The 144,179-nt window shown below is 37.7% G+C and overlaps 6 protein-coding genes, 4 long non-coding RNA genes and 1 pseudogene across 16 annotated transcripts in view; 4 read left to right on the forward strand and 7 right to left on the reverse strand.

The window, feature by feature from the left end:
- Positions 1-2,535, forward strand: part of LOC112203836 — a 2,861-nt gene extending 326 nt beyond the window's left edge. The window contains exon 2 of the mRNA XM_024344746.2: positions 1,258-2,535. Coding sequence (XP_024200514.2) covers positions 1,258-2,535 — 1,278 coding nt within the window. The remainder of the gene's footprint in view (positions 1-1,257) is intronic.
- A 13,121-nt stretch (positions 2,536-15,656) lies between these two features.
- LOC112203838 lies at positions 15,657-17,311 on the forward strand. The gene is made up of 5 exons (XM_040519579.1): positions 15,657-15,851; positions 16,193-16,246; positions 16,591-16,635; positions 16,756-16,833; positions 17,021-17,311. The coding sequence occupies exons 1-5, from the start codon at positions 15,717-15,719 to the stop codon at positions 17,234-17,236; spliced, it is 528 nt and encodes a 175-aa protein (XP_040375513.1). The 5' UTR covers positions 15,657-15,716; the 3' UTR covers positions 17,237-17,311.
- A 22,819-nt stretch (positions 17,312-40,130) lies between these two features.
- On the reverse strand, positions 40,131-41,177 carry LOC112203839 (protein FAR1-RELATED SEQUENCE 5-like). The gene has a single exon (XM_024344749.1). It carries the CDS (start codon positions 41,175-41,177, stop codon positions 40,131-40,133), a length of 1,047 nt encoding a protein of 348 aa, XP_024200517.1.
- Positions 41,178-44,541: 3,364 nt separating this feature from the next.
- Positions 44,542-45,267, reverse strand: LOC112203840 (annotated as a pseudogene).
- A 12,297-nt stretch (positions 45,268-57,564) lies between these two features.
- On the reverse strand, positions 57,565-62,820 carry LOC112202696. 4 transcript variants are annotated; one of them, XR_002937525.2, is made up of 6 exons: positions 62,151-62,820; positions 61,560-61,705; positions 60,702-60,777; positions 60,509-60,601; positions 57,969-58,250; positions 57,565-57,734 (listed from the first exon to the last, which is right to left on the reverse strand). It is a non-coding gene; the product is annotated as an uncharacterized LOC112202696 (long non-coding RNA). The 4 variants fall into 4 exon arrangements; XR_005800278.1 differs by lacking the exon at positions 57,969-58,250 and having other exon boundaries at positions 62,151-62,818; XR_002937526.2 differs by lacking the exon at positions 57,565-57,734 and having other exon boundaries at positions 57,741-58,192; positions 62,151-62,818.
- A 6,987-nt stretch (positions 62,821-69,807) lies between these two features.
- Positions 69,808-71,675, forward strand: LOC121049321. Its single transcript, XR_005799544.1, has 4 exons — positions 69,808-69,930; positions 70,046-70,099; positions 71,077-71,133; positions 71,490-71,675. It is a non-coding gene; the product is annotated as an uncharacterized LOC121049321 (long non-coding RNA).
- Positions 71,676-86,800: 15,125 nt separating this feature from the next.
- Positions 86,801-94,194, reverse strand: LOC112167997 (ankyrin repeat-containing protein At5g02620). 2 transcript variants are annotated; one of them, XM_040519606.1, is made up of 6 exons: positions 93,845-94,194; positions 89,516-89,683; positions 88,668-89,224; positions 88,321-88,473; positions 87,788-88,235; positions 86,801-87,569 (listed from the first exon to the last, which is right to left on the reverse strand). In XM_040519606.1, exons 5-6 carry the CDS (start codon positions 88,121-88,123, stop codon positions 86,958-86,960), a joined length of 948 nt encoding a protein of 315 aa, XP_040375540.1. In that variant the 5' UTR covers positions 88,124-88,235; positions 88,321-88,473; positions 88,668-89,224; positions 89,516-89,683; positions 93,845-94,194; the 3' UTR covers positions 86,801-86,957. The 2 variants fall into 2 exon arrangements, with proteins under 2 accessions (XP_040375540.1, XP_024160880.1); XM_024305112.2 differs by having other exon boundaries at positions 88,668-89,683.
- Positions 94,195-103,564: 9,370 nt separating this feature from the next.
- LOC112166943 (ankyrin repeat-containing protein At5g02620) lies at positions 103,565-107,563 on the reverse strand. Of its 3 annotated transcripts, none has more exons than XM_040507094.1 (6): positions 107,381-107,563; positions 106,808-106,970; positions 105,091-105,585; positions 104,853-104,999; positions 104,317-104,759; positions 103,565-104,203 (listed from the first exon to the last, which is right to left on the reverse strand). In XM_040507094.1, exons 2-6 carry the CDS (start codon positions 106,905-106,907, stop codon positions 103,589-103,591), a joined length of 1,800 nt encoding a protein of 599 aa, XP_040363028.1. In that variant the 5' UTR covers positions 106,908-106,970; positions 107,381-107,563; the 3' UTR covers positions 103,565-103,588. The 3 variants fall into 3 exon arrangements, with proteins under 3 accessions (XP_040363028.1, XP_024159650.1, XP_024159651.1); XM_024303882.2 differs by having other exon boundaries at positions 104,317-104,768; positions 107,381-107,559; XM_024303883.2 differs by lacking the exons at positions 106,808-106,970; positions 107,381-107,563 and adding an exon at positions 105,851-106,236 and having other exon boundaries at positions 104,317-104,768.
- Positions 107,564-107,746: 183 nt separating this feature from the next.
- Positions 107,747-110,927, forward strand: LOC112166944. Its single transcript, XR_002923502.1, has 5 exons — positions 107,747-108,046; positions 108,138-108,180; positions 109,172-109,217; positions 110,275-110,354; positions 110,573-110,927. It is a non-coding gene; the product is annotated as an uncharacterized LOC112166944 (long non-coding RNA).
- Positions 110,928-112,696: 1,769 nt separating this feature from the next.
- On the reverse strand, positions 112,697-113,942 carry LOC121049473. The gene is made up of 2 exons (XR_005800372.1): positions 113,461-113,942; positions 112,697-113,299 (listed from the first exon to the last, which is right to left on the reverse strand). It is a non-coding gene; the product is annotated as an uncharacterized LOC121049473 (long non-coding RNA).
- A 17,279-nt stretch (positions 113,943-131,221) lies between these two features.
- Positions 131,222-132,231, reverse strand: LOC112203841. Its single transcript, XM_024344750.2, has 2 exons — positions 132,019-132,231; positions 131,222-131,767 (listed from the first exon to the last, which is right to left on the reverse strand). Exons 1-2 carry the CDS (start codon positions 132,229-132,231, stop codon positions 131,435-131,437), a joined length of 546 nt encoding a protein of 181 aa, XP_024200518.1. The 3' UTR covers positions 131,222-131,434.
- Between the last annotated feature and the right edge of the window lie 11,948 nt (positions 132,232-144,179).

The raw sequence follows: 144,179 nt of genomic DNA on the forward strand, positions 1-144,179 counted from the left end.
AGTGAATAATTCTTGAGGAGTTTTTCCTTGGTTGTTTTCCATCTCTATGTATTGAGGTTGGACAATTGTTTTGACTTCCTGCCATTTCGAACATATAAAAGTAAAGAAGGCAACAAGCAGTCAACTAATGAGATCTATTAACTTGAATGTGAAACCATGAAATGAATTCGTATTAGAAAAAAAAAAGACAAAACGGAGTAATGTTAGCTAAACCAACCAGAATCCACCATAATGTGACAACTGATGTGGCAAAAAATCATAAAATAAATTCACCAGATGTTTTTACTGAGCATGCATTTGCGGTCACATCATTCGTCATCTCAGTAAGGGAGGAAAACTAGATGGCTATTTTAATAGAATGTCTGTCAGAGTAAAAGGTAAGCATAATGGTTAAGGGTACAATGAGGGAAGTACCTCAAACCATACTAACTCTCGCTGCATTTGAAGAGCTACGCCTGACACGAGATTTAGTTGATTTTGAGGTGCTAATTTTGCAGCCATATGCACAATATTGTTACCCTGATGATCCTTATATGTCACTATGACATCCCTGATTGAACCTATCTCATGCACTAGATTGAAGATACCTGCGTCATAATTCCCTAATTCTGCTGCGTCAAATAGCAAGTTTGTTGGAAATTTGATCAGCCTCATCACGTTATCATGCTCGTCTCTCAAGATTTCTTCCCAGAGGCGGCAGACTAGCTGAAGGGCTCCATTAGCTTCTTTCAACTTTGTTTTGCATGCAAACTTCAAACCTGGGAGTACTTGAGATGAAAAGTTGAAGAACATAAGCAACATGGTCTACAGTAATGAAGCTAAATACTAATTTTTGAAGAATTACTTCACTCACATGACTTAATGAGTCTAGTCCACATTCGTGGACTTTGGCTGCCACCAAATGCTGAAGGTCTTCGAACCAAGATATGCAAGGCCGTTTTATTTTTCTGCGAACTAGTACGTGCCTTGGCTAATGCTTTATCAGCAACTAGCAACTGAAAGGCCAAATCTGCAATTTTTACACAAAGACATTAAGAATATGCAAACATAGACCACTGGTAGACCAATTATCTATTCATTCATAATTTTAAGATTTTGAAGTTTTCCTAGTCCTTTCTGTACCCATAAATGTTCAAAATGCATGTATAAAAAAGGATGAACTTTAGTATACCTACCGTACAGACCGTTGTTAATGGAAGAAAAAAACAAGTTTTCTCGGTCGGTTATCTCCAACATCTTTTCACTTTTGTTGTACAGGTAAGTTACCTGATTTTGAAGGATTGTCCGTATGCTTACTATGTTCATTGTTTAGCACATAGATTGCAATTGGCTTTAGTAGCAGCATCGAGAGAAGTTATTCCTATTCAAAAGTTTTTTACTAAATTGACTTTTATTGTCAATATTCTTGGTGCTTCATGCAAGCGTAATGATGAATTTCAAAGTGCTCAAGCAGAAGAGATTGCATATTTGACTTCAATTGATGAACTTGAGACTGGAAGAGGACTTAACCAAATTGGAACCTTGCAGCGTGCTGGAGATACTCGTTGGAGTTCGCACTTCAGATCTATTTCTAGTTTGAGACAAAGGTTTAGCCCAACTTGTCAAGTTCTTATGAACATAATTGAGGAAGGGAAGAGTCCTCAAGCAGGAGATGCGGATTCTGCTTATGAATCAATGACATCGTATCAATTTGTCTTCATCTTACATCTCATGGAAGAAATTATGGAGAATACTAATGAACTTTGTCTAGCTCTGCAAAGTCAATCTCAAGACATTTTGAATGCCATGAATCTTGTTTCCTCTACTAAAGCATTCATTCAAAAGTTGAGAGATGATGGATGGGATACTTTATTTGCCAAGGTAAATTCATTTTGTGAGGCACGTAACATAGATATCCCAGATATGAATGCTCGTTATGTTGGAAGAGGAGGTCGAGCTCGTCACCAACAAAATGACTGGACAGTTCAGCATTATTACAAGGTAGATATATTTTATGCTGCCATAGATTCTCAATTGCAAGAATTGAATAATCGGTTTAATGAGCATGCTGTAGAGCTACTTATTCTTAGTTCAGCTTTGGATCCTAGAGAAATAAGTAAGTGTTTCAAGATTGATGATGTATGTCAGTTGGTAGAAAAATTCTATCCACATGACTTTGCAGATCATGAGAAACTACAACTCAAGAAACAACTTGAATTTTTTGAGTATGATGTAGTTCAAGATCAAGAGTTCAAAAGTATTTCAATTATGTCTGATTTATCTCAGTGGTTAGTAAGAACTAGAAGATCAACAAGGTATCCACTTGTTTATAGAGTGATTGTGCTTGTGCTTACTCTTCCAGTGTCTACAGCAACTACAGAGCGATCATTTTCTGCTATGCGTATTGTCAAAACAAGGCTTCGTAACCGAATGGAGAATGACTTTCTTACAGACTCGTTATTGATGTACATTGAGAAAGAAATTGCAGAAAAATTTACCATCGACTCAATAATAGATGACTTTCGAGACATGCAAGAACGTCGAGTTATGTTTTGAGTCAATGGAATTATTGTTTTATTTTTTCTTGATTGTTGGCTTATTGCTTACGAATTCTATTGAATAAGATTTTTAAATTATTGTCATACTGTTTTTTTTTTTATTCGAACTTAATAATTCGATTATATGATCGTTACTTTATGTATGGACCCCCCCAAAGATCAAATCCTGGTTCCGCCCCTGCAGGTAACATGCCATTTCCGACTGTCCTAATACAGCAGCCATGTAGGGTGGTGCCATATCTTTACCACCTCGAATTGTCAGCAAAGAATTATTATGGTCTATCAAAATCTGGACAATGTCTAGAGATCCAGCCGCAGCGGCAATGCACAAGGCAGTGTTTCCATTTATGTCTTGCAGTACCAAGTGTTCTTTGTCCATCATGTTGACCAGTTTCTGCACAAAGTGGATATGTCTTGATCCTGCTGCAACGTGAAGAACTGTTTCACATCCTGATCTTGTTATGCTAGCACTCAGAAGTGAGTAGAAGCACCGATACGGGTACGAGTATCTGGATACGATACGATCGGATACGTGGATACGGCAAATCTTAAATATAGTTGAATACGGGTACGAGAAGGATACGTCAATTAAATAATATAATATATATATATATATATTTTATACTTATCTTCTTCCTAACATACTAGTGGCAACAACTAATATTTTTTATCAAGGTATTAAAATATCCTTATCCTTTTAGCATCAAACCCATAAAACCATCAGAACCATCAGATTGTCATAAAAAAAAAAAAAAACAGAACCATCAGACCTTTCTAGTCGAATCGAAGCAATCAAACCCATATAACCAAACCATCAGACCTTTCTGATCGAATCGAAGAAATCAAACCCATAAATCCTTTCATCCTTATCCTTTTATCATCAAACCCATGAAAGCATCACACCCTTAAAACCAATCGAAGAACTTGTACCATCACAGAAGCAATCAAATTCATATGGGTAAGAAGACGAGAGGGGAGAACGTAACGAAGCGAGCCTAATTGAAGCTCCAACCTCCAAGCTCCAGTTGAATCGAAGAAGAGGAGAAGAGAAGAACAAGTCTGATTGATCTGTAGTCTGTGACTTGCGAAGAAGAGGAGAAGAGAGAAGTGAACGACCAAGCGGCATATCCGGTTTATTTACATACTACGTCTCCGCAAAGGATACGGACGTATCCAAACCGTATCCAATCTGGGTCCGCGTATCCGAGCGTATCCAAGCCGTATCGTACCCGTATCCCGGATCGATACGGGATACGAGGCCAAATTGCCGTATCCGTGCATCATACAAGTGACCTATCCTCTTTCAAGATTTGTTCAGCGGCTTCCCAGTCGCCCTTTAGTGCATGCTTATAGAGGGCAACACAAGTCTTGAGGTATTTTTCTCCTGTATAGGATTCATCAGAAGGGGATTAATTAAGTTACTTATCTGAAGAATATACATATAACTGAACATACATTAAATTTAGATGGGTAGAATTATGGAAAAGTTTGCATATGTCAATAAAAAAGACCAGCTAGCTAGGTCTTTGCTGAGACTAGTGAATAAAGCTTGTAAACCACTTATAATTAATTTGTATTTTTTGTGTGGCAATTATCGTATTAATACATTTACGTAGCAATTAAGAAATTAATTTTACAGTGCTTAGATGAAGCTCACTGAATAATGTGAATGTAAAAGAGATTAGAGATGGCATGTACTATTTTTATGTTCTAGTAGATGAGGTGAAGGTCTGTTTGGTTGAGCCGCATCAGCCAAAATGTCGATGGCAGTGAATTTTGTAGATTGGTTGTCTATCCCAGTTACTGAATTGCCACGAGCCGTGGTTAATTGAATTCCAGTCGGTGCTACATGTTCTGCTTGTGGGATATAGACATGGTTCCAGATTGAACAAATGGTATAGACACGCAAGCATGCACCCCTGCAAAAGAAAAATAAAATAACAGATATAATAAGTAAATTGATAAGGGGTAAAATATTGCAGGTGCACCTAGCTTATGAACAAATATTGAGAGAGAGAGAGAGAGAGAGTGGTGCTAACTCTTCTCTAGCAAGTTCACTCGTGCTTGGTGTGGAAACGGGAAAAGCATAATATATAGGGGCCTGGTCTGACTACCGCAAGTGTTAATTTAGATGCAGTAAAAAGTATACGGAGCATATGCATGTGTGCGTATATTATATATGTATGGTTAAAGCCAGAAAATCTGCACTTCTGCAGATGGCATGCGGATAGGCTATAGTGGCTAGTTTTGGAAGCTATTCGATCATAGTCGGAAACCCTAGGACAGGAAAACAAGAAAGAGGTAATTATATTCTCATGAGATTCACTAGATCCCCACAGCCATGGATAAAGAAGTCCTTGGGGGCTGGACTAAGTGTGTGTAAGAGAAAGTCCATCAGTTGAGGGTGGCTGATCAATACTATTCACTACATTTTGCCTTTCATTTCCACCATCTAGGTTAGCTGGTCAGATACTATTCACAAAAGTCACCCTGGATCAATTTCTTGACCTGCCAACTGACATTCGGTGACCTTTTGTGAATAATATTTGACCAACCAACCTAGATGGTGGAAATGAAAGGCAAAAAGCAGTGAACAGTGTTGACCTGCCAACCTCATTGAGTGGACTTGCTCTAATAATATCTCTCGGTCTCAGGTGGAGGAACCCACCACTATAACAATAAAAGTAAGATCCATGTTCTTTTGGTCACCTGCCGAAACTCGACCACCAAACTCAAAGTCACGACTAATAGAATTCTGAGGGAAATTGGTGGGAAATTGCCTTCGATTCCTCAATCCTCTCTCAATATCTATAAGGGCCCTCATAATTTAGTATTACTAATAAGTGCTCAATAATTAGCAGTAAAAAATAGATCCATGACTTCCCAAACCTTGAGGATGCAACTGAAACCCGACATCTATCAAAAGCAAATTAATTTAATAGTCATTTAGTGATAATATGCAAAGGTCGATCGAGTTGGGGGTAACACTTATCGCAGCTTTAATCGCGTGTTCTTTCTTTATACTAGTGGTCGATCATAAAGTAGTACCAAAACAAATTAGAGGAGGAGCTTAATGTGCGTAAAGGTTAATTGCTTCGCAGACTTGATTATTCTGCAGTCTTGGTCTTCCATTAGGAAAATGCATGTATAATACTATAATAGCTTTATTTAGGTTTAGCTAGGGTTATACATGCATGGATCTCAATCATACTTCATACATGTTCTAATGTTCTACATACTTTCGATGTAGTTCGTTTTTTATAATCGAAAGAGAAACAAACTATTTTCTGTTGGAAAGTATATCTTGCAGCATTGAATTGGGATTGTCAATATTTGTATTAAGTATTTTTGATTCGTTAGGATAGTCTGTATAGTCTTTGATTCCTAATGTAATTGTAATAGCTGTGTTTCCTAACTGGTCTCCTAACTTGTTGGAGAACCACAAGGTATGCAGTAGGTGCCTTGTATATATGTTGTACAATTCAATACAATTAATTATTCAATCAAAACATCTTTTCCTATATGGTATCAGAGCAGGAATAATTCCTGGCTCTTCTTCTCTTCTGCCGTCACTAGCAGCCTCTCCATTCCAATTTTTTCTGTCACTTGTAAGTAGCCTTTTCTGCTATTAAGTAGCAGCCTCGCAACCTTTTTTTCAATGGCAATTGGTGATGAATTTTCTCTGAAACTCCTAATAGTGGAATTGGCACCAGCAACACTTCCTCTGATGACACTGCCAATCCGCTTTTTCTTCATCATTCAGACCATCCCGGTCTTCTGCTTGTCTCCAAGAAATTATCAGGTGACAATTATAACTCATGGTGTCGAGCTATGAGGATATCCCTAAGTGCCAAGAACAAAACCGGCTTCATCAACGGAACCATTAAAGAACCCTCTGCAGAAAGGAAACCTGATGAACATGCACTATGGCAAAGGTGCAATGACATGGTGCTTTCATGGATTCTCAACTCTCTTGAACCTGAGCTTGCCGATTCAGTGCTCTGCTGCACCACACCACATGCTGTTTGGGAAGATCTGCGAGAGAGATTCGCGTTGGGCAACGCCCCTCGCATATTTCAAGTTCAAAGAGACATTTATCGTATTGAACAAGGTCAATCATCCATTGCAGCATACTACACAAAGCTAAAAGGCTTATGGGACGAGCTTGCTTCGTACAACACTATCACGTGCACGTGTGGAGCGCAAAATGATCGCAGTAAGTTGATGCAATTTCTTATGGGCTTAAATGAATCTTATGCTGCTACTCGTGGACAAATTTTGTTGATGAACCCTTTGCCTTCGGTGAGACAAGCTTATGCTTCCCTCGTCCAAGAAGAAAAACAACGTGAACTTGGTTCTTCTCATACTGCCCCATCTAACACCGCAGCGATGGCAGTACACAGCAACTTTAGATCACAACCTCAGATGCAAGGGAATCAAGGCAATACCCAAGGCATCAATTTTCGTCCTCGTGCCCCAATCAAGCATTGCACTTATTGTGACAAGGATTATCACACTGAAGCAACTTGCCATAGAAAGCATGGTTATCCTCCTGGTCATCGTCTCTACAAAGGACCTAAGGAAGCTAATTCTCCAAGACAACTTTGAGGAAGTACCTCTGCTAATCATGTTGATGCCACCCCAACATTCCAGGAACTTCAAGGAATGCTTCCTAATCTCACTGAGGATCAGTACACTCAAGTAATTGCTGCCTTGACTCCTACACCGCAAATTCCTCAAGCCAATGCTACAGGTTTGTTACATGTTGCTCCAAATCGTTGGATACTCGACAGCGGAGCAACCCATCATATTACTTCTTCTCCTACATCATTGATAAATATTAAGCATCCTTCTTTGGCACCAGTTTCTTTACCTAGTGGAGACACGGCTGGAATTACTATGACTGGATCAATTCGCTTTAACGATTCTTTTCAATTAAATGATGTCCTTTGTGTGCCAAGTTTTAGAGTTGATCTTATGTCTGTTGGCAAAACAACCGATGATTTATCTTGTTCAGTGACTTTTTTTCCATCTTGGTGTATTTTACAGGACTTGGCTACGAGGACGATGATTGGTGTGGGTAAGCGACGTGGTAACCTCTACTATCTTGTGGCGTTGGCTTCAACTTCTCCTTCATCTCACTTCGCTTGCAATCTCATCATATCCTCTGATCCTTGGCATCGTCGTTTGGGTCACCTTTCCTCTGCTCGTCTTCAATTTTTGGCCAATAATTCTCTCCATTTTCATTTTGATTCTAATCATAAATGTGATGTTTGTCCATTAGCGAAACAAACTCGCCAACCTTTTCCTTCCAGTTCAATTTCAACTTCGAAGTGTTTTTCCCTTATTCATTGTGATATTTGGGGACGTTATAAAATCCCTTCTCTTTCTGGTGCCCATTATTTCTTGACTATTGTGGATGATTTTTCCCGATTTACATGGATTTTTTTAATGCGACATAAAAGTGAGACACAACCTTTACTCCGTCGTTTTTTTAATTATGTGCACACTCAATTCAACACAAAAGTTCAACAACTTTGTTCGGATAATGGGGCTGAATTTCTTTCATTACAAAATTTCTTTCTTGATGAAGGTGTTCTTTTTCAACGTTCTTGTGTTTATACACCGCAGCAAAATGGTGTCGTTGAGCGGAAACATCGACACATCCTTGAAACCGCTCGTGCCCTTCGTTTTCAGTCGCATCTGCCCATTAATTTTTGGGGAGAATGTGTCCTCACTTTCGTATATATAATCAATCGTCTTCCCACCTTGCTGCTTCACCGAAAAACACCTTTTGAAATTCTTCATAATAAGCTTCCTGATTATTCTCGGATGCGAGTATTTGGGTGTCTTGCTTTTGCAACCATTCCCAATCCGTCTTCCAAATTTTCTCCTCGTGCTACCAAATGTATTTTTCTGGGTTATCCCATGAGACAGAAGGCTTACAAACTCTACGATATTGCAACCCGAAAAATTTTCACTAATAGAGATGTCATTTTTCTTGAGGACAAATTCCACCACAAGCCCACCTGACACCAATACCACGGCCCAGCCCATTCCATTCCCCTCAGTCTATGATCCTTTCTTCAATTCTTCTTCTTCCCCAAACACGCCCGCATATTTGCCTGATTCAGAGACCACGCCATTGCCATCTTCCCCACACCTTCCTCCGCCGCCCTCTCCACCACCCAATCCTTCGCCCTCTCCACCACCCAATCCACCACACTCTCCATCACCCAATCCGCTGCCGCCCTCCACTATCCAAACATATGTTCGCCGCCCTCCAGTCCCAGCGCCGGTGGTCGCATCGTCCTCTCCTCCTCCGCCTGTGTCGCCTGACTCTTCTTCAGACTCCACCCCTTCGTCTTCTTCTCCCACTTCCGATTCTTCCGCTGATTTAGCCGATTCGCCCCAACTTGCTGTCGATCCGGTCGGTGTTGTTCACCCTGATCTCCTTTCCGTTGTCCCTCCTGAGCCGCTTCGTCGTTCTCAGCGCCCTCTAGAAGCCAACGTTCGCCTCAAGGACTACGTTTGCTCGCAGGTGATTCTGCCTCCACATCCATCGTCCTCTGCCTTGTCCGGTTCCACACCCAGTATGAGGTATCCCCTCTGTCACTACATTTCATATGATCGGTATTCTCCTGCTCACCTCAGTTTTATTGCTAATATTAGTCGGGATGAGGAGCCGACTTCTTATGAGGTTGCATCAGTTGATCCCAAATGGCAGGAAGCTATGAATTCTGAGCTTCAGGCTCTTATTGATAATCGGACATGGAGTCTCGTTCCTCTGCCTCCTGGAAAACGCCCGATCAGTTGTAAATGGGTGTATCGAGTCAAACGCAAGGCTGACGGGTCTGTCGAGCGCTATAAGGCTCGTCTTGTTGCTCGGGGTTTTACTCAGACCGCAGGTATCGACTATCACGAAACTTTTTCTCCTACTGCCAAAATGATCACTGTCCGTTGCATTCTTGCTGTCGCTGCTAGTTTCAATTGGCCCTTGCATCAATTGGATGTCAATAATGCCTTTTTGAATGGTGATTTATTGGAGGAAATTTATATGTCCCCTCCTCCTGGTCTTCGGCGACCGGGGGAGAATCTAGTGTGTCGCCTCCACAAGTCGTTGTATGGACTAAAACAGGCCTCTCGTCAATGGTTTTCTAAGTTCACAGAGGCCATTCTTGCTACTGGTTTCTCTCAGTCCAAAGCTGACTATTCCTTGTTCGTTCGAAAGCATGGTACCTCTCTCACTGTATTGTTAATCTATGTGGATGACATTCTGATAACAGGAAACAATATGGAGTCTATTAATGCTCTGAAACAGTTCCTCCATACTCGTTTTCGCATCAAGGACCTTGGTGATTTGAAATTCTTCCTTGGCATTGAGGTAGCTCGTTCCAAGAAAGGCATTTACATATCTCAACGCAAATATGCCTTGGAAATCATCAAAGATAGCGGCTACTTGGGTGCTAAGCCGGTTGAGTTTCCCATGGAAGAATCCAAACTTTCAGACAAAGGAGAATTACTTAAAGATCCTGCCTCATATCGGCGCCTAGTTGGTCGGCTGATTTACTTGACCATTACTAGGCCCGACATCACATACTCAGTACATATTCTTAGCCGGTTTATGCATGAACCTCGCTTGCAACATATGACTGCTGCCCTTAGAGTTGTTCGTTACTTGAAGTCATCTCCTGGTCAAGGTTTACTTCTTCATGCCAATAATTCTTTAAACCTGAAGGCGTTCTGTGACTCTGATTGGGCGGGGTGTCCTATTACCCGTCGCTCTACTACTGGTTATTGTGTGTTCCTAGGAGATTCTTTAATTTCATGGAGGGCCAAGAGGCAGAAGACTGTGTCTTTATCAAGTGCAGAAGCTGAATACAGAGCAATGGCAGGTACTTGCTGTGAGCTTACTTGGCTACGCTATTTATTGACTGATTTGCATATGCCTGTTCCAAGTCCTGCTATTTTACATTGTGATAATCAGGCTGCATTGCACATTGCTAAGAATCCTGTGTTTCATGAGAGAACTAGGCATATTGAAATGGATTGTCATTTTGTTCGGGACAAAATTGTTATGGGTGAAGTCGTTACACGATTTGTGATTTCTTCACAACAATTAGCAGATGTGTTTACGAAAGCTTTGGGAAAAGAAAAGTTCAAACAGCTCATGTGCAAGTTGGGAGTTATTGATATACACTTCCAACTTGAGGGGGAGTGTTGGAAAGTATATCTTGCAGCATTGAATTGGGATTGTCTTGATATGCAAGAATATATTTGTATTAAGTATTTTTGATTTGTTAGGATAGTCTGTATAGTCTTTGATTCCTAATGTAATTGTAATAGCTGTGTTTCCTAACTGGTCTCCTAACTTGTTGGAGAACCACAAGGTATGCAGTAGGTGCCTTGTATATATGTTATACAATTCAATACAATTAATTATTCAGTCAAAACATCTTTTCCTATATTTTCTTCAAATCTCAAACTCAGCGGTAAAAGGTCTAGCAAGCTTGTAAGCTACAGAGCTTTCAGTGGAACAAGGAATGTGGAAAAGGCTTAGCTGAGTAACCTTCTAAGCTACTCCATCATCAACAAGAAATATATATCATCGACCGAAGACCCTGTTCATATATAGCAGATAGCTAGGTATCCTCCCTTTTACTACTGGTGGCTTGTCTAGAACTAGCAGCATGCACAACGAGTAAAGAATTTCCATTTTTCCTCTCTATTACATTAATGTGGTTCAGCGTTTAAATGAAAATTCCTCGATCTACTTATAAACTAAACAATCTCCAACATATTTTCATAAAATTAAAATGGTAGATCAAATCTTTTATCTGAACATGATATGATGATTTAATAATGGATACCTTTACGGCCTAGATTCATATAAAAAGATACTAGCCCTAGTTTGGTAATATGTTTGCGTAATTGCCTAGTTGTTTACTTCGCACTTTATTATTTAGGTTAGTTGGGGGCGTGAGAATCTTCTCTTAATTATATTTGTGCAATTGGAATGTTGTTTTCTTTTGTTTTTGCTTTGCTTTCTGCAAGACTAAAATGCACAGTGCGCTCAGTGATTCAATATACAATACTCAGTCCATCATTCCATTTACTTTGATCGTTAGGCCATCTCCAGTAATGGGGTCTAAAGGGCCATTTCCTAAATTATAGCCTAAAGAGCCATAAAAGAGCCAAAAGACTTAGAAGAGGGCCAAATGTAGCCATTTGGCTAGCCCAGGCCAAATTTAAAGGGACCAACTGAATGGTTAGGATTCATGCAGCGACTAGTTAGTTATTTTTTCTTGTAATTTTTTTTTTATCAAAATGGTAAAATTTTTCAAAATCTCATTTTTCCTATAAATACATACATCATTTCTCTATTATTTCACACCTTCTATTTTCCTTTTATAATCCACCTCGACATAGATATTTTATCTTGTCGAAATTTTGCACGTTAGAAAAAATATTTACATCTCAAAATATAATCTAGTTTAGAATAATTACAACTAATAAGATCATAAATTTTAAAAAAATTACTCAAACAATAATAAAATATTAGAAAGAGTTAAAATTTGGCAATGCGTTGCTGGAGACTATTTATTGAATAATTATATTTTGAGGGCTAAAATTTAGACCCGGACCCAATATAGCCCTCATTACTGGAGGTGGCCAATACTTAAGAATCTTGCTTATAGCCCATACTGATATATGGTTGTTTTATTTCGTGATCTCTGTGCATTTAACACAACCTCTATCTATCATCAATTGTGAGCCACACCCTTCTGACTCTTATTAATTTATACACTAAAGGAACTGCAGTTAATTAATTACTGATCAAGATTCTGCATGAAAGGCGGCTACTTCCCCTCCTCTTGATTATTATTGTTTTTCAGGTTTGTTTATATAGAAAAGTTATCTATAGTAATTTGCCCATAAGAGCTTTTGGATAAAACTCGGACATAGCTAGTTGGAATGAAAGATTACCTACAAAGTGTCCTTAATGCTTTTAAATTTGATTTTCAATAGGGGCTTTGTTTTATAATTTCTTTTCTGATATAGAAAAACTTAAATATTTTTAATTCTTAAACATGTAATAGCCGTAAGACCAACAAAAAAGACGAACTCCATAACTGATATTAATAACAGAAAAATGTACTCGATCCAGAACAGCAACTTCATCATATAGGCATTACAACTTCAGAATGTAGGCAGACAATCGAAGTGTAAACTGAGCGAATGAACACAACTCTACTAATAAACAACCTACAATAACCTATATCATCTTGCGACCATAACTAAAAATAAAAAATAAAAGGGGCAAAAACAAAAAGAATTGAGTTACCCTGATTCAAATGGACACTTATTCAATTGGACACTTCTTCGAAAGGGTGCCCGTGCCTGAAATCAGGACAAAAAAATGCCTAGGTTACTCTCTCGTACTCTCTCTGAGAGGTAAAGGTGGAGGCCGTGGTCTTCTGGCGGCGGTTCTATGAAGGTGGACATCATCAACGGCCATGAAAGATAGAAATATTCGATTTGTTGATGAATGTACAGTCAAAGCCAGAGTGAGAACAATTACTAATCAATAATAATACCTCATGTAATCGAACAAATAAAACGAAGGACAACGTTGTCCCAATTTGGTCACTGGCTTCCCCACTAATGAGAACGTGAAGACGAAGACCAAAGTGCCTCAATTATTAATCCAAACGAAATTGCTTTGAACCTTCCTTCTCAATATTACTGTTTTTTTTTCTATTGACAATATGATCCATACCGGCCTTGATCCAATAAAAGAGATAACAGAATAATTATAGATGCATGACTTCCCCAAGTATGAGGAGACCACTCAAATATAGGGAATCCAGGCACACAGATTGTGTTATTAATCCGTGCAGATGCTAGCCGCGCGCCTCTAGAAGGCAATCTACCTAAACAAAAAGGAAAGAGAACATTGACGATTTAATTCTGGGCAATTATGTTGTATGGCCAAAAGCAAATTTAATTAGCTTATAACCAATCCAACCAAAAGATCATGCCGTATACTTTTATGTTATTCCTCGAGCGAAATCCTTACACTAGTGACCATAAAGGCATAAAGTAGTTGGACCATTTTTTAGGTTAGAGTGGTGGTGCTTTTCCCTAAATTGTCATTATTCATAGAAGGATACACTATTAGTGAAAACCTATTTAGGAACCAAATTAGTTTGTCTCTAAAAGCTAAGAATTCATCCCCAAAAAAAAATTTGGAACAAAATCATTTTGTGACTAAAGTCATCTCCTAATGCTCATCCCTAATTATTAAAGGCAATGGTTGATAAATTCAGTCTCCTTATATATTTGGAGAAGAAATTAAACTGTGCCCTATTCAACAAAATTTCATCCCCCATTTTCATTCTGGTTGGCAGGAAAATTAACTATAAATGTACTAAAAGCACTAGCAAATATAACTTCATTCTGTGTGCATATTATCTGCAGGGTTATGCATATATACTCACACACCCCGGAATACCTTCCGTTTTCTATGACCACTTCTATGATTCGGGTAATTCCATTCATGATCAGATTGTGAAATTGGTATAGTATAGCTAGCTAGTTCCTTTATTAACATGTGTCTAGTAGAAATCCTTCATTCATTAAGCATTTGGACTTGTCTGTAGATCCAGATTAGTAGATATGGGTCATTTTGAACTGATGTTCATGTACATGAGCCAATGGTGGATTAATGGAAATTGCAATGAATGATTTTGGATGTGGATTTTATGGTTTCATACTTTCATGAATAAGCAATTTTAATTTCCAGAATGCATGCATACCAATTGTAACAGGAGACTACTAATATGTTTTATCTCAAATTGCAAGCTATAACAAAAGCACACCAAAATGTGTGGTTGCAGCTGCACAAAAATAACACAAAAACCAATTAGAAGTCTATTATCCTTTTGGCATTGGTACAACAGAAAATTGTAGTCTAAATGGCAAAACAACAATAGAAGTTAGATGAAAATGTTGGCTAAAGCGTATAACAACGACAAATAAGTGTGGTTGGACTTAACCAAAGATAATATAAAAGACCTACAATTTGTGGTCCCTTTCATGTTCAGACCACAAATATTTGTCGTGTTAATAATCTCAAATGACAGTAAACTGTCGTTGTAATGAAATTGGTATAATATAAAGAATATGATATCTATTGTCTTAATCATTTTCCAATATCACATACGTACAGTTTCAAAACCTTTCACACACACTAGTACAAAAAGTTAATCACACAACACTAATCACACAACGGAACACAAATCATCTGTTGTGTGTTGAAGTCAGTTTAATCATACAACGGTGTTGGTTGAATTCTGTTGTGTGAATGCCAACAAAGTGATAACTTTTTTATCAGAACTACATCACACAACGGAATTAATTATTATCCGTCGTCTGAGTCATGAAAAATTTAGCGGCAGATTTCCCTCCACTCTTGATTCTTGGTTGCCGCTTGAAATCTGAAATTTGGGGTACTTGGTACAACTGTGCCTGAGATTTCCGTTGTGTGATTGAAAACTAGAAGCCAAATTTTGAGGAAGCTTGCTTGAATGTGTTTCACTAGGTAAACAAAGTGCAAGTTGTAGAAATTGGACAACTGCAGTTATACATTTCTGTTGTGTGAAGTGGGAACATAGGCGGCAATATTTTGAGTGAAAATGCTGTAGGCGGTATGTTTCCCTCCATGTTTTGGTATTTTGATTTTATGTAGTACACTCAGACGACTGTTTGTTTCAGTTTCTGTTGTGGGAGTAACTTAGAGAACATTTTGCTAGGTTTAATTGCCACATCGTGTTCGGAAGAAAAAAGCAAAACAAAACAAAACCCAGCAGTCCTCTCGAACCTGTCGACGCTCTCTCCACATTCAGTCCTCTCTCTCAAACCCTCTCTCAGTCTGAGCCAAAAGCTCAGAGCTTTCCCTTAATCCTCTCATCCAAAACCCTCAAATTTCAAATCCCCTAATCTTCATCTCATCCAATTGCTTCTCCACCTTCAATTCAACTCTACCATCTCCATTTCGCCGTCTTTTGCTACAAAATGGCATTCCCTGGCTGTTGTTACCCTTTTCTAGGTCGTTTTTCTTCGTCTTCGAGACTGCACTATACCAAAATCTTCACCTTCGTATTTCAATTTGCTCTTATGGCGATCCGCATCTCCCTAGGATTTTCCGGCTTCGTGGCCCATAACCTAGCCTCCTCTGCCAATATTCACGTCAATAATTGCTGTGGCATCCACAGGTGCTGGGTCAGGTCTCTGCTATTCGGCACTAACCAGGTAAAGATAAAAAGTATATTTTGTTTCCGTATCTCTGGATTTGAAACTTGGGGTTGAATTTGTATTTTATTTCGTTAATTTTTTCCGTATCTTTTGTTCGTGTTGAATCGAACTGCTTTTGTTTAATATCCTGGACGTAGTGAACGGAGTTGAGAGATGGATTTAGCTCACTGGCAATTTCACAGAATGATATTTGCTTAGTGGTTTGTTTATATAGGCTCGTTGCTATATGCTTAGCATAATGACCGTGTTTTTGTGTTGTTTTTGTTCTAATAAATTAGGGATTGTGATGTTCAGACTTATGAATAGATGTTGATTCTATTTATGTTTGAATTTTGCAGATTAGTGTCTTGGATGTGGGGTTCAATGTGGTTTTTAGCGACTTAAAGGCCCAGGTAATGCTCTTTACCTCTAATTATAATGTTATTGTCTTATCGTTTCCGTGTAGTTTAGTTGGAATTGTCTTGTTTTCCCGTTCTAGATTTGTGAAAGTTGAACTTCTAATTTGAGATTGGAGCATTGGATTTAATGCTGATGGCTATGTATAAGAATTTGATATTGTCTTATAACAACTTTCTGTTAATTATAAGAATCTATTTGGTTTTCTTTGGTGGACTATCGTGGGGAAGAGAGAGGAGGAGGAAGAATTAAGCCCTTAGTCGCTGTTTCCATTTTGCCTTTTTATTTTAGTATGTAATGATGCGATCTTAGCCTGACCCATGTTCTGTAATGGTTTCAGTTGGAAGCTCTGGTGACTAACAATGCTAGAGAATCAGAAATCCAGGTACTGTATTTCTTTGTTCGCATATATAGGCTCCCATTTACTTGGAGAGTTCTCCATTTTGTACTCACTTGCATTTATACATTCGTATCTACATGTCCACTAACATAAATGTCAATCTAGGGAGTCATTGGTGAAGTGCCTGATATTATACTCAGATGTGTTAGTCGAGATGAGGCCGCCTTGGCTGTGGCTCAAAAGGTCAGTGCTACTCTTTCGAAGAAGTTTTTTTTTTTTTCATGTGTTCGCCTATAAAGATAATTGTGAGTTAGCTTGATTGTTTATGGAGTTTCTCTGTTGTGTTTTGAGCAACAGCCTGTTGTGTTTTGAGCAACTGCTTTAAATAACGTCCATTGATTATAAATTTGCTTTACTAATCTTCATACAGGTTTTCAAGGGTTTGTACGAGAATGCAACAAACCAGATTCATGTTGGCGCACATCTAGCAATGCTGACTGCGATTCGTGATGTTTGCAAGCTTGTCTTTACGCAGCTCAATAGTTGGGTATGCACTATTACACTGGCAGATATTGTTTACGCAGTCCGGCCCTCCCCTTTGAATCATGTTCTTTTTTTCTTGTTTCTTTTTCTCCAGAAGGTTTGAATGTTGATTTTGGTCACTCAACTTTTCAATGACCTAAGCGTTTAGTCTTAGTTGGTAAATGCTATTTCATAGTTCTATGATCATGTCACCTTGGTCACAATTAGAAACTGATATTGGCATATTGCTATATAAGCACCATGATACTGTGACACTTAAGTCACTCCTCAGATTAGAACTGCAGTGACAAGAAATTACTCACTTGGCTGCATCTGAATTCCTCACTTCTGATCTGATCCCCTGCATATAAGCACTAGCTTTCATTTCTTTCTTAGTTCGCACAAGAGAAAACTGAGTTTCGTTATGTTTGAGAAAGTGAACACCGGTGTTTTTATTCTGCAGATTTGAGGAACAGTTTGTTGTTGCGTTGTTTAGCTCCTTCAAATTTAGGTATACATTTTGAAACAGTATTAACTGCTTATACTCTTGCTGTGAAATTTATCATGATGTAGTGGAGTTTGATTTCTAATTGCTAAAGTTGTCTCTCTGTTTTGTTTATGTCATCTGATGTCTGAGGTACAAGTTTGTCAGTATGTTATCGAAGAGTAATAGAATTAAATTGGTTCAGGATTTGATGTTCTTGTTGAACAGACCTTTTGTTATAGCAGACATGTTAATTTTTTGTTGAGATAGATATGGTGTATTGGTTTATTTGGTGGCAATGAGTGCCCTTTTGTATTTGGACTGACGGTTATGATGTGTGGATGCAGAGTTGATCAATGTTGGGCAGAAGCAAGATGCATTGCAATCGCTTCATGATCTTATTACATCAAAGAGATATAGAGCATGGCAGAAGCCACTTGAAAAAATTATGTTTAAATATGTGGAGCTTTGTGTTGACTTGCGCAAGGGTAGATTTTCCAAGGATGGTCTGATTCAGTACCGTATTATATGTCAACAAGTAAATGTCAGTTCCTTGGAAGAGGTGATCAAGCACTTCATGCATCTATCAACTGAGAAAGCTGAGCAGGCACGTACCCAGGCTCAAGCATTAGAAGAAGCACTTGATGTTGATGACCTCGAAGCAGATAAGAGGCCTAAAGATCTAATGCTGAGTTATGTCAGTGGAGAGAAAGGAAAAGATAGGTCTGATCGTGAAGTTGTTACTCCTTGGTTCAAGTTTTTGTGGGAAACCTACAGAACAGTGCTTGAGATCTTGCGCAACAACTCAAAGTTGGAGGCCCTTTATGCGGTACTGTATTTCTTGTTCAGATAAAGATTCCAATTGGTTGTTTTGATCATATTGTTCATTACCATTTTTATGGCCTTCCACTTCATGGCTTATTTGTTTTTGTTTTTGTGTTATAGTTCGAGTCAGAATTCTCATTTAGTATCCAAGGCTACTCGTTTGTGGGAGTCGATATTAGCCCGTAAAAGTAAGTCCAATCATCATCCTTGTAGTAGTATTATCAAATTGTGTCACACAATTATGTATTCATTTATTTAGTTCTTTAATTTCTGGTTAGATTCATACTCAGTTAATCAGTTTGATAATTCAACTCAATCTCCATCACTTGTAGGTCAACATGAAGTTCTTGCTTCGGGCCCTATCGAGGATTTAATCGCTCATCGGGAGCATAGGTAATATACTGTCAAATATCATTTGAATTCACTAGAGGTTAATCAGCAATTTACCTTTGCATGCATAATTTTCCTTTATAGGTACCGCATTTCTGGATCTTCTTTGCTTGCAGCTATGGATCAGAGCTCTCAGGTTCCTTATGCAGATGTCTTATCTGTCCAGTCTGGTGATTTTACTCCTACACATGTAGATGATAAAGAGCAGAGTGATGGTTCATATGTCAATATTAACAGAGAAAAGATGAAGAATACTTTAGATTCATCCCATTCACAAGTAAATGATGAAACTCTTCATCGAGCAGATGAGAGAAGTGGAAGAGTCCACCCAACTGTTGACGTGGCAGAAATTATCAGGCGTTGGACACATGCTTTACAGCGTATTCATAAACAGTCACTTCATATGGTAAGCACTTGGAATTATGTTTTTGATTTTGTTGGGAAAATGATTTGAAAGATTGCATTCTTTTAGTCGTGCTTATATGCTGACTTGGGTCTATAACCTCTCAGTAATTGAATCTGTATTGTGCAAATGGTAATTTGTAGGCAAAAGCTAATGAGGGAGAGGGTCCAGAAATTCTAAGAAGTGCGCATGAAGGCAGTTCAAGTGGTCATGCCGAGTCATTAGCTGCAACACTAGCTGAACATCAGCAGCACTTGGTTAGCTTTCAGGTAAGCTTATGCTTTAACTGAACTGGTTATGGCTAAAGTGCTTCCAGCTTCTCAGTTTGGACTTATGTAGAAGTTAGAACCAATTCTTGTCTAACATGGTAGACATCTAACATAAACTTGTAATGAAGTTGTTATTCATTTGAATATTCATATATGACATTAAATTAAGTATTTCAATTTGAGTTATTTTTGTTGGTATGAGGGGATGCGGGATAGTGAATCCTAGTATGCTTGGACTCCTAGAACTGAATAGACATCGTAAGGCAGGCAATTATGAAATTGAGACACAAGTGGTGGATACGCCTTCTGGAATTCCCGCGATGCAAAATTCATTTTTCTTGAATGTCCTTGTATAATCATCTGATGCCGTGCTGAGATTTTCCAATTGTAACTTGTATAGGTTCTCATTAATCAACTGAAGGAAGTTGCTCCAGCAATACAAAAGTCAATATCAGAACAGGTTGACTTCTTTACTTCTGCTTGTATTGTTATATAATTTCTTAGGGATGTTGTCTCTAACATAATGGATTCAATACCTAGTTGGGTTTACAGCTGTGTCGTGTTAGTATTAACTTATCGGCCACGATGAAACATGTGACTGCAGTTTGCTGCTATGATCTTCTCACTGTTTTTGTAAGATACATGATAAGAAGGGCACTGTGTTAATTTTGTTCACCAGTACATGTTTATGGAATTCAAATCCATGCTATAGTCAACAGGAAAGCTTTTGTGTTGGGTGCCCACTTACCTGATTACAGTTCTTTAGTGACCCTTTTTCTTAGTTATTTCTGTTAAGTGGCCAGGGTCTGCTATAGATTTGCCTTCGTAGCATGTTGGTTTATTTCCTGCTGGAGTCGATTTCCCTAAAGTAGGCAATATGTATGTGCAATGTGCCAAGCAAACTTTTTTTGTCCTCCTCAGTGTTTTATGTTGAGTATTCCGTATCCGCTTGTTCTCTTTGAGTATCACTGTTCTGATTATATTCTTTGACTGTCATGCAGGGAAATTGCGAAACATCTCTCTCTTCCTCCAGTCAAGCTACACTGCAGTATGCTTGCTGAGGATGCCATCAAGGCAGCTGTTAAAGACTATCAAACAAAGCTGGCTAATGAAGGATTGCTTATCATCTTTGCCTACAAGAGAGCTTCTGCAAGAGCAAATGAAGGTGCATTAAAGGAAAGCAGTAGTAATCTATGTAGTTTAGGTCTTCCTAGCTAGAACATTTTACAAGTACAGACTCAATCTCTGTTGTCCTTGCTTGAATTATAAGGATTGTAGTACTGTTTCTATGGTCATATATTGAGCATTATTTTTAAAAAAACGTTTATATGGATATTCTTCTTGTTGTCCAAGTTTCATTCATACAACACAATACAAAACAATGTGTTGTATGACTGTAAAAGAAAACAAAATTGTTGTGTGAACTAACAACCAACAACAAAAGAAAACAAAATTCTGTTGTGTGAGATTCATAACACACAACAGAAATAAATCATCTCTGTTGTCTGAGTGATCAACAGACAAAGGAGATAATTTCACTTTGGTTGTGTGTTACATGTCTCAGACAACAAACAATGAGTTATATCTGTTGTGTGTTATTAATCTCAGACGACAAAGAATGAGTAAAATCTGTTGTGTGAGATTCATAACACACAACAGAAATAAATCATCTCTGTTGTCTAAGTGATCAACAGACAAATGAGATAATTTCACTTTGGTTGTGTGTTACATATCTCAGACGACAAACAATGAGTTATATCTGTTGTGTGTTATTAATCTCAGACGACAAAGAATGAGTAAAATCTGTTGTGTGTTATATATCTCAGACAACAAAGAATGAGTAAAATCTGTTGTGTGTTATGAACCTCAGACGACAGCAAAATTTCTTTCTGTTGTCTGACTGTGCCGCGGCATCCCCGCGCATGCCATGGCAGGCACATGCCTGCGCAGAATTCACACAACGGAAACTAGTATTCTGTTGAGCAAAGTGATATCACACAACGGTGAAATCACCGTTGTCTGATTTTTTAATCACACAACACTCACTTAGACCACGGTGAGTTTGGTCATCAGACAACAGAAATTCACCGTCGTCTGATGACCTTTTTGTAGTAGTGACAACACTGAAGTGTCAAATAACCTACACTAGGCCGACACTTAATTGTAATCTGAAACACTTTACCACCACAGATAATTGTTGTTTAAAGTCCATTTTCACAACATTCAATTGTTGTTAATTATATGCCAGAAGACACTACATATGAGTCTTCATATTTCGTACTTAATTAAGGACAATCACACCACACAATTAATTAGAAATCTGTCTTGCAGATATGCTTCACACAATAGAATTTATATTAGAATGTAGTTGTTTTGTTTCTCATACAATACAAAACTGTTGTGTTATTACGTTTAAAGATACATATCACATTGATTCTAAAATGCAAAACTCATCAAACAGCACACGACTTTTATTTATTTTGGTTGTCTGAAAAATCAAACGACAGAAGTGTTATGTCATCTGATACCCTAAAACACAACATTATACTAGACGACAGACTTGGGTTCCCTTAGACGACAGAACAGTTATGTCGTCTGATGGACTTTTTGGCATAGTGAGGATATAACCCAGAACCTGAATTCTATACGAAAGTTTCTCAAACTTGCTTTCGTACACCCAGCTCTGCCCACCACTATCCCATCACCAGTGCACAGTACCTACATCCACACTATTTTAGGGGTCAGCTTTCGTCCTTACTGCTCATAGGGACTTTACCCCGACTAAATTTGAAAACCAACAAGTAAATAAACTTTAGGCTGGCCAGTATGAGAACATGCTTAAACCAAATATTCCAAAGAACGACAAATTTTTAAAATACTTTTTAACTCAAAAATCGATGCAATTTACTCAAATAAATACACACGTTGAATCTTACATGATGGCTGGTCCCGTGGACCCACTACACAATCTTACCTCAATTAATTTGTAAACCCGGTAAGCTTAGCGAGAGCATCCCCTACCTAACTACACATACGGAATCGGGTAGCCATTGCGATCGCTTACTATCTGATCGGTGTAGCTAACCCTCTGAATGTTAAGGGGATCGAACCCAAGGAAGTCAGTGCCACCCTTCGCTCTAAAGCCATCAACATTTCTCATATGGTTTGGTTAGTATGCTTCACATTTTAACTTAACCAAGCCATACAACTTAACAGGCATCATTTAAAAACAACTTATCATACTCAAATCACACATTCAGGAGAGTCCTAAATACCTTCCCTGGATTCTGATGTTTTGCCTCACGTACTCCGAATCCCCTACCTGGATTTCGTTCCTCGAGTATCTGGAGTCCTAAGTTCTGACGTTTCAATTGTTAATATTCTATTGAACAGATATCTGAAATCTCAACGATTAAAGAATCGTCTAACCAACTTTTCCTGGTTTGACTAGGAGTTGACCAACTCTGACCGTTTTGGCCAAGTTTGACCAAATCACAACAAGTTCCACTTTCAGGACTTGTCATTTGTATTTGCAACACTATCCGATTCCCATTGTCTTAATAAATACGTTGCATAGTAATTCCGTCGAATTACTATGGATACCCATTGTACTACTTAGGCCATCCCTCATGTATTCACAATAGGGTTATTATCACAAATGATACCTGAACTATACCTCAATCTTATCGATGGTACCTGAACTTCAATTTTGATCACAACCAGTACCCGAACTTTTCGATTTCATTGTTAATGGTACCTAGAGCCACCTCCGGTCATTATTCCGACTAAAAACTGCATGGGAGGCAATCATAGTGATGATTTTTGATGATTTCAAGGGTTGCAATCATATATAGTGATGATTTTTTGGTAATAGACTTGCCTTGAACTTATGGCGGAAGAAGACACAGATAGGTAGATGTACAGTAATTCCCCTGGTCTTGGGATTGCTAGTAGGAGAACGGAGGCTAAGTACGCCTTGATTCCCCAAGACGGTAACTAACTTAATTGCTGAGATTTAGGGATTTACAGAAAGACTAAGAGAAATAACAGGTAGAGGAAGAGGGAGATGAGGACGAAGATGAATTTGTATTGATTTTTCTAGAGAATGATTATACAATGCTAATTACATGGTTTGATATAGTAATGGACTGGGACAGATTTGCTTACACACTAAGCAATGCTTAACAGTTTCTGTTTTAGCCTAACTAATTTCTCTAACTTTATTTTCTTGCTGAGCAATCATGATGTGACATGCGTTTAGGTCTGCAACAGATTTTGTTGGCTTGGCTTCTTTATTGACTCGTTGACTTATCTCATTCATCCTATATCCCCCATCAATCTTATGTTGGGAACCAAGCATAAGGTTGGTGCAGAGATATTTGAACTGAGGAGAATCCAGACTTTTCGTAAGAATGTCAGCAAGTTGTTGAAATGATTACACTTGAAAGATGACCTAGTCTTTTATGCGACAGAGATTGAGATATCTTGGAACCAATGAAAGCTCTAGGTGAAGTTGTAGAAGGATTGAAAAGATGTCTGGAAGTGGAAATTGTCACTGAGACCTTGGAACAGCACCCTGCCAGTCACTTTGTCATGCACCATTGCCAATCTTGACTTGGTCACCATCAGAATAAGTAGTCACGTTGTTGAGCTGAAGAATATCTGAAGTCATGTGGGATAAGGCCCCTGAGTCAGTGATCCAAACTTCATGAGATAGAGTGTCAGTAGATTAATGAAGGGAAGCTGTCATGGCAGTATGTTGACCTTGTAAGTTAGTGGCCAGACTTCTTACAGATTTGGCAAATGATCAGAGGTCTGTAGCCATTATATTCACCATTGTAGCTATTGTGCTGAAAACCACCATTATTGGCACCAAAGTTGTGATTGTAAGTTTGTAACCACCATTGTTACCATTCCTTGAACCATTAAAAGTAGCAAAACCACTGTAACCATTTCCAGTGAAAGCATTAGTAGGAGTAAGCAAAATGCCCTTTGAATCTTAAGAATCAATGGATAAAGATTGAGGCTTAGCAACCATAGCAGACATAGAAGTCAAGGAGAAAGTTTTTGACTCAAATTCCAATTCAGATTTAGCAGCAAGTAAAAGAGAACGAAGTTCTAACATAGTGATAGGAGCATGCTTGGCCTTAATCATCATTCTCACTGTGCTAAACTCAGAAGGTAAGCCTTTCAAAATAAGAATCATAATATCCTCATCTGCCATTTTCATACCAATAGCTAACAATTGATCTCTAGCAGTCTTAACCCTAAGCAGGTACTTATCAATATTGTCAGATCCCTTTTCAATGGACTGCAAATTGGACTCTAACTGAACAATATTAGATCTAGAAACAGTTGCATATTGATCCTTGAGAGTAGTCCATACGTCATGAGCAGTGGCACACACAACTACATGAGAGAGGGCCTCAGATGACAGAGTAGTAGTAATCAAAGAGATGAGATTGCAGTCTTGCTCAAGCCAATAATCGAATTCTTCCGAGTTTTGAGTGAGAGAACCATCACCAGAGATACAAAATTGAGATGGACAAGAGTGAGTACCATCCACAAACTTGAGAAGACCATGGCCATGAAGCAGAGAGTACATCTGAAAGTGCCATGTAAGGTAGTTATTGTCATCAAGCTACATGGAGATTAAACTAGACAGAGTAGTAACAAGAGAAATCGTTGTAGCCACCATTGTTGTAGAAAGAAAGCTTGAATCTTGATGATGAAATTGGAGGATTGAAGAAGAAAAGACTGAGAGATTGAAGAAGAAGATTTAGAGAATCATAAAAGAACTTCCATATCTCTTGAATCTTGAGGAAGAACACTTGAATCTTGAGGAAGGAAAAGACTTGAATCTTAAAGAAACCGGAGAGATCGAAGAAGAAAAAAATGAGAGATTGAGGAAGAAGATCGAGGGAGAAAGGATTAGAGTAATTGCAAAGATGCTAGAAGATAAACTCCATGGTTCTTGATACCATGCTGAGATTTACGGATTTGCAGAAAGACTAAGAGAAATAACAGATTGAGGAAGAGAGAGATGAGGATGAAGATGAACCTGTATTGCTTTTTCTAGAGAATAATTATACAATGCTAATTACATAAGCGATGCTTAACAGTTTCTGTTAGGCCTGGACCTGGGTCGGGTCGGGCCTGAAATTTGGTGAGACCGAGACTGAGCCTGAAACAATCGGTCCAGGGCGATTCGGGCTTTTCCAAAAATGGAAACCGACAGAAACTGACCCTAAACTGGCCGGTTCGGTCAGCGGGCTTTTCAGGCCCAAAATCTAGTTTCCCAGCTTTATGCAAAATACACACAAAATTGGGTGAGAGGCGAGGTTTGAACCCCCGACCTCTTACACGAAAGCCTTGCTCCCAACCACTGAAGCACCAAACAATCTCAATATAAGTTGTGCAAAGTTTATATTTATTTTATCCTAGGCGGGAGAAATGAAACAAAACAAAACCCAGAATTCCAGAACCCTCTTTCACTTTCTAGTTTCTACTCTTTCTTCTTCTTCTTCTTCTTCTTCTTCTTCTTCTTCTTCTTCTTTTTTCTTTTTTCTTTTTCTTTTTTCTTTTTTCTTTTTTCTTTTTTCTTTTTTCTTTTTTCTTTTTTCTTTTTTCTTTTTTCTTTTTTCTTTTTTCTTTTTTCTTTTTTCTTCCTCCCCAATCCCCAAAATGACAGACATATTATGACAGAATCAATTAGTCATATTATGACAGACATCTCCATCTGCTATCTGAATCAGCCATGGCCTTAGAAGTTAAGAAAACATATTCCCTCTTCAGTGAACCCTTAAACACAAACCCACCACTCTGCCATGTCCCAAGTCCAATGGCTGGAATTTTATCTTCTGTGTTCAACAAAAAGTAATTTTATCTCATACATTTCAATTTCATTCACAGATCAAGAGGATCGAAAAAGTCAAATTGAAAAACCTTAAATCTAGATTACTCACCGTACTGAGTTGCGAGGAGCCGCGACTGCGACGGGAGAATCGAAAAGGTGGAGGCGAACTTCTGGAGCTTCGCATCCGATCAAGGACTCACTGGCAGAGGAGGATTTCAGAGACGGAGAGTGGTGCAGGAGCTGGTAATGGAGAGAGAGAAAGAGAGAGAGAGAGAGAGAGAGAGAGAGAGAGAGAGAGAGAGAGAAGGGTGAGAGCGTGAGGGAGAGACTGAGGGAGATTTCAGCTAGTAATCTGGGTTTTCAGAAATTGGTAATCTAGGGCTGAGATGGTATCGAGAGAGAGAGAGAGAGAGGTATGTAGCAACTGATACAAGATTCGGGTATGTTCGGGCTTTCGGTCCCTCAAAATTTGAAGCCCAAGATCGAACTGATTATATGCATTCTGGTTGGGCTTTAGACCGAACCGAAAATTCCTATATTAATACCGAACTAAATCGGGTTTTTTTCCTCGGTTCGGGTCGGGTCCTTGGTCTTTCAGGTCCGGACACCCATCCCTAGTTTCTGTATTAGCCTAACTAATTTCTCTAACTTTATTTTCTGGCTGAGCAATCATGATGTGACATGTGTTTGGGTCTGCAACATATTTTGTTGACTTGGCTTCTTCATTGAATTATCTTATTCATCCTACACTTATCCATCAACAGTGAAATGAACCCGGACAAGGCGGTGAGGCGTTCGGTTAAGATAGGTATGTCTTCTTTCTTCATTGGTGACTTCATTTTGAGTATTGCTTGGACCTTCAGCGGGTTGGCCTCAATTCCGCGATTACTGACAATATGTCCAAGGAATTTGCTAATCGTAATTCCGAACAAACACTTGTCTGGATTGAGGTGCATACCATACGCCAATAAAATTAAACAAATGATTCATAGGTTTTTGACGTGACCACTTGCCTTGACGCTCTTGACCAACATGTCATCCACGTATACCTCGATGATTTTACCAATTTGTTCAGCGAACATTATATTCATGAATCGTTGATACGTGGCCCCGATGTTCTCGAGTCTAAACAGCATGACCTTGTAACAATATAACCCCTAGTTTGTGACGAAAGTGATGGCCCCTTCGTAATCTACGTGCACTTTTATCTGGTTGTATCTAGAGTATGCGTCCATCATACTAAGGCGCTTGTGTTTGGCGGTGGCATCAACCAACTGATCAATCTATGGTAAGGGAAAGCCGTCCTTAGGGCAGGCACTATTTAATTTTGTGAAGTCAACGCACATGCACCATTTTCCCATTTCTTTCTTGACCATGACTACATCGGATATCCATTGATGGTAGTTGGTTTTGCGGATGAAGCCAATATCCTAGATTTTGGTGACCTCCGCCTGGATTGCCTGATACTTCTCTTCATCGAATGCTCTCCGCTTTTTCTTGACTAAGAGTGCTGATGGCTTGACGCTCAACTTATGACATATGATATCCAGGAAAATCCCCAGCATGTCCACGTAAGATGGCGCAAAAAATTTGGAGTACTCCTTCAGCAATTTGATTAAGTCACCCCAAACTTCAGGATCTAAATGTGCTCTGATGCTAATTACTATCTGTTTGAGGTGCTTGTCTAATATTAGGATGCTAACCAAAGTCGCCTCATGGTCTAATATTAACTGGCTTTGAGCCTTGTCATGTGGATCCTCTGGCTTGTCTGTTGGTTTGGGAAGGTCAACTACCAACAGTATCTCCGTCCAGGCTCGTGACCGAGCTAAAGTTGTAGAATAACATTCACGCGCTATCTGCTGACTACCATGGATAGTACATGTTTCGGCCGGAGTGGAGAATTTTAGAAGTAACATTAATTCGGCAGTGATGACTCTCATCATGTTTAGTGCTGGGCGGCTGAGGATGGCATTATAAGAACTTGGGCAGATGCCAGACGAGGCCTCTAGTAGCTTACTTCCGCTAGACGCTAGTGGGTATGGGTGGATTACTTGATCCTCTAGAGTGATGAAAAGCCCGCGCTGGAGGTTTGGTGTTTCATTATCTGGGGGGGGGAAGGCGTGAGAGCCCGGATGTTTTTCAGCCATGGAGCACACTGGCCGTTCATCTGAAATCACATAGACGGTGCCAAATGTTTGTACATGGATCCAGACAGGGGATATCTGAGCGGAAGGAAATTGTGACCTTGCTCGCACTCGATTCCTTCTGCTGGACCTGTTACCAAAAAGGATCGTTAGGAGGAAGTCCAGATGGTTCCGAACTTCTCTCCTCCGATGCTTAAGTCAGACATGAGTAAAGCGGAAACTAGCTCTTGTTTATGAGAAGAGCGTTTTTCAGAATGAATGGTTACCCTGAGCTTGAGGCAAGGTCCTCCTTATATAGGCGGAGTTGCATGCTGGGACCCGCACTAACTGTCGCCTAGTGAGATGCTAATTATGTGAATGCGCTTGGGTTATGATCGCACGAGCACAACCATTCGATGATCCCTTGGACCCACCAACAACAAGCATTCAACCAATGAAAGCTATAAACTTGAATATTGTGTGTGAAACCACGGAATGAATTCTCATTAGAAAATAAAAAAGAAAAAAGACAAAAGAAAAAGAAATAGTGATGTTATCTAAACCACAAAAGATTCACGTTATGTGACAGCTGATGTGACAAAAAAAATCATGAAATAAATTCATCTATTGTTTTTATTGAGCATGCAGTCAGGTCACATACAATTCCTCATTTGAGTAAACTAGATGACTGTTTTAGACATTTAGTAAAACATCCATCAGACTCAGAGTAAAAGTTAAGCGTCTTTAAGGGTACAAAGAGGGAAGTACCTCAAACCATACAGCTCTCGTACGTTGCATTTGAAGAGATATACGCTTGACACGAGATTCAGTTGATTTTGAGGTGTTAATTTTGCAGCCATATGCAAAATATTGTTACCATGATTATCCTTAGGTGTCACTATGACATCCCTGATTGAGTCTATCTCATGCAGCAGATTGAAGATACTTGCATGACAAGACAAAACTGCGACATGGATTATAGTTTGATTATTTTCATCAGTTTCCCATAATAACTCAGGATAAGAGCTAATAAATGCTGCCAAAAACTCATAGTTCCCTAATTCCACTGCGTCAAATAGCAAATTTGATGTAAATTTGATTAGCCAAGTGTAAAAATTGGACTACCCGTAAGTGTTAATTTATAACGGTAGTGTTTCCATTTACTTACGGCAATGCACAAGTGTAAAAGAAGGACTATTGTAAGTGTTAATTTATATGCAATAAAATAGTATATGGAGCATATATGTATATATAGATAAAGCCAGAAAATCTGCACTATGCTGATCGCATGCATATGGTCTTTCGTACCTAGTTTTGTAAACTAGTTCATAGTGGGAAACCCAAAGACATGAATGGACTAGTTCATAGTGGTGAGAATCAATGAAGGCAAAAGGCAGTCCTCGGCGGCTGGACTAAGTGTGACCCTCTCAGTTTCAGGTTGAGGAACCCATGCCATTAATGTAACAATAAAATAATGATCCATGTTTTCTATGATCACCGACCAGGATTGAGGTAGGGTAAGGAACTCGACTAAAAAATTCCGAGGGGAAATTGGTAGGAAATTTCCTTCCGCAACCCGCACTCAATATAATAAATCTCATAAATTAGTAAACTAATACATGCTCTAATAATTAGTAGTAAAAGTTAAAACCCTAGAAGAGCTTTTCTCTCAACCCTAGTTTCCTACAGCATCCTAGCCTTCTTCGCTAGTATCCACCGCTTTCTTCTCTTCTCGATTACTCTCTCTGTCTCTCTATGGCATCCATCAATGCAGTTACAGCAAGCTTCGTTGCCTCTGCATTGAGCTTCGTTGCCTCTGTCACTCTCGTTGAAGGGGGCAGAGCCCTTGACTTGGGGAAGATTGGAGGTAGCCCTGTGCGCAGGTCCTCCCAATCTTTCCTCATTGGCAAACCATTGACCCGTAAGCTGATCGATCTAATGGCTTTCATGACTCACTTCAACCAGACTTGGATGGTGGATAAGGAATTCAGGATTCAGGAATGGGCCTGGGATCTTTTTTTGTTCTCTTTTCCTTCTGTATGTGATCGTAACAAAGTACTTGTTAGTTGCATCACGAGTATGAAAATGTATGCAAATTTGTGTGATGTTACCTACTCCCAAATATATACAGGAGGTCAAGTGTTAGTAAAGGGGAAAAGTAAGAGTATCGTACCCAAGGGATTGAGTAACTCTACCCTAAACTAGATCATCGTGAAGAGAAACCTAAAAAACACATGTAAAGTCTATCTTTTTACAAATTAATAGTCTCGGCCCTTTGGGGACGCCAAAACTATCAATAATGATATTTACAATGTTAAAGTGGTTAATCGGCTTTGTTCATTTTAATTTCTATAAATAAATTGCACGAAAATAAACTAAGCTAATAAAAAGAAAATAAAATAGAGACTTTGATCAATGAGATAAATAGGAGTGTAGGTTTTGCATCTAGCCTCCCTCATGCATATAATGTGACCCATTTTCAAATAACAACTAATCGTGCAACGTAACCATGTCACCAGAGCAAAGCTAGATCACAAAACCATAGTCCCATTTACATTTGCTAAAGCATAAAAGGGCTTTGATGCCGTAAAGCCTAAGACCTCTCAACTCTTGAACTCATGACACCAAGCATTAATTTTAAGGTAAGGAACCCAAGCAATCTAGTTCTTCCCATAAGAATAAGCTAGACCACCACTCTATTAGCTACACATGCTTCTCGGTTTCAAAAGATTATCAAGCTTAAGTTTTCAATTTCATTAATTCCTACAACATGCTTCTAGGTGACAAATCCAAAAACACATGTAAGAAAGCATTATAGTAAAGTAGCTAAAGGATTCAAAACATGCATAATCATCAAAAAACATGGCATCACATTGTTTTATACATGAGTTTGGCTAGATCTAAGGCCTAGCCCCAAATTTATTCTACTCACAACCCATAGTTACATACATCAAACCCATAAATATAATAACATCAAGCAAAAGAGAGGAAGAGTGGACAAAGTGGTTGGTTACCAAACTAGCTCTCCTTGATGCAAAACTAGTGAGAGATGTTTCAAAGTATGGAAATTTCGGTTTTCTCAAACCCAAATTGCTATTCAAATCCACAAAGCTCTTAGAAACTTGAAGAACAGAGGCTTGACATGATGAAACTAATGTGTGATTGATCAAAGATGTAAAGGATCTTCGGTTTTTGGTAAAAACCCAAGGCACTTTACACTTTTCTCTACATAAAAGCTAAACTAAACTACCTAAAAGATGAAGAACTAAGGAAAATGGAGAGGAAATGTAGAAAGAAAGGCGATGAAATGGATGAAGGAAGATATAAAAACGTCCAAATGAGGGAAGGGTGTTTTTATAGGCCAAAAGTGATGAATGGAGGGTGTAGATCAAAGGAAATGAAGGGCTAGATGTGATTGACAAATGTGTGTAAGCAAAAAATGTGGATTCAGTCTTTAACTCCACATAGAGATGACCTAAAAAGCCCATAGATATTTTGGTAGAGGAGAAAAAGTAAGGGTAGAAGGGTCATTAGGAGACAAAGGTGTAAGAAAAAGAGGGATCACTTGTCATCTTTCAAATTTTGAATTTCAAAATAACCTACACCTAAAGTCTTACCACCTAAACTCTCTAACCCTAATCAACAGCTGTTCCATGCCCTCCACACATGTCCTTGGCTGGAAATGGTTGGAATTCAGCATTGATCTCCGTTCACCCATTTTTTGTCCTTTTGCGCACTTTCTTCTCCTTTCTTCCTTCAATTGAATCTCCACTGAGACTTTAGAATTGGCCTTCAACTTCTGCATACTAAATGTTCCTTGATAAGTGAAGATCATCTTGGTAAAATTTCATAGCTTAGTTCACCGTGGTTTGCCCGAAACTACAGCCGGAATCAGTACAGGTCCGGTTTTGGCTTTTTCATCTTTTAGTCAGAAACTTGGACCAATGTTTTGAAGGCCTTCCATTCCAAAATAGCTCTTTCATTCTTCATAAAAAATGATTCTTAGGATATCAAGAATAAATTTAGAAAGTTTCAACTTATTTAGAGTTCATTTGGTCAGTCTTCCGCTCCTCCTTCCTTCCTTAGCTCGGATTCTCCTAAACGGAGTGGGAAAATGTGCTAAGATTGACTTTTTAGTGCATTTCCAAGCTTCTCCATCATTTACTAGCATGATAAGGAAAACAAAATAAATATATATAAATAAACATAAAGGTTAAGCAAAAGTGCAAGATTAGGGGAATAATTACTAGGTAATTATGGACCTAACAGTACTCCGGGGGAAAGGGTGGGTCTTGTGCTTTGATCGAGCCCCGGTTTGTTTCGAGGAATATGATGCTGTCAAGCCGCTGCATGAAATTCAGTTCAAGCATATCCGGATCTAGATTAGGGTTTCTGGAATCCACCCTTGTATGAAGAATCTGAGAATCTCACCCTAATCGGTAATTTATTGGATGCTTTCTTGGACTATGATAAGAAGGAATTCAAGAAAGGATTGATTAGGGTTTTATTTACTCATGATATCTCTAAACCGATCTTTCTTGAACGACAAGTTTTTCTGGATAATGGTGTTGAGCCTATTCTGCATTTTCAGTTCAAGCATTTGAAAGGGAGATGTTTTCAGTGTGGATTCCTCACTCATGCAGGACTCTCTTTTCAAGAGCTCCCTACATCTAGGGTTCTGCATTTTCCTGGACCTTCGACCTCTAGGGGTTCCTTTTCTTTCTCTGCAAAAAACAAGCGGGATCCCTTCACCACTACCACTACCACTTCCTTTTCCATCCCCATGAAGAAGAATCCAGTTATCTGTCGAGTGGAGCGTTCAATCCCTAATCTTTCTTCTCCTACTACTTCGGTACCCGCAACAGAGAGTACTGAGGTTGATGGTATTGTTTTGGAGCACGGGTTGTGTTAGGTCCATAATTACCTAGTAATTATTCCCCTAATCTTGCACTTTTGCTTAACCTTTGTGTTTATTTTTATATATTTATTATGTTTTCTTCATCATGCTAGGAAATAATGGAAAAGCTTGGAAATGCCCTAAAAACTCAACTTTAGCACATTTTCCTACTCTGGCCAGGAGAAACTGAGTTAGGCAAGGAAGGAAGAGCGGAAGACTAACCAAATGAGATGAAAATTTCCAGATATATTATAGACATCTTAAGAATCATTTCATATGAAGAGTACAAGAGCTAGTTTGGAGTGGAAGGTCTTCAAAAGACCGGCCCAAGTTTTTGACTAAAAGACGAAAACTGTAAAACCGGACCAGTATGGATTCCGGCAGCATTTTCGGGCAAATCACAACCAATTAAGCTCTCAAATTTTACCAAGATAATCTACACTTATGGACAAACATTTAGTATGAAGAAGTCAAAGGCCAATTCTGACCTCTCAGTGGAGATTCAATTGAAGGAAGAAAGGAGAAGAAAGTGCGCAAACGGACAATAAATGGGTCAACGGTGGTCAATGCCAGATTCCGGACATTTCCGGCCGAGTTGGCCGGCCAAGAACATGTGTGGAGGACAGGAAAGAGCTGATTAGGGTTAGAGACTTTAGGTGGGAAGACTTTAGGTCTAGGTTATTTTGAAATTCAAAAGTTGAAAGATAACAAGTGGTCTAATTCTTACACCTTACACCTTTGTCTCCCATTTATTACCTTGTTCCCCTACACAATGACCTTTCTACCCTTACTTTTTCTCCTCCACCAAAATATTTATGGGCTTTCAAGCTCATTTCTATGTGGAGTCAAAAACTAGATCCACATTTTGTGCTTACACATTTATCAATCTCATCTAGCCCTTCATTCTTTTTTATCTACACCCTTGATTTGGATTGCCTTGGCCTTTAAATAACCCTTCCTCTCTCCCATAACCGTGCATCCCTTGGCTCCCTCATTTTGGAGCATCAAAATCTCTCTTTTCTCTAGTTTTAGGTTAGTTTTTCATATCTTGTACATAGTTATTTGAGTTTGTGTGAGAACTAGGTGTGTAGGCACTTGAGTTTCACCAAAACCGAAGTTACTACACACTCTAAATCAATCACAACACTTGCTTTCACACATCCAAGCCTTTGTTTTTATTTGTTCTTGAATTTTGTTGATGTGTATGGTGTTTTGGGTTGTAAAACCGAAAATCCCATACCTTGAAGCAATTCTCTCATCATTTGAGATCTTTGAGAGCTAGGTGGGAGGTTGGGTAGTTCTTCTCTTTTCTCTTCCTTCTCTCTATAATATGATGGTCATGGCTTGTATTTGTAATGACATGTGTTGTGAGTAGTTGGATTTGAGGCTAGGGCTAGCTCTAGCCAAACTTGTGCACAAAACAATGTGATCTTTATGTTCTTTGATGTTCATGCATGTTTTGAATCTTTTGGCTACTATACTTTCATGTATCCTAAGTGTGCTTATAGATTTATCACCTAGAAGCATGCTTTAGGAAATTAATGAATCGGAGACATGAACTTGATATACTCTTTATTCCGTGAGCATGTGTAGCTAAATAGGTGGTGGCTTAGCTTATTCCTACGGGAAGAACTAAGTTGGTTGAATTTTTTACTCTAAACTTAAGCATGATGTTGTGAGTTTAGGTTCCGGAAGAATTTAGGCTCACGGCATCATATGCCATTTAGGATCCGGAAGATTTGAATGGTATAAAGGTTGTGTAATTTAGCTTTGCTTCTGAAGAGATTGTTAAATTGCATGACTAGTTGGTTTCTTGGTAGCTTCATCAAAGAACTAAGGGGAAATTTATCAAAGCATACTATTACATTAAATATGGGTTACATTTTGTGCATGAATAAGGTTAGGTGCGATACTTAAGTCTTTATTCTTCTCATTGATTTAGTCTCTACATTTTTATTTGTTTATTTTATTTTATGCATTTAATTTTCTTTATCCAAATTAAATCAATTAACTCGCTCACTACCACAATTGTTAATACCATCATCATGATCTTTAGGTTCCAAAGAGCTAAGGTTGTGAACTTCTAAAAAAGTAGACTTTACATGTGTTTTCTAGGTTTATTTTCACGGTGATCTAGCTAGGGTAGAGTTACTCAATCCCTTGGGTACGATACTCTTACTTTTTTTTTCCTTTACTAAAACTTGACCTCCTAATCTTGGGAGTAGGAGACATCATACACCAAATTTGCACTTATTTTTCATACCCGTGATGCCCCTAACAGGCTGGATGGTGATCGGGCTCTTGGTTTGGAGCCTGTCATTGAGGCTGCTTGTGATATTAATGGCCCTTCTATTATGCAGGTAAAACAACAGGGAGGGTTGTCTTCCAAGAAACGGGATCGCAGTGGTGACTGTAATCCTTCCCCCAAGAAATTCAAAACCATCTTGGGTGGTAAGATTCCAACTCTGCAGGTTGAGACTTTGGGGTTAATTAAAGAGGATGATGTTACTTTGGTAACTTTGAAAAGGAAGAGTGGCAGGCCTTTGGGAAGCAAAAACAAAATCCAACGTGCCAACAAGAAGTCTAGTGGTGTCCCTCTAAGGTTGACCTATCCTACAATCACTAGTTCTGTTCCCAGCCCTAGAGACAAGGGCAAAGGAAAAATTTAGGCTTTTCCAATTTCCTTGCCTAATACTAGAAGTTGAGTCTTCTTCTACTTTCATCTTAGTTTCTTTAGTTGTACACAAATTGAGGTCTCTAGACGACTAGGTTACTGCTTCGTGAGAGGTTGGTAGGGAGGATTTTGTTTCTCGATCGTTGTTAGGCTCAATAAGTGAGTGAATGTGTTAGCAGTGAGGGTCATCTCTCCTTTGCTTGGTAGCTTGTGTCATTTATGATTTTGGTATGAGACGGCATCTGATGTATGTGTCTTCTGCCCAAGGATAAATTAATGAAATTATCTATTTCCTCAAAAAAAAAAAAAAATTAGTAGTAAAAGTTAGATCCATGACTTCCCAAACTATGAGGACGCAACTGAAACAGCTATCTATCAAAGCAAAATAATTGAATAATCATTTTGTGATTATATTCGAATGATAGGGCTGCGCAAGATCAATCGAGTTGGGGATTAACACTTATCCTAGCTTTAATTGCAGGTTCTTTCTTTACACTAAAGTAGCTAGCAGTTTGGAACGACATAAACCAAAATTAAGGAGTGAGGAGCTCATAGTGCATAAAAGGTCAAGTGCATTGCAGAGTTAATTAATCTGCAGTCTTATATATTATTCTATTAGGAACATATATAATATGTAGCTTTATTTAGGTTTAGCTAGCTAGGGTTATACATGCGGACTCGGCTTCTCTGCTAGAGTTCATTTTGCTATAATCTGCTTGGATAACACTGTGAGCTCGCCATGTCAGCTCACTTCAATCCAAGGGCCATTAAACTGACAACACAGAAAGCCCATAGCCTTCACTAACGATCTGAAATAGTACTTTAACATCAACACTGAATCGAACAAGATCTCAATCCCTTGAGTCCTCTCATCTCCCTCTCTCTCTTCGCCCAATTTCCTCCTTCCCCTCACCATCTTGTGTTATGTTATTCGTTGAATCAAATTGATTTGGGTGTATTTCAATTTATTGGATTTGGGCGTGTTTTGTTGGGAGGTTGTAGGAATGAATTCTAAATTGTTGGGAGCTTGCAATAGATCGAATTTGAAGATGACTACTTTGTTGATGCGTTTTCTAAGGTTTGTTATGATTGCCCTTTTGTTTGTTATGCATATTGTTAGTATTTTCCATCTGTATTAAGCATTTTATCATCTGGGTTCGTCTGTTTTGAGGGAGTTTCATTTTTGATTGATGGGTTGAGTGTGGAAAAAAATAATGCATTTGTATGCCCTAAGCTTTGATTTGGAGTAGGAGGGTACCACTGGTGTGAAGTAGAGGAAAGAGTGGAAATTTCTAAGGATTTGGTATAGCATTGATGTTGTAATTTTACCAATTTCGAAACTTTTAGTCACACTAAGAGAGAAAATGCTGAAGTTGGTTTGTAAGTTATGGAGCTAATGTTATTCATCTTCACCTTCAAGCTATGAAGCTAATGTTATCTTGCATTTATTTATTCGTATTTGATTCATTTTGGTTTTGGTTTGGATTTTCCATGGAAGTTTGGATTTTTGTGGAAATGGAATGAGGAATTGAAAAGTGGGAAGGTTTTGGTTGTGGGTTTTTATTGTAGTGGTGTGGTGTGGGGATTAGTAGGGTGATTATTAAAACTTGTTTTTTGGGCATGAATTTTTGTTCTTGATTGATGTATGGTGAGCTGAAAGGTTTATATATTTAGTTTTTGTTTGGAAAAATTAGATCTTTGAGGCCTGGAAGTGAGTAGTTTATGTTTTTTTTCATTGGTACATTTCAAATGTTGTTTGTTAAGTTCAACTTTTCATGGACTGTTATGGGTAATTGGAGTTAGATATATGCCAATGTGATATGTGCTTGTAATTGTATTTTTCTAGGTGCCCAAACCTTGAGGTTCTTTCGATCAAGTGCTGCCCGAATGTGACTGATGCATCCATCGCTGACATAGAGTTTCGGTGCACCATGATTAAGGAACTTGACATCAGCTATTGCCATGAAATATCTCTCTGGAGTCTCTGGTGTTGATTGGGAAGAATTGCCCTAATCTCACAATTGTTAAATGGAATGCATTGAATTTGCTAGATCCTTCTGAACATGCTGGGATTGTTCCTGAGGAGTATTTAAAAACTTGCCCTCAAGATGGAAATTCAGAACTTGATGCAATTGGCAAATCAAAGCACAACATGTTGGTTAGGATATGAAAGTGGAGCTGATGATGTTAACTAATAGTAGCTTTTTTATTGTTGAAGGCTGTTGGTTTTGGTGAAGGTGTAAACTTTTACTTTTGGCCATGACTCCAATTTGGAGTGAATTGTTAATTTTCTATGTATGAAAAGATGATGCAGGACTCCAATTTGGAGTGAATTAATATGAAAATTTTCTATGTATGAAGAAATTCTGCAGGGTATTATTTACATGAATGAGAATTTCATTTTTTATCTTAACTTTGGCAAATGACCAGCCATGTTATTCAAAGTTCTAAAGCTTCTTTAAGTAAAGTAACTAGCTTTATCAATTGGTGTACCAAAGAAGCAGGTTTGAAGAACAAAAATGCTTGTTTTAAGTGATTGCCTCCTTGTTAAGCTACTGAATATGAATCAAATTGAAACTCAAAAGTTTGTTACCAAAACTCCCATACATACACAACAAATTGAGCAGAAAGTGGCAAACTGATGGACAAAATTGCAGAAAACTAAAACTGGAGAAAACTAAAGCTGCAGAAAACTAAAGCAAAAAACTAAAACCTGTACTGTACTCCCATACATACACAACTGATGGTCAAATTACTCAAGTTCGGCTAGGAACTGCAAAAAACTAAAACTGCAGAAAACTAAAGCTTGTACTGTGCTCCCATACATACACAACTGATGGTCAAATTACTCAAGTTCGGCTAGGAACTGCAGAAAACTAATTGAGGTAGTGTACTAAGATTGTGATTAAAAAAAAAAAGTATTTGAAAGATGAAAACACAAGAGATTGAACAAGAATTATCAAATAGGTAATGCTTAAACTATAAAAGCAAAGAGCATTGAATAGTTCCACAAACAAGCATCCTATTATAATATGAAACTCCCAAACTGTACCAAAAGACACCAAGTTGTATAGAGCCTAACATCTACATGATTCTGTGATATCGTTCACCACAGATAGCAAAAAGAAGAAGAAATTGAACTCTAAGTTCAAATCATTCATCACCACAAAATGAGTCTTTCCCATCATCTGGAAAATCTTGAGAGTTAAGTAATGCTTGGTAACTAAAACTTTGAGATTCTTGAAGTGGCATCCATAACATTGGAATTGGCGCACCACAATTACCAGACTGAGGACATGAAAAAAGAAAAAACAAACATGAGTAACTTTTAAGAAAACTCAATAGCTTGGTTGAATCAGAATTAGAAGAACAACTTTTACGAAAACTCAATAGCTTGGTGGAATCAGAACTAGATGACTTTTCTTTCTCAAGAGGACTCCCTTTTCGATTCTTGGCCAAACTTTTTTCAAAATCACCTATAATTCTTTTTTTTTTCTTCCTCGAGCACTCTCCCTTTTCTTGAATCCCTTGGCTTGAACAACTTTTGCCTTCTCCGAGTTACTGTTGGCCATATTAATACCCTCAATCACAGTGGAGAAAGGTGTAATCTGGTCATTCTTACCAAGTTGTAATGTATCCATTTTTGAATATAACATGTCTTCAATAGTTTTGCTTAGTTCCCCCAAATGATGTACAGCTAACTGATATGTCTCTTCTCTCTCAGTAGCCCGAGATGAAATCTTGGTGGATATGGAACTTAGAGACTTGTACCAAGATGTTTGTTGTAGGTTGGTATCTACTTGGATGTCTTGGCCATACATGTCTTTCACTCTTTCAGATCTTGCTTTTCTTGTCCACCTTTTTAAAATATACTGATCAGGAATTTCTTTCACATTCATGTAGTTAGTAAGGATTTTTATTGCATGGCGGCACAAAATACCTTCAATCTCAAACAACTTGCAACTACAAGAGACTGAATGGTCTTTCTTCACCCTAATACATCTTTCCTTTGGATGACCATTAAAGGCAACTTTATACACAATGTCATCACCATCTTGAATACATCCGACTAAGTTGTAATCAAGAGCCTTCTCATACTAAATTTGGAATTCTTCAAATGCAGCTTTAGTGTTAATATTTCCAGCCTTGATCACCATTGAAGAAAATATCCCAATAGCAGGTAACTTGTAGCACAAAGCATACTCTGCCTCTAACTCTTTATACCGCTTATCATCGAGCAATATGTCAAAGTGCTTGAAAATTTGAACCACATCATAATCTGACTTAACATATGGTTTTAGGCTAGCATTGAAACTCTCACTTAATTGGGTGCTATGCATTCCAGCAGTCCATGCCCACTTGACATACGGTTTTGCCCATTTTTCCTTTAATCGGAATATACTAGTTAACCAAGGATTATCATGTTCACCATATTCAGTAAGCATTGCTTCCCATATAAGTTGGAACTCATCCGCCTCTTCATAGTTATTCATACATTTTGATAAGAAGGTGGTGACCCTATCATCACCCTTGAATATACTACTTGCTTTCTTAATGGCATTTTGCATTATATGCCATGTGCAAAGCAAGTGATATGTGTTAGGCATCACATTTGCACAATCTTTAGCCATTGCAGCATCCTGATCAGTAAAAATAGACTTTGGAGCCTTGTTAGACATTGCCTCCAAAAACGTCCCAAATAACCATGTAAATGAATCAAAAGTTTCATCAAACATCACTGTTGCCCCAAAAATTACAGTCTCACGATGATGATTAAATCCCACAAATACTCCAAATGGACTATTGGCTTCATTAGTTCTATATGTGGTGTCAAAACTCACAACATCACCAAATAAACCATAATCAAGTATCATCCTAGCATCAGCCCAAAAAATATTTGTTATTTGCTCATCACTATCCAATTGCACAGCATAGAAAAATGAGGGATTTTCTAATGCTTGCTTTTGGAAGTATTTTAATAAGCATCCTGCTTCTCCATATGCCAATTTCTTTTGCCTCTGAGATTGAAGATAATTTTTCTGATCTTGTTTAGTGAATCCAAGAACCTCTCTTCCACCAACTTCTCTGCCCATTAACTCGAATGAAAGCTTCAGTGGGATTCCAAAATCTTGTGCCAATTCCATCTCAGCTCCTTGTGAAGAAGTAACATTTCATTGAGATGGTAGCATGTGAGCACACTCTTGTATTACAAGATCATGGCTGTGAGTTTATTGAACAACTCTATACCTACGACTTGATTTATCCAATTTAATGATCATTTTAGCATCACAACTTGTTCGTATCTCCGCTCGAGGATTCTTAGTCAAATGGTCTTGCTTATCTATTGTACGTAAACATTCTTTAGAACAAACAAATATTCTTGAGATGAGCGTACCAGAATGCTTGTTCTTGTAATGTGTATGTCTTCTAATACTAAACCCAACTCTTCGCCCATACATGTTATAAAACTCATATGCTAATTCTTCTGAGTCAAACTCCATAACATTCCTTGGCTTATAATCTTAACTAGTCGAGTCATCTCTATCCATAGGCTTCATTCAATCATTTATTTTCAATCTATAACATATAAAATCTGTATTAACTTTCCAATCAAATTCAGAAGCAAAATGGATCATGCTATGAAGTTTGGCTTATATATATGCTACTCTGTTTTCGCTAGCTACTCTGTTTAGTTTTTAGCTTTGAAAAAAAAAAAAAAAAAAAGAATCTGATATGACAAACCATAGAATCAGATCAAGAGAATAAGAATGATTGAATCTTGTCTTAGCTAAACATATATACATAGAATACTTTAATAGGATAAACACCCATCGATACAAGGCTGAGATTTCAAAGAACCAAAACCCAAAACCCAAAACCAAAAACGCTAAATGGGATAAGATCAGGATCCATAAGATCAATGCTAAAGAGCTAGATACAGATACCTGAATGATGAAAGCAAAGTACCAGCACCTAAAGATGAATGAAATTTGGACAAAGAGTGATCGTGAAGAATAAGAGATGTATCAGTAGTGAGGAAGAGGAAGTCTGATTGGAGGGAACTAGTAGAAGGTAAAAATTGTTGGAGGGAACTAGTAGAAGGTCAAAATTGTTAGAGGGAAACTTGAAAAAGCCTCAACATTTGGAGATTGTTAGTGAAGGCTATGGGCTTTCTGTGTTGTCAGTTTAATGACCCTTGGATTGAAGTGAGCAGACGTGGCGAGCTCACAGTGTTATCCAAGCAGATTATAGCAAAATGAACTCTAGTAGAGAAGCCGAGTCCTATACATGCATGAATCTAATATATTATTGTTTGTACCTAATTTTGGTAAATCGGCCCATAAAATCTTTGGCCGATAAATGAAGAAAATATGGTGCTTTTATTGCTGATACTCAATAAAATTTCATATTTTATGAGATTTTATTAGATATTAACTTTTGGAGAAGAAATGAGAAGGAAAGGAAATAACGGCGATAATTATTCTTCAAAATAATTAATGCTGAGATTTTATTGAGTTCGAAGGCATTGGAGACATCATTGCACAATTAAGAGCAAATTAATTCTAATGGCGCCACAAGAAGAAGATTATTATGCTTCGATTAAGGAGCGAAGCAATATGGAACATATCTTGATTTCGGTCATTAAGACTGAAATATTCATTTAATCTAATTTTTCTTTCCTTCCTAAATATCATGTATGTAATTGTATAAATAGGAGACATCTAGCTCATTGTAAAAGGTCCACGACCAAAAACACGACAACGCAATACAAATTCAATATTCTCAAATTCTCTATCGCATCTCTACACTCTATCAATTTACAATATCTCTCGTGAATTATTTTACTTACTAGTATTTTTCTTGTCTTTCCTGCACTTTATATTCTTGTATATTTATTTTGTCATTCTTTAATTCCTTGCTCATTATTTTATTTTTCCTGTGATTGATTTCTTTGCAACTACTCTCCTGTATTTACTTTTTCACAAATCATATTAAGAAAATCATATAAACAAGTTATCCTTCGTCCGTACTCGTATTGAATCAAGGCATCAGGGTAACACCTTATATTTTGATTTTGTTTTTACTATGACTTGTGAGTATCTACATCCTATAGATTTATCAATTATCAATTATCACTTGCACTTTCACATTCACTCACCGAGTTGCACAGCACGAATAATCTAGCTAGCAAAGCCGAATCGTGTAAAGTCCTTGCATCAAGGCAGAGAGAACCCCACGGCCGAGATCGATCCTTCCTTGGGCCACAGTCGACTGATTAGAAGTCAGATCAGCGCAAACTCTGTAACCTCGCTTGGCCTCTCAGCCGCGAGTTGGCACGCCACATCACCAAGCCAGAAGGACGCGTGTAAGCTAAGAAAACCTATATACGATTTTTGAGCAAACAATTATACTTCATATATGTGTTAATAATATTAACTTTCCATGTAGTTCATTTTTTATAATAGAAAGAGAAACAATAACTATTTTCTTCTAGTCTCAAACTCATGAGAGGTGGATAAAGATCTAGCAAGCTTGTAAGCTTACAGAATTTTCAGATGTCAGAACAAAGAATGTGCGAAATAGCTGAGTAACCTTCCAAGCTACTTCATCATCAACAAGAAACGAAAATATATCATCGATGACCCTGGTCATTATAGCAAAGAGCATGTCTATACTAGCAGCATGCACAAGAAGGAAAGAATTGTGAATAATGCATAGTGATAGACCCAAATACAACATAATGATATCTGACCTAAGAATAAGGTAAAGGGGAAATGATCATTTACCCAATTTTTGCTTAAAAATTACCCACTTGCTCCACTAACAGTTTTTTTAACCCCATTTACCCAAAATATTCTAAGGGATTATTTCCCTAATACCCAATTAATTCTTTTTTTATTCTTTTTGTTTTTTTTTGGGACTTTTTTGCCCTCTCCTTCTTTCTCACTTAGAGAGAGAAGTCATCCTCTACCTTGCTGTCCTCCGATGACCAATAACCGCGGTCTCCGGCGACCAGTGACCGGAATCGGGCAACTGGTGACTGGAATCCGGCGATCGATCACCGGAATCCAGAATTCGACTACCGTATTCCGGTGTCTGAATTTATTGCCCCCCAATAATCATATTATTGCCCTCCAGTGAACTGCATAAACTCCCAAAACCAAAATGAATACACTACAGGCATAATGGATCAATTTATATGTATATTATTGCCACCCAATACTCATATTATTGCCCCCCAATAATTAGACTATTGCCTCACAATAATCATATTATTGCCTCTAATAATCTTATTATTGCCTCTAATAATCTTATTATTGTCCCAATAAACATTTTATTGTCCCCCAATAATCTTTCTATTGCTCCCATGAAAAACAATAAAGACGGATTTGCTTTGAATTATATGAAAAGGAACTGTAGGTCTCCAAGTACTGATAATACATGGTTTTCTTTGTCGTAAATGTAATGATGGGATATATTTGTTTCAGGACAAATAATTTTGCCTCACTACACTACGGTTCTTTCTGGGAAACCTCGAACCTTGGTAGCTACGGCAGCATATGGAGTTCTCACTGGTAGAAGGTGAGCTGAGATGTGTATGTACTCTAGGTGCTCCAGTCCCACGTTGGATAACCCCTCGGAGTGGATATCCACGACTTGACCCGCCACCAATCCCTCCGACCATATTGATCGGGCAAGCTCTTCCACGGCTCGGACGATTCTAGAAGGCTCAACGCCGACGGTGGACATGGCATGGTGCTCGAACGCGAAGGAGAGAAGCGCGTCGCCGGCCAAAACGACAACATCTTCGCCGAAAACCTTGTGGTTGGTGGGATTCCTGCAACGGAGGTCGTCGTTATCCATGCACGGCAAGTTGTTGTGGATCAACGACATGGTGTGGATCATCTCGATGGCGCAGGCTGCCGGCATGGTGAAGGACTCAGATCCTCTGATGAGCTTGCACTCCGCGACACACAGAACAGGTCAGACCCTCTTGCTTCCTGCGAGTAAAGAGTACCGCATCACTTTGTGGATCGTAATTGGGTCTTTCAGCGAAACAGCGGCGTCTAAGGCCCGATTGACAGACTCAGCCTTCTCTACGATGTTGGTCTTGAAATTGAAATTGGGCTTCCCGGATTACTCTTCCTTCTGCTCCTTCACAGTCTCCAGCTTGGTCAAGATTGCCGTGACGGAACTGGGTCAGCATCCTTTCAGAGAAGCGAAGGAAATGGGTCAGGTCTTTGAATTGAGAGAGAGAGAGAGAGAGAGAGAGAGAGAGAGAGAGAGAGAGAGAGAGAGAGAGAGAGATGAGTTCAGTGAGAGAGTCTGAGAGCTGTGTAGTTTGTTAATTAAAAAGAGGGTATAACAGTCATTGACGTTTAAATTGGGTAAATGGGGTTAAAAAACTCTTAGTGGAGCAAGTGGGCAATTTTTAAGCTGAAATTAGGTAAGTGGTCACGGCTCCTAAGGTAAAAACCCTATACCTGCCAAAGAACCACTTTAAGCAAGTGTAATTAATAGATATGTCAGCACTCTGTCGCCCACAACCACCAAAGATTCTATCACCATAGATCAGTGATAAATTCATATATATACATATTGTTAAAGGAAAAATACATTATATGCCTTCGTCAAAATAACTGACGAATAGGGAATCAAAAAATTGCAATTACAGCTCAATCAGCATTTACTATCATTATTGTAATTGATATTTCCATTGTAATTGTATCCCTATATAAAGGGACTATGAAATGAAATGAGTAGACCAATTCTCATTTACTTTTACACGTTATCAGCACGAGTCTCTAACCCTAGCTTCGAGAAAAATAAAATCCAAATCCTAGAAGAAATTTTTTTTTTTATCGCCACCCTGAACAATTTTTTTTTTTTTTTTAATTTCTTCCTTGTCCAGACCAGCCTACTCCCCTCCTGCAGCGCAGCCCACTTACCGCTAGCCTCGCTAGCGCCTTCTGCTTGCACGTCCTCACCCCGTGCCCACACACAGCAGCCCACCTACGCAGATCTCGCCTCCACACAGCAGCCGAGCACCTCCACCGTGACCCGCCTTCGTCTCCCTCTCTAGCTCGTCTTCCTCCACCGTGCCTAGCCTCCAGCAGCCTCTGCCTTGCGCCTTGCATGAATCGCCTGCGCATTCTTGTAGCAACACCACAGTGCCCACCTGTGCCTGCAGATCCCAGCGCTGCGCACCCCGCCTCCCACCTGCAACCAGCGCTCCCTCAATCTACCAGCAGGCAGAGGAAGAAGAAGAAAGAAAAGAAAGGAAAAGAAAAAAGTAGGCTTGCGGCCAGAAAAAAAAAAAAAAAAAAAAAGCCCTGTGGCCCACTGCTGAAAAGAGAGAGGAAGCGGCTCAGTTTTTCTCAAGCCCAAAAACATCGCTACGCACACCTGCATCAACAAGCGCGTATGCTAGGATTGTTTTGTTTTCTCGAAACCAAGTATTTTTATTTTATTTTTGGCTGCCTTGTTTATATTCCACTCTTTATATATCTTATTATATGTGTTATATATATTCGATGAATCTAAAGCATGTAAATTTTATTTATGTTTACTATTTTTAAGCATGCCTTATATGTTATTGTTTATGTTTTTATTATAAAATTTTGAGCATGTTTTGTAAATTTTATTTATGCTTATTTTTGTCTATTTACACCATTTTTAGAGATTTTGTCTATTTACACCATTTTGAGCATGTTTTGTAAATTTTATTTTTGTCTATTTACACCATTTTTAGAGATTTTTTTCCCACTTACCCCATTAAGTTTTTTTAATTCCCTCATATCCAAAACACTCTAAGGAGGTCTTCTCTAATACCCCATTTTAATTTTTTTTTGTTTTTTAATATTTTTAATACCATTTTACCCTCACTCCTTTGTTACTTAAAGAAAGAGAGAGAAAATGGAAGAGAGAGAAACCATAGAAAACTTCACCGGAGCCCGATCACCGGCCGTCGGAGTCCGGTCGCCTGCCACAGGATTCCGGTCACCGTTCACTGGAGTCCGGTCACCAGCCGCCGGATTCCGGCCAACTTTAGCCGGATTCCCGTCACCGGCCGCCACCCACCGGATTTTTCCTAAAACCTCTATTGCCCCCAATAGACGTCTATTGCCCCCAATATTCTATTTCACTCTAACAGACATCTATTGCCCCCCAATAGAAGGGTAATAGACGTCTATTGCCCCCTAATAGACGTTTCAATTACCGAAATGAAAACTAATCTTCCTAAAATTAGACAAATAAAACTTTGACTAAAGAAAAAAAAAAAAAGATTGTATCAATTCAAAACGTCTATTGCCCCCCCAATAGACATTCAAATTTTTTTTTTTCCCGTTTCCTTCAGCCCCATTACTTAAAAAAAAAAAAAAACAAACAAAATTTATTTGGGCACCCAAGAAGCCATCCAACAACAACGCCGGCGCATTTCTATCGGCAAACTCGTCTCCGGCGCCGCCAATAACAACACCAGCCCCAACGGTCCTTACCTTCGCTAATCCTTTCTGGATTGAAATCTGTCACCAAGTTTGAAGTCGGAGATGAGGGGAGAGAGAGAGAGGGAGGAGAGAGAAATCACATCGTAGGGAACCCACAGCACACCGCAGACGTCGTCGTCAAACTCAGAGAGAGAGAGAGAGCACCGGCTGAGTTCCAGAGGCGGAGAAGGCCCTCAGGATCAGAGATCAATCTGCCAGCGTCGAGGACTCCGGCGAGGTAGCTTTGATCGGAGTTTCTTCGTCGTCTTCAGGCATTGAGATTGCAAGTCGGGGAGAGAGAGACACCGGAGGTAGAGATTGGGGAGAGAGAGAGTCGGCCGGCAACATGGAGAGAGTGGGGGGAGAGAGAGAGTAGAGTGGCATGGATGCAATTTGTTAATTATACGAAGGGCAAAATTGTTATTTTACTTTAAATCGGGTAAGTGGGAATAAAAAATCACTTTAAATTGTTATATATTATTTATGAAATTTTGAGCATGTTTTATTTCATTTACACTTATTTAATTTTTTCCTATGCATGCCTTTATATCCTATGTTTTATTCATTATTAAACGTGCTTTGGTTATTCCTTATTTAGAATGCTACATATAAATTGTGTTTTGCCATGATAATGAAAATTCAAGCGCGTTATAAATACATACTTACCGTGATATAGCATTTTCACATAGCATCGGAAAAAAAATGTAACCATTATGAATCTTAGTCTTCAAATCTAATTCATATTTTTGGAAAATAATTCATGTGGATGTCTTTATGACTGCGTAATTTATATATCTTATCTCTTGTTTATGTAGATGCCTAATCCAACTCGACCTGAATTTGATATTTTGGACTCAGAAGGACTTGAGTACCATCGTTCAGTTTCTGATGTGGAAACCGCCTTTGTGGCAAAAGACTACACTGCAACGATTACCTACCCCAAATACGATGTACCGTCCAATAAGGTGAAAGGAAGTGCCTTAATATTTCTGAGGCGACATATTGATCCTAGCCTATGCTGGGAGTACCTTTAGTTGAAGACACCTAAAGAACTGTGGGATGCCCTTAAGGGACGTTTTGGGAACATTCATGACACTTTTCCCTCAGAACTGACCGTTCAGTGGAATGAAATCCGCTCGCTTGACTACAAAAAGGGTCAATGCCTTCAACAATGACATGTTGCGCCTAAAGGCATGTCTTAATTTCTGTGGAAGAGAACTCATAGAAAATGATATGATCGAGAAGACTCTTTCCACCTTTCCTACTTCAGCACTTATACTAGCGAACCAGCATAGCCTGGAGTATGACAACAAAAAGAATCACAACTTTCAATAAGCTAATCAACCTACTACAAGTGGCTGAGAGGCATAATGAGGTTCTTTTGAGCAACAATGCCAAGCCCGTTAGGACAAAGAAAATTCCCAAGGCTAATTATGGCAAAGTGAAAGGTGAAAAGAACCCCAATGCAAAAGGGTTTGGATATGCTGATCCCTACCCACGTGGAAAGGGACGTGGGGGTCGTGGTATGAGTCGTGGAGGTCCTCCCAATGTATGGCGCAAAGATGGTGGTGCTGGACCTAGTGGTTATGGAAACAAGGTGCAAACGGCACCTAAGAACCCTTCAGTCACAAATGAAAGAGTTGGCAATGAACCATGCTATAGGTGAGGAGTCATTGGGCATTGGTACAAGAACTGCTAAGAAAGTAACAAAGTAGCAGCCACTTTCAAGAGGTATAGGGAGTCTAAAGAACAAGAGGCTCACTATATGGAACAAGGAGGCCATGACTCAGACGTCAACCTCACAATTGTAGACTTCAATGGCAACAAGGAACTTTCTCAATCAATGGATGCTCCAGATTTTGATTGATCTGCTTTATTTATCTTATTTTCCAAAGACAGTTGTGAAGGTATAATGCTTCATTCTTAATTAGACTATTCCTTGGTCTTAAAGTTTATTTAAATAATGGTATCTGAACAAGACCTTGATTTGATTATCGTTGGCCTATTAATAAATTTCAAATTTTATTCTGAAGCATTGAATTTATTTGATTTTATTTACTACACATATTTACATGGTTCGAAATAGCACTATAAAAATGTAAAGCAATACATCTAGAGAAAAAATTATTAGAATGAAAAGATTATCATTCTACCTAAAATAGAAATACTCTAAAGAATATGAGATATATTTTTCAAATTAATTAATAATACCTCTCATTTACTTGTAGGAATGAATCGAGGAGAACTTGAGTGCTTAGTTGATAGTGGGACTGCCCACACCATATTAAAGAATAGGCAATTATTCATTGAATTAATAGCCAATAATTCCTCTGTGACTACGATGATCACAAGTAATAAAAGGGCGAGGAACTGCCAAATTTTTGCTACCTAATGGCACAATGTTTAAAGTCACAGACGCTCTGTATGCACCAAGAGCTAATCGAACATTGTTAAGTTTCAAAGATATTCGTGCCAACAGTTATCATGTAGAAACCTACTATGAGAATAGTACTGAATACCTTTATATTACCCCTAATGAATGTTGAAGGAAATGCATTTTAGAGAAACTAATGAGTCAATCTAGTGGATTGTACCTCACTACTATTCGGATCATTGAATCCTATGTTGTCACCAACAATGAAATATGAGACACTGACTCACACAGGCTTTTGCATGACTGCCTAGGGCACCTTTGTCGAGACATGATGATCCGTATTTTAAAGAACTCACACGGACATCCCTTCTTTCCAGTGAAAAATAAAATAGGACAAAAATCTGACACACCGTAAGGTGTCGGTCCTAGTACTGCTCAAATGTAGTCATTGCCTTCTGAAGTACCAGAAGCACTACCTCCATCCCATTATGCCTCATTGACTATTTCAAAGGCACAACACTCGTTTTCCAAAGCTGCTCTTTAGCAAAAATAGGATCGAGACCTTCCTATGCTAAAGATACAAAACAAAACATTCCATTCTTACAAAGGATACAAGGAGATATCTGTGGATCTATCCAGCCAGAATGCGGACCATTCAAGTGCTTTATGGTTCTGGTGGATGAATCGACATGCTGCTCACATGTCGCATTATTGTCCATAAGAAATGCGACATTTGTAAAACTTCTAACACAGATTATACGTTTAAGGGCTCACCACCATGATCACCCTATCAAGTCTATAAGGCTTGATAACGCTAGAGAGTCTATATCAAAAGCATTAGATGATTATTGCATGTCTATTGGGATCGATGTAGAGCATCCTGTACCCCATGTGCATACATAAAATGGTCTCGCAGAAGCCATCAACAAAAGGCTACAGATGGTGGCTAGGGCACTGGTTATGCACACCAACCTGCCTATATCTGCATGGGGTTATGCAATATTTCACGTAGCTTTACTTATTTGATTCAGACTCACTGCTAGCCAACCATTTTCTGCATACCAGTTGATAACTGGATATGAACTTTACATTTCACACTTACTCATATTTGGTTGCACAGTATATGTGCCTATTGCACCTCCACAGTGGACCAAAATGGATTCTCAAAGACGATTAGGTATTTATGTTGGATACGAATCTCCAACAATTATCCGCTATTTGGAACCCTGAATTGACAGGCGATCTGTTTACCACTAGATTTGAGGATTGTCACTTTGATGAGATAGTCTTCCCATCATTAGGGGGAGATAGGAAAAAGGATTTTCCAATGGAACGATAGGAATTGTCGTGGTTTGTCCCCACTCTGTCTCATTTTGATCCCCGTACTTCACAATGTGAAAGTGAAGTGAAAAGAATAATCGATCTTCAGAACGTAGGAGATTCAATGCTTGATGCGTTTACTGATATCGCAAAAGTGACGAGATCACATATATCAGCTGCAAATGTGCCTGTAATGTTAGAAGTCCCCAACGAGGGGCAAGACACCGCAGATAGAGACACTACAACCACACTTATAAAGGTGTGGTTGAGGCCGTGGCTCCCCAAAGGAAGAGGGGGAGGCCACTTGGTTCAACTGATCAACACTCACCTAAGGAAGAAGATGGTGAGTAAGACACAAACCGATCCATTAATCATCAATATAGAGAATCCCTCTCATGAGATTGTCTCTTATTATAGTTATGTCCATGAATCAATATTGAAGGACGCTCCGATGTTTGAAATGATTCCAGAGAACAAAGAAATCTCAATGGATTATGAGAGTGCGTATGAGTTGATGGAAAGATCTTCCATACACATTGATGATGTATTTGCATACATTGTTGCTCAAGAAATCATAGAGCACGATAATATCGAACCACGCTCTATTGCAAAATGTCAACAAATAGAAGATTCGCCTAAATGGAAAGAAGCAATCCAGGCAGAACTAGATTCTCTGGCAAAGAGATAGGTATTTGGTCCGGTAGTGCTAACCCCACGAAGTGTAAAGTTTGTAGGACATAAATGAGTCTTTGTCAGAAAGCGTGATGAGAAGAATGAAGTTCTGAGGTACAAGGCTCGCCTTGTGGCGCAAGGTTTCTCACAATGCCCAAGAATTGACTACGTGGAGACATACTCTCTCGTAATGGAAGTTATAATGTTCCGCTACTTAGTTAGCTTGGTAGTTTCCGAAGGACTGGAAATGCAGCTCATGGATACAGTTACTGCATATCTCTATAGGGATCTTGATTCAGATATATATATTATATGAAAGTGCCTGATGGCCTTACATTACCCAAGTCAAGTGACTCTAAACCAAGGAGTGCGTCTGCAATTAGGTTGAAACGCTCACTTTATGGATTGAAACAATCCGGGCGGATGTGGTATAGTCATCTAAGTGACTACTTGATTGGGAAGGGATATAAGAACAACGAGTTATGCCCCTGTGTATTCATAAAGAAAACAAGCTCTGGATTTGCAATTGTAGCTGTATATGTCGATGATATGAACATAATAGGTACTCTTGATGAAATAAGAGAAACCGCGAGCTACTTGAAATCCGAATTTGAGATGAAGGATCTTGGGAAAACTCGATTTTATCTTGGCCTTGAACTAGACCACCGAGTTTGTGGAATACTATTCCACCAATCTGCGTATGTCCAAGAGATTCTCAGGTGATTTAACATAGACAAAGCGCATCCTGCTAGCACTCCCATGATTGATCGAAGTTTGGATGCAAAGAAAGATCCATTTTTTCATCAAAAAGAAGATGACGAAGAGGTGTTGGGAGCGGAAATTCCTTATCTAAGTGCAATAGGCGCATTATTGTTCTTAACCCAATGCACTCGACCAGACATTGCATTCTCAGTGAACTTGTTAACTAGATTTAGCTCGAAAAGCACAACTCACTACACCGAAAACCCCAAATGATGTTTTGGTTTGACAGGACCCGCCCCGGATTTCACCCTGAAATCTGAAGTGGCCCTGCGGGGTCCACCTTAGAAGAAATTCTTTCAAAAATTTGGCAGAACTTCTCCTAAAATGAACTACCCAAAACCTGTAGAAAGAAAATTTACACTTCTAAATCAACCCATCCTTATCCTCCTGGAGCCACCTGCTCCCCAAATCACAACTCCAATTTCACAAATAACAGTCTCAACCCACATTACAAGATTAATTTCACAGGTTATCAAAGCAATACTATTCCATTAGGTAACAAAGAACACAGAAATAGAATGAGTACGCGGAAGCAATGCTGTTGGCTATGCCTCGACTCCATGTACGCCCGACCTCATCTAATTTCGCCTGCAAACTGGGCATTTGAAAACTGAAGGGCCCAGGGGAAAGTACGTAAAAACGTTAGCGTGAGTGGACAAAAATATACAAATTAAAAAGAAAAAGATTTCATACTTCCCACGTTTATTTCTTTAAAAACCCGATGCATGCAGCAATAAGAAAACACATTTAGCTTTAAAACCAAGAATTTCAAAATGATACACTGACTAGCCTTGCTAGTCACAACATTCAAAAATTAAAATGAAAAACGGAAATCTCGTTTCTCAAGAAAAGAAATAAGACCAGCCCCGCTGGCTACAGTGAAAATCGGAATAGACCCCGCTAGCCCAGCAATAATACAATGAGTCGGGGAATGAGCCTCCCAGGCTCGGGTGATAGCCTCCCAGGCTAAAGTACTCCCATTACTCTCGTAATATACCCTTACGCCACTAAGTGTAGCGATAGGATACTGGGCTTCAGAATTACTGTCACAGAGACAGTAACCAGCCCCACAAAGGCGGAGGGCTTCGGTGATCCCATCACCTCACCACAAAGGCGGAAGATCAAAGCTAGCAATGATAAGTCACCCAAAGTATCGCAAAAGAAATCCGAAAACCAAGTAAATACATAAATACATAAGGCTTCCCCATCTCTTGCAAATGAATTTCCAACGACGTGTCCCACACGCCAAGATAATCTCAAGTTCAAAAATAAATAGGAGAGAAAATAATAAAACATAATCTCCATAAATCGAAACAAAACCAATTCCAAGATCATCATCAAGGCATTCCCAATGCCAAAACCGAAGGTCGATAAATAAATAAGAAATATAACTCCATCGAAATCCCATTTCAAAAATTCGAAATCCCATTTCGAAAATCCTTTAAAAATCTCCAATCGACGAATAGAAATATAACTAAAAAGTATAATTCCGAAAATCACCTCGGAAATAAATAATTCGTCAAATAATCACATAAATCATAATTTCAAATAATCATATAATCCAAATCCATTTCCGAATCTCTCTTAAAATCTCAAGAATCGATAATTAATTATAATAAAAAAATTCCGGAAGTTACCACGAAAAATGATTTGTCAAAGAAAAACATACAATAACAATGTTATCCGAATCGAGCATAGAAAATTTAGAATCGAAATCATACTAGAAGCATTAACCAAATAAGTTATGGAATAATCCGAAATTTAAAATAATATGCTCGATAAATAAAACAATAATATAAGTCGCTAAATCATTTCCCGAAAGCGAAACATAATAACATGGAATTAACTAAGTAAATAATTAATTAATTCGGGAAAACATTTGCATGCATCCTTATTTAAAAGCAAAGGTCCACTCACAATACTATTCCGACAATCACGTATACGAGTTCCTTCATCGAGCAAAAGCTTGGTACGTCTCCCTGTACACAATTATATTCCGTAAGCGACAATTCGACAATTTAAACATGATTCTCAAAATCGAATCCTCATAAATCATCTCTCCAATTCTTCTCGGATTCAACCCACATTCTACCACTAATACCAATTCGTTATCTTAAAGGTTCCAAGTCAGAACCAAGAGATATCTGACGGTCGGATTCTCGTAAATCGATAATCAAAATCTTAAATTTCCAGAAATTCATAATCGATTAAAAACTTCTCCAATTCTAACCAAATTCACATATTCAACCTCTACAAAAATTATAGGATTTAACTAGCTAAAAAAAATAGAATTTAAATTACTGTTTAAACGCCACCACTGTTCATGTACCGCACTGTTCACGCATGACACTGTTCATGAGGTGGCCAACTCCTCCTCCGGCCACCAAATTTCAACCACATAATTATCTCAACATTCTAAGCATTTTTCATGACTGTGACCAAGTGAGAAAATACCTTGAAGTGCTCCAATTTTGCCGATGAACACAAACCTGGAAATCTCCAAACCCACCAATTTGGAAATCCTTCAAATTCACCTTCCAAACGTGGAAATTTCAGCTAGAAGTCTTGAGGGAAGATGATCAGTGACTCGAGGCGCTCCTAATAGAACAATTTCACCGCCGGAGATAGCCGAAAACTGGAGAATTTCACCGGAGAAGCAAATTGCTACAGTAACAATGATTGCATAAATAAATTCGGGGTTTTCCGACCAAATCACCGATACCCACTGATACCATCGTATAGAGGAGGAAGAGACGGTCCAAGGACAACTGGAATCACATCAATCGGACGCCGGACGGTGAAGAAATCGGAAAAAGAAAAAGGGAGGGCGACGCGGGGGAAGAGGGAGAGGAGAGAGAGAGGGTCAGGTAAGTTCTGAAATGGGAACTTACCTCGGTAAGTTTCCTTATATAGAGAGAGTTACCATGAACAGTAAATTCACCTTTTCACTTATAACTTTCACATACGAACTCCGATTTTTACGTACCACATATGCACACACTCGGCTTAACGTCCTCTACAACTTTCATGAAGGAAATTTTCACAAATTTTGACTCGAACAAAAAATCAACTTTTAGGGTCACTAAAAGTACCGAAACGATAGTAAAAGTGAAAATAGTTGTCGTTTACCGTCCAAATGACTAGTAAACGGGTAAATTAAGATACGGGACGTTACATGGTTGGTTTTGCTGACCCACATAAAGGTCGTTCCTAAATTGGTTATGTATTTACCATTGGGAACACGCTGATATCTTGGAGATCAACCAAGCAAACCCTTTTGGCTACCTCCTCGAACCACTCAGAGATCATTTCTCTACATGAGGCGGTTCTTGAATGTGTATGGTTAAGAGCTATCATTACACATATTTGAGGGACTAGTGGTTTGAGTTCTACCACTAAAGAGCCTACTTGCATTTATGAAGATAATGCAGCTTACATCGAACAGATAAAGCTAGGTTATATCAAGGGTGATAATACAAAACACATATCACCAAAGTTTTTCAACAATCAGCAACAACAGGCTTTCCTCAAGATTCAAGTGAATCAAGTAAGGTCTGAGGAGAATGTGGCAGATTTGTTCACCAAATCATTGCCTAAGGCCATATTTGAGAAACATGTGAAAAACATATGAATGCGAAGACTTTCCAAGCTCCCTTGATTAATTTAAGGATCAGGGGGAGGTGTAGACGTTAGAGGGAGTCTAACACACACATATCATCCACAAATATAATAGGTGCGTTGTGCTCTTTTCCTTCGACCAAGGTGTATTTTTTTGTCCCACAGGGTTTTTATTGTTACTTGGCAAGGTTTTAGTGAGGCAACAATTCCTGCACCATTTCGTCTTTGACTTGGCACAAGGGGGAGTGTTAAAGGAAAAGCATATTATGTGCCTTCGTCAAAGTAACTGACGAAGAGTGAATCAAGGAATTGCAATTACAGCTCAATCAGCATTTACTATCATTATTGTAATTGATATTTCCGTTGTAATTCTATCCCTATATAAAGGGACTATGAAATTAAATGAGTAAACCAATTCCCATTTACTTTTACACATATGATTTATTATGTTTTTCCCATTAAATGAGTAGACAAGATCGATAAAAATGCGCAAATTTAACACTACTACAAAAATTGAATCAGACGACGGCTAAAAACCGTCGTCTGATATGGAGGCAAACTGTCATATATCGAGGCGCCGTTTGATGAAGGTCAGTTTTAGGGAACCGTCGTGTCCAGGGCTCGGCAGCATGTCGGCAAATTTAACACTACTACAAAAATTGAATCAGACAACGGCTAAAAACCGTCGTCTGATATGGAGGCAAACCGTCGTATATCGAGGCGCCGTCTGATGAAGGTCAGTTGTAGGGAACCGTCGTGTCCAGGGCTCGGCAGCATGTCGGCAGCCTGTCGATAGCATTAGTTGTTACGTGACTATTCTTCAGACGACGGGTTACTTTAGAAACTGTTGTATGATGGCAATTCAGATGTCGCTTTATTTTATACCTGTTGTGTGACTTTCATTCAAACAACTGTTTTTCAAAATATCCATTATCTATTTTAAACACAGACGACAGTTTTTATTTTTTTGGGTCATTGTGAATATTGTGCACATACGACAGTTTTTATTTTTTTGGGTCATTGTGAATATTGTGCACATACGACAGTTTTTTTTGTGGTTATTGTTGTCCTAATAGAATGATTCAATGCATTGTTTATGGTGAAACTGAAATAAAAAATGATCAAATTAACAAAGTAGCTAATCAATATATAGAAGAAATTTTTATAATTCACATCATGCACCAAAATAAATTGTGCAAACGTAATCTTTCATCTACAAAAGGAATACATCTAATACTACTCTCCTAGCAATATACATCTAGAAATTTTCTTAAGGAGTCAAGTTTTGCTGCTTTCATGGCCTCATTGGAGTCTAGCTTTAGAAGCTTCTGTAGGAGCTTTTTGGTCTCTTTCTATACTTCCAGTTGCATATGGATCAATAGTTCACTGAGGGGTACAAATGCCAAAACAGAAACACTGCAATTCAATTATACTCTTTCCCACCAGTCAATCCTAGGATCATGTACCTGAGATTAGAAAAAAGGAAACAACATACTTATTCACATATGTGGTCAATGAAATACTAAATTTATACATGTTCTCATCATTTAGGAAAGGAAATGCGTCATTTAGGAAAGGAAACAACAAACTGGACTATATCTAAAGCTTCTTTAAGTGCTCCATGTTTCACCAAATTTAAGGGAACAGATAGCCGTAATGCATGCATCATTTGGAATGACATAATTCTTACAAGCACTAACCCATCACATGCATGTGGAAGCTAAGATATGTAAAGCAGCTGCGCTATCAAAAAGATTACTGCCTCCACAGAGCCCAGATTAGCTGAAGAAAAAGATATAGTGCTATAGGCTGTGTGATCTTGTCGAGCTCATCTTCATTATCCCAGTTGTGTGATCAGGTTCTATAGGTTGTGTCGTCTCTGCCTTCATTTCTTCTAAGACATCAAAAGCGCGGTCAACTGCTCCTGATTGACCACATGCAGTAATAAGCGCATTGAATATAACTCAAATTGGCTTTACTTTCTGCTGCATGTGACATTTCATCAGCATGTACTTGCAATGCAGGAAGATACAAGAAACCACTTGCTCAAAAACACATTAAAGAAAGAAGGAATTCTTCTGACATATAAAGGAAGCTAAATGGGCATTATTTCTCAGCCTGGAAGTAACGTGACTAAATATTTAAACATTCAATATTCAATCCATCAGAAAAATCCATAGACCCCATGTCAACTATTGAAAGAAGAGAGCTTATTTGATTTTTTGATAGCCCAAACAAGCACCACATGTTGCGGTAGACAAGGCTTCCTCGTCTTAATTTGATGGAGAATATCACTCAAGATAGCACCAAACATGCATAGCAGAATGTTTATGTTAATCAACTAAGAAAGCAACTGATATTGAAGACTCCGTCAGCCAAAATAACTTATACGAAGTAGATGCACATAAATACATGAAGACAGGTCTTAGTAAAAAGAAGAGAAACCAAAAACCAAAAGTTATATGGCAGTTGTGAAAAAAAGGTAATAAACTAGACATGTCTATCCTAATTATATTGAAAAAGAAGACAATTTTAGCTACTATGACTCATTCTCTATTGGTGTCCCAAGTTAACAAAGTAATTTGCTTTTTGATTTTTGCAAGCTTCACTTGATCCAAGACATTGAATAATCATCAAACTTATGTATTGCAGGTCTTTCTGTAGTTCAATTTTTCTACATAAATTAGTTGCCAAAAACAGAGTTATTAGCACAGAAGCAATTAGTCCATGATCACTATCTACCATCAGTTAAAAATGATTGTCATAATATTATTCGAAGAGTGGAAATACTATACAAATTGATTCCAAAGTGAAAAACTATAGATGAGTATGTAATTTTCTGCAAGAAATCACAAATATTTACATTAATATCAATCAAAAAGTGCAAGGCACGAAATTACATACATTATACAAAGCAAATAGCAGTAAGTAAAGCATGGATTCATAATACTGAAGAGAATAAAATAAATTGTGGAATGTAAACACTTAAATACAGTATTCAATGGAAGTAACAACATGGTATTGAACCTTGCATGAATTTTTTGTGCAATAAAAATGAAATCAATCTGATTGTAATGTAAATAGGTGGATAAGTGGAGGCAATAATCTTTCCTGATAAAAAAATAATAAAAAATAGCATGTCAAATAGGTATCAACTCCAAGCACACAACTTAGATATATTGTTTGAAGGCGATAGTACTAGGGCTGGGAATTTAGCCCGAAAACCCGAAACCCGGCCCGGAACCGACCCGGGACCGGCCCGAACGGTCCGGGCCCTTTAAAAAAATTTGACAATTTTTTAAGACCCGGCCCGAAAACATTATATAACGGGCTGGGCTCGGTCCTTAAAAGTAAAAAAAAAAAAAGCCCGAAGGCCCGAACTGATGTATAGTGAGTATATTTGTTTAATTTTTTATTATTCTCTCTCCCTCTTTTTCTGGACTCTCTTCTTCTCTGTCTTCTTAGTTGTTTAGGTTTTTACTTTTTTATTCTCCTCTCTTCCTCTTTTTCTGGACTCTCTTCTTCTCTCTCTTCAGAGTTGTTTAATTTTTTACTTTTTTATTCTCCTCTCTTCCTCCTTTCTGGACTCTCTTCTTCTCTCTCTTCCTCCTTTCTGGACTCTCTTCTTCTCTCTCTTCTTTCTCTTCAATTACTCATGTTTTTTACTCTCTTCGAATCTGGACTCTCTTCTTCTCTCTCTTCTTTATTCTTTCTTCTTTCATCTTTCTTCTTTCTTCATTCTTTCCCGTCTCTTCTTGTTCCTCCCTCCCCACTAATTTTTTTTTCTTCTCTCTTCTTATCTTATTATTCTTCTCTTTTTTTCAGTCCATTGTCTTTTTTTTCTTTTCTTTTCTCTTCTCTCCCTAGTCCCTAGCCCTCCTTCCCCATAAGATCAATTGTAGATCTGATCCAAGAAATTTCTCTCTCTCTCTCTCTCGGTCTCTCTCTAGTTTTTCACTTTTTCTGTAGCTATGCCGATTGGAGGACAAAGCTGAGCTGTGGCTTCGGAGCAAGATCTGTTGTTTTCTTTTCCTTTTTTTTTGTTAGCCTTTTGGGCCCGAAAACCCGGCCCGAAAAAAACAGTCCGGGCCCAACTCGGTCCTAAAACTGAAAAAATATTATTTAGGCCCGGCCCGAAAATTTCGGTCCTGGTCCGGGCTCTATAAATTTTACACGGGCCGGGCCCAATCCCAGCCCTAGATAGTACTATATATGCTAGAATTAGAGCTACTTAGATTACCTTCTCAGTCAGTAACATATTTTTGTTTACTCACGTGCTTGAGTTTTGTTATATCATAAGCTTTTGCGGCTGTTTGTTCCAAACGATAACCTCCTAAAGCATTATGTCCAAGAAAAGATTAAATACAAATAACAATGGTGTAGGACAGTTTACAATGACTAACCTGAACATAGGAAGAAAAAGACTCACTAACCCGATTAACCGATATTGCAGTTCGATTGGGACAAGCAGCAATACCAGAAATTCAGCGTGCCATTTTCTGTGGTAGGCTGCAAAATGAACAAAAAGACAACTAAACTTAATGTAACACACAATTTACCATCACAGCCAAAAACAACTTACCAATTGCTATAAACTTTGTACCATCAATTCAACTAGTATAGACATGGGGCCAAGTGGGCATGAATTTTTTTCTAAGTTCAACAGAAAATTATCCACAAGCATTACAGAGAATTCTATGTTCAACACAAAATGGAACTTACGAGATTGGTGAACAAGAAATTTCATATATACTTAACAATCAAATAGATAATCAATCAAGAATCTTAGGAGTTTCAATTGCCACTCCAACTGTACTCGAGTCCAAAGTACATGAACAACATATTGGAATTTTAATTTCAATTAAAGACAACCTCAATCTCCACTAGTATTGCAATCTAGAAATTAATTGATCAAATTGATGTTAAAAGGAAATAAAAAAAAATAAAAATAAAAAGATCAACTTTGATAAAATAGAATAACAAAATAACAAGCACAACTAAAAACCCCCAAAGTCCAAGTCAATTAGATGTCAAACAATAAGTGTAAATTAGGGCCCGGACAGAATAAAGTTCCATACTTGAAGCACCTGAGATAGATTTCACAGAAATATACTTTTCAATTGCAGCCTTTCATGGGTCTAATCAGTTACCCCTTTCCAGCTTTACCAAATTTAGCTAATATTCAACTTAAAAAGAAAAAGATGTAAGCAGCAATTCTCCTGAAAGCCAAATGACAAACAAACAACAAGAATAGAAAGAAAAGCAAATCAAAAACAAGCAAATAAACTCACATCCGAGAGCCCGATGCTTCAGTTTCTAGAAAATGAACTAGTTCAGCATGTTATATGTTCAGAATTAGTTTATGCATTGCCATAGTGAACTAGGTAGTTTGGGTGTATGGTATATTATTTGCCAATGTCTGATGGATGGACGTGTCCTGCATAAGTTTGATTTCTGCATTAGACTTAGTCGGATATCATGTAGACATCTTTTTTAACACCAGTACAAAATAGAGAGTGAGCTTGCTATATAAGTCCTATTAGATTTGTTAAGCAACTAGAATACAATTGCCACTGAAATTCAAGGGAATCATTATGCAATTTCCAGATGCATCAAACCAGGCCCTAAAGTTTAACTTCAACTAATTTAGAACATAAACCCATAAAACTGAAGATGTATTGACATCATGTAAACTCTGGATTGCTCAACACAAAATTCAGCATAACCCAAGTAAGAAAATGCACTGTTGAAGCTAAATGGTACATAAATTTAAGCTAAATGATAATCAAACCGCCGACCCAGATAAGCAAATTTCACAACTATAAACCACAATCAACAAAAAAGAAGTGAAATTTAGATATAATGGGAAGGACAATGGATACCTTGGCTAAACAAGCAGCGAAGGCATCGCACAAAGAGGTCTGCAGGAATGAGATCTCAGACCTGGGGCTGAGATCCGCCATGTTGGAAACTGAAAAGTTCTAGCAAGATTCAAGCCCTTGAGATACTCATAAAACTCACCAAGATACTCAGCCTAAAAAACAACAAAGCATAAAGGAATTAGCTCAACACCAGTTACCCGGCCGTTGAATAGGGTTCAATAAGAGAGGAGACTGAATTGAGATACCAAAAAAAAAATCCCTCAACTCTAGGTTTGCGTTCAAAATTGGTAAGCCCTGAACCCTCTGCACTTGCTTTCAAAGTTGTAACCACCGACGAAAGCAACAATCACCATCGCTGAAAGATCTGAAGAACCCTAGAGGCTACCCATTAGGTTTTCTTCCCTTCACTATTTCCCATATTGAATAACCTAGCTAGAGGGAGAGATGGTTTTGGTCGGGATTTGTCAAAGAGAAAGAGCTTTGGTTGGGGTTTGTCGAAGAAGAGAGTGGATTTGGGAGAGTGAGGTTTTGGCTGTAGGGAAAGAGCAGAGAGGAGAGAGGTCTAGGTTTTGATCTGATGGATTTCGACATCATGTAGAACAGAGAGATATGGTTGAAGTGAGGAGGCACTGATAGTTGTCGAGAGAGAGAGTGAGGCACTGTCGAGAGATTGAGGAGCTGTGAGTATTTTTGTTATTCTTTTGCTCTAGTGCTAGGGCTTCAAGCCCGGCTATATTAATTTGGACAAAGACTCACACAACAAGATTTTATAAAAATGTGGTCTGAATGCAACTATTTTAAATTTGAGATTTGTCTCCAATCAATTTGACTTCCCTCTTTGGGGAGGTAGAGAAAAATGGTGGTGAGAAATCTCCCTCCTTCAGCCAAACATATTGATCAGACCATAGTTTTATTATTTTTCGTTGTATGATTAATAGATGTTGGGGGAAAATTTGGGGTTTGAGATGGGGTTTAGCACCACTTACACGATGGGAAACTTGCCGCTAAATTTTTTAAGCATCACACAACGCATCTGTCCTTAAACGCCTTCTGAACTAATTCATAAGCCCATATCAGATGACAGATTTTATAAAAACGACGTCCGAAAAAATAAAAATATATCAGACAACGGAAAAATATGATACGCCGTGTGAGAGGTGTCGTCTGATTCAATTTTTGTAGTAGTGTAAGTAACCAAGTGATGTAAGGAATTCCTAAGCAAAAAGAATTCCCGAAGAAGCTACGTACTAAAAAAAGATTTATTTGAGCCAGGAATTTCGATTATGAAAAATCTTGAAATCACGCACTCACACCATAAGATCAAACCCCTAAATGGAGTGCGAAGAGCTTAAAATGGTCAATATGCATAAAAGGAATCCACCAATAAGATATTTTAAATCATGTAGCATGATTTCATGACAAGACCTGCATCGAATTTCACTCTGAAATCCGAAATAGCCCTACGGGTCACATCTTATGAAAAATTCTACAGAAAATTTGGCAAGATTTCCCCTAAATATGGGCTACCCATACCTACAAGAATGAACTAATTAAACACTCCTAGTAACACAAGTCCAACCATAACTTCTGGAGTCTACCAGCTCCCAACAATAACCACCACTCCCACTAAAATATTAAATGGGTACAGCCCCTTAGATCTCAATCTTAAAATACATATCATAACACATAATCATAATATACATATCTCAAATCAACAATCATAATGGCCACCAGTTCATCCATTCTCTCCTAGTGCCTCAATAACAATATCAACCACCAGTCCATCCATTCTATTCTAGTGCCTCATCTCTAGCTATGACAACCAGTACATCCTGATAGGAGCATTTTAATGCGATGTTTTAACTGTTATTTCCCTATATTTTCTGCGTTATTTCCTTAATAAAACTCTGTTTAGGAAAGTTTCCATTCTTCGAATGGGAAAGTTCCTAATTGTAGAAAGTTTCCGTTTTGTAGTTTCTATTTTCCATTTTTAGAAAGTTTCCATTTTAGTTTAAGAAAGTTTCCATTTCTTATTTTAGAAAGCTTCTATTTTCAGGTTTTTGGAATAAATAAGCTGAATTGAGTTCATAAATGGAACGAGAAGCTTCATGAAGATGACATGGCAAGGAGAGAATCAAGGAAGAGTTTTTTAAAAAAAAGGAAAATATATTTTCCTTGGGGATTAAATTTGCCGTGTAATACTTAAGGAAAAACAAGGTGACAACGTGGGAATTAAAGATGATTGATTGAGGATTCAAAGGAGATATTTTTGGGAGACTTTTAAGGAAGAAATATTGTTGGATGAATAATTTGGTGTGATTGCCAACGTGAAAAATCAGAAATAATCAAGGAGATGACGCAAAGAGAGATTCAAGGGAGATATTTATGGAAGGAAAATATGTGTGCACCAAGGAAAAGCTCAAAAGGCGTCTAGATTCATCCCTAAGTTCCCTAAAGGAATGTTGGCCGAAATTCATGAAGAAAATCAGAATAATTTCAAGGAAATTCGGCAATTAAATATTAGGGAGGTATTTTAGAGAATTATGATTGGTTGGAACACATCACAAGGCTTACTTGGCATTCTATGATTGGTTGGACCACATCACAAGCTTACTTGGCGAATTATCATTGGTTGAAGCTATGTGGAAAATTCTGATTGCTTTGTGAACCCTAGCCATGCTCCTATATATACCCACCTCTTTGACGTTGAGAAGGGTTCCTCTCCCCCATACAATTTACACTTTAGAAAAAAATCAGAAAATCTTCTTAGCATAGCCGTGAGTTTCTCCATCCTCTAGTCATCTCCACGAGTTCAAGCAAGGCCAAGGGAGAAGAAGCATAGCCGTGAGAATCCATCATCCATCTCCAACCTTGAAGCTTGCTTTCGAGATTCAAGAGACCACCACATCAATCGTTCATCACCATCCCCATCTCACGGTGTAATCCGATTCTCCTTTGTAACCTTTGCTTTGAATTTCGTTGGTTATGAACTAGTTGACATATGTGTTTGAACAAATATTAATTTCTGGAATTTTATGATTAATTGAGAATTTTTAGATTCATATATTGTGATTCGAGAGTTGCTTATGTGAGTTTGTTTAATTAAATTTGCGTTATAGATAACTTTTGTATTTTAATCTTATGTGGTTGCAAACACTTAGGGTTTTGATATGAATGATGCTAGGTTTAAGAGCATGAAATCGACTTTTCGTTTTGTGTAAACTTGAATCAAAGTAGTAAAGGTTTTGTACAAAGATCGAATTTAATTAAAGAGAATTGCAATTAGGTGGACTTTTCCATACTAAGTTGTACACTTGAGTTGATAGCCTTTCTCTATGTGTAATGCGTTAAACATGACATGATTGACTAGCTTTCTAGGGTTTGATTGCATGTTTGATAGGATTAATCTAGGTGCTTTCGCTTAGGTTAATTAGCATTGAAAAGTAAAAAATGGGAATTCATTTGCTTTCGAATGTTTCACATGATCAACTCTTTCTCATGACTTAGATGAACAATATTTAGATTTAATTGAATTTGATCATAGTTTCGGTTTTGATCTTTGTTCTCTCATTCCACCCGTGTATATATGTTTTTTACATTTTCTTTATTTTATTTATTTTAGTTTTTAATTTAATAATCCTAAAACCCCCTTTTGTGTTCATTTGTATATATTTTTATTCTTTGTTTTATTTTTGTAATTAATACTTTTTACTTTTATTAATTTATTTTTTCAATTACAGGTGTACCCTCAATCCCAGGAATAGAACGATCCCTATTTACTATATACTAACGATGACATTTCAGGGTTAAATTATGCGCTTGCTTTTAGCGTATCACATCCCTCTCTTCTAGTGGCACAAGTTGAGACCACTAGTCAATCCCCTCTCTCTCTCTCTTAGTGTCTCCAATCACATAATACATCCAACAAAAACAATTATTACAATCACAGACATAAAATAAATCAATTAATAATTATAACATCCACGATCCTACAATAATCCAAAAAACATAACAAATACTGAATCCATTGTATTTATTCCCAAATCACACTCAAGCTCAAATTCATAATATTCATCGGGAATTAAAGATCACAAATAAGACAAAAATTCAAATATTTATTGCAAATCGTAAATGAAGTGTGACTTCACATTTAAAGAGACCGCAAATCATAATTAACACTCAATCAGACACTCTATTCAAAAATTAAATAGTATTCAATTAAATTCTAATTTAAACGAAACCTTGAAACCCCTATTTAATAATTCATCGAAAATTCTGAAAATTCGAACTCATATCAGAATCGACTCAAACTTCTAGAATTTTGTCAACTCGATAATTCTAATGACCTAATGAAAAATCACGACGACCCAACGGTTGGATTTTCAAGAATCAAAACCCGAAAATCCTGAAACTACGTAATTTTCGATCAATACTTAAACGATAAAAAATCATTGAACCAATTACACCTACGGATTTCTAACTTTGTGCCCTTCCTAATGGGCTTCAACATAAGCCCGAAAACGGCAGCACGCACCCCCACGCACCACCAAACCAAAACCCAAATTGTTCAACAACACCTATGCCAAAATGTTCCTTACAACAACCCCATCCATTCTTAAAACTGCAATGAAGTCCAATTTCTGACAAATTTGCTGGAAATTACCTTGAAATATTTTGGGGCCAAAATCTTTAAACCCTCGATTTCATCTCCTCCAACTGATTCAAGTTAAATGATGCACACCACAAAGATTAGCGAACTGCTGGCTACAAAACACAGACAGTGGCATCATTTGAGGTGGCCAGAAAATTGGAGTTTCAGCCCGATTGAGTCTCTCTTTGGGTATACGGCCTGAGAAAGAGAGGAACCCCCCCCCCCCCCCCCCCAACACACACACAGAAAAATTCTAAGGGTCTCTCCTATTCTAGTGAAGGAAATTGTCAAATTTGCTTCCAAAACTCTGACAAAATAATTAAACTTCTGTAGACTGTATTTTACTCATACGACTTCTATTTTTAGCATACCACATGTCTACAGATTCGGTTTAAAGCCCTCTACTCTTTTCTTGAAGGAAGTTTCCTCTCGAAAAATGAATTAAATAATAGTCAACTTTGGAGTTTCCCCAAAATTTTCGAAATGAAAGTAAAAGTAAATATTTTAATCATTTACCCTTCAAATGACTAGTAAACCAGTAAATCTATGTACGGGGCATAACATTTCATGGATTGGATGATGTCTTCATTAAATATTAGATCAAATGTTTTCACCAGGCTATAAGTGGGTGGTGAGGTTGAGTCTAGACAGATTTTTAATTTATTTTAATTTTATTATGCCTACACAAAAAATAAATAAATAACAAAACTATATACATGTATTGAAATTGTTATAGGAATTAACAATAATCCCTTCTCTCTTGTAGGGGTCTAGAATTAGGATTTGGCAGTTTTCGTAACTTAACATAATGCCTCTTAACGGTTGAATCACTTCCATGGTTTATGTGGTGGGTTTTCGATTACTGAGGCGGGGTGGAGTTTTAGCACAAGTTGAGCGTGCCAATGGAAGAACCTATAGTTAAAACTGTTAAATAGTGGGGAAACTCACATTGACTGATGAGGATGAGATAAACATTATTCGGATTGAAGATCGATTCAACAGATGTTGATGTCTTGTGGCTCACTAGTTTGGACTAGTTTTGGCTATTGACAAATAAACGCTTCAATTTTGAATATTTGAAGAATATTTTGAATCATTTATGAGCCATATGAGGAGATCTTAAAATCTTTTAGTGGGAATGTTCATATTGATTGGTGTTTTCTTTCTCTTTGGATGCAGATCGAGGGAATGTAATAAGGGGTAGCCCTTAGATGTTTGATCATGCCTTATTAGTGTTGACTGATGTGAAGACAAATCTGGTGACTATGCCTTTACAAGCACAACCTTTTTTTATTTAGGTTAAGGTTATTGCTTCAGCATAGCTTACACCTAAAATCACAAAGGGAATGGGAAGACAATTGGGCATTTTCTACCCAACTGAAGGTGGCATAAATGAGAATTGTTCAGGAGGTTTTTGAAGATCCGAGTTGTTTATCAGTTTCACAGTCGTTGAAGAGATGAGTAGGTGTTCGATGACAATGAGATTACAGCTATAGAAGTTCATCTTGGAGTATGAGGATCTACCTTATTTTTGCTCTTGTTGAGGTACTTTAGATCATGTTAACTCTGTATGTAAGCTGCACAAGGAATGAATCATCAAAGAGGTGAGGTTTGGGTAGTGGAGGACTTTAGCCATCGATGCATGTGTTTTGAATTGACCCTGATAGCCATTTAATAGGAAAGAAATTCAATCTATTCGCAAGTTCATGTGGATGGTCCATTCGAGTACCAAAATAGAAAGAGTCTAGTTACATCCAAAAAAGGGAGAAATTTGAACGTGGAATGATGGACGTGGACGATGTACCGATGGAAGTGACGAAACAGCATAATTGAAATGGTAGTATGACTAGTATCTAGTGATGTTGACATGGACAAGGCGGAAGATTCAAACTAGGAAAAGAGTTTTTCTGGGAATACATTAATTGTTAGCAAGGCGAAATCACATGATTACATTAAAGGAGAGAGATTAGCAACTTTTCGGGGGTGATACTCTGAATATTTCAAATTGTGATGGCATTTCGAGTTTGAATGAGGATGAATAATGTATGTGAGCATACAAAGGGAACTAGTGTGTAGAAGTCTTTTAATCCATATGGCTTATAATTGCCTCCGACTTGTGCGATCCAATCATAGGGTTCCTTACCATTCTCTTCTTCTGTCTTACGTTATTTCGTATTATGGGAGGTGTAATATGTATGGGTAGTGAGTAGTTGACTAATCTAGGGATAGGGTTTAGCAGTTTAGACCTAGCTTAATCTCAATGATTTATAACTAATTTTGATGATTGATGAATGCAAATTTTATGTTTTGAGCATGCTTATATCTACTTTAATTTTTCTAGATGTATGGTAGGACTTAATCAACTTCTATTTTCATGCTTTCCAATGCTAATATGATTTCGTGTTGGTGATTCTCTCATGGACTGCTGTTAGAGAGCCTAGCTAGTTTCAACGAACCAACGAAAAAAGTCATAATTAGATTGCGATCAAATCCCTCCATGCTGTTATGTTGTTGCTTAGTTGATAAGGCACCACGAATTCCACCCGCCCATAAAAATCTAAAAGGAGAAAGAACTAATTATACTATATATGAAAGATGAGTTTGCTATTCACAATTGTTCATATAACAGTCAACTAACGATTTTACCCTTGGTCTTCCACCATAATTACGCGTCTGCCATATATATGAAAAGACATTTTTACCCTTCAATTGTTTTTAATTACAAGCTGCTATCTTTTAATAGTTTTGTTATTCAGTGTCTGGACTTTGTTTGATATGCACACAGCCATGATCTCCCATCCATAGCCTCCCTTTATTTGATCCTTCTAATTCATTTACAAGAACAAAACCTGTGGCAAAGCATGGGCCAATTTTCTAGTTATACTATATATGAAAGATGAGTTAACTGTTCACACATGTTCATGTAACAGTGGAGTGACTGTTCTGCCCCTGATTTTCTACGACAATTTCAATGGTGAAAAAGAAAGTCGGTAATTAGCTGGGCGTGTTTTCAAGGGTTGGAACAGGTTATGCTGGTGTGGTAGAAAAGAGAAGAAGAGGGATTGAAATCAGTAAGGTTCCAAGGTTTGAAGCTGGTCGTAGAAAGGAGAAGAAGAGGGATTGAAATCGGTAAGATTCTAAAGTTTGAAGCTTTCATTTGTTTACATTTTCGGGGTTGCGTTTTTGTTGTTTTTGGGTGGAATTGGGTTTTGGGTTTGATTTGTTGTTTGGTTGTGTTTCGCAGTTCTAAATTTTGTTCCCTGGAATATCTACGAAAGAAGAATAGGGATTGAAATCGGTAAGATTCCAGAACTTGAAGCTTTGATTTGATAATTTTGTTGCACGATTCTCACGGTCGATTGTACTTGGATCTGAATATTGTGTTGTTATAGGTTTTCGGTTTGATCTGGTGCTCGATTTTTGCTGTGCAGTTCGGCTTTCTATTCTGATGTTGTTTACAATCTTGATACAACTAAATTTTGTTGTTTTACAAGCACTATTGTAGCCAAGTATCAGTGCACAAAAGAGGAACTGTAATGCGTTTTTTTTAGTTTTGATTTGATTATTTTGTTTAACTTTTCACCACTCAATTTTTTAACTTCATTCAAGTATGACTACTATATGCCTATAATGGTGGATTGCTGAAATTAATTTGTTATTTCTGTTCTTAGAAAGCTCAAACTGAAATTGAAATGCAGCTATAACTATAGTAATCAGCCTTCACAGAAATATTAGTTGGGTAATACATTAAGACATCATGATACCACAGTTATTTCTTCACTTTCTATTTTCTAATTTGGATTTTCTGGAGCAAATACTGGGTTGTATCAGATAGTTGGGACAGTAGCATAGTTAGTTAGCTGAAGGGAGATTCATGGACTTTCTGTGCTCATTTTGTGAAGAAACATATTTTCTTCGTCACTTGAACGATTTATTTGTGAATGTATAATTTAGATGATCTTAATGATAAGAAGTGAGGAAACGGTCAACCATAATTAATGAGTTAGCATCAGTGATCATAAATACTTGGTCTGAACTGCAAAGTCTCACTTGGTATGAGGTTTTGGTTTCACATACAGGTCTGTAATATAGTACTATTGATATCTGAAGAACAATAGTGAGGGGGATTTCGTTTCTTTTCTTTTTCACTCAATACTTCTTTTCATTTATTTGTATGCAGCCTCAGCTCTATTTTGAATGTTTCAAATTCTTTATCTATAGTAGTTTTTTGAATAATCTTCACATTGTCCACCACCCTTTTCTGTTGTTTTTCAGAGCTTTGGCTCAACTTTTGCAACAAAGTGCATTACAACTCACTATATGCTACCACAGGTAATGAACTAAAATCCTATTACTTGAGTATCTTATTTACAATTTTTTTTTTTAATTGTTTAAAATTTTCAATCAACTAGGATTGCAGATCAATCTGTATGCATAACACGCTAGGTAAATTATGTTGATGAGGAAAGTCCCTGCCTCCTTGGGATTCTTCCTCAACGATCAGCTAATTTCTTAGCATTAAACCGTTAATTATTGTGCTCTAGCATCTAACTAATGTAAAAAATCAAGGCATTGTATGTGTTCAATTGCAGCAAAACTCTGGTTAATTCAATTGTAGTTGTTTATCTGCATTCGCTTTTCAATCCACATATAATGCTATTCTTACTAATTCTACAAACATTTTGCAGGACTGCAGACAAAATTCCATCCATTCAAAACAGAACTCCATTAACTTTTAATTATACCTCACCTCAATAGCTATTTCAGGAGCATACTTCAATTCAATTTATACATTGTAATACAAAATTTTGGCCAAGATGTACCTCACTTCACAACATAATTTCAATAAAAACAATTCCTCTGGAATTTTTCCCTGCATGCCTCATAAAAATCCTGGTATCTAAGTTAAAGGAGTTTCACATCCGCCAAACTCATCTGTAACTATAAATTCCACAGCAAAGCGTGGGTATATTTTCTAGTTAATGAAGATCCATGAGTGAGTAAGAGAGAGAGTAAAGGTGTTGCTGATGTCATTGATGGAAAGTATATATTTGAAGGTTAGCAAATGACCTAAATGACCCTTAGCTTCTCCCAACTACTAATTTCCCTCCAAAATTCATTTGCTACACAACTTTCCCTCCAAATTATCTTTAGCAACATAACATCATATCAGTCCATTTTCCAGTAATTAAAGAACCTGATCAAATGGGTTAAGTACCCTCTCCATTAAAATCAACATTGAAAGAAAACTAAGAAACTGTATCTAATGAAAACACATATACCATAATAAAATTCAACCAAAACACCCATTCAATTAGCACATCAGTTCTTACAAGCAAAAATCATGGCAGATCAAAATAAATATTGTTCCATGATGCATAATTTGTCCAGCAGCACATAATACACAACCTCAACTTAAACTGAAATCCAAGAGTTTAAAGCTACCATAACTGAAACTTCTTTTTCAAAGATTCCAAAGTTTTGCAATCAAAATAGGCCAAGAAACTGCAAACTCAACAGGTTTAGGTTTAAAAACCGCCCAATCAGAGGAATCTTGCCTTGGTTGCATAGGCTGGGATGATTTCTTCTGTGCACCTCTTGTAGCAGGATTTTGGCTGCTTTGAGTAGGAGGTTGCTGCATTGTTTGTGAGGTTGATGCATTGGTATTGACACCAAAAGTACCACCAATAGCATCCTTGACCTTCTTCCATGCCTTCCTTGACCTTATGATTTGCTTTTTCAAATTAGAACACCCCTTTGTAAGATATGCTCTTTTGGGCTACATAATAATATCCAAAACAAATAAACAAAACATTTACTATAATTACAATTTCAATATCACAATAGTCACAAATAGTTCAATTTAAAACATACCTTGTTGTTGGTTCTCTTCCTTTTGTTACCAATATTTGGTCCATTTGATGAACCTTCTCCCTGTTGAATTTTTAAAGAAAAAGTTAGTAAACAAAGTAAAAAGTGCTAATGGCCAATTTAAAAAGTGATGTTAAGCTCGATATCAAGTACTTACTGATGCTTCTGTCTTTGCTGCTTGAGTGATTGGACAACTAGCTTGTTGTGTCCTCCCTTCCCACATACTTTGCATGAAATTTTGATACCAGTTCTAGGCAATTTACCCTCTTTAGGTGCAGGTGGGACTGTGGTCTGTTTCTTCTCTCTGGTTCCTTCAACCTTTTCATTTTAAGCCTACTAGGCTGTTGTTTGTAAATTGGAGGTGCAATTGGGTAGTAAATAGGTTCCCAATTCTCTTTGCCTGCTATAGGATAGATTAAGGGGTTGTATGACTCCAAATAGGTTGAGGGCATGAGGTAGTCATCACAGTATAAGGCAGCTTCCTGTTTCTTGAACCTTGTTGCATAGATGGCATGAACACATGGTATCCCACTTAGTTGTTACCTCTTACAAGTGCAAGTATGAAAGCCCAAGTCTACTGCATGCTTGCTGCCACTGTCCCTACCTCCAATTATTTGGAATATGAATTCCTCTTACTTGTGTGCTCGATATAATGTTGCCCTTTGACCAATCGTGTCAATAATCTTCTTGATTCTAGGTTCAACCAAATCCTTCCACTTTTCACAAACCACTCTTCTGTTTGCTTGCCTTACCATCATATCTATTCTAATTTTTTCTAACATAGTGAGTACAGGCTTATCCCTGGCTGGTACAATAGCTGCATTGAAAGACTCACAAAGGTTGTTGAGCAGTATATATCACACCTTGAGTCCTCTCTGAAATAGGCCCTAGACCACTATGCTGGATTCTTGTCCTAAAACCATTTCCAAGCATCATCACTAAGCTCCCTCAATTCAGCCATGTGCTTGTTGTACCACACAACAGTGCTGGATCTCGCTGTATTCCAAACCAACTGCTTCAACCCCTCTCTTGGATGCTTGACCTTGAAATTGTTATAGAGATGCCTCACACAGTGCCTATGTTCAGCATTTGGAAACCAACCTGCAGTTATAATGCACAAAGCTAGAGTCAATAGATCATACAACAAAACTTGTAACAAAATCAACACCTCAACTTGTCATTTTAATTTCACACAAAGTGTACAAATTAAAAGCAAAAATTTAGTCCAAACCTATAATTGCAATTCCAGCCCCTTCTGCTTATCTATGATGAAGGTGTAGCTACTATCCCTCTCCATCTTCAATCGCATTTCAAAAGCTTTAGGAACCAGGTCCAGGTTTTTTGGTTCTCAGCTTCAGCAATGGCATATGCAATTGGGAACACCCATTGTTTGCATCTATGCCAACTGCTGCTAATTACTGTCCAGGATGGACGCCCTTTTATGTGAAACCTATCCAGACCAATGAGAGGCATGCAGCCATTCATCCACCCATTCTTACATCCTGCAAAACATATGTAGATTCTCTAAAACCTCATTCTTTCACCATCCATACATGTCATGATTTCAACTGTTGAACCAGGATTACTTCTTAATAACTCTTTCTATAAGCAACAAGGTTGTTGTACTGCTCAATGTAGTGGCCTTATTCATCCTCTTTGATTTTCTCTTAGCTCTTGTGATGGTTTTCACCTCCACATCCAACTTGTATGTCTTCTCTATGTGATTGTGGATGCCAGCTCTGGACCAATTCTCATCTACCAATAGATCTTCTTGTACCTCTTTTGCAATCCTATTGTAATCCAAGAAATGGCTTGTTTCCACTGGAGAACAGGTGTGCTTGTTGTTCAAAGTCCTAATAATCAAAGTTGGACCCTCACCCATTGAAGTGCTAGTATACAATCTAAATGGGCAGTCCCATTGACAGTTAACCTCAACAGGTGTGCTTGTTCTTCTCAAACCACAGTCCAGCTGATTCCTGATTGCACACTCCCTCACAGCCTCCTTAAGCTGCTCTAAGTTTGGGAGTGTCAAACCTAACCTGAACTTGAGATTTTTCAGATCCACAGATCTAATCTAAGGTCTGATCTTCACTCCTTTATTAAGCTTCTTTGGAAGTGGATTCCCATCCTCATCTTCTTCAGTATCTAATCCACTCAAACTTTCCAACTCATCAGAATCTCCAGTTTCATCTGAACAATAGCCTTTGAAACCTATATCTTCAAACTCCTCAACAACCATTAGTTCTGTGACATTTTCTTCTAATTCAGCATCAATAAACTCATCTTGGTTGAGATCATAATTTGAATAGACATAGAAGTTTGAACCATCATCTGAGTCATCATCATCAACTACCTCATCAACTCTTGCATTGCCGCTTTCCCTTTCCCTCTTGTATTATACCTTGGCTCCTTTGGTTTCTTCCCCCTCCTGTTCACTTTTGCAGCCTCAACAGGTCTTTTGCCCTTCTCAGCTGGAGTAAATCTGTTGGAACTGCCTTCACCTATAGATTTCTTGTTTTACTTGGACTAAGCTAACCTTTCCCTGGTTTCTTCTGCCAACTTATCTCTCATAGCTACAGCCTCTCTTTCCCTCTTATTTGTAGCTCCCCTCTCTATATTTTCTGCATCTTTCCGAGCCAATTGCTCTGCAGCCTCTCTTACTCTCAATCTATCAACTTCCTCCCCCTTTCCCTAACCTTTGCAGCCTCTCTTTTAGCCTGCTCCTAAGCCCCTTTTTCAGCTTTCTTTGCAGATCTCTTTCCCTCTTTTCTATGGCTTAACCATTTTCTTTAGAGCTACTGTAGCAGAGACAGGCCAAGGCCTTTTAGCACAATGCTGAGGGGGTTCCCCAAAGTTAACCTTATACCCCTCTATTTCAAAAGTTTTCCTATTTTGTCCCACGTTTTCTTTGCTTCACTTGCTTGTTAACCCAACACATATGTCACAATATCATATAGCCCTTCAAATGTGTCTTGACTTGGCCCAACCCCCACATTTACTCCACCTTCTTCTTTACCTTCTTTAAAGCCTTCACCGACCCTTATTTCACCCCCATTACCATTTGAACCACCTCCATCTATGAGATCAATGATATCTGGAATATTGGTCCCCACATGTAATTTGCTTGGAGAGCTGTACGTTGTACTAACTAGCCTGCAAGTTTGCTACCTCAAACATTCTTTCCTTCTCTGCTGCACTGCATTTATTTAGAGGATTTTCCCAGTCAGGGTCTTCTGGCTTCAGATCATCTAATTCAGCTTCTCTCTTCCCCCTGTTATATACACACTAATCTGCCTCTTACTCAAAGGTATCTCCTTCACCATTTCTAGAGCATTTGCAACATTCTTGATTGGAATGAATCCTTCATTGCTTGATGTCTGAGACAACTTGAAATGGTAGGAGATGTGCTTCTCCCTATACCCCAATGCATACGCAATATTGTTCATCTCCACCCTTGAGATCAACTCAGGATCTAGCCCATCTAAATAGATCTCCACCCCCCCACCCCCAATCTTGTTGAACCTAGACACCCTATACTTCTTGGTCCCATCCAACTGCTTGTCAAAATATCCACCATGGGAGATTTCCATTGTGTACAAATGGTCAGGAACTGCAAAATTAACAACATATGAACAATCAATATCAATGTCAATGTCAAGAAGAGACAGCAACTTCTCTAACTATTATGAATCCAAACCAAATGTTCATGCTCATTCAGATGTAAAATACTCGATATTGAATCGTATTCAAAACTTTACCCAAATTGATTTTTTTTTTCTGGATTCGGACTACAACAATTAAAAACCCTACTATTCGAAGTTAACCATCACAGTCCAAGAATAAAAACAATATAAAACCCATAACGCACATATCAATTTCCATATACAAATACTCTTTCTTTCTTCAAGCACTAAAAGAAACCAATTTTTATATCTTCATAACTGAAACCCTAGAAAGATTGGATTTTTGCCCAAATTTTTTTTAAACTGTTGTTCAAAAGTATGCTTGTGTTGGTGGGATTCTCATTTCACTTTATTAGAAAAAAAAAAAATAGGGGAAAAAGGAGTAGATTCGAAAACTTACTTTTGGGGGAGGGGGGGTCCAGACACCCTAAAAATCCTCCACCATCTCTCTACTATCGGAGATTTGATTCCAGTTCGTGTTCTGCTGCGCACAGACTATCAATCTCATAGATTCGAATCTTTTGGATTGAAAAAGATCAAAGCTTTGAGGGATAAGAGTTTGGGTCTGACTTGATAACTGATTTGTCGAAGATGAGGTATGAGAATGGAGGGAAAGTGGAGGTTTTGATTGATTAGGGCTGCATTTTGGGCAAAAAGATGTGTTTGCCCTTTTTTTGGGCCAAAGCACGTGACTTTTTTAACGTCTCAGTCTGAGAAATTTGACAGAAGTATGTCATTGATAGCAAAACTATTGTTCAGTTATCACATTGGTAGCAATGTGAGTCTGAGTATCATCTTGGCCAGTGCACAAGAGTTGGGGCACTGATGATATTTTTCTCTTTCAATATATATTAATATAAAAAGTGAAAATTTTCACCAATGAACAATGTATTCGATCTTTGGGAGTTTTTAATTAACTTGTTTATATTGGAGCAACTTGACTTATTTTACAAAATTATTGATTCACGACTAATTTTATGATTTAGTATATCAGCATTCAAAATGGCATGTTTTTTTATGTCGAGCTTAATGTTGAGTTTAAGCTAGCTCAGCTTGTTTCTTTATTGGTTGGGATAGGCCTCATCAAAAATCCCGCGGATCAAGTGGGCCGATGGAGGAATGCCCGCCGGCTCGCAGGGCCAAAAGACCGACCCGGCCAGTCAAAAAGCCCGCAAAAACCCGGCCCGACCCGTCTAAAGCCCGCTAGGCCCGGCCAGTAAATGGCCATAAACTATTATATATTATATATATATATATATTATACATATATATATGTTGATGTGCTCATATTTTCTTATATTTCTATGCCTCTTTGGCTCTTTCTCTTGGTATATATGTTTAGTTCTCCTTATTTATGGTTCATTTACGTTAGTTTAGTGTCTTTGTAGGTGTGTTTCAAAGAAATAAGAAAAGAAGCTAAGCTGAGCTAACTAACACAAAAACTGTTGTGCAGAACACCTAACTTCGCTGAATTACTGGGAACTTCGCTGAATTACTGGGAACTTCTCAGATGGAATTAGGAGCTATGTCACGCCCCGAACTTTGAATAACAAATTCAAATCCGAAACATGAATAATAACCAATACAAATAACGTCCTGAATTTTTTTTCATTAACCAACATCACACAAACCAAATCACAAACCTCATAGCAACTATCGCTCGAGTCAATTATTACAATACCAACAGATAAAATGTTACGCTCAAAAGAAGTCTATATATAAGACACACCAAAATAGACCAAGTACTGGTCTCAACCCTGCTGCCCTACTCAGCTCGCTCTCCACTCTGCTTATCCTGACCTGCAGGATTATCCGCTACACCATTTGAATAGTGTACCGGGATTGCAACAACACAAAACCCGGTAAGCTTTTTTGCAAAGCTCGTGAGTAAATAAGAAATGAACGATTGATTTAAAAAATCACAAAAACACAACTTAATCACAACATTTTCAACACAAATCAAACATTCATTAACAAACTCAAAACCATTTCAAATAAAGTCTCTCCACTCGACACCTTATAACCTCCAGCCTGTGTCCATGATCACGAGTAACCCAACTCGCTGCTTTCATGTCACACAATGGCAGACTAACTCTCCAACCCGTGTTCATGATCACGAGCAATCCAACTCGCTGATTTCATGTCACACAATGGCTGACAAACTCTCCAACCCGTGTTCATGATCACGAGTAATCCAACTCGCTGCTTTCATGTCACACAATGGCTGACAAACTAGAGCTCCAGCTTAATCGTAACGTGTCACCTTGGCCTAGGTTCACCTTTACGATATAATCACACATTCCCCACAGTAGCCTATGATCCATTGATCGAACATTTAAAGGTCCCTCAGACTCAAATGTTATAACTATTCTCACATACGCGTTCTCACAATCCAATAGCCAATTACCATATAAATTGTAATTCTAAAACATCACCATCATTATTCTTTCATTCAATGTCAATTAACATAATATATCATGGCAAATCTCAAACCAATGACATATCATAACCCAAGTTATCACACTTTCACACCTCAATGTCACACCATATCATATAAAATCACGTAGATATATATATACGTAATCATCCACTTAGGAATGACCACTAATACCAACTATAGTTCACACGGAATAAAAACCAAGAAATTCATTTATTATATACTTTAAAAACTCATTTTCTCAAAAACCATTTTTCACACATAGCAATTAAATGTAAATAATGAAATTCGGTTCGTAAATGAACCACGTGAGATTTACTCACCTCCAAACTCCCGCTGCGTCTTCTTACAACTCAAAATACGATTCACAATCGTCCGCTAACAAATCCGTCAAACACCTAATCAAAACGATATTTAACTTAATGCACAATTCAAGAAATGCACTTATACGAAGATCCAACGGTCAGATTTTCACCCGTGACCACACAGGGTCATCAGGACAGTCCTACGATCTTCATAACAGAACTACAAGTCAATCGGACGGCCTGATCCTCACGGATCACAAATCGAATGATCGAAATCGTAAAATTCATAACTATATCATACGATATCCAAAATTTAAGTGTTGCATGTTGAAATGATCGTATCGACATGTAGAACACAAAAACGGGCAGAAAATGCCCTTGAGACCCCCGGAGGTGGCCGGAAAAAGCCGCCGGATTTAGAGGCAGAGCCGCTGCCGACCACCGCCAACGGCGTCGGGGCCAGGCTACTCCTCTTCGTTTCATCGATCTGAGAAACTTTAATAACTAGCACGAAGTCAGAAAATGAGTGGAAGTGGTCGAAATTACCTAAAACAGTACGGTTTGGCCGGATTTCTCCTAGTTTTCCGATAAGCTCCGTTCAACATGAAATCGATCACTTCAGGTCCAGTCCTTCCTAGTGCTTGTTCAGCAAGTTGAGGCGAGTCTATTGAGCTAAGAATCTCGAGTTTTGGTGGCCGGAGCTTGGAGAAATCCCAGCTGGTTCGTTTTAGGGCTCGGATCGATTTCGAGCTCCACCGCCACGTAGCCGCCCCGAGAGAGGAAACGGTGACCACCAGTCGACTCACAGGAAGGAGGTGAGTACATCTGGGCTTGGTTTCACCTCAAACGATGGCCGGAGCTGGGAGAACCAAGGGCGGCGACTGGAGGCAATTCCGGCTTCGTCTCGGCCTCTTCTAGGCGTTGTAACTCGAGCTACAGCTCGACCCACACTCGATTTCTTCCACAGACGTGTAGAGGGCAGCAAGGCGAGCAGAAACCTTGTTGAAATCGAAGCAAAAGGTGGCCGGACGGAGGAGAAATCGGCCGACGAAGGAGAGGGGGCGACTCGGGCTCAGGGAGAGAGAAAAAGAGGCCGAGTTTCCAGAAATGGAAATCCAGCTATTTTTGGCAACCTTCCAAAAATAGCTAGGGTTTTATCCTTTTATACCCAAAATGAAAACTTTTCCAAATGCGATAACTTCTTCATACGAACTTCGATTTTTGCATTCCACATGTGCACGAACTCGTATCGATGAGCTCTACAACTTTCGTGAAGGAAGTTTTCCCAAATTCCGTACGTATAAAAAGTCAATTTTCACAACCCCCTAAATGACGTTCGTTTCGAAAATAAAATCATTCGAAACCAAATTCCTCATACAACGTCATACGACTCAAGCCCACAATTCATAATTCATATAATTAAACAAACATTGAATTACAAAATATTTAACTGAAAATTTCGGGTCTTCACAAGCTATACCCTATATGCACGGAAATCCCTATGTGTCTAGTTTCTGAGGTTTACGGTTTGCAATTCCGACTTTTCTAGAAGGAGTTATGGCAATTTAAGTGAAGGCAGTTCATCTTGGACGGGAATCTGCAACATCTTTTACAAGTTCATGTCTATAACCTAACTTGGCTGAATTACTGGGAACTTCTAGGATGGAATTAGGAGTTGTACCCTATATGCACGGAAAGCCCCATGTGTCTAGTTTCTGAGGAATTTTATGGTTTGCGATTCCGACTATTCTAGAAGGAGTTATGGCAATTTAAGTGAAGGCAGTTCAGCTTGGACGGGAATCTGCAACATCTTTTACAAATTCATGTCTAGAAGGCCCAGCACATATATTTGGAAATCTTCAGTGTGCCACATCATCATTATTGAAGATCCAGGACTTTTAGACATGTTTATATATGTGTGTGTGTGTGTGTGTGTTTACATATATATATATATATATATATATATATATGTATTAATGTATATGTTATATATGTGTGTGTGTGTGTGTGTGTGAATTTGTTGTAATTTGGCTTATGGTGAAATTGAAAGTTCTCATACTTCTATATAGAATATGTGCATATATATTCTACATGTCATGACTACGGTTGATCGATTCGATCAGATTCGAAATTATGGTGAAATTAGCTAAATTTTTTACCACACTCATAATTTATTATAATAATCTCATCCAACGGTCAGTTTTTCCATTTTATTTGAATTGATAGAGGTTGCCCTTTGGAATGTATGATATATAAATATAGGTTTATAAGAGTAACTAAGTTTGACCTAGTTGAACGAATTCGAAACGAGAACCAAATTGGCTGGATTTTCTACAACCACCATAAAACATTACAATCTCTCCATCGAGCAGTTGGTTTCTCCAAATTCATTTTCCACTTCATGGTTGCTTTAGAATGAACCTCAACAATTTAAATGCAATGTACAAGTTATACAACTTTAGGAGGAAAATTGGTGTAGGCCAACGTATTTGTGATTAAAATTGAAATTTTTATCTTATGTCTACGAACATCCATTGACTGAATATCTACATACGTGATGTGAAAAAATAAGCATGTTTTGCGATCGTCATGTCATCGGTCAACCAAGAAGACATACAAGTGACAACGGTTGACCAATTCGATCGGATTCGAAAATATGGTGAAATTGGCTAAATTTTTTTACCACACTCATAATTTATTGTAATAATCACATCTGCCGGTCGGTTTTTTCATTTTATTTGAATTTATAGAGGTTGCTCTTTGAAGTGTATGATATATAAATATAGGTTTATAAGAGTAACTAAGTTTGACCTAGTTGATCGAATTTGAAACGAGAACTAAATTGGTTGGATTTTTTACAACCACCATAAAACATTACAATCTCTCCATCAAGCGGTTGGTTTCTCCATATTCATCTTCCACTTCATGGTTGCTTTAAAATGGACCTCAACAATTTAAATGCAATGTATAAGTCATACAACTTTAGGAGGAAAATTGGTATAGGCCAACGTATTTGAAATTAAAATTGAAATTTTTATCTTATGTCCACGCACATCCATTGACTGCATATTTACATACGTGATGTGAAAAAATAAGCACATTTCGCAGTCATCATGTCATCGGTCAACCAAGAAGACATACAAGTAACAACGGTTGACCAATTCGACCGGATTCGAAAATATGGTGAAATTGGCTAAATTTTTTACAACACTCATAATTTATTGTAATAACCACATCTACCGGTCGGTTTTTTCATTTTATTTGAATTTATAGAGGTTGCTCTTTAGAGTGTATAATATATAAATATAGGTTCATAAGAGTAACTAAGTTTGATTTAGTTGATCAAATTCGAAACGAGAACTAAATTGGCTGGATTTTTTACAACCACCATAAAACACTACAATCTCTCCATCGAGCGGTTGGTTTCTCCATATTCTTCTTCCACTTCATGGTTGCTTTAGAATGGACCTCAACAATTTAAATGCAATGTATAAGTCATACAACTTTAGGAGGAAAATTGGTATAGGCCAACGTATTTGTAATTAAAATTGAAAATTTTATTTTATGTCCACGCACATCTATTGACTGAATATTTACATACGTGATGTGAAAAAATAAGCACGTTTCGCGGTCATCATGTCATCGGTCAACCAAGAAGACATACAAGTGACAACAGTTGACCAATGCGATCGGATTAAAAAATATGGTGAAATTGGCTAAATTTTTTACCACTCATAATTTATTGTAATAATCACATCCATCTATTGGTTTTTTCATTTTATTTGAATTTATAGAGGTTGCTCTTTAGAGTGTATGATATATAAATATAAGTTTATAAGAGTAACTAAGTTTGACCTCATTGATCGAATTTGAAACGAGAACTAAATTGGCTGGATTTTTTACAATTACCATAAAACATTACAATCTCTCCATCGAGCGGTTGGTTTCTCCATATTCATCTTCCACTTCATGGTTGCTTTAGAATGGACCTCAACAATTTAAATGCAATGTATATGTCATACAACTTTATGAGGCAAATTGGTATAGGCCAACGTATTTGTAATTAAAATAAAAATTTTATCTTATGTCCACGCACATCCATCAATGAAATATTTACAAACGTGATGTAAAAAAAAATAACGTTTCGCTGTCGTCACGCCATCGGTCAACCAAGAAAACATACAAGTGACTACGGTTGACCAATTCGTTCGGGTTCGAAACTATGGTGAAATTGACTAAATTTTTAACCACACTCATAATTTCTTGTAATAATCACATCAAATGGTAGGTTTTCCCAATTTCTTTGAATTAATAGAGGTTGCTCTTTGGCGTGTGATAGGAACATAATTATGCGATAATAATGTTATTAATTCACATATTTACTTTGTTAGTTTATCTTATATTCTAGTTAATTTAGTTGTTTTTATGTTTATTAGGTTTTCCGAAGCAAGGAAAGAAATAAGAGCAAAAGGAAGGATATCAACCAATCTCAAACCTGTCTCAGTTTCGTTTTCTTTCTGTCCTCTGTTTTGACGTATTTATTTAATATAGTAAATCAACTCCAAAATTCACCAAATTTTGTGTGCTCGACGCTTTGTGTGTCCGTACATCTCTGTAAATTTTCGTGTTTTTCTGGGTTGTTTTGGTTAGGTTTTTAGTTTTTTTTTTTACTGCTGTTCAGTAGGAACTGTAGTCACGTTTTGTGACTTTTGTTGAAGCTTTTAGTTTAACTTAATCATTTGCGGGAGACCCTTATTTCTCTACACTACAATCGACATATTTGCAGGAGAATAAGGAAAATCAATAGTTTTAAATTTATCTATAAGAGTGTATGATATATAAATATAGATTTATAAAAAATTAGTGTCTTTAAAGATTTATTTATAAAAAAAGCCCGCAAGGCCCTGCCCGGTCCGGCTCGAAAAAGCCCGCAAAGCCTGCTTTATATGGACGGGCTTGGATACTTCAATTTACAATAAAGCTCGGCCCGGCCCGGCCCGTTATTATTTAAAAATATAGTAAGACCCGACCCGACCCGTTGACGAGGCCTAGGTTGGGATGGGAATAAAGCCGCTGATTTTTGACGTATTGTAAACATCACTGATTACACGCATTTATATTCATGTAATTATGTCTAAAACACTAGAATTAAATTAATCCTCAAGTCAATTAATATGTGATTAATTCATTTTTATTTATTTTGTAGAAAATAAGTGGAATTGCGGAAACAAGACAAAATGAAATAAAATTGGAGCAAATTAGAGCTTTCGATAAAATGACAAAATTGGCGACGCCAGTCAACTGGTGTCAAGGTCATGAGGGTCGCTAAACAACATGTGGAAGAGCATTGCGAAAACTGAAGGAAAAAAATAAGAAGGAAATGCAGCTTGATTAATTACCTAATTGATCAAGCAACCTCCTTTATTTTGAACCCAAAGCCCACGTGCAGCATCTTCAATCATCTGCACGCATCCATCGACTTGATTTCCCTCTTTTCTCTCCTAGCCATACATACGCCGCCACGTCATCAAGGTTTTGCTCTTAGCAGCACACCACCGAGCCACTCATTCTATTTAATCATTTTCTCTTACCTGCACTTTGGGGGGTGCTCTCATCACCCACAGAGTAGCCACAATTAACAGCATCAGCAGTGGGGACTCATTTTTTATACTCAAATTTGGGTCCAGATGAGCTGGAATAGTGATTTGAGTTCATCTGAATAGTGTACAAAAATAAATTTTTATTAGGTGTTGCAGTGGTGCAGAACTTATTTTTGGACCCATAATTTGGACTCATTTTTTTAGACTCATATTTGGGTCTAAAACACAAATCTTTTCACTGTGGAATAGACTCATATTTGAGACTTTTATTTTATGTTCGTTTTAATTTTTAGATATGTGTGTGTGTGTATATTTGTATATATAACTTACATTATGTTAAAGAAAATGTGTAACAAATTAGTGTAAATAAAAATTAATTATCAAACATAAAACATAAAATTCATTAAAAATTATTCATATTGAAAAAATATATATATTTGAAGAACAATAGAGTGAGAGTAGGGAATGAAAGAGGCAAATGAAAAAAAAAATCATGAGAAAGCCTTTGAAAAACATTAATATTATTAACAAAATTCAAAATTTTACATTTATAAAACAAAAAAAAAATGCATCAGAAAGCCCATGTGCTAGGTCACACGCAATTTCTGATCTCATGCCCACTTGCATGCACCAGAAAGCCCACGTGGTGGGTCCCATCAAATTTGAGTCCAATTTTTTTGGGTCCTCCTTTGGACCAAATTTGAGCCAAGATTTGGGTCTCCAGCATAAATGGATCCAAATTTTTTTCTACCCACTGCAGCCTCATTCCTTTACATTTGGACTCAAATCTTGGTTTTGGATCCAAATTTGGGTCCCCACTGCTGATGCTCTAAGGGGAGGGCTGCTGCCCTCTCCTCTCCACTCTCTTCTCCTCCATTTTTCATAGTAGTTTTAGTTTTCTTTTGGGTATTTGTAAAATTTCTCACACAAGCTTCAAGGAGACATCAACCTCTACTAGATTTGAGATTTGGGTATTTGTGGGAGTTATAATTTAAGGCTAGTCATGCTAGCTTCCTAGCTAATTGTGATTATCTTTGTTTTCTTCCACACTTCTCTACTTTTTTATCTTCGAATTTTGTAATTTTAATGTCTATGATTATGGGTTGTGAGTAGTTTCTTTGTTGGGGGTTAGGGTTGTGTGCCTTAGCCCAAATTTGATGTAATGGATGCTTAATTTGATTTATATATGGAATTTGTTGATTATTGGATGCTTGTATTTTGTGATAATTGATTAGAATGCATGCTTAGGAATTGTCAACTCTTGGGTATGTGTCTTAATAAGTCTAGATTAAAATTTAGGGGATGACATCCTTAGATTTTAGAGCTAGAACACCGATTTAATATTCGTGGGAAGTACAAGCATGGTTCACTGCATGATTAGCTGGATCGGAATTATGGTGAGTTTGGTTGCCTAATTCCTCGATCTCTAGGCCTCTTGATGTGAATTAGTGACCATTAAACCGGCTTTAATTCATGCCAAGTGAGTTTCTACGGTCCTTGAATCGGAGTAGGAATACCATGACAGGGAATTTCGACCCTTGAATCTTGAAAAGTCTTGGGTACGGCCTCTACCATCTTTAACAAATTGCACGTAAATTAAATTAGCATCTAGAGCATTGAATTAGGGCTAGGATTTATCCCTAACTACCAATCCCATATTTATATTCATTTTTTAGTTTTCTTTCCTTTATTTAATTTAGCTATTAATTAAAGTTTCTATTTAAATTCTTGTACTTTAGTTATTAAAAAGTCAAATTACAATTATCGGTGTCAATTTCAACTTATTGTAAATAATCACCGCTAGGCTCTTAGTTTTGATTAGGCTTTGGTGAGAACCAAAGCCGAGCATTGCTAAGGCTTGGTGTCTTAGAGTAGCATTTTTTATTTATTTTCTTCTTCTTTTTCTTTGTTTACTAAGTATTTTTATTTCCGATTACCCAAGGATTATGGGTTAGCCATTAATCCCCGTGGTACGATAACTTTGGGCATAATATTTCCCAATCTTAACAATGATACGTACGCTTGCGTAAATGTGTATCAAGTCAATCACAAGATGTATTGCTATTACAACATCAATATGAGGGATATTCTGCAAAAATCATGAAGAGTAAAACTGATACCATGTTATCCTTTTGTGCCTTACATGTACAGCATAGACTATCAATCTGTAATTACAACTTCATTCTAGCTAGAATTTATTGTAGCTAGGGACCAAAAGGTTTAACTAGATAAAATATGTATAGCATTTCAGCGTAACTTTCTAGTATATCATATGTTTCCATGGCTGAAATAGAAGACTTGAACAAAATGTTGAAGATGACATATCAGACACAAGAGGAAATTGCATAAATGCATATAAAGCAATAGGGACAATTGCAAAGAAAAATGTAAGATCTGGAGTCCATCTTGATCCATATTGACAAGACAAATAGAAGGCAGTGCTAAAAGCCATCATGATAGATGCTATTGAGACGAAGAGGCAAGTGAGCCCAATCATCAACTTCAAGGGCAAGGACATGAGGAAATCGTTTTCTGCATACCGTGAGGTGAGGATGAACAAGAACATCAGCATTGCAGTTGAAGAGGAAAAAAGTGCCACTCCGTCAGCTATAGTAAAGTATAAAAACGCTTTCTCTTTCAAAAAGTTTGGCTTTCCTGTATGCTCATCTGTGCCACCTGGTATACTAAATGCAGCAGAAAATACAACAGTTGCAATAATAGTGGCAACGAGCAAGCATGAAGTTGCAGTGTCCTTCATCCATTTTTCTCCTTGACGCATCAACGTCTGATGCTCCTTAGTGAATAATTCTTGTGTTTTTCCTTTCTTGTTTTCCATCTCTATATATTGAGGTTGCACAATCTTCTTTACTTCCTGCCATTTCAATGATATATAATTAAAGAAGTCACAAAAGCATTCAACAAAGCAATTAAGATGGATATAAATTTTAAATAAATTCATTGGAATTTTCTTCTATGCATGCATATATGGCACACATGCAATTCTTCCTCTGAGTAACCATATAATTATTTGGTTAGAACGTACATCAAAATAAAAGGTAAATTAAGGCTACAAGGAGATCGAAGAAGTACCTCAAACCATACTAACTCTCGCTGCATTTGAAGAGCTACACCCGACACTAGATTCAATTGATTTTGAGGTGCTATTTTTGCAGCCATATGCACTATATTATTACCTTGATCATCCTCAAAAGTCACTATGACATCCTTGATTGAGCCTATCTCATGCACTAGATTGAAGATATTTGCAGGACGATGCAGAACTGCGACATGGATTATAGTTCGATTTTTTTCATCAGTTTCCCATACTAACTCAGGGTAAGAGCTCATAAGCACTGCCAAGAACTCATAATTCCCTATTTCTGCTGCATCAAATATTAAATTTGAGGGATATTTGATCAGCCTCATCACGTCATCATGCTCATCTTTCAAAATTTCTTCCCAAAGGCGTTGGACTAGCTGAAGTGCTTCATCAGCTTGATTCAAATTTCTTTTGAATGCAAACTTAAAACTTGGGAGGCTTTGAGATGAAAAATTTGAAGAACATGAGCAACGGGGTTAATAAATGATAAGGATAAACATTAATTTTCAAAGAATTCACTCACATGATTTAATGAGTCTACCCCACATTCCTGGACTTCGGGTTCCGAATACTAAAGTCCTTCGAGCCAAGATATGCAAGGCTGTTTTATTTTTCGGCCTATCAGTACGTGCCTTGGCTAATGCTGTATTAGTATCTAGCAACTGTAAGGCTAAATCTGCATGGTTTACAGAAAAAGAATACAAATGTAAACCAGTACACATATGTTCATTCATTGTTTCTAATCTGGAACATTCTATAATGTTTTAATGCATGCATAATTTCTTTACAAAATGTTCATCATTATTTTCTCCTGACCTAGTTAAATATAAAATAAGAAAAACAAAAGGATGATTTCTTTAGTATACTTACCATACAAACCATTGTTGATGCACGAAAAGAACAAGTTTTCGAGGTCAGTTTTCTCCAACATCCTTTTACTTTTAGGGTACAGATACCATGCCATTTCTGACCGTCCTAACACAGCAGCCATATAGGGTGGCGCCATTTTTTGACCTCCTCGAATTGTCAACAAAGAATCATTATGTTTTATCAAAATTTGGACAATCTCTACAGATCCTGCCGCAGCAGCAATGCATAGGGCAGTGTTTCCATTTATGTCTTGGAGTGCCAAGTCTTCTTTGTCCATGATTTTGACCAGTTTCTCCACGAAGTGAATATGTCTTGCTCCAGCAGCAATATGTAGGACAGTGTCCCACCCTCTTGATATGCTAGCACTCAAAAGTGTTCGATCCTTTCCCAAGATTTGTTCAGCAGCTTCCCAATCACCTTTTAGTGCATATTTATATGGAGGCACACATATCTTAAGGTATATCTCTCCTGTGTAGTTTCATTAAGCAGGCTAAGGTATATCTCTCCTGTGTATATCTCACCTTTTGGTGTAAGACAACATTCGATGTACATGCCTTCTGGCCATGGATAATTGAATGATATTATCTCATTTTCTCAAAAAAAAAAAAAAATTAAGCAGGCTAAGGTACTTATATAGAAAATATAATTGATATGTTGGATATAAAGTTGTCGAGATATATTGCAGTACGTTAACTTAGCAAGTTTTATGAATTTCAAACAGTCAATGGAATTCACTGCCAGGTACAACTACATGGATCTACCACTTCATATTGTATTCCTACATTTGCTTTACCAATTATGTCAGTATGAATTATATGAATGGAAACTATATTAGAGATGATACATACTATTTTTGTGTTCTAGTAGATGAAGCGAAGGTGTGTTAGGTTTAGGTAAATCTGCCAAAATGTCGATGGTGGTGGTTAATTGGATCCCAGTAGGTGGTACATGTTGTTCTTGTGGGATAGACATGGTTCCAAATTGAACAAACTATGTAAACATACCAGCGTGGGCACCTACAAACAAAGAATTTGTAGTAAGCTTTGATAGGAGCAGTTAACTAACATTCATATTTTTGTCTTTATTCAAAAGTCAGGAAGAAAAACAAGTGATCAAATAATGTTAGTGCAATGTTTATTTTGATTGGCATTTTCTAAGAGCAACAACCAAGAGTCATGTTTCTTGTAATAGCTTTCTACTCTTGCATCCTTGAAAGAATGGAATGCTTCAAGCTTCATGTACCACTCTCATCAATCATGTATGTCTTGCATACATGTGCATGCTTGTAAAGTGGTTAGGACTGAACTTGCCTTTGAATCCTATTATAGGATGCGAAAATCTTTTCAATCCTAATGTACTGATATGAGAATTTTTGGAAGGTTTTATCCAAAGCATTCAAACTTTCTTCATTTGGTTTATGGGCTTTTCCTTTCAAACGTCTGATTTTAATCCATGGATAAAAACCTCTTTTGAAAAGCCTTTCCGTAGTAGAAACCCTAGGAGACCCTAGTTCATTCATAGCTTATATATATATATATATGTGTGTGTGTGTGTGTGTGTGTGTGTTTTTCACGTTGTTAGGGCTGGTGCACCAGAACAGAAAACATATTACTGCTACGTTTATAAAGAGCTTTCTGCCTTTTTCTTCAGAAAGCATTGAGCTAAAGTTTCATGTGAGAATCCTTCATAAGCTGTTCCTTGTTTAGCTTTTGAAGCATTATCAAATCCCAAGCTTTTTCTGTGAAAAAAGTTTTCTGGTTTTATGCTTCATGTGTGTTGGTAGTTCATGCATGATTTGTGCCTTGAGGTGATTGACAACCGAGGTGAGAGTTGTGCCATCTCAAGATTGACAAAGGAGAACACACCGCTGATCTGAAAGTAGCAAAGACGAGAAGACACCGCTGCCCACTAGATTGGTTCTAGTAGATGAGTTGTGTAAGATCTTTATGTACTTTCCTATTCATATAGTGGATTGTTCACCGGCATAGTGCCCGCAGTTGTTTACCTCTTTAGAGGGTTTTACTGCGACAACATATCTTGTGTTTTGTGTGATGATTTTACTTTGGATGGTTTGGCAAATTGAATAAATCATAACGTCATCAAAGATCTGCAATTTCAATTAGGATTCAAATTCAACTGCAATCCTATATTAGGATGCAAACAGATCTGCACTCCTAAGACTGATTTCTAAAGTTGTTGACATATTGATCAATTCCGTTAATTGGGAAATACATACATCCATTCTGTAATTACAAATAGTATAACAAAAAGGATTATATATTTTTGAGGGTCACTAGAAATAATTGTCAAAAGGAATATATAGCTCTGTTACTTTTAAAATTTAAAGATTTTTACTATTTTTTATTACTATACCACTTAATTCAACGATTTCAACCGTTGATCCTTTAGATTCTTATGCAAGAATGTGTCTATAAAAAATCAACCATATTTATAATCATTTAGTCATTGAAAATATGCAAACAAATATAGTCTGTTAGATCAAATTGGAATGAACATGGTGCTAATGAAATTGTTAATGTTTTCGGATTTGACTAATTTTTTGTAGAATTCATGTGTATATGTAACTAGAGAATCAGTGGTTCAGATAATTAAATTGCGTGCTATAAATCTAAGCATCCTGAATTTGAAGTTTGAGGAGGTCTTCTCTAAAACCTCCATAAAAAATATATATATGACAGTTCTAGAGAGGATATCCTTACTTTAAGAATTTGAAACGTTTTACTATTTTACACTAGTATACTACTTAATTCAATGATTTCAACCGTTGATCCTTTAATTGACTCCTATGCAAGAATTATGTGTACAAAAAATCAACTAAATCCTTTATCATTTGGTCATTCAAAATTATGTAAATAAATGTAGTGTGTTGGATAAAATGAAAACAAACATTGTTCTAATCAAATGATTAAATTTTGTTCGATTTAATTTTTTGTAGAATTCATGTGTATGTAACTAGAGAATAAATAGTTTAGATTATTAAATCATATGTTAAACATATATATAGATAGTCATTCTAAACAGGATTAGTTTTGAGGACTTTCTAATCAACGGTTTGGGAGACCTACTTTTCAATTACATTATGACAAATTAACCATTAGATGTTTATGTATGCATGAGTAGATCACTTCTAAATTTTTCTTCCAAATTGTTGATCGTTAAGGTATCGAATTAGATCAAATCAATGGACGAACCAAATCTGTCAAACATGAATTGTTCATGTTCATAACTGATAAATCACAATTATGAATGTGTTAACGATTTTCAATTTGATTGAAAAATTGCATAAATGATCTACACATAAATATCTAAACATCTAACAATTAATTTGCAAAAATGTGATCGAAAAGTGGTCTAACACGAGAGAGAGAGAGAGAGAGAGAGAGAGAGAGAGAGAGAGAGAGAGAGAGAGAGAGAGAGAGAGAGAGAGAGACATATGATTAAATTGACTACAAGGGAAGGATCACTAAAGAGTAAAAAACATCCAAATCATGTATTCAGCTTATAAGGAAGTTAAACATAGCATTAAAATAGCGTGATCAGTCCTATATATATTCATCTTGCGGTTTTGGTTGGACCTAAAACTTTTTTCAATTATTAATAGACTTTATAAAGTCATATGAAAAGACAAATAAAGACAAAGAGATAAAAATAGAAAGAAAGGAAAAATGCTCTTCTTAGAGTATCTTTAGCAATGCTAATCATTTTTTAGTCGAATTTTAGCCACAGTAGCTAAAAAGTTATTTTAGCTAGCCACTTTAGAAATACGTTTGCATCAATGCTCTCTATTTTAGCTAGTTTTGAATTTATAAGATTAAATTGTTTAAATGTACTTATAAATTACATAAAATGACTTTAAAAGAATGTTTTAAATTATAGAGAGTCTCATCTTCCTCTCTTTATTTAGGAGAGAGATAGCTAAAAGTTATAATAGAGAGCCACTTAGGAGTCTGGTGCAACTGCTAAAATAGATAAAAAGCTAAACACGCTCTCCAAAATAGCTAATGAGCTAAAATAGAAAGTCTGCTGAAGATGTTCTTAGAGCATCTTTAGCAATGCTACTCATTTTTGAGTTAAATTTGAGCTAATGTAGCTAAAAAGTTATTTTAACTAGCCACTTTAGAATTACGTCTGCATCAATACTCTCTATTTTAGCTAGTTTTGAATTTATATTATTTTTTAAATGGAGATTAAATAGTTTAAATATATTTATAAATTACAAAAAAATAACTTAAAAGGAATGCTTTAAATTATAGATAGCTTCATCCAGCTCTCTATATTTAGGAGCGAGATAGCTAAAAGTTATAATACAGAGCCATTTAAGTCTGGTGCAGCTACTAAAATAGATAAAAAGCTAAACATAAAATAGCGAAGGAGCCAAAATAGAGAGTCTGCAAAAGATGCTCTTACCTCCCAAAATGTAACATTCAATTATTTTTTTTTCAGTTCCTTATATTGTCTATATAGTTTTATAATTTACCTAAAACAATTAAGTAAAAATAATAATTATCATTAATACAAAATTAAATTTAAAACAATCTGATTTGTAATTTCCTTAAATTAAATTTATTGAATATTAACCCAAAATCCTTGAAATCCTTCTTTTAACAAATTCAAAGGGATTCCAGCAACATCAAGATTGAGAACCAACCCTCTTATTAATTTTGATGAAGGAAAGACCAACTCATACGAGAACAATATCATGTGATTTTGATTCATTTTTTTTCTCGTGGTTGAAGATATAGCTAAAAAGTAGAGTAACAAATTGTTGTATCTCATGTTCAAGTGTGTTTTGGTACAAATAAAAAGATCTACTTAGCTTTTCAAGTATTCTAAAAAGTAAACTAGAGGTGTACTAAGTATGAGAGATCCCAATAGCAAATTTAGAGGTCCAGCTAGAACCACTCTTTTTTGATAAAATAAAATTGCATGAATAAAAACTATGGAAGTCATTAAAGTTGAAGGTAATATATATAATCAAGAGCAAACAAATTTGAAGGTAATATAATTTCCTTTCCCCTCCTCCGAAATGTAAGATTCCTTTAGATATAAGAAATTGCTATTGAAAATCTGAAACTATTTTGGTTAAGAAACAGCTTGCCTGTAATCAAATAAATCTGAGAGAGAGAGAGAGAGCTATGGATGCAAAGATTGCTTACAGATCGATAAGCAGCAAGTATCACTCTCCTAGCCTGTAGCAAAGCTCACTTTTGCTTAGTCAGTAAAACCCTGAAGCGCATATATATAGGAGTCTGAAAGTAGTCGTCGATCAACGTATTGAGCATTGGAGGAAATTTACAGTTTAAGTATATGGAGCTCGCTACCATAAAGCAAGGAGGACCAATCTCTCACGGATTATAGCCCATAAGCTAGTCTGTAAACTAGTGCATAGTTAAAGACTTTCAGACACGAATGGACCACATAATGATCAACTGAGAAAATAGCTAGAAAGAGCGAAATTTCTGCTATCCACCTAGGTGGTGACCTCACCAGTGAAATGAACTAGCGGCAAGTGAGGACAAAGTATTTGAAGCAATTAAACCCCATATTCCATGGAAAAATTTCCCGTTGGCTTGACTTGTGAGTAATAATAATGCCTCTCAGGTGGAGGAACCCGCCACCTAACAATAGAGGACAAACTAAGCATCATCACCAACCAAGAAAGGAGCAACTCGACGACCAAATTATTATTCAAGTCTCCCACCAATAATTTCTATGGGAAATTGGTAGGAAATTTCCTTCCCCGATCAATTTGGGGCCCTTGTATAGTTTTATAAACACTGCACTTAATAAAATAAAATCAATAAAAAAAAGGAATTACATTTAACTATCTAACCGTCTGTAGTTTGCTTCATATCATAGATCACTTTCTATTTTTAATTCTGTTGATCCACTAAAACAAGAGACTACTTCCGAAAAGAAATATCAGGTTTAACTAAGGGGGGTGAAATTTGCACACCCCCTTTTACATTCCACACACCCTTTGTATTATTTTAATATTTCTTATCAATCCATTATATTTCTCTTCCAAAACTACCCTTCTCTCTCTCTTTCCCCCTCTGATCCAAATCTCAGACTCTCTCTCCCTCCCCCCCTCTATGTTATCGAAATTGCAGCTCTTCTTCTGCTTGAATCTGAATCTGAATCTGACCCATCTCATTGTAATCCTCCGCTACCCACATCCCAACATCAAGAACAATCTTTATCTCCAAACCACGTCCCGAAAGTTGCAGAACCAGCGATCCTGGGATCATCGTCGCCACCGCCGGAGATAGACTTCCCAATCGAATGCCCCCTCGATGAGAAGCTCAGCCTGGACTGGGTCCAGAAGCTCATGTCCATCTTCGATTGGTCTTCAAGAAATCTAACACCAACCCAATTCCCGGAGGTTCTTCCCGTCCGGGTTTTCGATTCCTTGGTTCTTTGCGCCTCCAAGATTCTCCACAAATAACCAATTGCGTCAAGATCGACGACTGCGGCCCTGACTCCACCGTCGTCGGAGACGTCCACGGCCAGTTGCACGACGTTCTTTTTCTTCTGAAGGATGCTGGGTACCCTTCAGAGAATCGAGTCTTCGTCTTCAATGGGGATTATGTTGACAGAGGAGCTTGGGGTCTTGAGACTTTCTTGATTTTACTGGCTTGGAAAGTGTTGATGCCGAAGTGGAAACCGGGAGGGAGGGGGAGGGGAGAGGGGGAGGGGGAGGGAGGGAGGGGGAAGGGTAGTTTTAGAAGAGAAATATAGTGGATTGATAAGAAATATTAAAAAATGCAGAGGGTGTGTGGAATGTAAAAGGGGGTGTGCAAATTTCACCCCCCTTAACTAATTCCAGCAATTTGTACATGGAGGAGAATCCCGGGGTCAATGACAATAGCAAATTTCATGCATTAGTTGAAGCCATTTTCTTCTACTTGATTTCTGTCAAAGTTGGCTCTGATGCTGTGCACTTCTTAAAAGCTCCTCCCTAAAACTACATGTAAGGCTCTGATGCTGTGCAAGAAGTGCACAACACAGGGCCCCAAAGTGAGAGGACGACAATTTTTGAGTTAATGCTTTATGTTTATAAAATTAAATATAAAAAGGGTTTTTATCCATTTATCCCATTTTTAGATATTTTTTTCTCACTTATCCTAGTAAGTTTTTTTAATGGGAGCTTCTATTCATACATCCAATATTGGTATTTGGACCTCTCCGTTTTTTCAAATAATAGTTGACTTTGTCAACTCATGTCAAATTACTAATAAAGACATAAATAAGGAAAAGAAAAAAAATCTCTTCTTATCTCTACTAACAGTAATACTCTTCAACTTGGAAAAAACTTTCTCCTCTAATGTAAACGCTAAAATATATATCATCAAACGTTATTTAACGTTGTAGTCAAAATTTTCAGAATTTGACTTTGTCCTTGTAAAGTGATAGTCTTCCTTGCTCACACAGCTGATAATTTACAAGATCTATCACTACACTATAAAAAAATAAAAAATAAAATGAGAGAAAATGAGAAATACAAAGACACCTCAGTTGATGAAGCCCTATTCATTCTGAATGCAAACAAACATGTGAATGAGTGGCGACAAAAAGCAGTACTCCAGCATGTTTATATGATAAATGCAGCAATGGGTAGTTGTCCACAAGATCGATCTTCCCGCACATCATCAGTTAGAGCAATTTTATGTGGAACTATTCTATAGATATGATGAAAAATTCAACCTTATGATATAAATCTATAGAGAATGAACTAAGCTCATGGTTGATTATTGTAATTTCCTCCACTATCCCATACATATCTAAAACAAAAGAACCATGTTAATTTCTAGTTGCTATTGAATTAGTTTAGGGATAATGACACCTAAATGCAATGAAAATAATACTTGGAAAACGTATTTGTACTAGATGATGAGCAAACAATTGTTGCCTACGCTAACCAAGAGTCGACAATTCATTGTAAAAGTGCTAGCACCTTTGTAACTCATATATGGAGGATGAACTTCCAAAAATGAAAAAAGAAAAATTGCTGCAATTCCAAATCTTCAAAAACTAAAAGAGGTCCAACTAATGATTTTTGAAAGTATGAATCGAATCTTAAAAAAAGAGTTTTTATTGATTTTATTGGACAATTGGCATTTTAGGAAGATTAGAGAGGTGTAGATAGCAAAATGGTTATTTGTAAAAGTAAGTTGGAGGTCTATTAAGTGGGGAGGTCCAAATGCCAAATTTGGAGATATGAATAGAAGCCCAAAACACTCTAAGGAGGTTTTCCTTAATATCCCATTAAGATTTTTATTTTTATTTTTATTTTTATTTTTATTTTTATTTTTATTTTTTTAATACCATTTTACCCTTACTTTTGTTACTTAGAGAGAGAGAGAGAGAGAAAAAATACCATAGGGTGACTTCGCTGGAGCCCCGGCACTGGTCGCTGGATTCCGGTCACCGGCCGCCGGCCGCTGCCCACCAGATTTTTCTGAAAACCTCACTGGAAAGGTTTATTGCCCCCAATAGAGGGGCAATAGAGGGCCCCCCAATAGACTTTTCGGTTACCGAAATAAGAACTAATATTCTTAAAATTATACAAATAAAACTTTGATTAAAGAGAAAAAACGAGGAAATTACTTCAATTCAAAACGTATATTGCCCCCCAATAGAACTTTAACAAACCTCTATTGCCCCCTAAATATGGATATTAATACTCGATTTCTTTCTTGTCCTATATAACAAATATGGATATTAATCAAACTTGCAATATTTGACCCAAAAAAAAAATAGACACTAATAAGAAAGGTGGGTTGAAAAGCTAACAATTGGACTATTGGAGCAAACAAAGCAATTCATTGTACCTCAGTAATATGCCTACACAGTTCTACATGATAAATAAAAAAGGGCAAATCTTTATTTAATTAAATCTATCTCTAAATGCTCAGTGTAACTTCACCCCCAATTCCATTGATTTTTTTTTGTCAAGCCCAATTCCATTGAATAATAACAACAAATTAGCAACTGAACTTCAACAACACCCATGCTTTGAGCGATGACAACCTCGATAGCCAATAGCCACTCTCAGCGTGCATAGGCTTCCCAGAGTTCAATTTCCAAGTTTTCTGAGTGCAAGGTATCACCGGATTCTCTCATTTTCACCAAAAAAAACAATAACAAATTCAGAAAAACCAATAACGCAATTATGACCCATTTAGCAAAAACAGATTAGTACCTTGCCGGAGTGAGAGAAATGGAGTTGTTCGCTATAAGAGAAGGAGTTGATAGTGGGGAAGCCATCTTCGCCTTGGCCTTTCCATCAACTCAGAAGGTAAGACAGTGGTGTAATCGTTGGGTGGACCATCGGCGATGGTTTAGCGACATCCTCCACCATGTTCTCTCCTTTCGATTTCAAAGTGATTTTATCACAATGCTTCAATTTCCATGAGTTTCAACGTCGGTGCAGTTGGCCATGGCGAGGAGTGACACCATGGCCTTCCGAAGAAGAATGGAGCCTTGATTCAGTCGGAGCTCAAACATGGTTGAAGGAGGGAGGGGGAGAGAGAGAGAGAGAGAGAGAGAGAAACCAGATCGGAGGGAGGAGAGAGATGACAGAGTAGCATGATGCAATTTCTTAATTAAGTTATGGGCAAAGTTGTCATTTTTCTTTAAATTGGGTTAATGAGAATAAAAATCTGTTGCTGGGGTAAGTGAGATAGTTTTGGCCAATTTTGGTGCTTTTGGTCAAGAACCCTATAAAAAACAGTATGGAGTAGGGCCCCTTTTTGTTTTTTTTCCTGCATTCATTCTCTCTCCCTTGAGTCCCTCCTCAATTCTCAATGGCCTCTTTATTACTTCCCATCTATCTTTTTTTAATGTTTATCCTTTTTCATTCTCTGATTGCTCTAAAAAATCTCAAATTAGAGTAGACCCTATTCTTTCTTAGACTCCCAAAGTCCCACTTCAAGTCTTCATTATTCAGTTAGAGACTTTGAAGCAAAATAAATCGCATATTCTCATCAATAATTTCTAGACCCTAGTCATGACTCAAGTATGACTAATTGATACTCAAGTATGATTAATTGATTTGTGGATCAGAAATGAATAAATATTTTGCTTAGTATTTGTTCAATTATTATTTAATAGTTCAATTTGTATAATCTTCCCAATAGTATGTTCAATTCTTATATTAAAAATAATATGAATTAGGACCCTTCTTTAAAGGGAAGTCTTGATAGGTTCATTACCAGAGAACCATAAGGTTTGGCTGAACATTTAGTCAATGAAGAGCACACTGATAAGAAGGAATCGGTTGATAATACCGGAGAGAATGGGAATGGTAAAGAAGTTGTTGAGGGTTTTACGTGAGATCTTTTGTAATTTATCTTGGCTGCAAACTTTACATTTTAATTGAATATTTGGCATTTTTGAAGTATAAGTTTTAGCTATGAATTTGATGAGTTATCAATGATTTTTTCTTCATAATATTTTTATATAAGATTAAAATGTAGAGGGCTGCATTTTAAGTTTTCGCACAGGGCCTCTGAAAAGTTTGAGACGGCCCTAATTTCTGTTGGGCATATTCTCAGGAACATTCTCCTAGCTTCTAACTAATTAACCACCTAAAGAAGACAACTCTTAATATTATAGCTACCTTAGGGTAGTTGTAATTGAATTTCAATCGAAAATTGAATTTTTATTTTTTAATGTAGTAGGTAGTTTAGATATAGTTTATTTTTTCTTTTTCTTATTTGCAAACTGCAATGAAAGCCAGACAATTATATTTTTCTCAAATCTAAAACAGAATGGTAAAAGTCTCTCATACAGCGTTATAATTAATAACGTACATCTAGCAAGCTTGTGAGCTATAGAGTGTGATCTGAACAAGGAATACGGCAGGGAAATAGCTAGGTAACCTCTAAGCTACTTGACGATCAACAAGAAACGAATATCATAATGACCCTGCTCGAGGAGAGTTCTAGTTAGCTTGTTCAGCACCAGCAACACGCACACGTACACATCACCTAAAGAATTTGCTTGCTAATAGAAGCAGTACATTCCTTTTTTCTTGGCCTTCACACAAATACTCCTGTATTCATAGAATTGTATTCAAACCGTGAAATATACTGGGGACGAGAGAGGATCAACTATAATGGTGGATGTACTAGTAAATACTTGAAATATTCATTTTTATGGAACTTTAATGGTCAAAGAACTTGAATCATTTCAACGCGATAAATAAGTTGAATATTGGTTAGGTTTACATGATACATATACGATTAGAAAGAAAGATGGTATACAGGATACCATGATGTTTCTAGATAAAGAGTTAGCGGGAGACTTGACTCACAAGTGTCTTCGTACCTGGCCTCTACTTTCTTTTTGATACTCATCTTCCTTTCTTGTGGAAAATTTTGTGTGGCCCTAAACACTGAAGGTATGGTCAGTGACGTGCGAATCTTATTTAATATGTATCTAGGTTTAATTATTGGTGGTCCTACACGTTCGGCCCTTCTAGATTCTATTCTTTGGATAGTCATGGCCCGCTATAGTAGCTGTCTTCGTGCCTGTTTTTCTTTTGTTAACTTTTTCTACAATACATAATGAAAAATATAATTTTCTTTAATCAAATGAGAAATTAGACAACATGAACTATTCAGAGGCAAAATAAGCTCTTTCTCTAAGCCAGATCTATCATCTGTTCATCACCATCAAGTTAACCCCCGGTCCCTACAGCTTGCAACTGCTGCCGAGCATTTGCTTTCAGTTTCAGTGTTTCAGACGTACAATCATTGTATGAATTCTCCGAAGAATACAAAAATGAATTATTGAAGGCAATGAATCAATTCACATGGTCTTGCTCTCTGTTCTTCGCCCACAGCGCATGCGCAGGCCGTACTAGGTGATAAACTGATAATTTTACTAATATCATCGTCATTCATGATCTGTGCGCACCACATATATATTAGTCGTCCTCTATATATTATTTATGATTTTCGATCAAAAAAAAGTTATTCAGAGGCAAACGATTGCCAAATGAAATCTTAGCGGCCTTTAATCTACAAATGGAAGCCGGGGATCTTGCGGTAGTAAAAATAATGTTTAGAAGCCCACGACGTGCAAGCTGAAGGTGACTATACATGCACGGTTTTGTCTTGGGAAAACACGGTTTTGTCTCGGAGTAGAACTCGAGCACCGTGATGATGAGATTTTGATACATCAGTCTGCAAAGCCTATGAGTACTCCCTTGATTGGCTGAAGTTTTGAGCTTGGAAAAGATACATTCCGTCCAAAGGATGAGGATGAAGAATTATTAGAGGCCGAAGTACCCTATTTGAGTGCAATAGGTGCATTATTGTGCTTAGCTCAATGACAAGACCAGACCTTATAAGGCAAAACACCGCCGTCCATGGTGGCCGTCGTCCTCCTCCTCCCTTCCATCAAAATGACGGTGATGTTTTGATGGGTTTTGTTGATGCAAGGTACCTCTCTGACCTTCACAAAGGTCGCTTCCAAATGGGTTATATCTTTACCATGGGAAACACTACGATATCTTGGAGGTCTACAAAACAGACTCTTGTTGATACTTCCTCGAATCATGCAAAAAAAATTTCTCTACATGAAGCCGTGCGTGAATGCATATGGCTAAGGTCTGTAATTAGACATATTAGAGGAACTTGTGGTTTGAAGTCTACCACGGATGAACCTACATGCATTTATGAGGATAATGAAACTTGTATTGAACAAATGAAGTTAGGTTTCATCAAGGGCGATAACACCAAACATATATCGCCTAAGTTCTTTTATAATCAGCAACAACAATCACTTCTAAAGATTGAAGAGAATCAAATCAAATCAGAGGATAATGTAGCAGACTTATTCACTAAGTCGTTACCTAAATCCACCTTCGATAAACATGTGAAGAGCATCAGATTGAGAAAGTTATCGGAACTCCCATGATCGTAGCAATCAAGGGGAGATGCCGACATCAGGGGGAGGTATGATGTTTACATATTCGATCTCGAAGAATGAAGGATGTGTTTTATTCTTTTTCTCCTCCTCGTTTTTATCCCACAGGGTTTTTCACTCGAGCAGGGTTTTTAACGAGGCAACGATTGAGGCGTCACCACTAAGTTTGAGCGGCACAAGGGGGAGTGTTAGGCCTGGCAACGTGCGGGTATAGTGCGGGTACGGTGCGGGTTCTTAACGGGTCGGGTTTTTAACGGGCCGACCCGGTAAGAACCCGTTAGCTTAACGGGTTTCACGGGCCAAACCCAGCGGGTTTGCGGGTTTTCCGTTGGAACCCGTTAAAACCCGTAAACTTTTTTAAAATTTTTTTTTTTTACTTTTTATCAAAGCAATTAAAACCAATTAAGACTTATATATATCCCCCTCATTTGCCATTTTCTCTATATGAACTTTTTTAGTTTTCTATTTTGAAATTTTTTATTTTCTATCTTTTTAGATTTTTTTTCCTTTTCTTTTTTGACAAAAAATAATTCACAAATCACAATTATACGACGATCCAACGGTCGGACCCTCACAGATCACCAAGAGGATTATCTTTACCGATTTATACGATGATCCAACGGTCGGATCACCTAGAGGATCATCTTTACCGATTTATACGATGATCCAACGGTCAGATCCTCACGGATTGCCCTTAGTTTCATCCTCTCAAAATTATACGACGATCCAACGGTTAGATCCTCACGGATCACCTAGATGATCATCTTTACCAATTTATTCGATTATCCAACGGTCAGATCCTCACGGATCGCCCTTAGGTTCATCCTCTCAAAATTATACGACGATCCAACGGTCAGATCCTTACGGATCACCTAGATGATCATCTTTACCGATTTATACTATGATCCAACGGTCAGATCCTCACCGATCGCCCTTAGATTCATCCTCTCAAAATTGTACGAAGATCCAACGGTTGGATCGTCCCGGATCGCCCTTAGAATCATCCTCACAAAATTATATGACGATCCAACGGTCGGATCCTCATGGATCGCCTTTTGAATCATCTTTGCACAATTATATGAAGATCCAACGGTTGGATCGTCCCAGATCGCCTTTAGAATCATCCTCACAAAATTATACGACGATCCAACGGTCGAATCCTCACGGATCTCCTTTTGAATAGTCTTTTCACAATTATATGAAGATCCAACTGTCGGATCCTCATGGGGAATAAGAAAAATTATAAAAATGTCTTGGTTGAAAAAAAAAAAAAAAAAAAAAAGGGACCCGTATGGGTAATGGGAAATGGGTTTTTGGGAAGGATTTTTAGTTAACGGGTTCCAACGGGTTCCAATGGGTTTAGCCCGCAAAACCCGTTAATTTGCGGGTTTTTTGAGTGCGGGCTTTTTTTAGCCCGGATTAATAAACGGGCGGGTTTGTGCGGGTTTTTAGCGTGCGGGTATAGTGCGGGTTTGCGGGTTTCGGGTTTAAATGCCAGGCCTAGGGAGTGTTGAAGAATGTTGACATTTAGTGTGCCTTATCAAACTAGGATTAGTTCTATGATTGTAATAGGAGAGAAGGTTCTAAAATTCCTAGTCCTATTCGGAATAGATTTCCTTATATCATAAGAATATGTACTTTGTAATCCCTATATATAAGGCTTCTATTATCAATAGTGAAACACACAATTCTCTCATCAATCTCTCTCAATTCTCATACCCTAAAACAGTAGAATAATTTTGGGTATATATAGTGCTCTAACCTAGCTAAAAGATGTGTTTTTCTGGTTGGTTTTAAGGTGTTATTTTTTATTCTGAATTATAGCCGTCTTTGATCGCCATGCTTTGCAATGATATGACTTCAATTGTCCAGTATATCTCTACGTATGATATGATAAATGTGCTCGAACTAAAACAGCTCCATTTTTCTAATACATGTACAAAAATACAGCCTCCGACTTTTTAGTCAATCATATGTTTCCATGGCTGAAATAAGAGACTTGAACAATATGTTGAAGAAAACATATCAGATAAGAGAGGAAACTGCAGAAAAGCAAACAAAGCAACCGGGACAAATGCAAATACAAATATAAGATTTGGGACCCATCCTAATCCATAGTGACAGTCTAAATAGAAGGTTGTGCTAAAAGCTACCATCATGGATGCTATAGAGATGAAAAGTGATGTGAGTCCTATCATCAACTTCAACGGTAATGATTTGAGGAAATCACCTTCAGCATAACGCGATGTGAGGATGAACAAGAACATTAGTATTGAAGTTGAAGAGGATAGGAGTGCTATTCCATCCGCTATGGCAAACAATTGGAAGGCAGTCTCTTTTAGAAAGTTCGGCTGTCCTGTATTATCAGATGTACCGCCAGGTACGCTAAATGCAGCTGAAAACACAACAGTTGCAATAAGAGCCGCAACAATCATACATGAATTTGCAGTGTGCTTCATCCATGCTTCTCCTTGGTGCAACAATTCTTTATGCTCACTTGTGAATAATTCTCGTGGTGTTTGTCCTTTTATATTTTTCATCTCTATAGAGCAAGGTCGTACAATCTTTTTAACTTCCTGAAACATCAAAGACAAAAAAAGAATGCATGACAATTTAGCAAAGAAATTGAGAAATGTCATATTGCTAACTAGCATGAAATAATTGTAGGGTTAGTGGGAGATCAAAGTACCTCAAACCATACCAACTCTCGTTGCATTTGAAGAGCTGCTCCTGATACAAGGTTGAGTTGATTTGGAGGTGCTAATTTTGCAGCCATATGTAAAATGTTATTACTCTCGTCATCATCAGTAAATGTCACTAAGATATCCTTGATGGAGCCTATCTCATGTACTAAATTGAAGATACTTGCATGACGATGCAGAACAGCAACGTGGATTATACTCCGATTTTTGTCATCAAGTTGCCATATTAAATCAGGATAGGAGTTAATGAGCACTGCCACGAACTCATAATTTCCTAATTTTGTAGCATCGAACAGTAATTTTGAAGGATGTTTGATTAGTCTCATCACATCGTCATGATCATTTCTCAAGATTTCTGTCCAAAGGCATTGGACTAGTTGAAGGGCTTCATTGACTTGTTTCATATTTCTATTGTATGAGAACTTCCAACCTGGGATAACTTATGAATAAAAGGTTGAAAACCATAAGCCACAGGGTTCATAATGACATGCACAGAGGTAAAATTAACGTGGAATCAACTCACATGAGGTGATGAGTCTACTCCACATTCCTGGACTTTGGCTGGTGAATTCTGAAGGCATTCTAGACAAGATATGCAAAGCTGTTTCCTCATTTCTATTAAGAACCTTAGCTAATGCTCTGTCATTTTCTAGCATCCTCCTAGCTAGATCTGCATAATGACAAAGAAACATATTAACAGAAATTAGAAATGCAAACACTATATTGAATATGGGAAGGATGAATTGTTTAGTATATCTTACCATACAATCCATTATCGATACAAGTTAAAAACAACGATTTCCGGTCGGCTTCCCCTAACATTTCCTTGGTTCGAGAGTACAAGTAATCTGCCATTACAGATTGTCCCAACAAGGCAGCCATATAGAGTGGTGTCATTCCTTCACCGCCTGGAATTATTGGCAAATACTTATTCTTCTTGATCATAATATCTACAATTTCAATACTTCCAGCTGCGGCGGCAATGCTGAAGGCAGTGTTTCCATTTGTGTCTCGCAGTGCCAGGTCTTGTGAACATTTCTCCATTCCATTCAATACTTCCATCATTTCGACCAGCTTCTCCACAAAGTGAACTTGTCTTGCTCCTGCTGCAACGTGAAGGAGAGTGTCCCCTCCTCTTGTTATGCTAGAAGTAGTCAAAAGACTCGGTTTCGTCTCCAAGATTAGTTTAGCAGCTTCCCAATTGCCTTTTAGTGCATACTTATTGAGCGGCACACATGTACTAAGGTATAGCTCTCCTGTATAGGATTTTATAAAGGACAATTGATCAAGTTCTGTAATCAACTTGTTGAATATACATAATCTATTAGATCCGTTCGAAATGCAGAAGAATATATAATAGCTATCATCTTTTATCTTTGTTTCAAATATTGGAGGTGATCGAATCTCTGCAAAATCCTACAATACATACTTTCCTGTATGGCACAAATGCAATTTAGAACACAATTGCTCAATTCAGAACCTAGTTATTTTACTCTAGTGTAGAGTGTAGACTTTATTTACCTTAACCTTTTCCTGTCAACGTGGTAAAATACTTCATGATCATGTATTCATGTATGCAACTTCAACAGCTTCCCCATATTTTGATTTTTCTTTATTTTAGGAAAAAATGAGCATTTTTAGGAAAAAATGAGCATTTTTTGCTCCAACAGATTCCCTATAACTATCCTCATTTTAGGGATACTGAGGAAAGAGAAAACAAAATTCCTTAAATTAACAGCAATCTCAAAAATTTTAAGGAAGAATTATGGAGATTTTAAAGATTTTTGTAAAATAGAAAATCTGTTGGATTTGAAGAAGAAAAATTGTTTAAAGCTTTGACTTTTGCTTTCCTATAATACAAAAATTATAGAGAAACTGTTGGATTATAGAGAAGCAAAAGTGAAAGCTTTAAGCAATTTTTCTTTTCTAACTCCAACAGATTCCCTAATTTACAGCAATCTCTAAAATTTTCATAATTCTTCCTTAAAATTTTAGAGATTGCTGTAAATTTAGAGAATTTTGTTTTCTCTTTCCTTACTATCTCTAAAATAGGGATAATTATAGGAAATCTGTTGTAGCAAAAGAGACTCATTTTTCCTTAAAATAGAGAAAAATCAAAATTTAGGGTAGTTGTTCAAATTGCTCTAAGCAATTTTTCTTTTATAACTCGAACAGATTCCCTAATTTACAGCAATTTCTAAAATTTCTATAATTTTTCTTAAAATTTTAGAGATTGCTATAAATTTAGGGAATTTTATTTTTTCTTTCCTCACTATCCTTAAAAAGATAGTTATAGAAAATCTGTTGTAGCAAAAGAGACTCATTTTTTCTTAAAATAGAGAAAAATCAAAATTTTGGGTAACTGTTGAAATTGTTCTAAGAACTTGAGAAGCATGCACGATTGACACAAGCATGTATATAGTAGCTTCCCCACACAATCTAGGTAAGAGTAAAGACGAAGATTAATTGGCTCCATACTGTTGTGGTTTTCCAGCAAATGATGCGAAGGTGAAGGTATCGAGGGAATGTTGATGACGTAATGTGCAGTTGCGATTCGATCTCCATTACCAGTAGCCATCAATTGAATTCCAGGCTGTGGCCTAGACACTGGTTGCAAATATTTGAACCTCCACGGCTCCACCTGCACCCAAGAAAATAAAAGTAAATAATCAATTACTATATCTTGCTTTTGCCAGCTTCATCTTCTAGCAGTACTCCAACTAACATTCATACTACTATTCTTAATTACATTAATTTTCATTTTGCACTCATATCCTACTAAAATAAGTGCACATGTGGAGACGTGGAGTGGATGATGATATCAGTGAAAAACTTCAGGGTCATACATGCACTATGCATACAAGGGTGCGAGGAACTGAAAATGAAAAGAGCACGTATACATATATTTACCAAAAACTTAATGGTTATGAAATCGATCTTTTAGATAGACTCCCAGGTTAATCAAATTTGTTTAAATAAGAAAAAATAACTGCTATGAAATTCTCTGCAAGATGAAACAAACAGAGAGAGAGAGAGAGAGAGATTGCTTACAGAGTTACAGTCAAGCAAAGTATCACTCTTGTGAAGCTAATTCGCTCCTGCAAGAGCATGTAGAAACTTTGAGATGTTTGGTAAGGAGGAGCGAAGTTGTAGTACTTATATATCTGTGGAAACTTGAAGACAGAGATGGACCTTCTGGACGGCCACCAAAGAAAGAAGGATTCGATTTCTGGATGATTTGACTGAAAGTGCCCCGATTATGCGAACGAAAATTGCTTTGAACCTTCCTTCTCGATGTTATTACCATATGATCGATACGTCGACGCAATAAAAGAAATTTACTATATACTAAACGTCAGCGCCAGTCAGGAACAGTTTCATAAGGAAGGGAAAGGGCGGTTTTGTCCTCACTTTTATTTTTTTTCACGGCTCTGCCATTCACTCTCGCTTCCTTCTGCCATTCACTCTCGCTTCCTCCTAAAACGAATTTTTCTCCTTAGACTCGCTCTCCTACTCCCCTCGCTTTGAACCGTACGGATCTTCCAAATTTCAATTGGTTTTTGAAGGAAGCCCAGAAGCTACAACTTGAAGGCACCAATCAAAGAACACAAGTTTGCAATTGGGAGAGAGAGTTCAGAGTTTCTGCCATTGGTTGTTGATCGAAGCTAGAATCACAGACTGATCGGTGTTTGGTGCTTTCGAATTTGGATTTTCCAGGTCTTCCTTTTCCTCATCATCTTCTCTAATTTCTGGCAGAGGATTGAACATATTTTTTAATATGTGATTTTGTGATTGCCTTATGGTGCAGCTTGCGTTGGGTTGCTTGCTTTTGGCCAGGCAAGGTACTGAAGGTAGTGCTTCTTCCTCTGAGCTTTCTCTAATCGGACTATTGCTTGGGTTCTGCCTAATTCTGTGTTTGCTCAATTTCTGGTTCTCCAGTAAATTATGTTGCTGATTCTCGGCTGAAATAGGTTTTATTTATGCAATTTGAGATTTATGAGGGAATGGGCATAGTTTGATTTTTATTTTCAATTCATTTATGTTATTGCTTAATTCTATGTGAAATTGGGATTTTGAATTTTGTTGCATGTTTCACTTATTACTGCTGCTTTTCATTCAACTGATTTAGCCTTCCCAGCAGCTGTGTTGAACTTTTGCGGTTTCATTTTCTGTAGTTCTCAATTTTTGCATTGGTTTTTTTTTTTTTAAAGGACAGTTTTTGCATTGTTAATTGATATAAGAAATTGAAAACATGAATGGAACTCTTTGATTACTTTGCAAACATCTTGAGATCGTGATAATGGTTTGTGTAGAGTGCATTTTGGGTTTTGGGCATTCTGTTATTTGTCAATTATAGAGAGAGCCATAGGCCCATAGCAAAAGATACTGAATTTGGAAATTTGTGGTTGCAAACAAGCTATTATGAGTTGCAGTACAATCTTGAGTCTTTTGGTAATGCAGAGAGCCTAAATATGTAGGAGAGACAGTGATATTTTTAATTATAGGATAAACTTATCAAGGTAGACTTGCTAACAAGGGCAGAGTCAGTGTTTTGGGCTACTGGGATGTCTGGCAGAGAGGTTGGCATAGGGCTAATAGTTTGGCTATTGATTATGCCCTCTTTGGGTTTTGCATAAGCTTATTTAATATGCTGTACATATTAGTTTCTTTAAATCCATTCACAAAGATAGGTAAGATAGTGTTTAAATTGGGATTGGATTCTACACTAAAATTTTAGTCTTGATTGCAATTGGTCACATTTTTTTTTTGTTCTTTGATTTCTGCTATTAATTTACCACGAGAGGCGATTAATTTCCCCTTTGATTTTGGTGGAATTTACAGGAGATCACTCTACTCCTGCAACCAGCCACTCCCATTTCACCACCAGGTGCTTCTCCTATCTTCCCTCCCGTCCCTCTCTTTTGCTTTTCTTGTTCTGATTGTTTATTTTCGAGTCGTTTGGTCTTCTTTCGTGAATACTCAGAAACCATTTTGCCGAAATTAGCACGAAATCGAAATAAAAATCAGATCTTGATTTTCTCGGGGGTGGGAATAGTTTACTTCTGTGTTGCTAATGGCTATGGAAGTTTCGTGGGGGATCAATCCCCAGTTCAGTAGCTCATAAATCTGTTTGGGATTTTTCAAGGTTTGTTTGTTTGTTTATTTTAATTTTAATTTTATTTAATTTTATTTTTTATTTTGAAATTGTGGGATTCGGGAATCGCAATCTGGTTGTGAATGCCGGATCCGCGTCGAGCTCTTGGTTTGTGTTTTACAACTTGGGGTTGAGAAATTTTGAGCAAAAGTTGAATGCTTTGCTTTAGGTTTGCTCAGAAAATATAGGAATAATAGAAAAGAGAGGAAAGTTTTGAATTTCTGAATATGGATTTTCCCATTGTTCAGGACAATAGAAGACAGAATGATACAAGGTAACTTCCATATATTTCGGGTCAAAAAGTGTGTGTTAAGTTTAAATTTCTGAGCTTTGAAGAGTCTTGATGGTTTTGCAATTTTGTAAGTAGAATATAGGGCAAGCAGCAAGATGAGGTTCTGGTAGTTTTGTTTGGAATGAGTTTTGTTGATTCAATGGTATGAGAAAGCCAAATCCGCTTTCATTACGCTATTGGAAAAAAACGTATGCACCCAGTGGTAAAGCATCATCAATTTTGCTAACTAAAATGATTTTGAAAATAGTTAGATTTTTTCTTGCAATAGTTGATGAGATAAGAGAGAGATAGCTTTGGTTGAGGGAAGACTATATATTAGTTTTGGAGTGTAAGTTTGAGTAACTAGGAATGAGTACACCTTTGGCTTGCAACATTCACCATACTGTGTTGGACGTGCAAAATTGTGTGCACGTTGTTCATAATGAATTACTGTTTCTCAGCCCTTTTTCTGTTCTTTGTATACTTTAGATTCTCTACTTATTATGCTTGCTCATGCAGGGTATCACTCTCTTTGCATCTGTTGCTGCAACTCTTGGACTAAAATATTGCTCGAGTCTGTTTGAGAACTGATCACAAAGGTAAGTGATCCATCTCGGTAAAGTTTGAAAATTTTACCTTTTTTTTTTTTGGTGAATTTATTTTGCTGGCATTTTGTTTTGGTTTTGAATAAGGAGTAGTTTAGAGAGAAGCACAGAAACATAGCCACAACAAATCAATCTCTGCTGTAAATGAATCTCATTTTCCAGATCTGCATGCTCAATTCTTCTTGATATGATTTTTTTTGGTTGCTTTGCAGAAATGGTAGTGTTGGTCCATAAATATGTCAAGTTGTTGGAACATCCTATAATCATTGAGCTAAAGATCACCTGGAACCATGAATGAATTTATTTCACATTTCAGGGATACATACGAGACAGTGCATTTGATCCATGACGTTGGGCTGCTCCAGGCTCCAGGGATACATATGATACTAGCTTTTAAAATATTTAGAAGTACAACGAATGTATAAAACTTTAGCAAGTACATAAACCCGCGGTATCGCGCGGGAGTGACTAACTAGTAACAGAACAATTATATGTCGACCCAAGCTAATTATATTCAGCACACACCTAAATATTAAGTTTATTTTGAAATAAATAGTCTGTTGGAGATACCCTTAGGGCATGGAAAAATAAATTTAATTAGCTTATAATCAATCCAACTATTAATCAGCAAAGATCATGAGGTATACTTTCATGTTATTTCTCTACCTAGTTCATAATTTCCTTACAATAATAGTGACCATAAAGGCATGAAGTACTTGGACCATTTACCAGAACTAATAATAATGGGGCCGTGATCATTTATCCAATTTCAGTATAAAAATTGCCAACTTGCTCTACTAAAAGTTTTTTGCTCGCATTTACCCAATTTAATATTTAATGATAATTTTTCCCTTAACTCAATTAATTAATTACATGTGCATCTCCCTCTCTCTTTCTCTCTCTCTGATGGCCAGATGCCGAGCGACGATGCCTTCAACACCTTTTTCTCCAAGACTGGCGCCGGCAAGCAATTTCTTAATCCCAATTCCCCCAAAATCCCCAACTCCCACTAACCCTACTTTCAATCTTGATCACCTTTGCTCTGTGAATTGTTCTGCTTCAGCTGAAACAGAAAAGAGATAGATACACCAGAATCATAATGGACGACATGAAAGACAAGGTCAAGGGCTTCATCAAGAACCCATTCTCGTCTTCTTCCTCCGTAAATTCAAGGGCCAAGGCCGAGTCTTGGGCTCCTCCTCGTCTTCCTCTGCCGATCCCGCCAATTCTTCGATCCTCGATCGCGCCTCGCAGCCCCCCCAATCGAAGCCCAACCCCATTTCCACCTCAAAGTCCTCGTCAACTTTGACGCGAAGTCCTCGTCAACTTCGAAGCCTTCGCCTCAGAGAACCCAGAGCCTCGATCAGAAAAGACCCGAATTGCCGGCCTCACATTCAGGGGGTGCCCAGAGCATTTTTTTTTTTTGGTATACTGTGAGCTCCGAGAATGGGGAAGGAAAAAATAGGAAAAAAAAATGAACGTGTACAATTGAACATATAAATTGATCAATTGTGTCTATAGTGTATTCATTTCAGTTTTGGGAGTTTATGCAATTCACTTGAGGGCAATAATTATGATTATTGGGGGGGGGTAATAATATGATTATTGTTATTGGGGCAATAATATGGTTAATGGGTATTATTATGGGGCAATAAATTCAGACGCAGGAATCCGGTCACCAATCCGATAGCCGGATTAGGGATTCCGGTCGTCGGAGTCCGGCAAGGTCTCTGATGACTTCTCTCTCTAAGTGACAAAGAAGGAGAGGGAAAAATTGTCCCAAAAATAAATTAAAAGGAATAAAAAATATTTAATTGGGTATTAGAGAAATGATCTCTTAGAGTGTTTGGGTAAATGGGTAATCTTTTAGAGTGTTTGGGTAAGTGGGGTTAATTAACCCCACAATTGGGTAAATGATCATTTATTACTAAAGAAGGTGAAAGTTGGTAGAATAGCTTCCTATTTTTGTTGTTTTTAGAAGGAAAAAAATCTTATCCAATCTAAGGGAAAAACAGGATCGTATTCCCGGGGCTGGTGCGAGGCTGGGCAGGTACCCAATCTCAAAATTTTGAGATTCTACGGTTGTATAAGTTTGTGCCCAGGTAGCAGGGCCGGCCCTGTGAGTTTTGAGGCTCAAGGCGGGAAAAAATTTGAGGCCCCAAAATTCAACTGCTACATGCCTTGGACAATGGCAAGTTCATCAGGTTGGTTCCCTAAGGTGAAATGCAGCAAGGATCTTCATTGTTTCTCACTCTGCAATCCAATACCATCAAGGCATGATACAACTTTTGTTGCTCGGATGTCATATCCCTCAATAAAAGGGGGACCTCAAAAGGTAAAAGAGAAGAAGAAAAGGTCATTCATATTTAAGTTACATCATATACAACCAAAAACCACACAAAAGAGAACAAAACAAGCCATTACATACAGAACACTTTGGTATGGCTCTGTGGACTTTGGTGTTTCTCACCCTCTCTATAACCTCAGAAAATTCTAAAATTAAAATCTTAAAGCTGCTTAGCATTAAGCCTAAAGAGTCATTCATGCTCCATTTCTCTACGTACGCAATCATAGTTTCCAGTGTGAAACATTATATCATAGACTAATATATATGAAAAGCATTATCTAATTATCTACTGAAAACCCGAACGTGGGGTGTAAATGGCAAGGTCAGGCCACCCAACAGCTCGAATCACCACTTTGCAAACCCATATAGCTCTCTGGATTCCCATTGCTCTGGACCTCCAAACCTGAATTCGAATTCAACCCATGTCCTGATGAATCGACCACATTCTCCCCAAAATCACTAGTACAAATTCACAATAGGCTATCCTATCCAATATTGCTCTAATAACCTCCTGCCCTATGGGACATAAGGAATACAAGATTTCTTCAACCACTGCTTCACAGAGCTAGTCGAAGTGGGCAACACCATTTTGCTACATAAACCATTCTCCATAAATCAGTCTAATCATATCCACTATCAAATTCAATCACAGAGTTATGCAATATCATCAAGACAATCCAAATTTCTGGGATACAACTCATCACAAGCTTGGTGTATATAATTCCAAATCTAAAATCATAAGAAATCATGTACCTTGATTGGAAGATTTTCCTTCAATTTGCAAAACCCAATTTGCTTGCCATCAAATCCGAGACAGAGGAACAATGTGTTCGTGAAATTCTTCAACCCTGATGGGTATTGTTCTCTTTGGTGAAGACGATGAAGAAGTTGATAGCTCATAGACAAAAACCGAATTGGGAGTGAATCTGGGACAAAACCCTATAATGAAAACAGAAAACGAAAGCCCATAGAGGAGAGAGAACATAGAGATTAGCTAGGGAGGAAGACGAGAGCCATAAGGAAATCGCGAGGTTCGCACCGTCCCGGAGAATTTCAAGGTTACGCCTAAAGAGGTGGAATCAAAAGAAGGGATATGATCTAATAAAAAGTCCCGTCTCAAACTCCTCCTCTTAGATTGTTTCGTTAACTTCTTCTCTTTTTTTTTTTTTTTTTTAATATCTGCAGGCCTACATAATTTTTTTTTTGAGGCCCCTAACATCTGAGGCCCTAGGCTTGGGCCTACTTCACCTAGTCTCAGGGCCGGCACTGCCAGGTAGTTGCAGATGTGTACACTCTCCAAGAATGGCAAAAAGAAGGAAGGAGTTGTGGCCAAATGCAAAACATTCGAACTTTTTTCAAAATTAATTTGCCCAAAACGAGGTAGCTTGAAAGTGTTATATATATATATATGTATGTGTGTGTGTGTATATATATATATATATATATATATATATATATATATATATATATATACAGATCATATCCAGAGCGAGGCATCGCTTTGAAATTTCAGAGCGAGGTTAGGGTTTAGGGTCACTTTTCGGTCGCATATCCACATCTCAACCGTTCAGTTTCTAGGTACTAATATATAGATCATCTCTACAAAATTTCAGCCAAATTGATGGTCGTTAAGGCATTGATAACTGCCTTAAAGCTAGTACGGTTCAGGTTGGACAGATTCAGTTCGTCCATTGGTTTAAGCGAGTTAGATACCTTAAAGACCATCAATTTCGTTGAAATTTTGCAGAGATGATCTATACATTAGTACCTAAAAACTGAACGGTTGAGATGTGGATATGCGACCGAAAAGTGACCATAAACCCTAACCTCGCTCTGAAATTTCAAAGCGATGCCTCGCTCTAGATAAGATCTGTATATATATATATATATATATATATATATATATATATCAAACAATGTAGCATTTAAAAATGTTAATAAACACAATTAATTAAGTAGAGTGAAATTCACACTCTAATTTGTGATCCACACTCCCTCTTTCCTTCTTTAATCAAAATTCTTATAAAAAGATAAAATTTAAGTTACCAAAAAAAGAAATATAGAATGAGGATTGTAAAATGAAAATTGTGGATTTCACTGTCCTTAATTAATGACTTATTAAAAAGAAAGAAGAAAAGTCAATAATTGATTGTTTAAAATGGGAAGAAAATAAAAAATTAATTGAGTCAAATTCTAGATTCACTCTTCACATCGTTGAGGATGCTCCTCAGCTTAAGTCTTGCCTTATCTGGACAAAAATTTCTAAATCCGCCTAATGCAAAGTAATCAAGAACGGCTACTAGGCTTTACAAAATGGCCTGTGGATAATCCTAAAATGTACTTAGTTGGAACCTACAAGGTCACACACACACACAAAAAAAAAAAAAAAAAAAAATTGTTGACCGACTACATTGGGGAATAATTTTTGGTATATAACTTGCTCTGACCTAGCTAAGTTCTAGTTGGTTTTAAGGTGTTCTTTGATTCTGCATTGTAGCTGTCTTTTTTTTTTTTTTTTTTTTGACAACTAAATTATAGCTGTCTTTGATCGCCATGCTTTACAATGATATGATGACTTCATTTGTCCTGTTTATCAGTGAAGAAAACTACAAGGGTCATACAGAGAATTCAACCTTGGTGGGGCTTGAACTTCTTAACAAATAAAAAAAAAAAAATACTTTGGTGGAGAATATTGACGATGCAAGAGAATTTTTTTAATCGCTTCGGTTTCGGCTGATGATTTGAGATTTTAGTGTAACACCTATAAATTAATAAATTAACTTATATTAGATATATGAGAGCAATGCCAATACAATAACAATCCACACACATCTTAGAGTTTCTAAATTCATGAGTATGTACACATTATTTCCCATAAAGAATAAGTACATACAGAAGTAAAATCAATTGGATGAAGGAAACTTGTACCTCAGGACAAGATGACAAGTCGAAGGTAATGAGTTATACATAGTCTGAATGATGAAAGATGTGAAATTATCAATCCCCTGCAGGGTAGAGAACATCATCAGTCAATAACCCAATAAGCAGTGACATTAGATTCTTATATCTGCAAGAGAAACTCAATTATATTGAAACAAACATTATGATGTCTTTTCTTTTTGCTGGTCAGAAAACTGTGTACTTTTCAGGGAGGGATATCTGATAATTGGGACAAGCTCGTATTACACCAACACAAAACACACATTCATCTTCTGCTAGTTGCTTATATGATTATATCTCTTTCTCAAGCTACTCCACCACTTCATTGATGTTCCAAAATGGCTCTGCACGTCAGCACATCCATGAACTCCATTCAAGTTTACACACAAATTCAGCAAACTCAACCCAGAAATTAAATTCACATTCGCACACACACAAAAATTCAGCAAACCCACAAATTCACGTTTCACAATTTTAGATACCAAAAAACAACAACCCAGTACCAAGAAGGCCAGAAATAAAAAAGGGTTTAGCTAATTAGCTTTAACAATTTCAATTTGGGTTTTATGAATTGGTTATCAGAATAGCTCTTTAACATCGGTGAGACGGTGATTAGGTATTTCAGTGGAGTCACTGACCAAGCCATCAAGCCATCAACGCATTGAGGAAAAGAAGAAACCTGGAGCTTAATAGAGACTCAAAATGAAAGAGAAAATGAAAAGAAAATTCTATTCAAAATTGATCGATATCGGTCTCAAACCATTAGAGCAAATGCACCGCAGCTGGCAAGACCATGGTCTTGCCTCTTAATCAGCCCAAAATCAAAAAACAATCCATGCACCGCATGTGTTTTGCCCGATTAAAAGCTTGATCGACCAAGCACACTGGCAACTTTTGCCTCTTCATTTGGTCGACCAATCCCATGGGGCCTGCATAATTAAAGCAGATGAAATAATTTATTTTATGTGCCAGCTTTTTCTCTTCCCACTTTTGACCCTGCTACAGAGAAGAAGACAGAAACAGAGAAGAAGGGGAAGAAGAAAGAGAAGCAGAAGAAAGGGCAAAGCTGAGAAGAAAAGAAAGAGTACTGCAGCAGATGAAAGTCTTGCCTTATAGGGGTGCACCAAAAAAATTGAAAGGCAAAGGCAAAATCAATGAATAGTGCATAATTAGGAGGCAAAACCTCTCCTTTTGCCTTTGCCATTTGCCTGATGCGGTGCACTTGCTCTTACAACGCTTATATCATGGAATGCAATGCCCAGGTGCAATACATGTGAAGATTGACACACATCAATCATCAGTGATCCTATGCAAAACGGTCTCAAGATTCCTACAGCTGGCATCATAGCTAGATAACACTCATACAGCGACATATCATAAAATGGAAACGACATCTACTGCATAAACAATATTCTAGCAAAACCAAAGGCTTATAACCATATTAGAAGTAATACGAAATCAATTAGAATAGGTCCCTGACAAGTCCTTCCTTCCTCAGAATAAGCTTGTCCTCAAGCTTGTTGATCAGTATTGAAATTCGGATATCGAGCCTTAAAATCAGCAGGGTATTCCCAAGTAGCATCCTCCACAGGAGCTCCCAACCATTGTATCAACCATTTAGTTACAGCTGCACCTTTTTCCTTGAACATTCCAGTCTGTACAATTGCAGTTGGGTATCAACGAGAATTATCAGGATCAATCTCAAGTGGTAAGTATGGCTTTACAACAACATGTTGTCCCAATTTCTTTTTAAGCAAGGAAACATGGAACACAGGATGTATCTTTGAAGTCGCAGGAAAATTCAGTTTGTAGGCCATTGATCCTATCTTCTGCACAATTTCAAACGGACCATAATATTTGGCAGAGAGCTTGTGAACCATTCTTCTCTGAACTGAGTGTTGTCTGTAAGGTTGAAGCTTGAGATTAACCCAATCTCGAATAAAGAAATTCCTCTCCGTGTGCTTTTTGTTGTAGATATGCTTCATTCTTTCCTGAGCCTTCTTTAAATTCTGTTTGAGAAAGGCCAACAAGGAATCCCTATCCTTGAGTTGTTGGTCGAACTCATGAACTGCAGTAGAACCTGGGAGATAGAGCTGTACTTTGGGAGGTGGATAACCATATAATGCTTGAAATGGCGTCATCCTAATGGCAGAGTGATAAGTGGTGTTGTACCACCACTCTGCCTAGGGAATAGCTGCTAACCACTTTGAGGGTTTAATCTCCTGTAACACAACGCAAGTAGTGCTCAAGAACTCGGTTCAAGCTCTTTGTTTGGCCTTTAGTCTCTGGGGATGGTAAGCTGTACTCTTGCGTAGTTGAGTACCTTGAGTCTTAAAGAAGGCCTTCCAAAAATTACTGAGGAATAATGAATCCCTATCAATAATGGTGGTTTTGGGTAGACCATGTAACCTGAAAATCCCTCGAATAAATTCCTCAGCTACTGATTTAGCAGAATATGGGTGAGATAATGGTAGGAAATGGCCATATTTTGTAAACCGATCCACCACCATAAGGATTGCTGATTTTCCACCAGATAAAGGTAAGCCCTCTACGAAGTCCATAGATATGTCTATCCAAGCATTCTCAGGAATTTGGTTTGGTTGGAGGAGGCCAGGAGGTAGAATCGTCTCGCAATGACTGCGTTGACAGATGTCACACTCTGACACAAACTTCTTTACATCCTTCTTAAAACCAGGCCAAGAAAAACTTCTGGATACTCTATTACAGGTTCTAAGATAACCAGAATGGCCCCCTTCCAATCCATCATGATATTCATGAATTATCTTTCTCCTCCACTCATTAGCTTTAGGCACAGATATTCTATTTCTATAATGCAACTGAGAATTTATCAAAGAGAATTTATGGTTAGAACATTGACCTTGCTATAGCTGCTCTTTGATCTTGATAGCTTCATCATCATGTTGGCAAGCACTTTGAATGTCTAATACAAACTGGAAAGTAGGCCTTGAAGTACCAGTTATCACATGAAGTTCAACTTGTCTTGACAATACATCAGGCACTGTGTTGTGTTTCCAGGATCTGTATTGAATGCTGTAGTCATAGCCTATGAGTTTCATCAACCATTTTTGTTGAGCAGGTGTGGTGATTCGCTGCTGCAAGAATTGTTCAATCGTCTTATGATCAGTGACAATTTTGAATTTGTGTCCCAATAAGTATGGCCTCCAGTGTTCGATGGCTGAAACCACTGCTAGCATCTCTTTATCATATACTGATAAAACTAGATGCCTTTGGGCTAACGGTTTGCTCATGAAAGCAATTGGATGCCCTTCTTGGGACAATACAGCACCAATGCGTATTCCCGACGCATCGCACTCTAGAGTGAACTCCTTGGTAAAGTCTGGTAAAGCCAAGACAGGTGGTGCTCATAGCTGTCTTCAATTCCTCAAACGCCTTAATTGCCTCCGAGGTCCAATTGAAACTATCCTTTTTCAGCATGTTGGTCAGGGCTTTTGCAATCAGCCCAAAATTCCTTACATACTTTCGATAATATCCTGCTAACCCCAAAAATCCTCCAAGTCCTTTCAAGGTCTTAGGTAAAGGCCATTGTTTGATACACTCAATTTTTTCAGGGTCTACTGCAACCCCAGCGGCACTGATAACTTGACCAAGATACTCTGCCTGTTTGGTGCCAAAGCGACATTTACTCTCCTTAACCTTCAAAGAGTGTTCTTGAAGCTTGAGGAGTACCTTCTCCAAGTGTATCAAGTGTGATTCTAGGTCAGGACTATAGATCAAAATGTCATCAAAGAAAACCATAACAAAACTCCTCAAAAATTCTCTAAGTATGTCATTCATCAGCGATTGGAATGTCGATGGTGCATTGGTTAATCCGAAGGGCATGACTATGAACTCATAATGACCACTGTGAGTACGAAATGCAGTCTTGTTAATATCAGCATGACGCATTCTGATCTGATGATATCCGGACCTCAGATTGAGCTTAGTGTAAACTGCGGAACCATGTGCCTCATCAAGGAGCTCCTCAACTATAGGGATAGGGTACTTATCCTTTACCGTTACTGCATTTAGAGACCTGTAATCTACACACAGTCTCCAAGAACCATCCTTCTTTTTCACGAGCAAAACTGGAGATGAGTATGGGCTCACACTTGGTCTGATTATACCAGCTTCCAACAACTCTTGTATGGTTTTCTCTATTTCCTCCTTTTGAAAATAAGGATATCTATATGGTCTTACGTTTATAGGTGGAGTGTTCGGAAACAACTCAATTCGGTGATCATGTGCTCTGGGAAGAGGTAATTGAGTAGGCACCTGAAACAAGTCAGAATATTGATGTAGCAAAGGTTTGAATTCTAGGGTCAACTTCTTCACCTTTTTTCTTTTGTTTCACTAGCTGGACTTGAACTAGGACGGCTTCCTTTTCCTTCTTCAACATTCTAGTCATAACCTTGCAACTCACAACTGTAGTCGCCGGTGTCGTTTCTCCCTGAAGCTGAAACTTTTGATTATTAATAGTAAACCTCATTCTCATGCTCTCAAAATTCCATATAATATCCCCTAAAGTCCTCAACCAAGCTGCCCCCAAAAGTATCTCACATCCTGGTACAGGAAGAACATGAAACTCTTCAGAAAATTGATATTCCTGTAGCTTAATGGTTGCATTAACCAACCCTTGAGTTTTTAACAAAGCTAGCCACCCTTACTACGAGAGAGCTCTTATCGATAACCACTACTTTAGCACTTGACAGCAATGAAGGGTGCAAGAAATTATGTGTTGCCCTGGAGTCTACAAGAACATGAACCCTTTTACCATAAAAACATCCCTTCATCTGCATGGTCTCAGTTCTGCTTCCTTCTGAAATCACATTCAGCTCAACTAGAGGCTCTTCAATATCTTCGATAGGTGGAACTTCATTCACATTCTCAGCTAGGTCATTTGCGGGTACTACTATTTCCTCTTGAGTTGAAGCAGCTTCAATAAGTAGTGCTTGACCTCTCTTACAAGTGTGACCTGGTCTGTAGATTTCATCACAAAAAAAACATTGATTCCTTGCCCTCCTTTCTTGATACTTAGCTTGAGACAACTTTCGGTTGGGAGAATTGATGTTGCTATTAGTGATGTTGCTGTTATTGCCAATCCTTGAAGGTGTTTGCAATGACATGCTTGAGCTTGTATTTGCTGCAACAGAAGGGCTATTTCTTTGAATGTTGGAAGTACCAACTGTGACATTTCTAGACTGAAACCGTACTCGTGCGGCAACCTTGAGGCATTCACACTTTGCTTCAAACACTTTGGCCATTTCGCATGCTTCATAAAGAGTTCTTGGTTGATGAGCCTGGACATCAAACCTAATATTTTCCTTTAATCCACCGATAAAACAAGAGAGTAGTACCTCATGCGAAAAACCTGAGGCTTTCCTCGATAACCTTGTGAACTGAGTCTTATACTCAACCACACTCCCAACCTGGTTCATTTTAGTCGATGCAGCATGATAACCCATTTTGTTATATCCACCAAATTCTCTCATCAATAAATCTGCCAACCCCTGCCATGAATAAGGAAATTCATGTGTGAACATGTACCAAGTATCAGCTGCTCTCCCAACTAGATGCATAGAAGCTATGACAACCTTTTTGTCTTCTGGGATTTGGTACAAATCGAAGTACTGATCAGCTTTATTTAGCCACTCTATAGGGTCACCACCATCAAAAGTTGCGAACTCCAAATGCATTTGCCTCATTGTAGGCAGAGTGGGATCATGGTACCCCATTTGTTGACCTCCCATAAAGTTCATAGGGTTCAAGTCATTACCCCCTCCAAATTGATTTCCAGGGATATGATTAGTCGGGCCGGCAAGAGGTAGTACTTGTGAGGTTGGAGTAAGAGAAAATTGAGGTACTTGTGTGATTGTAGTAGCAAAATTTGGGGGTGCAGTTCCACTTGTACTCCCATATTTGTTATGAAAATAGTTTGGGACTGCAAATGGAAGTCAAATGGGTGGTTGTTGATGAAGGTTGGGGTAATATCCAGATGGTTGGCCCCAATAAGTCATGTGAGAAGGGTCTTGACCTGGAATATGGTGCACAGTACTAAAATTCCATCCTAGGTTGTAATATTGATAAGATCTGGCCATTGACTCATTAAAACTAGCAGCATGACCATTATCAATTCTAGTATGCTAGAAGTAATGAGCTTGTTCTCCATTTCTCAAAATCATACTAGCCATACTTCCACTATTCTGAGAATCAGAAAAGCTTAAACCTCCAGAGTAAACACCCATATTAGTAGAGTAAACCATAGTATTCTCTGTGGCTAAAGATGAAGTCTTAAGAGAATCTAAGCCTAAAGTCACATCTTTATGTGTCAAATTGAAATTAGAGTGCGGAGAATTTAGAATATTACCCTCAGTTGTAGCCACACTTGACGACAATGAAGCCCTTGAAGACTGTAGCGACGACGAGCTCGAAGCGTTAACTACCTCAAGTGGTCATGAATATCCAGTTGGAGCAGCCTCAGACATGGTACTTAAACACCTTACTCCGGCGATTGGAAAAGTTTCTGAGACGTTGAACGCTTGGGTACTGGACTCTGATGCCAGAAGTGAACCAAAACGGAGGCTGTAGGGTGAAATGGGGTCGGGTTCTCGTCGAAGAGAGACAGCCCGGAGTTATCGAAGATCCTCTAGTAATTGAGCCTGTACATTAGCGTTTTACCCTTGAACCGCAGCGTTTTGAGCTTGAATTGCAGCAGTTTGAGCACGAAGAGACTCTTGAGCAGCACAAATCTCTTCAACAGAGTCACGCACAGCCTGCATCTGAGAGTTAGCGAGCGAAAGCTAAGCAAGGTAATCTAACTCCATCGTCGTCAATTCGCGGGTCATCGACGGACCACCACCACCTTTCAGCTTTGGTCCCATGAGCGCTATGGCTCTGATACAAGATAATAGAGACTCAAAATGAAAGAGAAAACGAAAAGAAAATTCTATTCAAAATTGATTGATATCGATCTCAAACCATTACAACGCTTATATCATGGAATGCAATGCCTAGGTGCAATACATGTGAAGATTGACACACGTCAATCATCAGTGATCCTATGCAAAACGGTCTTAAGATTCCTACAGCTGACATCACAGCTATGTAAAAAACCATATACATGCTCACAACATATGCACACAATCATAAAAGGGATTAAGGCTTACCTTCAGCAATCACTGGCATGGATTCCATCTTATGCTACAAACACGAACACTGAATATGGCCTTCTGTTACTTACCAACTTGCTTCTGAATGGACAGAACAATATGCAAAACGTCGGTAGTAATCAGGGACCAATTCATCTGTATATATAGGTGACTTAAACCTCAAGAAGCTTCCCATTAAAGCTATCCATATCGGTTTAGGTTTCCTAGTTAGATTCTTAATGTATCACAACTTGTAGCCTTCCTTGTAGACTAAGCAATAGATTACTATCCTTAATGAATTGATACACTATTCATTAAGTCACTAGTATTGATTTACTGTTTGTATCCATGTTAAACTAGGATTGATATTAAGCTAATCATCAATTACTTTATGATGATATGTGTTATGTCCATATTTGATCTTACAATCTCCCCCTTGGACTCACACATATCATGCTCGATGATTTGCACCAGAGAACATCAAAACCTACTTAACTTACTGAAGTGCGCGCCAGATAACAAACTTAAATCGAAAATCCATTCCAACATGGTCAGATCACAGTTACTTATGCAGAGCAAGAAACAGTATACATTTTAACAAAAATGCAGAGTTTCAAAACCACAAACACAAGCTCCTGCAATCCACATATGTCAAACCAGAAGTGATACAATATATGTTAATGTGTATCAACAAGTAAACATATATTAGGTCCTACTTTATGTTTCTAAAACCAAAAACTCAAGCAAATTTACTGAACACTGATGGCTTAAAGATATTGCTTGAACCTTAACATCATGCTTCACATGATTTAAGCCATCTGATAGCAAGTATAACTTTAAACACAAAATCGATAATTTTCAGAACATTCAACAAAAACTGCAGTAATAACCAAAATCTGAAAATACCTCAAAATTTATTAATAATAAAATCTGTCATTACAAACAAGTTGTGATAAACAAAATAAAAGATCACAACTAAAACACAAGAACTCAAAAAACCTTAGAATTTTAAATGCTCCAACTGGACTAACTCTCTACTGAACCTAAGCATCTAAATTAGCTAAAATTCCAATGCTTGCTGTATGTTTCTGGAATGCTGCTACTGACAATGCCTTGGTGAAAGGATCTGCTAGCTGTGAATTTGTGTCAATACTCAAAACAGCTATTTCACCATGCTTTACTCTTTCTCTAACACTGTAATACTTTAGATCAATATGCTTGGAATTATTTGACCTTTTACTGTTCTTGCTAAAGAAAACTGCAGCCTCATTGTCACAATAAATTACAAGTGTTCCAGCCACAATGTGACTCAATACTTTGGTCTGCATGAGAAAATTCCTAATCCAAAGTCCTTCACACACAGTTTCATATACTGCAATAAATTCAGCTTGCATAGTAGAAGTTGAAACAAGTGTTTGTTTCATGGTTTTCCAAGCAATAGCACCTCCTGCAAGCATGAATACATATCCACAAGTCGACTTCTTGGAGTCTGGATAATTCCCTGCAAAATCCGAGTCTGAGAATCCAATGAGTTTCAGATCCTCCACTTGCCTATAAACTAGCATGTGACTTTTAGTTCTCTGCAGGTATCTCAACACTTTCTTCCCAGCTACCCAATGTTCATGGCCTGGATTAGATTGGAATCTTGACAAAATCCCTAATGCAAAAGACAAATCCGGCCTAGTGCAGACTTGTGCATACATGAGACTTCCTACAAGTCTAGCATAAGGCTTTGACTCCATATTTTCTTTCTCAACATCACTATTGGGACTTTGCTTCTTGGTTAACTTATCTCCTTTGGACATGGGAACTTCTCCAGCTGCACACTTCTCCATACCAAATCTCTTTAAAATTTTGGTAACATAATTCTGTTGAGACAAACCAAGTAGTCTCTGTGCCCTATCTCTTTTAATCTCAATACCTAGTACATAGGATGCTTCTCCTAAGTCTTTCATGTCAAAATTCCTTGACAGAAAACTCTTGGTATCTTTAAGCAATTTAATGTTACTGCTAGCCAAAAGTATATCATCCACATAGAGTACCAGAAAAATAAAATTGTTCCCAACAGTCTTCAAATAAACACACTCATCAACAAGATTTTCTGTAAATCCAAAAGTAGAAATCACATAATCAAATTTCTTGTACCACTGTCTAGAAGCTTGTTTTAGGCCATAAATTGATTTTCTTAACTTACACACTAAGTTTTCACTTCTAGCTTGTACAAACCCTTCTGGCTGCCTCATATAAATCACTTCATCTAGTTCACCATTCAAGAAGGCTGTTTTAACATCCATCTGGTGCAGCTCCATATCAAAATGAGCCACCAAAGCCATGATTATCCTAAACGAGTCTTTTGTAGAAACTGGAGAAAAAGTCTCAGTAAAATCAATGCCCTCCTTCTGTGTAAAACCTTTGGCAACTAATCTTGCTTTATGTCTCTCTACATTGCCATTTGCATCTCTTTTGGTTTTGAAAACCCATTTACAACCTATAGGCTTCTGGTTGGGGTCAGGTTCAACTAATTCCCAAACTGCATTTTGACTCATGGAATTAATTTCTGCTTCCATTGCTTGCTGCCATTGATGAGATTCACTACTTTCAATAGCCTGATTAAATGTAGTTGGATCATTGTCCTCTGCACAGTCCATTTCAATTTCTGCTTCTTGCAGATAAACAATGTAGTCACTCTCTTCCCCCCCATAAGTTGGTTTTCTTGCTCTCTGTGATCTTCTAGGCAGAGCCACTGGAGGATTCTGAGGTTCAATTACATGGCTAGTTACTTGGTCAGTGACATGGGCAGTGACTTGACCAGGCACAGTTACTTGGTCAGTGACATGGGCAGTGACTTGACCAGGCACAGTTACTTGGTCAGTTACATGGGCAGTGACTTGGTCAGTGACATGGTCAGTGACATGGTCAGTTACGTGACCAGTGACATGATCAGTTACATCTTGTTCTAAAGGCAATGCTACACTTATATTCTCATCTGACACAATTTCCTCAAAATCTGAGGTTAAATCCTCAAGGTTTGTATTGTGAACCTTTTCACTTAGAAACTTTACTTGATGTGTTTCAAAAATTCTAGGTGAATGATGAGCAGAATATAATTTATAGCCTTTAGATTTATCTGGATAACCTATAAAATAGCAACTAACAGTTTTGGGGTCAAGTTTATTCAAGCTTGGATTATAAATCCTAGCTTCTGCATGACATCCCCAAACATGACAGTGATGAAGACTAGGTTTCCTGCCACACCAAAGCTCAAAAGCAGTATTTTCTATGGCTTTGCTAGGTGTCCTATTGCAAATATAATTTGCAGTTTTTAAAGCCTCACCCCACAGAAATTTAGGCAAACCAGTTGTACACATCATACATCTAACCATGTTCAAAAGAGTCCTATTCTTTCTCTCTGCAACACCATTCTGTTGTGGATTATAGGGTGTTGTGTATTGAGCTTTAATTCCATTGTCTTGCAAAAACAAGGCAAATGGACCCTTTTGTTGGCCGGATTCAGTGTACTTTCCATAGAACTCTCCCCCTCTATCTGACCTCACTGTTTTGATTTTCTTTTCCAGTTGATTTTCTACCTCAGACTTAAAGATTTGAAAGGCTTTCAATGCTTGTGCCTTTTCTGAAAGTAGATAAATATAACTGTATCTAGAAAAGTCATCAATGAATGTGATAAAATACACATTCCCACAGATAGTTTGATGCCTAAATGGTCCACATATATCAGTGTGTATGAGTTCTAATAAATTTTGGCTTCTATATGCAGTCTTCTTTCTAGTATTAGTTATTTTTCCCTTAAAGCATTCAACACAGTCTGTTAGATCAGAAAAATCAAGTTCATTTAGGATGTTGTTTTTCACCAAAATTTTCAGTCTCTCTTTTGAAACATGGCCGAGTCTTCTATGCCATAAAAATGCAGACTTTTCATTTAGTTTGGTTCTTTTAACACCTGTTAAAGTGTTAGTACTGTTTGTGTTATTTTCAACAAGTAAAATTTCTTGTTGAGCCATTGAACAATTTAACTGTAAATAATCATTCATAATAACACCAGAACCAATTTGAACAGAATTTTTAGAAATAAGAATTCCATTACTATCCATAACAAGTCTACAACCAGATTTTACTAAAAGAGAAACCGAAACCAAATTCCTTCTCATGGAAGGTACATAAAAAACATTGTCCAAAACTAACAATTTTCCTAATCCTAAATCGAGCTTTAAGGTTCCAATAGCCTTGACTGCCACTCTCATGCCATTGCCTACACACAGGTTCACTTCATCACTTTTTGGGATTCTCCTCCTTATGAATCCCTGCAAAGAATTAGTAATATGAATAGGTGAGCCTGAATCTATCCACCAAGACTGTGGTTCAACATTTATAAGATTAATTTCTAAAGAAAAAACTGTATTAGAAAAAATCTTACCCTTTTTGGCTAACCAATTTTTATAGCCAGTGCAGTCCTTTTTCATGTGTCCTACTCTTTTGCAAAAGTAGCACTTGAACCTAAATGGCCTATTTTCCTTGGCCACTGCAGCTGTTGAACTCTTAGTTATGGCTTTGATAGGCTTGAGCTTATTTTGGGGCTTTTTCCTTTTAGGCTTCTCAATGAGGTTAATGGTTGTAGCAGGTTCCTTTTCTTCCTTGATCCTAGATTCTTCATCCACACAGATGGATATAAGTTCATCTAGAGTCCAGTTTCCCTTTTGAGAGTTGTAACTGGTCCTAAGATGACTAAAACTGTTAGGCAAGGAATGTAGTGCATAATGCACTACCTGCTCATCCCTAACCCCCATCAAGAGCTCCCTGAGTCTGCCATTTATATTGATCATCTTCATAATATGCTCTCTAACTCCCCCTGAACCCATGTACTTCAAATCATGAAACTCCTTGGTTAGCCTAGCAGCTTCTGCCTTTTCACTTTCTTTAAACTTAGCACCTATGAGTTCCAAAAAATCTGATGCTAGCTCAGGTTCTTCTATACTTCCTCTGACAGTCTTGGACATAGAGGTACGAATGAGGTTCTTAGCCATTCTATTGGATCTATGCCACTTCTTGTAAAGATCAGTTTCCTTCTTAGTGCTCTTTTCAGTTAACTCTTCAGGTTTGTCCTCAGTGAAGCAATAGTCTATGTTCTCATGCATTCCCATATAGTTCTCTACAGAATCTAGCCAAGCTCTATAGTTGGTTCCAGTTAGCATCAAGACACTGTTCAAGTTCATGTAAGAGTTACCTAAGGAGCAAAACAAAAATTCGTGTGAGTTCTCAATTTGTAAAGAAAATAACTTTAAGTTTTCTGTGTTTTATTTAGCTTTAAGCAACCAAAACAAGAACATACAGAAAACCTAAACAATCCATACTTGCATTCATATCAGTCCATAACCAAAAATAATGTTAAGCAACACTTTTGAGCAGAAGCATAACATCCTGGAGTTCTTTATCAATATACCATGTTCAATGAAAACAAGTTATCCAAAGAAATTTATCCACATCTTTAGACAGAAGAAAAATTTCTAAGTATCCGTATTTATTTTCATCAAGCACGCATATTGCTGTTTTGTATTCTAAAACCATACTTGACCACTTCTTTGGAAGATAAAACTGAAGCATAGTTTTAAAACACAAAACACAATTTCAGTTTTGTTATTCGATCAGTTACTTGATTAGTTATCTGACCAGTTACATGGTCAGTGACCTGGCCAGTTACATGGTCAGTGACCTGGCCAGTTACATGGTCAGTGACCTGACCAGTTACATGGTCAGTGACCTGACCAGTTACTTGGTCAGTGACCTGACCAGTTACTTGGTCAGTGACCCGACCAGTTACATGGTCAGTGACCTGACTAGTTGGTCAGTTACCTGATCATCGTTTTCTGCCAACATCAATGAAGAATGCTTTGTGCATCATAATCACTTATGCCAACAGAAAACCACAAAACCCATGAGCTTTTAACTTTATATTCTACCCAGATTCATCCTTGTAAGAAAATTAAGCTCTCATATCTGTCAATTTTAATAATGTGTAAAAAAAAAAAAAAAAAAAAAAATTCTGGGAGATTTTTGTTCTTCATGCAATTTTTACACAATCACAGATACAATACCATATCATCAATCAATTCAACATGCATATTCAAGCATAACCAAAATTGATTTGATTCCAAGAAACCACAGAACAATCAAGAAATTGTAAATTTCATCCGGTCACCATCTACTCTAGCCTAACGCACGCCGGGAATGCTACTAGTGTTCTTGAGCACAATCAAAATTCAATTATCATGCTATGAATCGAAATCAATTTCCATAGAAAAACCTGTTTTTGCTTTTTCCCCAATTTGCTGCTAAAAATCACAGCGGAAGCGTGAATTTGATAATTAACCAGATGCAGCAATCGACTTAAGTAACTTACTTTGATCAGTTACATGACCAGTTACATGGTCAGTGACTTGGTCAGTTACTTGACCCGTAAAGCAAAAACCCTTTTTTTTTTTTTCTTTTTTTTTTCTTTTTTTTTTTTGTATTTGTTTTGCAAAACCCTAAAACGATCTTGATGCCAAGCAAAAACTTCATTCATATTTGTGAGCCTATGTCTGATACCAATTGTAAAAAAACCATATACATGCTCACAACATATGCACACAATCATAAAAGGGATTAAGGCTTACCTTCAGCAATCACTGGCATGGATTCCATCTTATGCTACAAACACGAACACTGAATATGGCCTTCTGTTACTTACCAACTTGCTTCTGAATGGACAGAACAATATGCAAAACGTCGGTAGTAATCAGGGACCAATTCATCTGTATATATAGGTGACTTAAACCTCAAGAAGCTTCCCATTAAAGCTATCCATATCGGTTTAGGTTTCCTAGTTAGATTCTTAATGTATCACAACTTGTAGCCTTCCTTGTAGACTAAGCAATAGATTACTATCCTTAATGAATTGATACACTATTCATTAAGTCACTAGTATTGATTTACTGTTTGTATCCATGTTAAACTAGGATTGATATTAAGCTAATTATCAATTACTTTATGATGATATGTGTTATGTCCATATTTGATCTTACAAGCTAGATAACACTTATACAACAACATATCATAAAACGGAAACAACATCTACTGCATAAACAATATTCTAGCAAAACCAAAGGCTTATAACCATATTAGGAGTAATACGAAATCAATTAGAATAGGTCCTTGACAGATCTTTAGTTTATTGCTGGAGCCTGGAGGCCTGGATCTTGGAGACGGAGAGGAGGAGAAGAAGACGAGAAGAATCGGTGGTGGGGCTTGAGAAAGGAAAAGAGACTTCAAAAAAAAAAAAAAAAGATTTATATACGTAATTTTTTTCTCCGGCCCAAAAACCTTGGTATGGCTTGAGCCTTACCCGCACATGGCTGGATGCACCCCTGGGGTCATACATGCATAAAAGGGTGTCTGGAACTGAAAATCAAAAGATCGAGCACACATATTAATTTTTTGGACCGCAATTAACAAGAAAATTTGATGCGGACTACAATCAGTATTGAGTCTAGTTTTTAGACTTTAATCTAATTAACTTTTAGATAGAGATACTCCCAGGTTCATAAAATTTTGTTAAATAAGAAAAATAACTGTCATGAAGTTCTTTGCAAGACGAAACAAAGAGAGAGAGAGATACTGCTTACAGTTAATTAAGCAAAGTAACACTCGTTAACCTGGTTCAATTCTGCTAAGAGCATGTAGAAACTTGAAGGGCATAATATACGGGTTTTGAAAGTAGACAAGTAGTCAGATGTTTGGATAGGGAATAATGCATGGAGCTAAAGTGAGAGAGATGGACCGCATCAACAGGCCAGGAAAGAAAGAAAGATTCGATTCCTTGATGATGATCGACTTGACTAGTCATAGCAAGAGCGAGAGCAATTAATCATAAATCATAAATAATAGTACCTCATGCACTACGTGCAAATAAAACAAAGGACAACGTCGTCCCATTTCAGTAACTGGCTTCCCTACTAATGAGAACCTGAAGACGAAGACCAAAGTGCTCAATTATTCGTCCCAACGAAATTGCTTTAAAGCTTCGCTTCTGAATATTATAGTTTTATTTCATTGACAATATAATCAATAGGTTGACCCAATAAAAGATATAACATAACAAGTATAGATGCATGACTTCCCCAAGTATAAGGAGACCACTCAAATCTAGGGAATTCAGATACACAGACTGTGTTATTAATCCCTGCATATACTAGCCACACGCCTCTAGAAGACAATCTACCTAAAGAAATTAAAAGGAAAGAGAACATTGAAGCTTTAATATATTATGGGAAATTAGGTTGCATGGGCAAAAACAAATTTAATTAGCTTATAATCAATCCAACTGATTTTTTTTTTTTAGGAAACAGTACTGAGCTTTATTAATTAATAAGATCAAGAAGGGTTACAATCTTGCTGCATAATGTCAAGAATGCAGCTTGGTATATGGTCAAACCACATCTCTCCTTGTCCAGACTCATAGGCAATATTAGCCAATCTATGTACTACTCTATTACAAGAACGTGGGGGAAAACTGATTTGGACTCCTTGAATGCCCCGCATTGCAAACTGAATGTCATCAAGTACACTGCCTAGCGAAGACAAATGGGAGCTAAGCTTGTAATGTCAGTTACAGCTTGTAGGCAATCCATTTCAATTATGATATTCTGTAGCTGCATATGTTGGACCAAGTCTAGCCCTACTTTGATGGCTAGCAACTCAGTATGCTGTGCAGAGCTAACATGGCATACCGGCTTACTAAAGGCAGCCCTGAACTGGCCATTTGAGTCACACAGGACACCACCTACACCACCTCGTGTTCCCTGTGGCAAGTAAGCACCATCAACATTTAATTTCAGTGTATCAGCAGCCTGCCAGTGCTGTACTGCTCTTGGTAGGTTCGGCACAGCCGGTTTACGGGCATTCTGAAATTCCTCCAACCAAGTGAATCAACTGAACAAGATATCATTTGGAGTTTGTACTTTGTTCTCCCACAACATAGCATTTCTATTTTTCCACAGTCCCCATATGAGCATAACAAGCTTTTCAAACGCCTCAGTTTTAAGATGGATTGCTTGCTCCAACATCCATTCTTTAAAATTCAAGTTGGGCAGTATAGTGTGATGCAAATTAAAAGGTGCAGCAGAGAGTAACTCAAGAGCAGTAGGACACTTACCGAATAAGTGAGCAGTGTCTTCTCACCCATGATTGAATAGAAGGCAATGAACATCCCCCATATACCCTTTAGTGAGTAGCCTTTCTCTTGTGGGAAGCAGGTTGTTACAAGCCCTCCAAAAGCAAATCTGGACCTTGCTTGGCACTTTGGTCTTCCAAAGTCTCCTCCACAACTCCTTAAAAGGATCACCAGTAGATAATCAGCAAAGATCATGAGGAATACTTTTGTGTTTTTTTTTTTTTTTATGACACTAGTGACCATAAAGGCATAAAGTACTTGGACCATTTACCAGAACTAATAATTAAACAAGGTGAAAATAGGTAAAGGGAGCTCCCTTTTTTATCTTTCAGAACGCCGTGACCATTTACCCAATTTCAGTCTAAAAATTGTCCACTTACTCCACTAAGAGTTTTCTGCTCCCATTTACCCAATTTAATATTTAATGACAGTTTTGCCCTTAACTCAATTAATTAATTACTTCGCGACTAGTTGTTTCCAATGCTGTAACAAAGACTTGAAGCCTATAGCGAGGAGTGCGGTACTTTTTTTCATTTTTCCCTTAGATTGGATAAGATTTTTCTTTTGGGAAAATGATCATTTACCCAATTGTGGGGTTAATTAACCCTACTTACCCAAACACTCTAAAAGATTACCCATTTACCCAAACACTCTAAGAGATTATTTCTCTAATACCCAATTAAATATTTTTTTTATTCCTTTTAATTTATTTTTGGGACAATTTTGCTCTCTCCTACTTTGTCACTTAGAGAGAGAAGTCATCAGAGACCTTGCCGGACTACGACAACCGGAATCCGGCTACCGGTCACCGGAATCCCGAATCTGGCTACCGGACTGGTGACAGGATTCCTGCGTCTGAATTTATTGCCCCCTAATAATACCCAATAACCATATTATTGCCCCCAATAATCATATTATTGCCTCCCAATAATCATAATTATTGCTCTCAAGTGAATTGCATAAACTCTCAAAACTGAAATGAATACACTACAGACACAATTGATCAATTTTTGTACACGTTCACTTTTTTTTTTTCCTATTTTTTCCTTCCCCATTCTCGGAGCTCACAGTATACTAAAAAAAAAAAAAGCTCTGGACACCCTTCGGAATGTGAGGCCGGGAATTCGGGTCTTTTCTGATCGAGGCTCTGGGTTCTCTGAGGCGAAGGCTTCGAAGTTGACGAGGACTTTGAGGTGGAAATGGGGTTGGGCTTCGATTGGGGGGGCTGCGAGGCGCAGCTGAGGATCGGAGAATTGGCGGGATCGGCGGAGAAAGACGAGGAGGAGGAGCCCAAGACTCGGCCTTGACCCTTGAATTTACTGGAGGAAGAAGACGAGAATGGGTTCTTGATGAAGCCCAATTGACCTTGTCTTTCATGTCGTCCATTATGATTCTGGTGTATCTATCTCTTTTCTGTTTCAGGTGAAGCAGAACAATTCACAGAGCTAAGGTGGTCAAGATTGAAAGTTGGGTTAGTCGGAATTGGGGATTTTGGGGGAATTGGGATTAAGAAATTGCTTGCCGGCGCCAGTCTCAGAGAAAAAGGTGTTGAAGGCGTCGTCGCTCGGCATCTGGCCGTCAGAGAGAGAGAGAGAGAGAGGGAGATGCACATGTAATTAATTAATTGAGTTAAGGGCAAAACTGTCATTAAATATTAAATTGGGTAAATGGGAGCAAAAAACTCTTAGTGGAGTAAGTGGGCAATTTTTAGACTGAAATTGGGTAAATGATCACGGCCCCTTTATTTTTGTATGCCCTTACAACCTATTGCCCATAATTAAAACTTCATTGTTCTGCTTCCTTTATCTTTAGGTAAATTGTCTTCTAGAGGCGTGCTATGGGATTAATAACAGAATCTGTGTGCTGAATTCCCTAGATTTGAGTGGTCTAGCTCCTCAGACTTGGGTCGACGTATAATTCCTTACAATTGATGGTGCATTGAAAACTTTGAATTCAATCTTTGGGCAGTGGGGTATTGAGGCCAATGTGAAGCAATGGCACACAGCTGGAGACCCATGTAGTGGAGCTTCCATTGACTCCACAGCATTCGACAATGATGATTACAACCCCTTCTTCAAATGTAATTGTTCTGATAATGTCACTTGCCATAATTTAGTCTCTTACTGTCAATGTTTTTACTTCAATGATTATTACTCTGAAGAACCATACTTCACCTTCAATATCACACCCATGCAATGATCATGATTTGCATTTGCAGGAAAGTTGATGTTGTTGGCGTAGATCCAGAAGAACTATGAAAATTGAGCTACCTATTCAATCCGTATGCTGTTGAGCTGTTCTAAATGATTGTGCTTCAGTTGGACTCACATTAGTTACCATCAATTGTATGGAATTATACGTCGACCCAAGTCTGAGGAGCTAGACCACTCAAATCTAGGGAATTCAGCACACAGATTCTGTTATTAATCCCAGAGCACGCCTCTAGAAGACAATTTACCTAAAGATAAAGGAAGCAGAACAATGAAGTTTTAATTATGGGCAATAGGTTGTAAGGGCATACAAAAATAAATTGAATTAGCTTATAATCAATCCAACTATTAATCAGCAAAGATCATGAGGTATACTTTTATGTGATTCCTCTTATGTTCCTTCATTACAGCATGGAGGCATTGGAAGTGGTCTGCATAATGAGAAGGGTGAGTTTATTGCTGGCTTTGCTTATAGGGTGCCTAATGTGTCTTCTGCTTATCATACTGAGTTGCTTGCTATTAAATCTGGGTTGGATATCATCCAGGCACTTGGTATAACAAATGTTGCTTTAATAAGTGATTGTTTAGAGGCTGTAAAGGCTGTGATAGCAGACGACCAAGATTTTTCTCCTTTGGGAATTATCGTTGAAGAAATTAGAGGTTTGTTGGGTGAATTGCATTCTATAGGTGTTCATCATACTTATAGAACTGCTAACCATGTTGCTCATAGATTAGCAGGTTTTGGTTTTGATTCTGACATTCATATGGAATGGTTTTTTCAAGCTCCAGAGTCTGTTCTGGATGTCCTACAGTACGATTGTAATCGTATAAATCATTAATACAATTTCATCTTTACTTCAAAAAAAAAAAAGTAGTAAATATAATTCAAGAAATGTCAGCATACATTCATGCTGGATATGTAATGTAACTAAAGCTGTTATTATTTTACAGATTGCAAAAACTAGTGCTCTAATCAAACTTGTGTATTTAAATATTTCAAAATAGACTAAGATTACAAATTTGGTACAAAACTTGGCTAACTAATGTGAGTCCAACTGAAGCACAATCATTTAGAACAGCTTAACAACATACGGATTAAATTGGTAGCTCAATTTTCATAGTTCTTCTGGATGTACGCCAACAACATCAACTTTCCTGCAAATGCAAATCATGATCATTGCATGGGTATGATATTGAAGGTGAAGTATGGTTCTTCAGAGTAATAATCATTGAAGTAAAAACATTGACAGTAAGAGACTAAATTATGGCGAGTGACATTATCAGAACAATTACATTTGATGAAGGGGTTGTAATCATCATTGTCGAATGTTGTGGAGTCAATGGCAGCTCCACTACATGGGTCTCCAGCTGTGTGCCATTGCTTCACATTGGCCTCAATACCCCATTGCCCAAAGATTGAATTCAAAGTTTTCAATGCACCATCAATTGTAAGGAATTATACGTCGACCCAAGTCTGAGGAGCTAGACCACTCAAATCTAGGGAATTCAGCACACAGATTCTGTTATTAATCCCAGAGCACGCCTCTAGAAGACAATTTACCTAAAAATAAAGGAAGCAGAACAGTGAAGTTTTAATTATGGGCAATAGGTTGTAAGGGCATACAAAAATAAATTTAATTAGCTTATAATCAATCCAACTATTAATCAGCAAAGATCATGAGGTATACTTTTATGTGATTCCTCTACCTAGTTCTTAATTTCCTTACAATAATAGTGACCATAAAGGCATAACGGCATGAAGTACTTGGACCATTTACCAGAACTAATAACTAAAGAAGGTGAAAGTAGGTAGAATAGCTTCCTTTTTTTGTTGTTTTCAGAAGGAAAAAAATCTTATCCAATCTAAGGGAAAAGCAGGACCGGATTCCCCGGGTGGCGAGAGGTTGGGCAGATGCCCAATCTCAAAATTTTGAGATTCTATGGTTCTATAAGTTTGTGCCCAGGATATATATATATACCCAGATCAGAAGCAGACGTCCGCAAAATAGAAAAAGTGCGGACATCCTTTCTCAGTCATCGTTGGTTGCACAGCGGTGTCGGACGGAGACCATGGACATCCCGGACGGCGTCACCATCAAGGTGAAGGCTCAGTTGATCGAGGTCGAAGGTTCGGGGCAACAACCTTACCCAAAACCTCAAGCCCGATCAAGGTCAACTTCGAACTCTTCATCGACGAGTCTAGCGGCAAGCAGAGGCTTGGCATCGAGGTCTGGTTCGGCACCGGCAACTGCATCGCCACCAACGACGCCTGATCGAGGCTTGAGGACTGACGTCCGCTTCTGAACAATTCCGTGTGTGTATGAGTGTGAGTGTGAGTGTGTGTGTGTGTGTGTGTGCGTGTACACATACAGAAGCTATGAAATTAAAGTGCACTTTTAGAGTTTAGGGTCATTTTTTGGTCCCATATCCAGCAGCAGCAGTAATGCTGAAGGCAATGTTTCGATTTATGTCTTGTAGTGCCAAGTCTTGTTCGTCCATTATTTCGACCAGCTTCTCCACAAAGTGAACATGTCCTGCTCCTGCTGCAATGTGAAGGACAGTGTCCCATCCTCTTGTTATGCTAAAAGTCAAAAGCCTCTGATCCACCTTCGAGATTCGTTCAGCAGCCTCCCAATTGCCTTTTAGTGCATACTTATTGAGCGGCACAAATGTATTAAGTTATAGCTCTCCTGTGTAGGTTTTTATAAAGGACAAATGATCAAGTTCTGTAATTAACTTGTTCAATATATAAATTACATCCATTCAAAACGCAGAAGAAAATATAATAGCTATCATCTTTTATCTTGTTTCACACATTGGAGGTGATAGAATCTAAACAAAATCCTACAATACTACCAGTATGGCACTACCAGTATGGCACATATGCAATTTTGAACTCAATTACTCAATCGAGAACTTAGTTATAATTTTACTCTAGTGTAGACTTTATTTACCATAACAAAAACCTTTTCCTGTCGTAGTGGTAAAATAGTTCATGATCATGTATTCATGTATGAAAGAACTTGAGAAGCATGCATGATTAACACATATATAGTAGCTTCCTCTCACAAACTAGGTAAGACTAATTAAAGAGGAAGATAGGTACACACTATTTTTTTTTCTAGAAAAAAAAGCGAAGGTGTCGAGGGAATGTTGACGACGCAATGTGCAGTTGCTATTGGATCTCCATTACCAGTAGCCGTCAATGGAATTCCAGGCGGTACAGAATTGTGTGCTTGTGGGCTAGACATTAGCTCCAAATTGAACAAAGGTCTCCACCTGCACCCAAGAAAATAAAGTATATAATCAGTTACTAAATCATGCTTTTGCCCATCTTCATCTTCTGTACTCCAACCAAACTTCGAATTCATACTACTATTCCTAATTACATTAACCTTCATTTTCCACTCATGCATATCCTACTAACTATAGCTGGCTATATGGAGTGGATCGTATCAGTGAAGAAAACTAAAGGGGTCATACATGCATACAAGGGTGTCTGGAACTGAAAACAAAAAGATGGAGCACATATATTTACCAAAAAAATTAACGGTAAAATTTGGTTAAATAAGAAAAACATGAAATTCTTTGCAAGATGAAACAAACAGCGAGAGAGAAATTGCTTACAGTTAAGCACAGTAGTAACACTCTCGTGAAGCTGGTTCGCTTCTGCTAAGAGCGCGTCGAAACTTGAAGGGCGTAATACCGTAATATATAGCAGAAGCAGAGCTTCTTCAGCCCACCTGAGTGGGTGGTCACTTGCTGTCTGCTAACAGAGCGTGCATTACACGCGCATTTAGTTTGAAGGGCTCCCAAAAAAGGGACGGTCGGTAAAAACCGAATTACCACCCCTTTAGTTGGAACTGAGATTTCGAAAAGGTGATCAGGCCTCTGTTTCACGAGCACCCGTTCAGTTTCCGAGACGACATAACCACCGGCCATTTGATGTTTCTGGAATCAGTTTTAATTAAAAGAAATCTTAATCAAATTAAACTGATTCCAGAAACATTAAAAATGACTCTGCCTTGCAGACTCGCCAAATCCACATCCAAAGCAAAATGGTCCAAATCCACATACATACCTCCCCAATTCGATCGATTGTGTTAAACAGCGACAAGCGTGGCTTGTGGCCCACCATTGTACCGATATTGTCCAAACTTAACCACCCGATAGGTGTTGGGTTTTAATCACAAAAGGCCTCGGTACAATTGGGTAAGAGTCACCCACTTATAAGTTATATTTTATTTGTCACTTTTCCAATATGGGATCTTTCCTCTCAAACACGCCCCCTCACATGCAACCTAACTCTAGGTCTGCATGTGAAATTAATTAATAATCCAATTCCCACATTGGAAATTGGGACACAAGTCTCATATCGGAGACTTGGCTAATATAACAATCCAAGACCTACATTGGACACTTGGTAACAATCCAATCAGAATATTCCGATGACAATAATAAGGAACCCAAATTCGGGCCCATGACAATTGGAGACGCAATTGGAGAGAGACCCGCTCTGATACCATGTTAAACAGCGACAAACGTGGCCTGTGGCCCACCATTGTACCGATATTGTCCCAACTTAACCACCCGATAGGTGTTGGGTTTTAATCAGAAAATGCATCGGTACAATTGGGTAAGAGTCACCCACTTATAAGTTATATTTTATTTATCACTTTTCTAATATGAGATTTTTCCTCTCAAACAGATTGCAACCTTCAACCATCTTCACATTCAATTGCCCATCCATCTGTTCACCCACAAATTCCTAAACACATATATTCCAAGATCTACTTCACGTACCCTCGACTTTCCTTGCTCGGATACTCGTTGATTCCGGCAACGAGGCAGTGTAGTCGACGACCTGGACGATGAAGCCTTGCCGCTGGAGGAGGATCACAACCTTGGTTGGCCTCAGACACTGCACGATGCAGGCGGCGTTCTCTTGGGTGCTGCTCTCGCTTGGATTCGCCCAAAATATGAAGAGGATGAAAAGTCATGAAGATGGAAACACTGGACAGAGGTTGATTGATTTGTGTTTCGTACTTTCATTTACCCATCCACTGATTTTTTTTTTTTTTACTTCATTCACTGAAGAAAACGGTGACGGTATCTCCTTTTGTCAACTAACAATTGAACTGATGGTGCAGACCGCTTAGTCGCGTAATTAGAATTAGACCTCCTGACACCACACGCACATGGGGTGACCACCCACCTGGGTGGGTTCCGTAAAAATAAAACACAAAGGACGACGTGACAAAAGTAAAAATAAAACAAAGGACAACGTTCCTTTGTCACGTCGTCCCATTTCAGTAACAGGCTTCCCCACTAAGGACTATAAGTAATGAGAACCAGAAGACGAAGACTAACGTGATGCTGAATTATTAGTTTAAAGTCGAAAATTGCTTTGAAGCTTCGCTTCTGAATATGATAATTTTATTCCATTGACAATAAGATCAATCGGTTGACCCAATTACAGAACAATTATAGATGCATAGACCTCACTTCCCCAAGTATGAGTAGACCACTCAAATCTAGGGAATTCAGGCACACAGATTGTGTAATTAATCCCTGCAGGTACTAGCTAGCCGCACGCCTCTACGAGACAATCTACATAAACAAAAAAGAAAGAGGTTAAGAGAACATACATTGAAGCTTTAATTATGGAGAATTAGGTTGTATGGGCATGCAAAAACAAATTTAATTAGCTTATAATCAATCCAACTAATTAATCAGCAAATATACTTTATGTTATTCCTCGAGCTAGTTCTTAAATTCCTTGCACTAGTGACCATAAAGGCATGAAGTACTTGGACCATTTACCAGAACTAATAATTGAAGGAGGTGAAAAAAGGTAACAAGGAAGCTTCCTTTTTTGTTGGTTCAGAGGAAAAAAAAAATTTTATCCAATCCAAGGAAAAAGCAGGGCAGGATTCAGAGGGTTGCGAGGCTGGGCAGCTGCCTAATGCCCCAATCACAAAATTTTGAGATTCTACAGTTGTATTAAATCTGTACCCAGGCAGTTGCAGAAATATATACTCGCAAACGGGCAGAAAAAATTGAGAAGGAGTTGTCGCCAAATGCAAAACATTCCAGCTTGAAGAAAATTAATCTGCCCAAACCGAGGTAGCTTGGAAGTGTCATTTAAAAAAAATTAAAAAATAGTCAAATATGTTAAAGGAAAAATACATTATGTGTCTTCGTCAAAGTGATTGATGGAGAGGGAATCAAGTAATTAGCAATCAGCATGGATCAAGGACCAATCAGTAGTTAATATCATCATTGTAATTAATATTTCCGTTGTAATTCTATCCCTATATAAAGGGGCTATGAAATGAAATGAGTAGACTAATTCCAATTGTCATATTACTTTTACACGTTATCAGCACGCTCAGAGCAAATAAGCCAAGAAAAAAAAAAAAAAAAAAACCCAAAACCCTAGAGAAAATTTTTTTTTAATTTTTCTGCTGCCACCATAAAAAAAATAAATAAATAAAAAAAGATCTCCAAGTCGGCTTGATGCACTGATGCTAGATTCCAATCAACCTCTCCCTGGCAGCCTCCAGCCCTGTGCACTGCTGCACACAACCTCGCCCAGCGCCTGCAACAGACCGGCCTCATAGACACAGCTCGCCCAGACCACTCTCGTCCCCCCTGAGCGACCCTTTGGACACCCACTCTAGAAGTAACCTTAAAAAAGACCCGACCCAACTCCGACGAGGCTCAATTTCGGCACCTAGCTCCAACGAGGTTCAATTCCCGCACAATCAAGCGCTCCTCCAGCCCGATTCTGGCACGATTCCTGCCAGACCGTCTTCGTCTTCCTCCAGCAGCCCATACCTGCGCGCTCCATCCTCCAATAGCCTTTGCCCAGCGAGCCTCAACCCTGCATCCTCGCAGCCTCAGACTTACGTGAGGCCTCCCACCTGCGGCATCCGGCTTCGGCCCAGAAGAAGGGCAGAAACCCAGAAGAAGAAGAAGAAGCAGAAAAGAAAGAGAAAAAAAGGAGGAAGAAGAGGAAAAAAAAATAGAGAGAGAGAGAGAGAGAGAGAGAGAGAGAGAGAGAGAGAGAGAAAAAAGGTGTGACCCGGCCTAAAGAAAAGGACCCGGCCCAACAATTTAAAAAAATAAAAAAAAAGGGCTCTGCGGCCCAGCCAGAAAAAAAAAAACAAAACAAAATAAAAAAAACCTTGTGGCCCATTGCTGAAAAAAAAAAAAAAAAAAAAAAAAAAAAAAAAAGAGGAAGCGGCCCAGTTTTTCTCAAGCCCAAAAACATCGCTACACCCGCCTGCATCAACACGCGCGTGTGCTAGGATTATTTTCTTATCAAGTATGTTTTCTTTATTTTATTTTATGATTTTAACCAAGCATGTGAATTTTATGCTTTTATTATATTTTGTTATTGAGCATGTTTAGCTAATTTTGATCATTTCAAGCATGCCTGGTTACTTCTGTTTTATATGATTCTCTTTAAGCATGATTCTATATTTTATTGTTTATGTTTTATCATGAAATTTTGAGCATGTTTTATTTTATTTACGCTTATATAAATTATGCCTACGCATGTTTTATATTATGCTATTGTTTACATTTTATTTTACGCATGATATATTACTGCTATTATTATGTGTAACATATATTTTGGTGTATATTTGTGAATTTTTGAGCATGCCATGTATTTCTTCTTTTATATATATATATATATATATATATATGCTATATTTTATTTATTATTACATGTGTTATGATTAATTTTAGAATGTAACATATAAATTCCCTTTTTTCCATGATAATGAAAATTCATGCGCATTATCCATACACACTTACTGTGATAAAGCATTTTCACATAGCATCGAAAGAAAAAAATGTGACCATTACGAATCTTGGTCTTGAAATCTAATTCACATTTTTGGAAAATAATTACGTGGATGTCTTTATGACTGCGTAATTTATATCTTCTCTCTTGTTTATGTAGATGGCTGATCCAACCCGACTTGAATTTGACATCTTGGACTCAGAAGGACTTGAGTACCACCGTTGGGGTTTCCGATGTAGAAACTATCTTTGTGGCAAAAGACTACACTGCCACCATTACCGACCCCAAAGATGATGAACCATCTAATAAGGTGAAAGCAAATGCATTAATGTTTCTGAGGCGACATATTGATCCTAGCCTACACTGGGAGTACCTTCAGTTGAAGACACCCAAAGAACTGTGGGATGCCCTTAAGCAGGGCCGGTCCTGAGATTCGAACGGCCTGAGGCAAAAAATTAAAATGTGGCCTCCTATATATATGTGTATATATTTTTTTTTGCGCCAAATAACAGTATAAAATTATGTATTTTGAATAAAAGTAAATACGAAATTAATAACAATACAAAAGTATATGAATATTTATTCCTTACATAAAATTCTGAATTACAAAACTAGTTAAATTGTTGTTCTGGATTTTCTATGCATACACAATCAATATATAGGGTTTAATTAGGTTAGTTTTTCATACGGAGAAGGAAAATGAATACTTATTCATATAGAAAAAGGAAAGGAAAAAAAAAAAAAAAAAAAGGAGCTGGGCCACGGGTCCAACAAAAATTGCCTTAAGTGATTTAAAAAAAAAAAAAAAAAAGGTTAAAAAACTGAAAGGGATTGGGCCCCACTTAAGTCCCTTACTTGACTGAAAAAATTTGGAGAAATGAGTGAGGCGAGACTCGAACCTTGGTGAACATGGATGCGACCTGTCTCCCCTTCCGCTAGAGCAACGCACGTCTACAAGTATATTAGAGCAAACAATAATATATATATATATATATATATATTATTTATAACTTATATACAGAAACTCAGGAGACCCCCGGGAGCCTGTGGCCTAAGGCGGCTGCCTCAGGTGGCAGCCCTCAGGGCTGGCCCTGCCCTTAAGGGACGTTTTGAGAACATTCATGACATTTTGCTCTCAGAACTGGCCGTTCAGTGGAATTGAATCCGCTTGCTTGACTACAAAAGGGTCAATGACTTCAACAAGGACATGTTGCGCCTTAAGGCACGTCTCAATTTCTGTGAAAGGGAAATCACAAAAGATGATATGATCTACAAGACTCTTACCACCTTTCCTACTTCAGCATTTATACTAGCGAAGCAGTATAAGTTGGAGTATGACAACAAAAGAATCACAACCTTCAATAAGTTAATAAGCATACTGCAAGTGGTTGAAAGACATAATGAGGTTCTCTTGAACAACAATGCCAGGTCTATTGGGACAAAGAAAATTCCCGAGGCTAATTATGGAAAAAAGAAAGGTGGAAATAACTCCAATGCAAGGGGGTTTAGACGTGCTGATCCCTACCCACATGGCAACAATGCACCACGTGGAAAGGGACATGGGGATCGTGGAAAAAAGATGCAAAAGGAAAGAGTTGACAATGAACCATGCTATAGGTGTGGATTCATTGGACATTGGTACAAGAACTGCCAAGCAAACAACAGAGTAGTAGCCAATTATAAGAGGTATAAAGAGTCTAAAGAACAAGAGGCTCACTATATGGAAGAAGGAGGTCATGATCTAGACGTCAACCTTACAATTACATACTTCAATGGCTAAGAGAAACTTGCTAAGTCAATGGCTGCTCTCAATCTTGACTGATCTGCTTTATTTATTTTATTTTCCACAGACAGTTGTGAAGGCATAATGCCTCATTTTTAATTAGACTATTATTTGGTCTTAAAGAATGGTTTGATGAATTAGATTTCTGAACAAAGACCTTAATTTGATTATCGTTGGCTTATTAATAAATTTCAAATTTTATTCTAAAGCACTAAATTTATTCAAATTTATTTACTACACATATTTACATGGTTCGACATAGCACTATAAAGATGTAAAGCAATACATCTAGAGAAAAATTATTAGAATGAAAAGAATACCATTCTACGCAAAT

Source organism: Rosa chinensis, chromosome 5, assembly GCF_002994745.2.
Source record: "Rosa chinensis cultivar Old Blush chromosome 5, RchiOBHm-V2, whole genome shotgun sequence".
NCBI lineage: Eukaryota > Viridiplantae > Streptophyta > Magnoliopsida > Rosales > Rosaceae > Rosa > Rosa chinensis.

Coding starts and splice junctions, on each gene's coding strand:
- LOC112203838 (XM_040519579.1), top strand. CDS start 15,717: ATGGCGATCCGCATCTCCCTAGGATTTTCCGGCTTCGTGGCCCATAAC. Junction 16,636..16,755: donor CTAGAGAATCAGAAATCCAG/GTACTGTATTTC, acceptor ATGTCAATCTAG/GGAGTCATTGGTGAAGTGCC. Junction 16,834..17,020: donor CCTTGGCTGTGGCTCAAAAG/GTCAGTGCTACT, acceptor ATCTTCATACAG/GTTTTCAAGGGTTTGTACGA.
- LOC112203839 (XM_024344749.1), bottom strand. CDS start 41,177: ATGGAATTGGCACAAGATTTTGGAATCCCACTGAAGCTTTCATTCGAG.
- LOC112167997 (XM_040519606.1), bottom strand. CDS start 88,123: ATGAGGCTGATCAAATATCCCTCAAATTTAATATTTGATGCAGCAGAA. Junction 87,570..87,787: donor GAGAGTTAGTATGGTTTGAG/GTACTTCTTCGA, acceptor TTGAAATGGCAG/GAAGTAAAGAAGATTGTGCA.
- LOC112166943 (XM_024303882.2), bottom strand. CDS start 106,907: ATGGCTACTGGTAATGGAGATCGAATCGCAACTGCACATTACGTCATC. Junction 105,586..106,807: donor TTTGCTGGAAAACCACAACA/GTATGGAGCCAA, acceptor AATCCTATACAG/GAGAGCTATACCTTAGTACA. Junction 104,769..104,852: donor GAGTAGACTCATCACCTCAT/GTGAGTTGATTC, acceptor TTTATTCATAAG/TTATCCCAGGTTGGAAGTTC.
- LOC112203841 (XM_024344750.2), bottom strand. CDS start 132,231: ATGATCTTTGCTGATTATCTACTGGTGATCCTTTTAAGGAGTTGTGGA. Junction 131,768..132,018: donor AGACACTGCTCACTTATTCG/GTAAGTGTCCTA, acceptor GAGGAATTTCAG/AATGCCCGTAAACCGGCTGT.